At 48.8% G+C, this 143,024-nt stretch overlaps 2 protein-coding genes across 3 annotated transcripts; one reads left to right on the top strand and one right to left on the bottom strand.

The window, feature by feature from the left end:
* Positions 1-39,743: 39,743 nt before the first annotated feature.
* IGFBP5 (insulin like growth factor binding protein 5) lies at positions 39,744-59,399 on the top strand. Its single transcript, XM_009957453.2, has 4 exons — positions 39,744-40,074; positions 58,331-58,557; positions 58,736-58,855; positions 59,268-59,399. Exons 1-4 carry the CDS (start codon positions 39,744-39,746, stop codon positions 59,397-59,399), a joined length of 810 nt encoding a protein of 269 aa, XP_009955755.2.
* A 9,985-nt stretch (positions 59,400-69,384) lies between these two features.
* IGFBP2 (insulin like growth factor binding protein 2) lies at positions 69,385-128,829 on the bottom strand. 2 transcript variants are annotated; one of them, XM_086465769.1, is made up of 5 exons: positions 128,427-128,829; positions 114,660-114,716; positions 73,408-73,631; positions 71,795-71,935; positions 69,385-69,552 (listed from the first exon to the last, which is right to left on the bottom strand). In XM_086465769.1, the coding sequence occupies exons 1-5, from the start codon at positions 128,827-128,829 to the stop codon at positions 69,385-69,387; spliced, it is 993 nt and encodes a 330-aa protein (XP_086321895.1). The 2 variants fall into 2 exon arrangements, with proteins under 2 accessions (XP_086321895.1, XP_086321896.1); XM_086465770.1 differs by lacking the exon at positions 114,660-114,716.
* Positions 128,830-143,024: the final 14,195 nt, after the last annotated feature.

Genomic DNA, 143,024 nt, shown 5'->3' with positions numbered 1-143,024 from the left:
CTCTTTGCTGTCATACATTTGGGTCCTCAGGCAATTCTGGACACTGAGAGCCCTCCTGAATTCCCAGGAGTAGATGGATAATGCAATCACTATATATCTGCTTATTTTATTGGGAGAGAATTCATGAGACCAATCATGGATTACAGACTTGTTCTCTGCATTTTTGCAGGTGTGTGGGCAGCTGAGGACATGACAAAGGAGGAAGGAACGATGCACGGTTGTGGGAGACCAGCTCCCAAACAGGAGAGTCAGTCTGGGGGAGCTCAAAGGAGCTGCTTGAAAACATAGTGGTATTTTTTCCACATTACACGCACTTTCCAGGAGAAGTTCCTTTGCCACTGAATGCTGAGGACACCAGAAGCAGGAAAAAGGATTTACTGAAGATGTTGCCTATTAAACACAATGGTCTACAGGGCAGCCTTCTCACCAAGTCCTTTAAGGAGACGATTAATAGAAGTTGGTAGGTCCCAACCAGAGAATGGATAGTGCTGTAACTTTCTTTCTTAAAGCTTTTTCCCCAGGCAATTTGCCCCTGACCACGGTAGAAGAGCCTGCTCAGCTGGGTGGACATTCAGTCTGACATTTGCAGAGGACATTTGACGAAATACTTGGGAAGCAGAGTGCCACCAGCACAGGCAAATGGGGAAGCAAAATGACTGTCAGTGTGTTGCATTCAGCCAAGGGGATACCTTTCTGCAGTGAATCTGAACCCTTTCAGGAACAAATTCATCAATGTGAGAACTAAAACATTGGGGAAACTCAAGCTGGACCCATCTAGTGCTGTCTGGCCCTGATGAGCTCATGTAGCAGAGAAATTTCACCAGCGAGAACAGGAGACAGTAAGTGACAGGTCTCACAAAGGGCAGTCCAAAATTCTCTCCTAGGGAATAAATAGCATGTTTACCGGCACTGTCAGCACCCAATGCTCAGCTCTGCACACCTACAGATGAGTTTCTCCTGAATTTGAAGCCAGTCCCTCTCTGTGTCTTTAGCTGAGCAAGCTAGCAAGGGCATCATAGAGTTTTTAAAATTATTATTTATTTATTTATCTATTTATTTGACTTACTACATGTAAATCAATTCCTCCTTTGTCATCCTGGCAGCGTTTTGGTGAGTGGGAGGATGCGTGGGAGCGGAGGCTCCTGTATGGTTGCACACAACTCCCTGCCTCCTTCTTGGTACACAAAAATTGTTTCCCAGCACTAGGTTTCCATATTGTTCTGCTGGAAGAAACAGAGCTGGGCATGCTCTCTCTGGGCCTGATCTTATCTAAAAACGCTCCCATCGCTGTATTGCGTAGGTATGGGATGGCTGTGGAGAACCTTATTTTGGCAGTCCTCAGCAAGCTGTATGGGAGCTCTGATTTTCACATACCCTGCAGCACCTTTTGCCTCCTTTACATCTCAACTTTTTTTTATCCCTTTGATCTAAGAGAGAGGGAGCTTCCTCCTTTATTCCCTTGTTAGGTTTCAGGCCCTGAAGGTTTTATGATCATTAAGTCATGATCATAGAGAATCTGATTCAAAGTCAGAGAGACATCTTCCTCTATCTGCCCTCTCCAAGAAATGAGTTTCCAATCTGACCCAGGAGAGAGAGGAAAAGTGACACAATCAGTATCAAGACAGAATCTGAAATTGCCTAGCAGGGAAAAAGATAATTTGTGTGAGAATAACCTATTGGTTTCTAACCCCAAAAGGCAATTAGTCACCAGAGACTCACAGTGGACCACAGCCACAGTGTCTGGACCCAGAGCTGGATCAGAGCTCACCTCTCCCTTCACCAAAGTGGTATTTCTAAATCTGAGCTCCCACTGGCAATGAGCCTGAGTCAATTTTACAGTAGTGTTCGACCCGGGAAACTTTTGTCTAAAGTCATATACTTCTTCCTTTGAGATCAAGCAATTAGGACATGTCAGTTAAAATGCATTCATTCTCCTCTCTTTTGTCTCCTCATGTCAAAAGGCAGGTGCCAGCAGTGTCACTCAAGAAAGACAGTGGACTGGGAGAGATAGAAGAATGGAAAAAAGCTGCCTGAGATCCATGTCCTTTTGTCCTTTCCTTCATCCAGATTTCTTCTGTTCCCTACATCACTGAACCTACCATTGGTCTAGCAGCCTGGAGAGGAACCCACAAAACACACATCAGCAGGGCTTTCTGATCAGCTGGAGAAAGTATGGTAGGATTTTCCTCAGATAATTCTATACACTGCTTTAGTGCAGCTGAGCAAAAGACAAGAGCTGCAGGCACCCAGCAAAGCAGTGCAGGTACAGCCAGGCAATCACTGGTCATTTCTGAATAAGGGTCTCATAGCTTAGCTGTGGCAATGACAGGTTTCAGCCATGATCCTGCCTCTTCCTAGCAAACCTACCTTCTGAATAGCAAATTGGCAGACATACCAGGTTGGCTGGACCCCAGGCCTTCCTGGATCCCTTCCCTGACTTCTCATCATGCGTGTTTTAAATTACTGTTTAAATCAAAGATGTCAGTGATCCAGGCCAAAGGGTTTTGCTGAGAGGTAATCTCATACTTTTTCTCTGGCATCCTTCCTTATGCTGATCCCAGCACCGAAGGCTTGGGGATCATGAGGAGGCTGAAGGGGCTGCCTTTCTGTGCTGCATGGAGCATGGCCCACTTCTTTGGAAGACCATAACATTTCATCTAACTTTTCCTGTTATAGGAATGACATGGGACAAAAATTACATGCCAGATCTCTCCTGGTTTTTGATACATTGCAAGTTGTAGTTTTTAGGTTTGTTTGCCTTTGTTCTTTATTTGTTTGTTCTTTTGCAAAAGAGTCACATATGTTCCATGGGCTTGGGAAGAGTTCAGTGTGAGTGTATGCAATGGTGTGAGTGCTGCACAAACCGTTAAGGGAGCAAATTTAGTTTTGCAGGGTTTGGCTTCAGTGACCCGGCTGCTCTGGTGTTCCTCTCCCTGGGTACGAGGTCACCTTCTGCTGATGTGGGATGCACCCACGCCCCATCAGCAGTCTCAATGTGAGCTAAAGGATACTTTTAGAGTCATTGCAGACCAGAAGAGGAGTTTTAGAGAATTGCCCAGCTCCTCTAAACTTGGACTGTAGGACCCCAAAATGAGGGAGAAGGAATCTAATATCTGCTACCAGACTCTGTAAGAGAGGGGAAATCCTCTCTAAGCATAGTGGTTATTAATGTATACTCCCTCCTCTACAAGAGCATATCCCACTAGGGACACTACCTATACCATTGGTGATATTTGAATGCAAAGGAATGGCCTCTCCTGTTTTGGAAGGTGTTTCAGCAATTATCTGCAGTGCTGAATTCCCTAGGTTGGATAGAAAGGGAAATGCATTTCCTTCCCTGTCACCTTTAATTGCATTGTACCACCCCCTCATTTCTCGGCCACAGCAATGGTAACAAGATGCCTCTGGTGGGATGGCTGGCATCGGATTGGTATTATTACATCCTGCTCCAGGTCCAAGCAGTGGCTAGCTGAGGAGGATCGGGGGGGGGTTAATCAAGCTGTACATTTGCCTTTAGTCTGATGGATAAATTCAAATTGTCTAAATCAGATACTTGCTTTGACACAGCTCTGCTTCATCTTCAGCTTTGCCCGAGAAGTCCTCTATGGGGTCTTATTTCTGCTTTACCCTCAGCCTGCCCTTCCGTATTTACTTGCTTTCTCTCAAGCTCCTGCTCTTGTCTCTCCCTTCTGGCACATCTCTCTATCTCAGGCTCTTCTGTTAAGCTGGAATTTTGCTAGACCTAAGAGGCCTTTTTATAAAAGCCCAGTAAAATATGATCATGGCTTTATAAAGTGCATGAACATGAAAAAATCAAAGCCGTAAACACGTCTCCAGCCGAAAAAGCTCAGCACAAAGACTAATGCTCCCAGGCTTCAATGAGGCTCCTGGAGTTAGTCTAAGGGACACGAACCACTTTTATTTCCATCCCTGGAAAAATCTTCAATCTCAGCACCTCAGTAGCAATCTCTGTATCCCTTCCCTAGGGAGTGTTTCCCCCAGCCCCCAACTTGGCTATAGTGCAGCTCTGTTACTTTCCAGACTTCTATCCTCACCAGTCCCTGTCAGGGATTGGTGTCCAGATCAATCTTTTCTTGCATTTTTTCTTCTGTCCTAAGGCCTGAACAGCTGCATCTCATTCTAAGGAGAAAAGAAGTCCTCAGTGGATGGGAAGGATGTCTCCTCATTGTGATCTAACGCACTGTTGTCTTTTGACACCTGATTGCTGAATGCTGAATCCAAATGGACCTAGCCCCGTACTGCTAGTCATGTCCTGTTCTTGCACTGTGTTACAGACTGGACAACACAGACTTTAAATTTACCATCCAGCTTTTTTAAAAAAAAATATGTAAATATAGATATGTCAGTATAGTTCTCAGTTGGATCCATAATATTTTTCCTAAAAAATAAAATTAGAGGCTGTCATGCACTTGTCTCATATCTGTTTTCTGTGGTCAGTCAATGCTTTCCCTTTCATCCTAGGAACTTTCATGGAAATATTCTGGTGAACAGTAAAACCACTCTGGTTCTATGAGGTTTGTGCAGATAGATACTGTCCAAGGTTTCTTGCAAGTCTGATTTTTAATGACATCTACTCAGACATGCGGCTGGGACATCAGCAATATTGAAAAACAATGTAGAGATTCTCTTTTTCATCTAGAAGTGCAACAGGAGGTGACATTCACATCACAGGAATATCTATGTTTTCTGAATTTCTAAATCAGTTACTCCCATCAAAATCACAGCCACCCCCACACTCCAACAAAGGTTTAGTAACAAAGCACTACTAGACAGATGTAGGAATAGGATAAATCCTATTACTAAGGATTTATCTGTAGAGCAAAACAGGCATTACCCGTCATTCTCTGGAATCTATTAAAATTAAGCATTAGATCCAACTTTACATAACTTTTGAAGATTTTAAATTTGGAGCCAGAGAGCTAAGCCAAACTAGAGCACCAAGCTCAAAGGAAGGAAGAAGTTCTTTGCTTTGAGGGTGGTGAGACTCTGGCACAGGTTGCCCAGAGAAGCTGTGGCTGCCCCCTCCCTGGCAGTGTTCAAGGCCACGTTGGATGGGGCTTTGAGCAACCTGGTTTGGTGGGAGGTGTCCCTGCCCGTGGCAGGGAGGTTGGAACTAGATGATCTTTAAGGTCACTTCCAACACAAACCATTCTACGATTCTATGAATCATCTCCCAGTTTGAGAGAAGGCTGGAAAAAGATATGAACCCACAGTCACAAATGACATTTAACCAGTTTGTCCTAGGCAAGGATGCACTGTCTCCTTTGTGAAGTACAATCTGGGTGGTTTGGGAGGTCAATTCAAATTTATCCACTGTTTTTCTCATTTAGTCTACAATGTTTCTGAGATTAAGTTGTTGGTACTTCCTTCCTTCTAGAGCTACAGCATCCATGCAAAGCCTCCTAGCACTTACATGTAAGAGGAAAGAGCCTGTTTTCAGTTTTATGCTCAGAAGGAAGCCAGAATACCAAACCAATACAAATATGGTGAGAAAACATTGCTCTGTAGATCTGACACCTGACTTAAGTACACCAAGACAACAGGGGGGTTGTCTTCCTCTCCCATCTATTTTGTCCTATCATTATTTTCAGTTTTCTTGGAATAGGCAATTCTAATATTTGAAAGAGGTATAGACCCCCCATTTAGTCCTTGTCATCTCTACTGGGCTGGCCAGTTAGTGCCAATGGCCAAAGGGCAACATATTCCATTTTCTGTTCCTCTGGGGTATCTGTTCCCTGAGAGAAAAGACATGGTCAAGACGTAAGCATGGACACTTTGTGTAGGCTAGAAGCTTATTTCCTGGGTTCACAGCAATTCAGTCAGTTGAATATGTGATCAACCCCATTGTGAACTCTGTCTAGGAGGAGGTCTCTGCAGAAATGTCTTTCTACATGGGGAGTATCAAGGTCTACAGTTTCTGCCTGACACCCTTTTCCCTGGATGACCAGGTACCTCCAGTTCCCTATGCCACCAATCTTTGGACGCATTTCACAAATTCTCCAATGAAAGAAGTGAACTAATGATATTGTAACTAACAAACTAGGATGATAACTAATGAAAGAGCAGAAATGAAATTTGTGTGAGGAAGGGGAGATCTTCATGTAATGAAGGTCTAAGGAATGATTAGCTCCACAGTCCAGAGATGACTTCAGAGCTTCTGCACCAACTTTTCTGGGGAATAAACAGATTTGAAAACCACATTATCAGGAATTAATCCCTGTTTTGAGGCCTCTCCTCTCCCTTGAAAAACATAAACAGCCCACACCTCTGTACCTTGATGAGACGAGTTTGCAGAAGAGAAGCTTAGGTTTTATTTTGTATCATTTCTGTTTAAAGGGTTCAGACATGGGCTAACCCTCATGCCCTGTAACATTTCAGAGCAATCAGGGAAGACAGACAGATGGAAACACAGTGGGACGGAGGGAAGCTGATTTATACGCAGCTGAAACACAGCCGTGGGGCTGCTGCCAAGCCATATAGATGTGGTGGCAACACAAACAGAGACAAGCAGAACAGCCTGTGCAAATATAAACACTGCCACACGTGATGAGGGTTCACCAAGTTCATGCAAACACCAGGGCAGGAAAAGAAAAAAGAGACTTAACTGGGGAGGCAAGTGTAAAGTTTATGTCAGGCATAGGAGCTCTGTTAAACAAGAAAACAAAAAGAAAGTTCCTCTTCTCTTGTTCTGCAGAAAAGCATGCCTAGATAACAAGAATTTGCAGTAGATTTAAAGGACGCAGACCCATTGTCTTGTGTCATCATCAGGAGGTATTCTTAACGCTCCTGTGCAAAACAGTTGTTATCAGTGATCAGTTTTCCTCTCCTGTCTGGATCTGGGCTGGTAGTTCATTAAATTATATGTCTCAGATTGATCACTGTGTTTGTTTCTCTGTCAATTCAGGATTGTTTCAAAATGTAGAAGGCTCATTACAGAAAGCTGGCCTGGCACTGGCCACTCCAGTGAACTGGCATTTCTTCTCTAGCTTTCCCACATGAAAGTTCAAGTACATCAAGTTCAGCAGAGACTAGAAGTCATCATCCTGCTAGAAGGAACTCACATGGAATGAATTTGTGGAGCTGTGTATAGTCCCTAGAGGTTACGAATTGCAGGGTAGAAACCACTGAAGTAATTATTGCTGACTGCCATCCTAGGACAGAAGGGACATGGAAACTAAACACTCAGCCATAGCTGAGGACGTTTCCTCCACCACCACGAAGTTCTACTGGCCGCAGATATAATAACAAACCGTATTCTTGCTTTGGAGTATCATGTTGCAGAGATGCCAGTGCAGCATTTTTTAGCAGCACCAAACTGCAGAAAATATTGTATTCTAGACAGTTTGTTTTCCAGGATGGTACACTTTTCTTTCACAGAAAAAGCAATTCCAGCACTTCTTCAACTGCACATACCCCCACTATTCACATCCTAGGTGTCCCTCTAACATCTGCCTCTTTGCTGCCATCCTTTGGCAGCCTCCAGGAAGAAAGAGAAGAGAGTCGCTGACTGCCATCTGTGAAACCTTCAAATATCCCCATCAAAAGCTAAGCACTCAACAAACAAAGCTGTGGTGTCTTACCAAGGGCCCACAGGGACACCACAATTTCCTTTGGGCTGAGAGATTAGATGGTTAGAGCGAGGACTGTAAGCCAGAAGGCTTCCATCCAAGCCCAGCCACTGACTCAAAGTCCATAACCACCTACAGGTCTTTGCCAAATACAGCTGTAAGCAGAAAGTTATATCCATGAGACTGATGAGACACAGTGTCCTCTTGTTTATTGCTGTCCATAATATTGGCCTGAGAAGGCCACAATGGTTAGTTGAAATTGGTTGAGATATCCTTGAACAATGGGCCTTGCCATTTCAATACCCTTAGCTATAGAAACACTCTTGGCTGCTGGCACGTCCTCTGTCCACCCGCAGAAGCAGCTCCACTGATGCCAAGAACATTCTAGCCTTTTACTGCTCCAGTCTTACCTTTTTCATGGAGTGGTTCTCCCCTGCAATAAAAAAAAAAGGGGGCACGAGACTAGGAAGATGCAGTTCCACCTATTTTGTATCCTATAGTTTCTTGTTTCTATGGAATCTTTTTATCCATAGGGGTTAGTTGGATATTCATAATTTACATTCTCTATTCCAGCTGGATGAGGCTGTGCTGGAATCTCTCACGTACTAATCAACCTGCCTGCAATAATAAATAAATACATACTATTTCAAGATCTCAGTCTACCATAGTGATTTCCTTCAGTCTCTTGCTTTCTTGATGATTCTCTCCTTTTTCTTCAGTGTCTTAAGGTCTCCAAGTCTTTCCCAACAGTTGTTAGGCACTGTTGTTACCTCATCCACCAGATGACTGTGCCTTTTGCTCTCCAGACAGATTGAGAAATGAAAATGAAGTGACTATTGCATTTTGCATTGTATTTTTGATAAGGAAATGGAGTGAACTCTAAAATATAGCAGCTCAAAAGTCATTTGTCTTTTCAGAAATGCATCAAAATGTCTCCACATCTGTTTACATTCCCCAGTTCTACATCTCATCTCCACAGGGACTGAGCGACTCTGATTGGTCTCGCATTGAAGTCTGGATATTTGTTCTGACTCCTTGTGAAGGCTGTATAACCCAAAGCACAGTTCTTTTGGATACATCCCCATTCCAGCAAGATCACATTTCACTTTTTTTTTTTTTTTTTGAAACATTTATAAAATGTTCTCTGTAGTGTGAGGAAGGTTCAGTTGACAGCCCTGGAAATGGAGGTCCTCTGCTTAGCCATAGTAGATGCAATATAAGTTTCAGCACTCCACCCACCAGCAACAAGACCTTAGCTTGTAACCTCAGCAAAAAGAAGAGCAAATAAAGTTCACTCTCCATGACTGAAAGTTAGCTCTTCTGCTGTTGCAATCAATAAAATTGGCAGTTTTGAAGAAAAAGCAGATCCAGGCAAGTCTTGCTTACCCTCTTTGGTTTACATACCATCTGTTCTTCCTCTTCCATTAACAATTGGTTCCAAACATTCACATTTCACCAACTTGGTTCCAGCCAGGAACCCTGCTAGCAACGATTCAGACTTGCTCCCAAACCAATCACCAGCACCAACTTCAGTTCATGTAGTACCTTGAAGATCCAGAAGGCCAATAAGAATCCATATTTCTCTTGGTTGCCCTGCACACACCAGCCAGCTTTTGCCATTCTCCAGCTTAGCTGGAATGCACAGTCAAGCCAAGGTTTCTATGATGCATTGGGCACATGGGAGGGCCAGCAGTGAGCCCAGTAGCACTCGTGGCTTCAAATTAATTTATTTTTTTTTTAAAGTTAAAAAAAAATTATGAAAGAGGATCAACATCTATGTAAAACTTTTTTACATTTTCAGACAACTTCTTTCATATTTCGTTCCCACATCCTTTAAAGGAGCCCGCTATGAATATCTACAAAGTTACAATGCTATCTCCTTTGAAATTCATCTTTAAAACTTCCCTACTTTATAACGTGCAAGGCTGTCTCAGCATTTGTTAGATCTCTGATATTCTGAGACATCTGATCACTATGTTTCATTGTTCAGTATCTCTGTATCCATTTTTCTGTCCCTTCTCTTACAGAGAGCTATCTTTTTGCTTATATAGTTTATTGAATAATCTAGTGTTAGTTTATGAATGAACTTCATGAGTATAATGAACCAACGAATGTAAATAAACCCCATTCGTAACAGGCATTTTAAATGAGATGCATTTATCCTCCTCCTCACTTTCAAAGACAGAAAATCTGTTCTGTGGAAAAGCTGAAATAGAGAAAATGTTCTTTAAAGAATAACACGGAGAAGAGCAGTTCTGGGAAACTGGGTAACAGTTGCAAGTGATTCCTTCTTTCCTGGAAATGGCCTTTAAAAAGCACGAGTGTTGGCACTGGATTACAGTTCAATAAAAGGAGGCCTTTGATTGCCCACATCACCTCTCTTTTTAGTACAGCTGTGTCACATAGATAAGGTGTGAATGAAAATGAAATCTGAAGGGGGACTCTGAACTACTGTATAACCTCAGGACAGTTCTGTCCAGACTAATTAAAACCCACTGGATCTACATATCTCTCCCACTCAGAATCATCATTTCAGTACTCACAAAAGAGTGAGGACTGTTGTGTGGTATTTACAGTTGTCAGTGATTTCATGAGCTGTTGTAAACATCCCTGCCAGTTAAAGATCATGAAGCATGTGGAGAATATATTGACCATATACTGTCACGGTCAGTGCCTTTTTAGTAGAAATGAAATGTATTTAAGACCCCGTGGCTGACTGTGACGGATTGGTTTCCATCATAAAAATTGAAATGCTTTAATAAGAACATGCTTTATGAGTCTAGCTGTTAGCTGTGGGGGTGTCATTACACTGCAAGCATCCAATTCTTTCCCGCTGGGATGAATCAACGGTGGGCGGACCACTAATTTATTATAAAGACAGGTGGTGGAGAAAGCAGAAAAGAAGAGAAGGAAAGAAAGGAGGAAAGAAAAAAGGAAAGAAAGAAGGAAAGAAGGAAAGAAGGAAAGAAAGAAAGAAAGAAAGAAAGAAAGAAAGAAAGAAAGAAAGAAAGAAAGAAAGAAAGAAAGAAAGAAAGAAAGAAAGAAGAAAGAAAGAAAGAAAGAAAGAAAGAAAGAAAGAAGAAAGAAAGAAAGAAAGAAAGAAAGAAAGAAAGAAAGAAAGAAAGAAAGAAAGAAAGGAGGAAAGAAAGGAGGAAAGAAAGAAGGAAAGAAGGAAAGGAGGAAAGAAAGAAGGAAAGAAGGAAGGAAAGAAGGAAAGAAAGAAGGAAAGAAAGAAGGAAAGAAGGAAAGAAGGAAAGAAAGAAAGAAAGAAAGAAAGAAAAGAAAGAAAGAAAGAAAGAAAGAAAGAAAGAAAGAAAGAAAGAAAGAAAGAAAGAAAGAAAGAAAGAAAGAAAGAAAGAAAGAAAGAAAGAAAAGAAAGAAGAAAGAAAGAAAGAAAGAAAGAAAGAAAGAAAGAAAGAAAGAAAGAAAGAAAGAAAGAAAGAAAGAAAGAAAGAAAGAAAGAAAGAAAGAAAGAAAGAAAGAAAGAAAGAAAGAAAGAAAGAAAGAAAGAAAGAAAGAAAGAAAGAAAGAAAGAAAAGAAAGAAAGAAAGAAAGAAAGAAAGAAAGAAAGAAAGAAAGAAAGAAAGAAAGAAAGGAGGAAAGAAAGAAGGAAAGAAGGAAAAAGGAAGGAAGGAAGGAAGGAAGGATGGCTTTGCGGTTTACTGCCTTCACCAGTAAAAACTGGTCTCTCCAGTCACATAATTGACCATACCATGCACTAATACTTTCCCTTGCAAGCTTGTGGTAAGAGTCCTCCTCAGAATTCATCCAGACCAGCTGAAGAAATGGATTTTAATGCAGTAGGCTGAGGGAATTGTAAAATGCATCTCTCTAATTAGTTTATCAGTTCGAGAGTAAAGGACTTGGAAGAAGAAATGTTATGATGTCAGTTCTGTGATATTTAAACAGGCTTATTTACGTTCCTCACCTTATATCTTTTCCTTTTGCACCCATCTTCCTTTCTTCACCCCTCCCCCCTGCCATCCTTGTTTCTTTCTTGCTTCTTGCCAAGTCCGTCATGTACCTGAGGTCAACCAGACAGTTCTGCAGATGGGTTGATGACACTGCAAAACACTCGGTATGAGATGTTTCTGTCTGGCCTACAGATGGGAGACTCATAAACACTTGATACACCCAGTCCCCTATTACTGGTTTAACAGCTTTTCTACTAGAAAGCCAAGAGCTTCCCCAGGCAATGCAAGGAGTTGCCATATGTTTGGGATACTATTAGTCCCTCTAAATCTCATGTTTTTAGGCTATCAGAAATAGTGAAATTCTTTTCTTCTTGGTATGTTTTTAGTGGGCTGTTATATGGGCTGTTCTGTGGGTATTGGCAGGCTTTGCCAATTGGATCCAAGGGTGAATGATGCTTTTTATCTTAAGTCATACACATTGATAGCATTTAAAACATTCTGCGTCAGCATCTTCTGTCCCTGATGATACCTCATCACAGCTCCTTGGAGACACCACCACTTAATCTGCCTGAGTCAGAGCATAGTGTTTCTGAGAGAGTTGCATATATCCCTGTAAAAACTAAGCAGGAAAAAGAGGCTGCTCCACATCTCCAGAGCTCTACTCCACCCTGCACAAAGCAATTGATTTCTTTGAAGCCAGACTGTCCTGGAGTAAGAGATAATTAGAAGCGTCCTTTTTCCCAGTGAGATTCCAAGTGTGAGCTTAGGACAACCACATCTGCCGGAAGAGAAAGTCCCAGGAGATTCTTCCACGTATGAGGCCTAAAAGCACTCAAGTATCCTACTGGAAGAACCAGTCCTCTTGAATTCCTTTGGCTAACCTGAAATAGAGATGGTCAAACAACGATCAGGTGCTGTAAGAAGCACTGAACATGATAAAATACTCCTTTAACTTCTCTATTTTTTCATGAAATGCTAGGAAGTAAACAACCTGTCTCTGTCTGATGGCACACTGAGGATGGAGAACTTAAGCAAAGACCACATCAGTCTGTGACAGTGGAGGATTCCAGCCTGCGTTTAGTAGGAAAAAGCTCGTTAGCCTTGGTTTTCTGGCTGAGTTACTGCAGACAAATTGCATTCTTCTTCCTGAACTCCTTTTGTGGTAGAGATTAACAGAGCATCCTTCTTTCTTCAGGAGAAATACTTGAGCAATGTTGTTCCATGCCACCTTCCATCCTAGCTATAGTCACAATTTTTGTATATTATATATGTAAATCTCTAAGAAAACTGTAAAAAGTTCTGCAGACCTTGATGAAAGCAAACTAATTTCTCAATGAGACAGAAATGAAGCGTGCTGGGAAAAGAACACCTCTAAAGGGAAATCTGAAGAGTTGTTCCCTGAGTCTTGTGACAAATTCCTTTGTAGCTTCAAGGTCTTGGTGGCCAACAGAGACTACATCACTCTCAGGAAAATGTTAGAAAACATGACTGAAAGTGCTAAAGTGTCATTGTGTACACAGTGTCACCCCCTGACATCAAGCATAATTTGAATCACCATCCCTCAGAAAATGTACAACATAAAAAAAGAGATCTAGAGCAGAAACATGGAAAGACTTCCACATAGAGAAGACTTAGAAAGGAGCCCTCTGACGTAGATCATTAACAAATAAAATACATGAGAGGAATATAAAATAGAAACATGGCAGTCCCTAATGCCCTCATCATACTCCCGGAATGTGGGACTTTCACTTCTTACTGAAGCACATGCCTAGTTTGAAATATGTGAGCTGTTCTTCATCTAGCCCCTTGGATTACTCATAGGGTTTAAATTTTGGCACCTGCCTCAGCACATTGCTGAGTCAATGCCTCAGCTTGAAGAACAGCCAGTGGACAGGACTGCCCCATTCACCACAGTGGGTCTCCATGGACAGCGAAGCAGCGGTTGTGATTTCCAGTCTCAGAGCAGCAACTGACTCATCCTACCTTCATTCTTGGAGCTTTAGTTTCTTCATACCAGTGCCTGTTCTTCCTTCAGGAGAATCCAATCTCTACAACATTGGCTCCAGCCTGTGTACCCTGGAGGTGACTCTCTCTGCCCTCCCTGAAGAGCATTTTAGACCAATGAATAAAGTTCCATCTAGCTGTACTTTATTAAGCAAACTAACAGTCCTCAGTTGCTCCAGATCCCACAGTGATCCCCATCACTAATATGAGGAACATTTCCACAGAGAAAATGGGGATTTGTATTCAGAAGAGCCTGATACATACTGTAGAATTTATACAAAAGTCGTTTGTGGTGAGATCTTTGTATATGCAAGCTGCCTTTAAAATCTCAGTCTCATAAAAGGCTCTGTCATCTCCAAATAAAATACCAACACATTTACATTACAACCAGAATTCTTGGAAATCTGTTTTTTCTTCTGTTAGTTGCAAAGGAAAGAAGAAAATCATCCACATTAGTAATCCTTTTGTCTACAATACAGCACAAAGGCCTTGGGGTACTCTGCAGTCTTGTGAAGTACTTCTTACTGTTCCTCACATGGTGAAAACAACTTTTGTATGTTCTTAAATATATTGCAGGAGAATATTTATGTAGACTCAGATCACAGAATCACAGAGTCACAGAATGGTAGAGGTTGGAAGGGACCTCTGAAGATCATCTAGTCTAATCCCCCTGCTAAAGCAGGTTCACCTAGAGGAGGTTGCACAGGACGGCATCCAGGCGGGTTTTGAATATCTCCAGGGAAGGAGACTCCACAACCTCCCTGGGCAGTCTGTTCCAGTGCTCTTCCACCCTTAATGTAAGGATGCAATGCTTCCTCATGTTGAGGCAGAACTTGCTGTGCTCCAGTTTGTGCCCATTGCCCCTTGTCCTGTCACCAGGCATTACTGAAAAGAGCGTGGGCCCATCCTCTTGACAACCGCACTTTAGATATTTATAAGTGTTGATAAAGTCCACTCTCAGTCATCTCTCCTCCAGGCTAAAGAGCCCCAGGTCTCTCAGCCTTTCCTTGTAGGAAAGATGTTCCAGCCCTGAAATCATCTTAGTACCTCTCTGCTGGACTCTCTCCAGTAGCTCCCTATCTTGCTTGAACCAGGGGGCCCAGAACCGGACACAGTACTCTAGATGTGGCCTCACCAGGGCGGAGTAGAGGGGGAGAATAACCTCCCTTGACCTGCTGGCCACACTCTTCTTAATGCACCCAATGATGAAGGCTGGAAGGATTCGTTCTTATCTACACTGATGTTCACCCCACCAACTTTAGCCATTTGTAAATTAGATGCCTAAATTAAGTAGCTGTCTAGATTATTCAGTTAATAAAGAAAAGTAGTCATTTCCAACCAAAAATACTCTCCACCTCTGGAACAGGCTGGGATAAACATTCCTTAAAGATATACTTCTCCATTGCCTAAACTGGGATTTATACAGCTTGCTGAGGCAAATATCTAAGTACTAGACAGCTTAAAACTAGATGAGTTCAACCCCATCTTGAGACTGCCCACCTATGTAACACTAACCATACCACTCGCTGGATAAATTCCTTATTTTTACCCTGTTTCTCTGACCTGCTTGGTCTTTCCCTCTGGTAAAGCTGTGCCAGACCTCTATGGGACAGCAATGTGATTTCGCTGCTCCCTGATGTGATATTTTCCTCCTCACAGCCCACCACTGGGTTGGTAGATCTTCTTGTTTCATGCCACCACAACAACCATCTTCACTCCTTTCCACATCTGTCCCTTTTGCTCTTAGTGTGAGTTCTGGGGACATTCCCATTCTGTGTCACTTCATCTGGTCACAAAGCCACAATCCCACCACAGCCTCATTTGCCAAATGTGTTGCATAAGGTTCAGGCTTGTGGATTTCCTCCAGAGCAAGGAAACAACAAAGATCCTCCGTGGGTGCAGAAGCACCAGCCTGCTCTTTCAGGGTACACAAGAAGGGAGCTTTGGTCTCTTCATTTCCAAGTGACTACAGAGTTTAACCTTAAGTGGGATTATAGAACAGGAGGAGGATGCTCAGAAATGCCTGAACGTACTAAAAGGAGATCATTTTAGTGCTAACTCGCCAGCTAACAGCCAGGGTATGCCTAGGGGTACTGCCAGCAGTATCTTCTACCTGCCACTCCAATAACGTCACAGATGAGTGGCTCCTGATCCTTGCTGGGGGCAGGTCATGCTTCCCATCATCCAACACCTAAAAGCCCCGCTGTTTCCCCTGGCTGTTCTCCCTGTACCTCTGAGAATCCCTGTGATGCCTCTGCATGACAGTGCCACAGGTCCAGTAAATGAACCAGGGTAAGCTTATTAATTTGTGTCTTGCTCCACACCTACCATGGAGCAGGGGATTCTGGATTATATGCAGGTGGCTGGACACTGGACATACCTAGTCTGGTGGGAGCAAAATGACAAGAAGATAGTGAGGCTGTATGATCACCCAGCGCCATACAGGCTATAGCAAGAAAGCAGGCTTTACCACACACACTTTGCACACAAGGAACCAAGGGAGAGCATTTGCTCTCCTGGTTAGTACGGAAACTCCCTGCAGGGTGTTTAAGCAATGTTGTTTTGTGGAACAGGCAGCTGTGCATAAACATCTTGGCTTATCAGCAATTAACATTTCTCCCCTCATTCTGTTAATGACGACCAAGAGGGAAGTATTTGGTATTCTCTATGAACACTCATGGCAGTTCCAGGAAGGGCATACTTAGGGTCTGCGCCCCATCCCAGGCAATATTCAGCTTAAGGCAGCTGCCAAGGATCTAGAAGATTGTATAAGGACATGAAGGCTGCTGAGCTGGGTCTGACCACATGTACATCTAGCCCTGCAACCTAGGGAAAGTAAGAAAAGGACAAGTATAGATACGGTTTCCCACAGGTCTACCTAAACATGTTTAGTCTCTGCATATTTACTAATCTTCAGTGAACAACTTTTTCATGAACTCATCCAGTCTACCCTGGAAGTTTTTCTCCATCCATGACATCCTTTAGCCGTGCATCTGACAGAATGACTACACACTGCAGGCAGAACTGCCTCCTTTGGCTGATTCTGACCCAGCCTCCAAGTTCCATTTGGTGCCCACCCCATGGCTGCCCACCTTGGTCCCCATGCATTCTCATGGGCAGCTCTGCATCCCCCTCCACTGATACTGCTAATGCACAGTGGCTGTGACCAGTGAGCAAGGACCTTTGTGGTGAAAGAGTTAAAACTCAGCTCCTCAGCCATCCTGCTCCAGTGCTCTTTTGCAAAGTTAATATTCCACACATGGTCTGTACTAGACAGGTATTTGAGACAAGATAGCAATCAGCTGACGCAATTTGGAGTTTCAAACTGGCTGGGAGTGCTGTTCTCTGAGACCTCCTCCTGTGTACCAGGAGAAAAGCTGCCGAGCACGAATGAAAGAGACAGCTCAGCATGTCAGAACACGATGCCTGGTCCTGCTTCTGCTCGGCACAAGTAAGGAGGAAGCAAGAAAGCTTTCTTCAGGCTCTCCTAAATCAAAGTGTGTGAATAGCTGAGGCTGGGGAAGAAGTTGCCCCCTGCCAACACACACACGCAAAATCGTTTCTTCCATCCATAACTCCTCAGGGCAACTGAGTTTCTGATTAAGCCCAGTGCTGAGTCACTGAGGTGTAAGTTCAACCAATATAAAAACCTTCCTCCTTGACAGCAATCCAAAGAAACACAAATGAGCAGAAGAGATGGAAAAAAAAAACCAAAACAAAAAAAAAAAACCAACCAAAAAACCCCCAAAAACCTAGGAATGTATCACGGCTGAGAGCCCCTGGACAAGATCCTACAGCAGGTATCTCAGCACCTTCTCTCTGCAACAGCCTGCCCTGGAAAAATTTGAGCCACTTCTTTCCTGACACTCCACAACAACAAACCCAAAAGGATTAACGCTTGTTCCTGAGAGATGCCAAGCAACCCTCCACTCCTACTTAAATCAAGAGATTGCACAGAGCTTTGCACCTGGCAGGATGAGGTCTTTTGGGTCTTGGAGGGAAGATCTCGCTTTATGGCTGGAGATGAATGACAGCCATTTGAGCCCTTGTCCCACGCTGTGATGGGTGGCAGGGCTGCTGTCTGAGCTGCTCTGGCCAATTTTTACAATGGTGCCATTATCCATCAGCCATCTGGCAGGCGTAGCCTTTATTTTTTCTGCATCCAGCCCTGTGTTGGCAGATGTTAGGTGGAAAGGGAGGTTAGCGGGGGGAGACCAGAGATTTGACATTTCGTCCCTTATCCCCTTTGCTAACATTCCTTTGGCTTGTAAGTCTGACAAATCAGCAACAGGAGAAGATTGTTATCAGATATGTTCTTTGCAAGGACCCAGGGTCACGTGTTTTTCATCCATTTCTTTTAAGACTTCAATGGCAACATGAAAGTACATTTCCCAGGAGCCAGCAAGGAAAAGCCCGTTCAGTAAAGCAACTGGGAGAAACTCTGGGTTTAGTTTTGTTGTTTGTAAAAGGTAGGAACAATGCACCCTCCAAAACATCCTTGAGGGTCACTGATATTCTTGGTTATTAAAAAAAAACCTCACGTGAATGTCAAGGGCAATGCAGCGAGTGTAATGCAGAGGGAAGGCAGAGGGGGGAAGGAGGTCTTCAACACATTATTGTTCCACATTCAGGTTGCTGACAGGGCTGAGCTACTCCACAGGCTTGTTTCTGGAAGGAAAGAGTGCATCCTCCCCAAAAATGGCCTGATTGCCCCAGCTGATGATGCTGTTATTCACTATTTTAAGACCCAAAGTAGGGATTGAGGTCCCATTGTTATTGGCACTGTATTAACAGAACGCGGTTGAGATGAGCTCTGGTAACCAAACCCAGCAGGAGAGGGTCTCCCTCGCACACAGCCCCTCTGCTGGGTGGTCTCAGCAGAGTTTGCGCTCTTCTGGGGAGACTGGGCTTGAGCGGCCAGCATTTCTCTGAGTGTCTGAGTACTAAAAGTGAAGGCAAAAGGAAAAGCAAGCAGGCAGAGGAGCTGCCCAAGGCGCTCACCCGCACCATGGAGCAGTGCTCCTCTCCAAACAGGCTCCGTGGCTTCTGCCAAGGGCAGACTCATCGAGAAGCTTGTCCAAAGACAGCGTGTCTCACTCTCCGAGTTTAACGTGATGCCTTTCGGTCTCTGCAATTCCCCTAGCACCTCTCAAAGGCGCATGGATTTGATTTTGGCAGCTGTTCAGTGGGCCACATGTTCAGCTGATCTGGATGATGTGATTGTTTTTGGGAGGACTTTCCAGGAACATTAAAATTGCCTGGAGGATGCATGTAACTGGCTGGAGCAGGCTGGTCTGAAAGCAGAAACCCATCCAACTGTGACTAGTTATGGTCCCAGGTGCAGCCTGTTGGTCATATCGTGTCTTCAGCAGGGTGTGCCTCCACCTCAAGCCAGGACAGACACCCTGAACAAAAACCCACTCCAGGAATGGCAGCTGAAAGAAGACACTACGGCCCTGCATGAGGTGTGTGAGTCCTGATTTGCTCTGCATTATCTGGCAAAAGAGAAGGAAGGTGAGGGATACAATAAAGAGCAGCCTGGATCTGAATTCCCAGCCTGAGGGTAGACCTGTAGCAGCATTTTTCAGCTCACCTGCGGTGCTCATGTGGACAGCAGTGCTGAGATGCTGGTCCTGTTATCTGTCCAAGTTGCTTTCCTCCTCCAGCAGGGCTTGGATTTTGGACCTAGAAAATGAAGGCAGGCTACGTCCCTGTTGCAGCCTTTTCAGAGAAGTGGCACAGAGCTGCACACCCCAGCGCTCACAAGAGCCCAGAGAGAGGAAATACGAAGAATTTTTTGAGTTATCTGTGGTGAGATGCAGGGCTCTTCTCCAGTAGAAGGATCTTGAGTCTGAACCTCAGCCCTAAGAGCTGTCATAAGTAACAGTCAGGTGTCATGCTGGCTACTGGTGACCAGAGGCACCAAGCCCTGTGGTCTGGCAGTAGACACTGGGATCACAGACTGCTCCTTGTAGAGGGAAAGTAAAGTTGATAACAAAACATAGTGATTTCTACTGTCATGCTTGGCTGATAACACACCAGAAATAGGTCTCCATGTTAGGTTAGTTTTTCTGTCCTCAGAAAAAAAAAAAAAAAAAAGCAGGCAGTACTATACCAGCCTCTCTAGATACTATGGAAAGACAAATTTAGAAAAACTTACTTTTGACTAGCAAGATTTAAAATGACCAGCAAATGGAAGATTTCTAAGTGGGGACACCAGAGTAAAATAAGCACAGTCCTTGTCCAGATTGCCTGATCCTTCATCCCAGAGTCAGCCTTTTCTTCAGGAGTTTTCTTCTCAGCCACTTCCCTCCTGTGCATCTCTCAGCATCCACTATGGACCTGTTCAACGGGCCACCTCACACGAGGGGCACAGACAAACCTTTCAGTGGAGACATACAGAACTCACATGGGGATACTTTTTGCAGGAGGCTTTTGTAATACAAACCTTCCTTGGACCCTCATCACATTTCTTCCTTATTTGTAATGGGCTTCAGCAAAACTCATTGTCCATCAAATCCATGTGTCCAAGATCATGTAGTAGGAATCCTGGAGCATGTGTGAAAGCAATTGCGTTTTGCTGTTGGATGTCTTAGCTAAAATGCAAATTAGCTGTCACTCTTCAGTAAATTATGTGGTACTAAGCTTTACTATGCTTCCTTCCTTTCCCTTGTGTTACAAATAAACATGCGGGAAGGATAGCTTCTCCTACACATCTAGAGATGGTGATAGCTCAGTCAGGCAGCAAGATTTGGCTGGGCCTTTCTGTTTATAATAGCTTACAAATCTTGCAACTTAAAAAACTACAAACCACACGCACAAGCTGCTATATCACTCAGCTCCGCGTGGTTGGGGGGAGCCCACCAAGCCTAAGCACAGCATAGAAACTCAACAGAAAAATGGACCTCAGATGGGGTATGAAAAAACGACTGACAGTCTGGGGAGAGCTGGCCCCTGTACAGCTAGAAATCTGTTTGAAATTGGCTCAGGTAGGAGCCATGGCACATTTCATTACAAGTCTCTGCTACAGAGATGTCAAATACTGTCTTTCTGTGTTAGCATGTGCTGGTTTTGGCACCACCAAAATCCAGGTGCGCTTCAAGTCTCAAGCACTTAGATCCTCCTCCGACAGGCTGCCACAACTGCGCCAAAGAGCATCTGCCTCTTGCACTGAGACATTTTGATCAGTGGAAATACTGTTCTATTACTAGCAATTACAGCAAGAAAAAAATGAATTACTCGTTGCAAGTTTGGATTACAATAAAGCAGCTGATGCTGGGTCTCTTGAGACAATTAATACAGCTCAGCTTGGAGAACAACATGACTGTGAGAGCTAAGAGCCAGCTGGAAGACTGCAAACAGCCTAGTAAAATGGCAAAGTAAGTCAGCAGTTACTACCTTTTCCTGGCTGGTTGTGTACTTCATACTAAAGAGAGGTGACAACCTTTGGACGCTTTATGGGCTTTAATTGCAAATGATGCTCTCAGTAAGAGAACCCAACTGCCCTCAGCTTTGCATACTCTGCTGTAGTCCCATAAAGCACCTCGTTGCACCACAGGCAGCTACGCATGGACTGCCTGCCAGCACCTCAGCTGCACAAAGTGGGTGTATCAAAAATCAGCACAACACTTTCTGTGCATAACAGGACATTTGTTTCCAGGTTCAGTCACCTCTACAGTTTGACCCAGCCCTTGAAAAACATGTGAGTGTGGTATTATCACTCAGGCCTGAGCATGACCTCAGGCAGGAGGAGACCTGATTGCTGGAAGGAAGACCTGGAAGCCAGCACCAAAATCTGTGTAAGTGCAGATGGCTGCAACAAGCTAAAACTTCATGCACTACTGGAAACAAAAAGTATCAAAATCTAGGCTTGTCTCATGCAATCACCCAACACTTGATGGAGGAAAGCATCATTTCCCAAGGCTGCTGCTTTCTCTGTCTGTCTGTCTCAGTGTGCTGAGGAGCTCTGCTTCACACCACTTGGGACAAAACCTGAGAGATAATGCAAGACAGAAGCATAACACACTGTACAACTGTCTACCAGGCACATCTGGATGCAGTGTAAACCTCACCTCTGTCAATATAATAGTATGCATCGATTTCTCCCTCTGGGAAAAGCAAAAACAGTTCAGGTCTGTGCAACAACAACAAAAACCAAAACAAAACTGTGATTAATGATGTGGAAATGCTGCTACAGGAGGAGATCCTGCAAAATGTGGACTGGTTTAGATAAAGCAGGTGAAATATCCACCTCTGTCCAAAACAGAAGCCAAAGCCCCTCTCAACCAGATTTTCCTTTCCCTTGGGAAGGAAAAGAGAAGCACTGAACTTGCAGGACTGCTCACCGTGGAGATTACCCCCATCTGCTCCCTCCTGGATGGTAACTCCCTGAGAGTTACTGTCTTCTATACTTTCAATGGACTTCCCATTCCCCACTCTCCCATCCTGGTCACCTGTGATGTAACAAATGTGACAGCTTTTCCAGTTCTCAGCTGAGCAAATATCCTGGCCATAACCATGATCACACCAATACACTTCCTAAATTTCCCCACTGCCTCCTTCCTCACCACCCTTCCTGCTTTGCCTGACATGATGCTGCCCAAGTGGGACTGGCCACCTTCCTCCTGCCATAAGCCTCCCAAAAGCTTTTCCTGCTGTCCTGCCATCGCAGTAGGTTTCACAAGAAGCTGACACCAGGCTCTGCTCTGCTCATGTGGTCCATGTCCAGCGGATTATGTATAAGCACAGATGGCTCTGCAGCGTCTGCTAACTGGGGATCGTTCCTTTTTATCTAGTCACTGGGGCTTGCCCTGGGCAGGGGCTGCCTGATTTCTTTCTCTTGGACTTCAGAGGGTTTTGTAAGAAGTTAGCAGACAGAACTGAAGGGGTGGTGGAGGAGGCTTTCATGAGTGCCTCACTTAGTGTGGCCTGCCAGGCAGTCTGTAGCTGTGCAGTCAAACACACCGGTGGCTTTTCAAGGACCTTACACTGGGCAGCAGGGTTACGCAGGATGTACAGAAATGTGGCCCAACAAGTCTCCAATCCCCAGGACAATGTTGACAGTGGATTAGAGTAGAGATGGCTGTGTTCCTCCTACCAGCTCACACCCTCTGTCAAGTCCCTGAGTACCAGCGGTGAATAAGCTCAGTATGTGCCACAGACCAGCGCGTAATGAGTAATTTTTATCACCCACTTCTCAGAACTATGTAACATCCATGCACCTTTCTGCTTTGCTTTGCTCTGTTGCTGGTGGTACACAGGAAAGCTTCAGCTAAGAGCAGCTTATGCCTCCCTATAGGCACTTCTTCATCACTGCCTGCCCATGGCTGTAAAGCATGGGCCAGGATGGTGCATGCAGAGAAGTGACTACTTCTGGGTGCCTTTGAATGGCATTTTCAGGCTGCTAAAGCTCCTGTCTCCCTGCTCTGCCTCCTTCCCTCCCTAACCCACCTTAGCCTCTCTAGCTGAGGTAGCCTGGAGCACAGTAATGGGGCGAATGGTAGGCAGAAGGAAAAGCTATAGGACATCATCCATATGGACAGAAAGACAAATATGAACACTGCAGATGTTGCAGAAGAAAAGCTTGCTTGGAAGTGTGGGGAGAGCAAAGAGAGTGCCTCAAAAGCCATCAGTGTCACAGTGGTGGAGGAGTGCCTCCTACAGCAGGGGAGCAGGGAGGAGGAGGAGAAGATTTCGAAGAAACAACAAGCTCCAGTTCTGCAGAAGGATCAGCTACAGCAGCCCCCTCATGCATGTCAAACCCGGAGCAAGGAATAGGCTTCAAAAACTCCTCAGCACATCTGGCCACAGCCTGTAATCTAGTGCAGCTCATCCCATCACCTCCGTTCCCCCTGTGGACACAGTCTGCTGGCAGTTCATGGGAGGGCTGAGCTGATGGTGTGATTCTTTCCTACATTAACCTTTAAGAGAGAAAATAACCCTCAGTTAGGACAGCCAGTATTTAATAAAAATTGCCTTAAAGAGACTTCTGACATTGACCTCACATTTCAGTTACACGTAGTCACAAAACCTGGTGGCAGGGGCAATTCTTATGCAGGTGAGGCTATCGGTGAGTATTTCCCAACATGGAAACACCTTTGGCAGAGGAATGAACTGCCTGGTTGCAAAATATCATTCAGGTATTACTTAGACAGCCATGACAACACCCCTACCAACTTGGAACGAGTGAGACAAGCAAACAGACCCTCGACTCTGCTGTCGAGTAACATCTCAGCAGGGGAGCGCTCCTTTGCCCTTCCTGTGAGCATCCAGGCATCATTAGCATCCCTAGTGTGCAGAAATCCTCATCAAGGACATGACCTCATTGTTTCAGCGGCTGCACAAATGCAGCTAAAAGATGGTTTCTGCCCCCAAAGAGCCCATAATCACGTGTAAATGTAAAATGCTGGATGGGGAACACAGTTTGATTGAAAGAGTGTAGAAGAACAAGGAGATAATACTGTAATATGTCCTTGGCCTGTCTGCCTTTCCTCAGTGTGTTACTCCCTCAACCCTGATGATGTGATGTCTCATTTACAATTCTGGAAATGCAGGCCATATATATATCCTTGAAACTAAAGAGATCAGGGACTGTACTCTGGAGTCTGCCTGGCACAAGTCAGATCAGATTGGCTTATAATGAAATTCCTTTCCCTTCCCTCCTCCATGCTGTGGTAGCCATCTCCACAGTCCTTACTGGGAATGGCCCTGGGACACGCTATTCCCCAGGGCAAGCCTAGGAAACACAGGTATGAACTGCCAACCAAAAAGAAATGTTTATTATGCCCATTGTATAAGGCTAAGAAGTTGATGCTAAGACTCGCCTATGGCCACGGGGAAAGTCAATGTCAGAGACTGGGCTTTCCTTTCCACGGGTCAGACCAGGAGACAGAGAAGCATTTTCTCAGGTTAGGATTTGCCCTTATTGCATATCTGTTGCTTTTTTTAACACATCATCCAGAATTAGTTGTCACCTAAGACTCAACTTCGCAAGATTGTGCAGGCACATAAATCCTAATGTCCTATGCTGTGTGCATTTGTGGGTCTTGCCAAGGTGTGAGGTGTACTGGCTGCACACGCAAACATCCACGACCATGCACAGTGAAGCCTTTTCATCAAACATAAATGCTCTTTCTCAACCAGTATGTGGTTGGTGCTGTATATAGTGCCCTGGCAAAAATGGCCTGCAGCAAGTTATTGCAGTATTCAGGAGACGGTGTTTGAGGAGGATTCAAGTTAGCTCCAGCTGAGCCCCAGATGTTCAGCCCCAGCTTCTGATCCGGCACTCACTACCGAGCTGGAGAGCAGTGGTATCAAATCTTCACCAGTGGTGTCTTTGGCTGCTTTTGAGTTACGGCTTGAAGCTAATCCACTGGAGGTGTTTATTTCCAGTGCCATGGCTTGTAGTATAAGGAACTTGGATCTGGGAGTCCTGGATCACTCAGGGTTCCCGTGAATCACTACTCCTTTGAATTAGGAGGTAGCATTTGTCACACCTCCGTTAAGCAATTATAATTAGCAACTTTAAGCTACAAGATCACATTGCCTAGACATGAGGCTTTACTGTACGTGGCTGCAGTGGCAGAAATGTCACGCTGTCCGCTTGCGCTTCTGTCCTCCCTCTCTGCTGCTGTGGAGTATCTGCAGTGAGAAAGCGAGGAAGGGATTTATTTTTTTGGGTGATATAAAGTGAGTGGGGAGCAGTGAGAAAAGAACTGCTGATTTGACCTTGAGTGTTGCGAGAAAGCATAGCACACGGTCTGTATAAAGTTTCCTCTTGAAGAAAAATAATAATAATAATAATAAAATCTTTTTGTTCCTCTACCAGAGAAGACTATAAAAATCTGCTCCTGCAAAGCTGAAGTGGATTTCACAGCCAAAGCGAGGTCATTCAGAAACTGTTGCCAGGTCAAGTTTTCACTTTGAACATTTTCACAGTTAAAGGAGGATCCAGAAAGTGTAAGAAAACACAGCCCCAGACTTTCCACTTTAAACTGCTTCTTCCTTGAACTATAAGGTGAAAAGATGAGAGGAGGATTGGGGGTGGTGGAGTGGCAGGGCTTGGGTGATTTGTTTATCTAGAAAATCTGTGCATCTGCTCTTTCGAGTGAAGTTCCCATTGCTTTTTTTTTTTTCCACTCCATTTTCCAGCTGTGTAGCACAAAGCACAGGCAGGTCAACAGCCTTGCCGGAGATCACAGAGTGAGTCAGTGGCTCTGGAGAGATCAGAGCCAGGACCCCACTGTGTGCCAGCTCTTTGTGCTTCCCTCTGGTTTTAAAATTCGTTTCAACCCCAGGTGCTAAAACAAGGTGAAACAGGACAAATTCCAGACTGTGACTTTGGCAGAGGCTTACAAAGGACACAGTGAAAATGCCACCACAATGTTGTGACACCAGACACCACGGACTGAACAGTGCTCAGTCATGTTTATGTTTAGGGGTACGGGCATTTCTGGGTCCCCATGAGTCTGCAATAGCTGTTCAATCCACTGGTCCATTTCAACCCAATCTGAGAGCACTGTGGGGTCCTCCAAGGTGTGACATTTCTACAGTTTTCATGAAAACTGGCAACCAGATAAAGGAGAGAGCTGGAAATTAATTACCCACTATAGGAAAAGGTGACCCAGACCCAGCATTAACCACCAGCAAATCCACCCAAGAAGCAGGGGGGTGGGGGGGGGTGGGGGGTGGGGGTGTGTGTGTGCACAAACCGGAGGCTTTGGCTGCACTTGTACAAGAAAGTTAAAGAGGACAGGGGCTCAAGCACCAGCATGTGACCCTCTGCGCTATGTAACTGCGAGCACACTCTTTGTCACAGCTGTTACAGCATCTTCTAAGCCTTCGGATGGGTATCACACAGGCAAGAGACATGCTCAGCCATAAGATGGGTGACAACCTCCTCTTTGGAGGGGATGGATGGGACAGAATGAAGTCCCATAGATGTGATCTGGGCCATGCCACAAGACTTGGATCCTCCAGACTAACATTGGGTGTTCCTTCTTTTTCCTGATTGGACAATTAACCTCTTAAAAGTTACCTCTGCCTTTTCCCCAAAATTACTATTTTTTTGTGCTCATGTTAACTGAAGTTCTGGACATAAGTTTTAATTTCTGAAATGGCAAGAAAAAAAAATAAAAATTTAGAGAGCTTTTTTGAGGAATTTGCAAAAAAAATAAGCTGTTTTGACATATTTGCCAGCAGTGGTTTTCAATTTGTTATTGTAGGGTCTCTCAAAAGTAATGGCTGGCAAGGGTGACAGTAATTTTCAAGCCCTGAGCTACATTGATTAATTGTGGCCAAGTTGCACAGCAATAGTGGGGTCTTTTACTGGGAGGTCACCAAAGGGTACAGGGCTGAACAGAACAGATTATTACTGGAGGGCTGCTGGTTAACAGAAACTATAGAGCTGTTTATGAACAGGGAGCTCGGCTGGTCTGAACAGGATACTCATGAAGACTGCATTACAAAATGGTTCGTTGTTGTGGTCATGCGCTCTGGGCTGCTAATATTCGTGGGTGCACTTGTGTGGGCATGTTCAGTTTATTTAGAAAATAAGGGCATTGAAGCACTTGTTTTCTGAGGGAGAAAAAAAAAAGCACAAAGTAAGAATTACTCCAACTGTGCAAATATTGAAGAGAAAGAACGGAGAATTTCTCATTCTCCTTTTTACAAGTTTTTAAATGACAAAGCAAAAGATGTGAAGTGCTGGGCAGAGCTCTGCTTGCCATCGCCTGGGGTCCCCAGCACAGCAGAAGGCTGCTGAACCAATAATCTTGCTTTCTTGACCTTGCAGCCTCCTAACAAATCCTTTCTGCTTTAGCAGGATTTGTTGCAGCGAACAAGGCTGTGTAATCTGGTACTCTGGTAATGTCCTCATTTAACAGATTCAAGGCCAAATCCTGTTCGTACCTTCACTGGTGCGGTCCCATCGCTTTTGGTGCGACTGCTCTGGCTGAGAGCAGGCTGTGACATTTTTCCCATTAATCTCATTCCCCCTTCCTACTGTGTTTCATTTTATGGTGCCCTGGAAACTGGGAAACCTGTATGTCTCCAGCCATTTGATGTACAGGAAATGGAGTCGCCTTACTAATCTTTTCCCTCAACAGAGGTTTTTTTTTTTGGTTTGGGTTGTAGTTTTTTTTTCAGAGCTGGCCTCACAATGCTTATGGAAACTGGTTATGGTAGAGGGGAAAAAGATTAGCGATGGTAACTCAGCAGCCACATACATCACGCTTTGTAGAAACTGTATCCAGGCAGCTCCAGGAACAGAAGACCCAAGTCCAAACTTTGTCTGAGGCCACTCTCCAGCTACCCTTTCAGCTAAAAGAGCATCCTTTCTGGCTCATCCACCAGCTGGAACGGATGCAGGCATGACTGAGCCTAAGACATCCCGTGCAGGCTGCAGCTGTACCAGAGTGACTGCAGCCGTCCGCCTCTGCCTGGTCCAGGAAGCTGAGCGGCCATCAGCCAAAGGGCTCCCAAGCCTGCTGGAAAAGCAGTGGAGTCCAAGGCACGAAATCTTGAAGGAAGGACTGAAGCCTTAGCCCTGCGAGCACTGGAGCAGTTACCAGTCAGTCAAGTAATCCCAGAAAGGACAGGGTTTCTCAACATCCACCAAAACTGTAAGGTCTTGGGACACATCAGATCACCCACACCTATCTTTAACCGTGAAAGAGCTCAACAACTACCTTCAACCAAACAACAAACTTCTAGATGTGTAAAGAGAGGTGGGATGGAACCCACAAGCATAGCCAGTCGGCGTATACAGGCTACCACGTTGATTTGGAAGAGCGTGAGTAAAGTTGAGGATGAGATGGTGGAAGGATGGAGATGAAGTTCTTACAGGACTCTCACTGTGACTCCTCCAACATCTTGCACCAGTGCACTTGAAATACGCTCAGATTTAGGAAGGTTTCAGTGAACAGTGAGACATACAGTACAAGGTCTGAAAACTTTGCCTGCTCTTTGAAAAGATGAGATTTTAAGAGACAGACAGGAAGGTCTTCAAGGAAGAGATGGGAAATCAGGCAATGTGCTATTCACAGACTTGGAGATCTCAGAAAAGCATCAAGGATCTGGCAACCAGTAGTGGCTTCAGGCAGAGCTAGAGCAGAGAGAATAGCTACAGGAGCCAGTCACCTGGGAAAGCTGCTACAGTAAAGTTTATATTGGATCAGGCTGTCCTCAGGGATTTCTGCAGGAAGATTGAAGAGACTGCTGAAATCTCCGGAAAAAAGAGTGCAAATGGGCCATAAAAATGAAGGCAAGTGGGAGGCATGATTTTTTGCCTTTGGCCTAAATTTTTGTACAGCCTTTTGTTCACAGATGAAGTTCTTGTCCCGAGGAAGAATCTGTCACTCTGGTATATGATTGTCAGCAGCGTTGGCATCATTGCCATGATGCTTGTTTACTGTGCTGCTTCCTAATATGACATTTCAACACCAAGAAAGGGCTCTCCAGCTTTCTTATGCTGCAGGAGAGGGAGATACCTGCTCCTCTCCCTAATTCCATTGTAAATTGCCTGCTCTTCATGGCACTAAATCCTCGAAGTCTACCTTGTCAAGTTGGTCCACATTTTTCTTTAGCACTTAACTCTCCGTTGTCCATTTTGCACACACTTTTTCAATCCCAGGCTCCCATCTGAAATGTAAAAACTAACTGCCCTAGAGGAAGCCTGATGTCTTAAGGCATCATTTACCACAGACTTGCTCCAGACAGAAGGATGGTGACCAAAGGTCCATGGATCACAGTGGAACGTGATACCCACAGCTATGGAGAAGCTTTCCTGGAATCTCCTTTCGTAGGAGCGCTCAGCTTCCTTGCCCTATTCCCATTAGCCTCCTTTTGCCAAGAGGCTGGCATTTTCCCGAGACCATTGCGAGAAGCGCCTTCAAAGGCGCGACGTCATGTGTGCCAGTGCATGCCTCCAGTCTGAGTGAGTTCCTGTCAGCCTGACGAGCAGGGGGAATACTGAATTAATTCCTGATGCCTTCACATGCATCGCAACACGAAGATGTCACCCACTGGCATAAGTGTATTGAGTCACTACATTTCCCCAGGCTTCAAAAGCACAAGATTCATAACCATTTCCCAGCACAGACCCACGACGGTGCTGGCTCCTGCTGAGAAACCCGTGTGCTCCACTCAACCTCCCATCGACTTTTCCAAGGAGTTAGCACCAATGCGAGGCACAAGCGGGCCTGCCTTTCTTCTCTCTCCCTCTGTCTCAGCCTACCATGGCATGGCTGTGAAAGGAAAATAGGAAGAGTCCAGAGAAAGCTATGCGCCTGCCCCAGACTGTGAAGCTTGGTTCATATGAGGCTGTGGAGATTTCCCCTTCAAAAAAAAAAAAAGGGGAGGGGGAAGGAAGAAAAAAATAAATGATGGTTTGGACCAACTTCAGGCCTTTGATGTGTGCTCTGAGTCTGGGAGGCCAAGAGACAGCTGTACATTTAATGCCCCACTATTTCTGTACTGGGCACAGACTCCATTTTCCCTCACCACCTCCTGGATTGCATCTGATCTTATTTCAACTACCTTTTTTATACATATGCTTTAATACAATTTTTTTATTATTTCTTTTAATATTGAGTGAAATGATGATATGTTTTATGGGCCAGTCTCAACCCAATGAGCCAGCATGTCCCAGGGCTGTTCACCAGAGGGTCGCAAAGACTCTTGCTGGGTCATCCATGAGTGATGCCCTGCTCCGCTGGGAGGGCCAGCAGGGCAGAAATGGGAGTCAGGATGCTTGCTTGGGAAAACAAAGTGCAAGGGAAAGGATGTCTTGTTCACAGGTTGAAAATTCCTCCCCTTACCAATGAGGTGAGCGAGTTAGGGTAAAAGCTCTTGCTTTATGCACTTTTGACACTACTGCAAGAGTGGGACAGCAAGGAGGACTACCGCTGCAAGCCATTTGTCAAGAGTGCCAGGGAGGTCTGTCCCTGGCTTACAAGCACCACCCATGGCTCTCTCTGTGATGACTATGCCGTCTATGTTAAGGCAGCTGGTAACTGGAGAGCAGAGAAGGATGACAGAAAAGGGGAGGTGGGAAGGCTGCTCGTCCTGGATGGACAGACAGACAGATAACTATTGCCTTTAGGATCCTGAGGGACAGGTAAATTGTAAGGGAAGCTGTAATATGCCATAAAATGAATATCTCTTGTTGAGGCTGTGATTTGTCACAGCCAGGAGAGTTATGAATTTTAGTTCAAGAGTCAGTATTATTTTAGCTTACCCTTGAGGATCAGGATTCACAGGCTGGAGATGAAGTGGATGTTAGATAAAAATGTTTCCCCACTGTTAAGTGGGTGTTTCTGCTCTTCACAGAGTGGTCTGTGTGATATGCAGTTTTAGGGAGGGCATGTGGTATAAGGCACAAAATATATCACATTACAGGTGAGAATATGTGGGATCCAAAGCTTTTGATGGGTCTGAAGTAAGACAGCTCTGAAAATGCAGATAACTGGGTCAATGACAAAATGTGTTATTTTAATGCCTTTGAGGTTTTGCTTCTGATGAGTATTTGGGTCCCCATACGTCTGGCTTAGGATAGGAGAGGGAGTTTCAAGCAGGAAATGTCAAGTACAGGCAATGAGAGGAGATAATAACTTGGGCCGTGGTGCAAGGGAGAGACTTATCAGGGTTCTCAGCACTGCGGGAGACTGGGAAGGATGGTGGCCTCAGAAAGAGACACCAGAAGAAGGGGCTGGTTGGAGGAAAACCAAGTGCCTTTTGCCATCTCTTCTTTCTTCCCTAATTGCTACACCCCTCTGGATAAATCAAGAGTGGTCTGACTCACAAGGGCTTCTCCACATTTATCCATTAGACCCATTCACACAAAGGCATGTTCCCAGGAGATCTGAGCGAGGCACAGCTCAGCACATAGACAGAAGATGGCATTCCTTCATTTTTCTTTGCCTTGAGTAACAGCTTTAGACATCACCCCCAGTCCTGCATCCTGCACCTCACTTCTGCCATGCTCCAGACTGTCGGGTGATTGGGTTAACGGAACATGGCACTGAAATTCAGCCTCAGAGGAGGCAGCAAACTGGCAAGCCAAGCTAGGATCCATTCATGGGAGAGAGCTCTGCCATCAAGCCCTCCACTCTCCCTGCACATGCACATTGTCCTCTCCATCCCACTGGGGAAGGAGGTGACCCAGCAGCAGCTGCAAGTCACAAAGACTTGTTCCAGAGCAAAAGCAAAGGCTGAAATGCGCACACAGGTTCTCCTGCAAGAGCTGATCCTCCTGCTTGTCAGCAGTGTAACTGTCCGGAAAAATGTAATTATTGTAAATCTAATTAATAGTGATCTGGGAAGATTATAACTTTCTCTCTCTCTTCTTTTTTCCCCCCTCCCCTCAAAACTTTCTGGCTGTGCTTTTTTTGGCAACCCCAAAATAGTAATTTGATGCAAACCCTGGCCACAAATCCAATGGAGCTTGATAGGCTTTAAATGAGGGGAGGGGGGATAGGCAGGGGTGATTGCTTTAATAACTATTCTTGGAGAAAGGCCATTGATGTGTTTTCATTACTCGGAAGAAGAAGAAAGCCAGAAAGAAAACAAGTGGCAGGACAGCCATTAGAAAATAACTATGAATAATTATAGAGTGGGGGTAAGGGGAAGTCCAGGGAATTACTTCAGGGATATAATCATGAGCCCACATCCAGGCCAGTTACTGGCAGCTAAGAAGAGGATGTATCCAAGCAGTGTTTGAGGGCCCCTCTGGTTTGGGTCTGTCTCCATCCAGTCTTGCATGAGCCCATGTCCCCATCACAGAACCTGTTGTCCCCAGTGCCTCAGCAGGACCCCGAAACGCTACACGCATTCCTGATCTTACAGCACTCTCCAGACCTTCAGAGATGAGGCTCCATGCATATGTCTGGGACAGGATGGAGACAGGATATTTTCCTTTCACAATGGGGAAGCTGAGGGTCTAAGCTGCAGCCTGGATTAGATTGGTGAGGATCTTAATTGTCCTTTAAACAATACAACTGCTCTAGTCATTGTGGGTATTTAAGGAACGAGGCCATACACAGGCATCCCATCTGCAGAAAGCTCTGCAAGAAATTGAGGTGTGATAGTCAAATAGAGGAGAAAGAGTTTTCCCTAGTCAAAAGGGCTATAAATGGGAACAGCCAGTTCTTCTCTTCCCCAAATCATAGAGTAGTTTGGATGTCCCTGGGAACTTCTGCAGCACCTCAGCAGAGGAAACAGTCCGGTTTCTGAGCATTCTTCAGAGTCAGGCTGTAGAGGTGATACCTCCTCATCTCTAGAAAGCCTCCAAACAACCCATACTCACTCCTGTCAATGGTGCAGCCAGACAACCACCCATAGGGCTCTCCATGAAAAATTACACCTCCCTGCCCTTTGCAGAGGGGTTTTGGTGTGATCCTGCTGGTGATACCGATTCAGACAAGAACATTTCCAGACACATGGCAATGCAAAAGGAGATGAAAAGCCCAAATCCATCTTGGCTCATGAAAAAAGCAGGAGGGAATGAAGACTGGTTGAAAGATGAAAAAAAGAAAAAATAGTCAGCAGGGCCCAAGAGGTTATTGTCATGCCAACTCCTTGGGTACTATGCAAAGACTCAGGAATGAACGTGCACAACAGGCTTGGAGGGAGGTGATGGTCACAATCAGGTGTCATCTCCTCCAGGCAGAGCACTGCTTACTGCCAGTTCATGGGGTCAGGCAACAAGTACATGATCGCACAGCAAAAGTGCATCTCACATCACACCCAGCACACCCTGTAAGGGATCTCTGGATTCTCAGTCAACTTCAAGAACATTTTCTACTCTAAATCATTATCCAAATGCTCACAGCGCAACCTGCAAAACCTTACAAGAGCAGAAACAAGCATCCTTCTGAGGACAACTGCTTCTTCCAGGAGATGCCCCTCTCCCACCACAGCAGCAATCTATTGCATTTCTGGGTCACCCATCACCATGGCATCCATCTGCACAGCAAGGTTTCTAAAGCTCCTTAGTCTACGCCAGAGAGACACGGCAACCCCCTGTATTTTATTGCGCTACAAGGTAAATACTTAAACAATACTTCCAGAAGACAGCAGGCTGGGGCATTTGTTCAAGTTTCCCAGAGACCATCTGAATTTATACTCTTCCTTTTATTTACACCATTTTTTCTTCTGGTTATTGATGATGTATCTCATTTGATTTTATTAGATGCAGGTGTTTTCTGCACTTCAGCTGGGAGCACTTTCCCTTTTCAGCCAATTCCAGACCTACTTTGTGTCTCAGTCACCTTTTAACTGTGATACTGGAGAGGCAGAGAGAGAGAGAAAAAAAGAGATACTGGGTTTTGCTGCCTCAGCAGATGTGTGTTAAAGTGTTTTAGTGATTCAGCCAGTGCGTCTGCCTGAGGCCAAAGGAGAGGTATTGTCTGAATCTAAAACAATTAATAACAAAAAAAAAAAAAATGTGGGCAGCACGGAGCAGGGGAAGGTGGAGGTGGAAAACCAGCAAATCACAGGGATATTTCCCTGCTTGCAGAGCACCTTGACAAGATCTCCAACTGCTTTCAAAGACACCCCTTTAAACCCACCCAGTCCCCTCTGAGACACAGAAGCCTCATCAGGCCTGTTGCACAGACAGGGGAAACTGAAGCTGCTTTTGCAACTCATCCCCGGTCATCCAGCATCTATGGGAGAGGGTCAGCCTCCTCCCCAGCCTGCACTTTACCGATGGCCCGGGGAAGCACGACCCCACACAAGGCCCATGCCTGTGGCATGCGTGGCCAGGGGAGTGGGAGCATCACAAGCGCCTGCTCCTTGCTGAGCCACGCATGTGTGCTGGGAGGGACACTGAGACGCTTGCCCCACACTCAGGGTGCACTCTCAGGTCCTTCGAGAGCCACCAGCAATGCAATGACCTCCACTCTCTGCTCCAGCCAGGAAGGTGCAAAGGGGAACCTCTGTTGCCTGCTCATGATGAAACATCTGTGTTTTCCCCGTTAACAGAAGAAACTAATTTTGTCTGTGCTCAGGCAAGAGGAATTTGTCCCCCGAGCCATTTCTGCCTCTAGTATTTAAACATCCAGTACAGCCTTTATGCTTCAGTCCTTGTGAAAGACTCCAAGGACCTCCTGATGCTCAGGATCTGATATCCCGCGCTTACCGAATCCCCCCACCTTGCAAGCTGACTCGGGTGGGCCACAGGGAGATGGAGGCACCCCAGTCACCAGTCACTGCTGGAAATCTTGGCAGCCGAGCCTTGATAATGTGAAACAGAGCCAACACAGCCCCGTGGAACACCCAGGCGCTGATCTGGTGAGGGGAGACTCCATTTCTACATGCGGTTTAAAATTGATACCCCCATGAGGCATGTTAGAAAGCAAAACATTGATGCTGTCTTCACTGGAAGCATCGGTTGCTTTGTTTTTTTAATGACACAGAAAGCTGCTTGCAAAGAGATAATTTCATTCAGCCTAGCCCTTGCTGGATGTGGAAGGAAGTCCTTGGAGGTGACTCTCCAACGTATCCAGTATGCCACCTAGCCCTCGCTAGCTCTACTACACCCACGGCTGCAGGACCTGCTGGAAAGGAGCTCCCAGCATGAAGCTGTGAACACTTGTTGGGGTTATCGTTGCAATTAAGAAGGCACTGTCCAAGGGAAGGACAAATATCCTGGGAAGAAATCACATTTTACTTCCGACACTCAACCTGGTCTCCATGCAAAGGGAAATAGCATGTTGATGTCTGCACTGCTTGCTGTTGCTCATCTTTCCTTTCTGCACTTCTGTCTCAGACTTGCCCCATCAGTTCCACTTTTGTCAATTGTCATTTTCCCCTCCAAGGATAAAATATTGGCTTTTTTTCATAACGATGCTTCAGGCACCTGATTTCACAACCTGTTGCTGGTTATTAATACTTGTACACGAAAAAAATAATTATACATTCTCCTGTATAAGCATTATTTTGCTAATGAGGTTCAGACCTACACAAAATGGACAGTGGTTTTGGACAGAGAAGAAAAAAATCTCACTCTTGTATCTGTGATTCAGCTCTTAATCTCTCTAGATTGCATGAACTTGTTTGATGTTCTAAGTGCCTCCAAAACACACAGATTAGCCCAAACTGATTAAAGCATATGTTCCATCCTCTTTATCATACCCAGGAAAGTCAGTGCTTTTGCACATTACAGAGAGTATCATAATGAAGTGTGACATATCTGAGATGTAAAGAATGGTAACTGCTTTCCAAATAATTATTTCTCTTTTTGCAACAGAGCCATATGTAACACATGGAGCCTATAGCAATGAAGTATATTAGAAGACACTAATAGAAACCTTGGTTTCCTCTGAACACTCTCTGTTCACTTCCCCAAAATAAGAAAGCATGTCTTATAAACATAAAACATGATTGTGATCTCCCTTGGAAGAGCACAAGCCAGGAGAAATGTGATCTTTGTTAGCTGCAGGCTCTCCTACAGCTCATAACCAGCCATACGCTGCACACTGCCCTGTTGCTGTCTTACTTTCCCAGGGTAGTGGGGTTTTTTTTGGTGTCAGCAAAAGATGCCAAGATGACAGCTCTTGTGAGGAGCATGGATGGCACGCATCAGGTGATCATATGCAGCTCCGTCCCAACTGCTGGGCTCAGTGGTTCCATAAGGTGGTAGCCCCAGGATCCCCATGGCTGAGACTACTTTCATAATGTGGGAGAAAACTTGCCATCAGGATACATCTTATGGCTAAAATCTTGTCATCTTCTGGTTGAGGGTATGACTCAGTTCCGGGTGTGCTTTCATGGATGAATGTCCTCACTGTGCAGCATAGGGGTGAAATGAAGGTGGCTGCAAGAAAACTTCACATCACCCGGATTTTGGCCTGCTCTGAAAGCCCAGGAGAAAGTTTCTGGACAGCCCTAAATTAGAGCAGCTTCCCCAGGGATCCCTCGCAGGATCTCTGCCCTGTGGCGATCCAGCCGTGCCCAAGCCTCCTATGCCAGGGCTTGTAGCTGGGCTCGATGAAGGCAGTTCTCTACACGCCTCACCATTTTGTGTCTCACAAGTTGGGAGTAGGAGTGAAACCTCTCCTCCACCCCTCTAGATACTCTCACTGTCTCTGTACCAGGTATTAATATACAGAGCATGGTTTTTCTTAAGGGGTGGAGGAGAGAATGAGGAAAGCAAATTATCTCCTGTCCTAAGCCCTCTCACGAAGTGCTTCCAGATCTCCAGGTGAACAGTGCTTGCTCTCAGCCTGGTGCTATTTTCTGCAAAGCACACATTCAGACCAGCGGCAGATTCTCATAAAAATCAGCAGCAGGATGCAATTAATATGCTGTAAAAGTCATAAGTGTCAACTGGAGAAACCATTTTAAAACATGTCTAGATAAAATCCTAAGGGGTTGATTTTCTTACTTTGAGGGTGCCTGGGTTTTTTGCAAATAACTGGAATCTAAGCAGAGGTTCAGGTAGTATTAAATAAAATAAAACCTCTGGAAAACCTCTTGGTAGAAAGAAAAGGGAAAAAAAAGCTTAGAAATGTGGCTTTCTTTTTTCAAGGGCATGGGGGAAGAACAGGAGGGAGCTGATATTCGCCACAGAGCGCACATGGGGTAGGAAGGCAGTAAAACAAGGAACACCTGAGAGGTGCAAGAAAAGACTTAAGCATGGAAATTTTGGAGAAGAAGGAGTTAATGCTTTTAAGCAACCATTCGTCCTCTTACCATAGATAAGGGTGCATTCTAGTGGCAAAATCCACGCAATGCAGCTGCATAGATGACTGATCTAAAAAGAAACCTGTGGAATATGAGGCTTTGGAGGAGTGTGTGCATCTGTGGAAGGGGGGCGGGGGGGGGGGGGGGGGGTTGACCTGAATCGCACGTAAACCTCACCCAGAATTGGCTGATCCTTTTTAATTTCCCACTCCCCTGGTAGATAACCCTGTGCTTGCGCTACTGAGCTAGCTCCCACCCCTTCGCTCAGGCGTTCCTCCCGGCAGGGTTCAGCTCATCCTTCTGCTCCAGGTGTAACACTCCGGTGCAACAGCTGCCTGGGCGGGCCACGGGGCTGCACGGTGCAGTTTTGGAGATTCCCTTCCCCACGCTTCCAGCTTCCCCGCTCCTAGCAATGAATGAGCACTCAGGGAGGCAAGTGCGAAGGACCACGGCCTGGAGAGCTGTAACCCTTAGGAATGCAGCGGTGGAACAAAAGACAACAAACCCCAAGCTGTCCAGGACAGAGGATGAACATTGCAAAGCGCCTTTTTTTTTTTTTTTCCCCTTCTCCCTCCCCACTTTGTGCAGAGCAAGAGGCAGAAGAATGAGCTAAAACGTGCACATTGGGCTTCACATGGCAAAATTCCCCTTGTTTTCTGGCATGCCCTAAGCAACAGCGAACTTTTCCAAAGAGGAATCTAACACAGTTCTTACAAGCAGCCCAGCCCTCCCTCCTGCTCACTGTCCGGCTGAGTTAACCCTTGCTGTTTGGGGGTGTCAGGGACGCACCCTGGCACTGGGCAAAGCCTCACTATGTTTTTACACCTCGCCCAGGGCCAGAGGGGCAAGAAAGGAGAGCTAGGCACCCTGCACACACAAAGGCTCCTTCCCAGACCAGGGTGGGCGAGAGTGGCTCCCTGGCATGCATCCAGCCACCTCCCTCCTGTGCTCACCTTTGGAGCCGATGGGTAGGTGTGTGCACCAGCTCCCCCCCTCTGAAGGTACCCAGCCCACCAGCTTCCCAGGCAGCAGATGGGGGTCCCTGCCCCACCAGCACAGGGCACAGCGTGCAGGATCATGCCTTGCTAACTCAATCCCCCCCCCCTTCATTCCCAAACTCAGAGCCCTGACCTCTTCCACCCAGGCTCCTTGCGGCCCAGGCTACCGTGCAAACCCCATTGCAACCACTCTTCTCCCCGTTTTTTTTTTTTTTTCTTAAACCGTGAAGACCTGAACTTTCCCCCCCCCCCCTCCCCTCCACAACCTCGGCTTCCCCTTCCCCCTCCTGCTCCCCTTGTCTCTCCTCATAATATTATCCTTGATCACTGCCCGGGGTTTGAAGCCCAGAAGTCAGAAGCTGTGCACCCCACCCCCACCGGCTCGAGTGTGCACTGATAGGGCCCTCGCTGCTGGCACCTAGTCAAGCTGAGGTGTCATTGGGATCTCAAATTGCAGCTAGGGGCTGGCAGGCAGCCAGAGGCAGTCTATTTAAAAGACAGCCTGTTCTGCAGTATTCAGTCTCTTTAGAAACTTCTCCAGGGGAAAAGTGTTGGGAGATCTACAAAGTGGATTTTTTTTTTTCCTCTCTTTTTTTTTTTTTCCCCCCTTCTCCCTGTTTTTTACCTCTCCTCTGCAGACTTTGCAACAAAACACACCAACTTTGCAAAAAACTTTTTTCTTTTTTTCTTTTTTTTTTGCCTTTTTTTGGGGGTTTTCTTCCGCCTGTTTTTTTTGTTTTTTTTTTTTTCCTTTGCAAATCTTGGAAGAGGAAAGCGGGAGGGTTGAACAGAGCCGATCGAAACACAACTTTGCTTCATACCAAGCTTCCCAGCAGCTCGCTGCGTCGGGACAGACTTTTTCTCCTGCAGAAGAAGAGAGAGGGAAGGGGAGCTTTGCATCCCCTCTTCCTTGTCCTGCGTTTTTTTTTTTTTTCCCCTCTTAACTGCTTTGATGCATTAATAGCAGGACACTGGTTTTCAAGGAACTTTGCTCCCTTCTCAACCTGCCTCCTCCCAGACCTTTGGGAAGAGTGTGTGTGTGCGTGTGCGTGAGTGTGTGAAATCGCCGTCCCACCTCCCCAAACCCCCCTGCTCCCCCACGCCTCCCCAACAACCTGTAGGCTGTGCAACCCCTGCAGGCTTTTCTCCCTTTCCCCCTCTCCTTCCCTCCCCCTCTCTTTTTGCTCTCCCGCGGATCGCGGTGCTAATTCCCTCTTTCGAGGCGAGAAAAAGCTGAAAGAAGGAGAAAAAGGACCAAAAAAAAAAAAAAAACCCACTACGAAAAGCAAACCTAGACTCCCCCCTCTCCCAACGCCAAAAGCAAAGCAGGAGGGTCCGGCACCCCGAGAATAAACCCCAGAGTGGGGCGCCTGCAAGCAGGGGCTGCGCTTTCCGCCCCTTTTCCTTTTTGATTTTTCTTATTTAATTTTTTCTTTTTTTTTTTTTTTCTTTTTGCGCCCCCGAAGGGGCAAGCGGGAAGCAAGCGCCGCCCGCCCCCCGCCCCCCGCCGGCGGCAGCCCCCCGCGCCCCGTCCCGCAGCATCCCCCGCCGCGATGCTGCTGCGGCTCCTGGTGCTCCTGGGCGCCTGCCCGGGGCTGTCGCGGTGCTTGGGCTCCTTCGTGCAATGCGAACCCTGCGACGGCAAAGCCCTGTCGCTTTGCCCGCCGCCGCCGCTGGGCTGCGAGCTGGTGAAGGAGCCGGGCTGCGGCTGCTGCCTCACCTGCGCCCTGCCCGCCGGCCAGCCCTGCGGCGTCTACACCGAGCGCTGCGCCCGCGGGCTCCGCTGCCTCCCGCGCCAGGGCGAGGAGAAGCCGCTGCACGCCCTGCTCCACGGCACCGCCGTCTGCCTCAGCGAGAAGAGCTACCGCGAGCAAGCCAAGGCCGGTGAGTGACCCCCCGCTTCGCCCATCCTCTCTTTCCCGGATGCTTTTCCGCTTTGCCGGCTCCTTTTCCATCTCGCCGCCTGCTTTTTCCACACACACTCACCCCACCCCACCCCACCCCAACCATCTCCCGGCTGCATTTTCCCTCTTTCCGGGTGCTCTTCCATGCCCCTCCGCTTGCTTTTCCGCCTTTCCGGCTCCCTTTCCATCTTTCCGCTTGCTTTTCTACTCCCTCCCACTGGCTGTTCTTCCCTGCCCCCTCGCCGGCTGCTTTCTCATCCTTCCGGCTGCTTTTCCATCTTCCCAGGTGCTCTTCCATGCCCCCGCTTGCTTTTCCGCCTTCCCGGCTACTTTTCCATCTTTCCGCCCGCTGTTCTATCCCCACCTTCCCCAGCTGCTCTTCCATCCCCCCTCCCCCGCCGTGTGCTTTTCTGCTTTCCCGGCTGCTCTTCCATTCCCCTCCACCACCAGCAGCTGCTTTTCCATCTTTCTGGATACTTTTACATCTTTCTGCCTGATTTTTCTCTCACACACACGTATATACACACCCCGGCTGCTTTTCCATCTTTCCAGCTATTTCCCCATTCCTTCCCCTCCCCACCCCCTCCACCGGCAGCTTTTCCAAGCCCGTGGTTGCTTTTCCATCTTTTCCGGCTGCTTCTCCACCACCACCACTTCCGCTGGCTGCTCTACCATCCCCCATGGCTCTTCCACCTTTCCAGCTACTTTTCCATCTTTCCGGCTGCACTCCCCCACCCCAGTTGCTCTTCTGTCTTTCTGTCTCTCTTACATCTTTCTGGCTGCTCTTCCATTCCCCCCCCCAGCTGCTTTTCCATCTTTGCAGGTATTCTTCCATTCCCTTGGCTGTTCTTCCATGCACCCCACGACTTTTCCCATCCTTCTTTTCATCCATGCCCGTGTTGAACCTCCTGTTGCATCATCTCACAGCCTCACCCCTACCCCCCTTTCCATCATCACCTCTGTGTTGTCCCATCCCAGACAGAAAGCTTTTCTTCCCCCACCCCCCAGATGCACCCTCTTAGTCACAGGTGCATCCCAGTCCTTCCCCAGTTGCATCCTTTACATCTTTCCTGCATCCCTGTATTCACCGGCTCCCTGACTCCTTTCTCTCACTGTATCTTCCACCTTGCTCTGGGCCCCAAGCTGGCCTCTGCAGCCTGAAATACAGGGGAGGGCAGGGCACCTGCTTGCAACCATCTGCCCCATCCCCAAAGTCCTCAAGTTTGTTGCTTAGTCTCCTGCTTTCTCCTTGCGATCGTTGCAGCCTGGCTGCCCACTGCTGGATGTCTTTGTTGGGCAATGGGTTTTAGCCCAGGAAGGTGAAGAGAGCAGGTGCATTAGGGACAGGGAATCTGCGATGACAAAAAATAATAATGGTGTGACGAATAATAAGAAAGAACAGGTTAAAAGCAAGCATGAAGGCTGGCATGGTAGCACCAGTGCAAAGCCAGGCTTCTGAAATGTTTGCACCTTGCACGTGACAAAAGCATGAAAGAAAGCGCTCCTTCACTTTGGCACCCATTTAACTTGCATTTCTGGACCCTGTAGCTCGTGAAGGACACTTTCCTTATACTCCTCCAAATACACTTGTATTTCTGCCACGGCATGAAGGGGAAGGTGTCTGCATGTCCAGGGGACTGGGGAACCATTTGGCAAAACAAAACCAGAAACAAGCCCCCCACTTTTTTGGTCTATGAAATAGTCATTTTTCCTTGTTAGCAAGCTTCTGCTTATACCCACACGAAGGGAATCCGTTTCTCCTTTCTAGCACCTAATAAATCTTGATGCTTTTACTATTTTCCCCTTTGCTGCTTGCAGGCAGTAGCTGTGTTGCTACGCTCCATCCTTCAGAGCAAAACCAAATTCTGTGTGGTATAACTTCCCCTCTCCCTCAAATGACAACAAATGTCCAAACTCCCTTAAAATCAGCCAGAAACAGCAAAGCTGAGCTTGATTTTTTTGAAGGGGAGCTGGAAGGGGTGAGGGTTGGGAGGGGACCTTGCACAGGGAACCAAGGGTGAAGCCAGGAGCTGCGTTCCTGCCATGGTGGAGCCCAGGAAGCCGGGCAATAACCCGCTGGCAGTGGAGCTATGCGAAGTATCTCGGAGCCCGTCATCCCCCGTGTTTATTTACTCTCCGTGTGTGTGTGTGCGGCTGGGGGCAGGCGATGTGGTCAGGAAGGCAAAGCTATGTCACTGAAACCCAGCAGCGGCTGGGAGAGCGGGGCCAATCCTTGGGCCCATGATGAGGGTGCCCCATGCAGACCGAAGGCACTTTTGGTGCTTGGCTCCCAGCATGACCCTCCTTTCGTTCCACCTGCCTCTCTCTTCCCAAAGAAAATGCTCCTTTAGCAGGTGCTTTGTGTGAAAACTTTGGCCAGTCACCTTGTAATATCACTGCTTTTGGTTTTCTTGGGATGGGGAGCACCCGTTGAATGAACAAGGAGAGGGATAGGAAAGAGGTTGCAGGTTTGTTGCAAAACCAACCCCCCGGCACTACCTGCACTTCCAGTTTGGACTCCCCGAGTGCCGCAGGGGGCTGTTTTCGACAGGTTTTGTTCACAGCCGGGTGATGAGCCTGGATCAGAAAGTCTGCTGCAAGAAGCCGCAGGAGACCAGCAGGCTCCTCTTGAGATTTGCACGATTGCAAAAAAGAAATAAACAATAAATCAGGAATTCCTGAGGATGGATGAGGGAAAAAACTTTCTTGGCATTCGACTGGTAGCGTGTGAGAACAAAGTATATTTTCATAGGCATGTTTCTAAGCAACGCGGCAAGGAAAGAAATGAAGTTTGACTTGAACTTTCTGGCCTCTGCCAGTTTGGCCAGCAGTGCAGGGACTGTGTGCTAGAGAAGCTGGCCTGGCCCTCCCATCTATCAATGACCAAAATTGGCCCTGAGCTGTGAACTGCTGAGAAAGAATCAGCACTCTGCAAAATAAACTATGTGACAGCAGCAAGGACTAGATCAATCTGCATTTCTATCTATTTCTGCTCTTGCGCTGGCCAAGTTGAAAATCACAGATGCTTTCCTCTTTATAGTCGAGGTGGAGACGCAACAAGTGGTATTCCAAGAGCCCAAGCCTGGGAGGCTGGGCTTGGCTCTCCTGTAGACCAGATGTCTTGCCTGGGGACAAGATGCTCCCGGGTACTGTGCCTCAGTTTCCTCATCTGTAGGCTGGGCACAGTGGTACTGAGACACGCTGGAGCTACTGGGCACGATGTGCTCCTGGTTTGCTGAGAGGTCGGAAATGAAAGCAAGTGTGGGATTAAAGGGCTTTGGTAAGGCTCATTTTAAGTAGACGGATGTGTAGGTACTGACGGGACGGTCCCTGTAGCCTTTCCTGGCACAACAGTCAGACACTGTCCTTTACCAAAAGCCAAACATTACGGGTGTAATTGACTGTTCCTGGTAAAAAACCATGAATGAGCTTCATTTATGGCACAGGCTGCAGGATTCTGGGTTTTCTCTGTTTTGTTTAGGTTTCCTTTGAAATACACCACGTCTTTCCATTTTTCTCCCCCATGCTCTCGCCAGACATCCTCCTGCTGAGACAGCAAGGTCAGGCTGAGCGCCGGGGAGCGGAGGGCACAGAGTGGAGCCTGCTGCCCTAAAAAGGCTCGTGGAAAAACAAAGGTTGTCAAATATTTCCTTCTCTGTCATTCCTGCTCTCTTTCTAGAAAGCGAGCAAGACTTGGCAAGTTTCCTCATGAAACCGTGAGCCAATGATAACCAGGAGGGGAAAGGGGGGGCTTTGCAGAATTAGCCCTAAGAAAATGGTCTTTGCTGCGTCAGCTGGAAGTAGGCGGAGGAGTACTGCCGAGCCCAAGTTTCCTGCGGCTCGTGTTTGGTGCAGTCCTTTATCCTTCCCTGACATACTCCTCCCAACCCCGTTTCTCCTTCCCGCGCTCTTCTGCTCCCCGTTCAGGGATGCGGGGCTTCAGGGGTGAGCACTGGGGACGCAGCAAGGCAGGTGGGCACCCGAGATCCAAGGCGAGGGTGAGGGTTAGGGCAGGGGTCGTGGGAGCGGTGCGCTTGGGATGCACCGGCTTGCGAGCATGTGTCGCTCAGGGAGGGACCGGGCTGGTGCCGAGCGGCAGGTCCTTTGTGCAGAGCTGCTCCCGAGCTGTCAAGGCGAAAGCTAGTAGCAACAGGCCTGCAAAGCCTCAGATTCGAAACAGGAAAATCTCCATTTTTCTTTTGATCTGAAGTTTCAACAGCAATAATAATATATTTAAAAAAAAAAAGGGGGGGGGGTGAAATCCGTCAGGTGCCAGCAAGAGAGCCAGGTTTCTGCGGTGTGTGTGTACGGGGGAGGGAGGGAGGGATGGGGTGGTTCAAACAGGAAAGGAGGGGCCTTGGCTGGAAAGATTTTTCGGCAGCCTAGTTTCTAAGGAAGGAGCGAGAATATTAAGTAGTTGATACAAATGAAATTCCTGCCGGGTGCCAGCAAAGTTCACTGGAGAAAAGACGTGGCTCTGTGCGTGCGTGCGTGCGTAATAGAGCCGGTCCCGAGCCCCCACGCAGCGCTGTCGGCCTGGACCCACTCCAGGTGAATGGAGGGAGCCCCTCTGAGGTGGGGTGGCCTTAAATGGGAGCCTCTGCAACCCGGAGAGGTGCTGGAGGAAGGCCGTGTGCCTCCTCGTGTTGATATTTAAGCACCAGCATCCTGTGCCCAGATGACCATCGTGGCTTTGGCACATTGGTGGCCTGAGCACAGTCGTGTGCAACTGGAAGCGTTTGCATGACTGTGGGGTGGGGTGTCCTGTCAGGCTCTGAAGAGAGGGGTAGGAGAGCTCGAGTACATTTTGTGCCAGCTTCGGGACAACCCGAAGCTTTTGGTCACATAGTTTGGCACACTTGTGTCAGGGCAGCCAGAGAGGAAGGAGAGGAGAGGAGGAGAAGCAGCGAGCGGGCACTGCCTCGCACGGAGCGCGGTGCTCTGCTTCCTCCTAACGTCCGCTGGAAGTTTTAACCACGCTGGATTGAAATGCGTCGCAGATGTAGGAGCAGCTGTGGGAGCTGCTATAGCGGTGGCAGTTCCCGGCACTCTTCACCCAAACTGGAAAGCATGGGAGCAGTCTGGGAAGGAGGGCAGGAACCTCAGCCCCTCCAGGGTTCATCCTTCTCTGCTCAGTGGTGCGAGCCGCTAAGAACAGCTGCAGCTCATTTCACCTGTGCTAAGTCACAGGGGAGATAAAAGGGGCCATGGCACAGCAAATCCTTTTTTTTTTTTTTACCAAACATTTAGTAGTGCAAATTTAAGGCTGAACATAAATAAAAGCAGAATTTGTCTGGAACACACCTGCCCCTCGATGTGGGCTGCGGAGCAGCAGGATTAATACGCACAAGGAAGATAACGCATGTGAGCATACGCACATGTGTACCCATGTTCGCACGCCCACACACGCCTGCGCAGACATTTAATGTGTGCAAACACACACACGCATTTTTGTCTCTGGGGCAGACTGGTTTCTAGGCAGCACACACAAACCTCTCTTAGGTGCAGTGGTTCTGCTTATGACTGGCACATCAGTATTTTGCTGTCAAGATCAGATATTGGTGTACAGACCGGCCTACCCTATCCTCCCACTGAGGGCTCAGAAATGAGGTGCAGCAGGTGAGCATATCAAACAAGGGGAGGCAAGGAAGAAGATAGAGGCAAGATATTCCTTCCAGCCAGCTGTGTGGATCCAAACTCACCCCCCATGTCTGGAAGTGGGTTTTATTTTCTGGATGGACTAAGTCTACGTTAGTGAAATACCCCAAGAGATATCCCAGTGAAGGTGCAAACAGGTTGTGGCTTGCAGAGGGCAGACAATCCTCCTGCTACATGCCAGGGCTGGAGGACACGTGTTGGGGCCAGTGGTGACTGGTGGCATCAGTAGAGGAGATGGTGCCAGGGGTGCTGAGTGTGCTGGGACCCTGCAAACTTCTTTATGCCCAGGCAGCAACAACTGGCCTTTGTGAAAGAGGGAAAGAAAAACTGAATTGGGAAAAAACAGCGAATTTGCTGAAATGTGGCAAGCTGAGGGCAGGAGAAACAACCTCCAGCGCTGAGGAGGAGGAAGCAGCAGGACTTGAAGACATGGTGCGTGCAGAGGTCAAAGATGATCCAGAGAGTTTGGCCTGGGTGACCTCACTGGCAGCCAGCATAATAACCACCTAGTCAGTTGTAAGGAGATGTTTTACAGGTAAAAAGATAAATATTATCTGTTTATTCTCAGGACAGGTGTAGCCAAAAGCACAAGGAGGAGAGGGAACCTTGGCCCACATGCTGTGCAATCCTCTTAGGACCTGGACCCCCCAGGCCCATTCAGCAAGACCCTCCATGCTGGGTCTCCCTGGGGTGATGTGCAGGGCTGCCTGTGGGTCACAGTGTGGGGTGGCAGCTATGCCAGTGCTCCCAGACCCTGGGGCTGCCCATTTGAGATCACTGGGCATGGGTCATGCTTGATGGCTGTGCCCATCCCGGAAGGGTCACATCGCGTCTGGTGATGCAGGAGTGAAATCCCCCATCCTCTCACCACTGAGCCCCCATGAGACACTCTCTACTTCTTCAGCTGTGTAGCCAAGGCAACTCTCAGCAAGAAGTTGGTTTTGAGGTGGTTCTTTGATGCTAGTGATCTGAGGGGACCCCTTAGTGTTTATGTCAATCCACGGCTCGCAGTTAATCCCAGCAGAAGCCACCGTAATGTGTTTGCATAGCTTTGGGACTCTCGGTGGTTTGATGTGGGCAAATTTGCTCTCAAGGAAGTCTTTTCTCAGCATGTTTTGGTGAATCTCCCATCTGTTTGTGATGTTTCCAGGACAAGTGTGCTAACTGCCCATCAGCCCATGTCTTTTAACCACCCTCTCTGGCTGGGAGACCACACCTGCCTTAAGCTATGCCTGCAGGAAGGTCCAAGCCTCCCTGGCTGCAGAGAGACTCTGGTCAACAGGCTAAGCTTTGAGGAGCCTGTGGAGTCAGCAGGCACTTCTTGTGTGTGTTTGTATAAAGCCTTGCTCTCACTGTTGCCCTCGTTCTCCAGACCCCTCTGATATTTCTACAATTTTTCCCTGTGCCTCCACCCTTTTGGTACTGCCTTTTTCACACAGAATGTGGAAATCAGTGTCAATACCTTCTGCCCAGCAAACTCACACATCATTCCCTATTAGCCTGGCAGGGCTTGATCCTGCAAGGTAGTGGGCACCTTTTCACTGGGCCCAGAGCATCACAGGCTTTCAGGCACCTAATCCCTTTCGGGAAATCCAGATACCTTAGCCTTCGAAGGACTGTGAGGCCAAAGCCGAAGGTGCTGTTGGCTTCAGTAGGATTGGAAAGCTCTTAGCAGCTGCCTGCCTTGAGGGCTGTTATTGCAGTTTGGTTTGTTTGCTTGTTGGATGGACACAGCTGGCTCACTGAGATAATTGTTATGTTGATGGAGATAACTGGTCTGGTTGCTATGTAAGGGCAAGAAGGTAATCCTGACAGATACTTAAGGAAATGATCCCCTAGCTAAACAAGAGAGGGAGTGTATCTTAAAGGTAACTTTGGGGACAATATTGGCCAATAGTCATAATACTTTTTGTAGAAATACCTTCTTTTTTCAAATTTAGATGGGATTCACCCCCAGAAGACAATTAAATCAATAAACCCATTTATTATTCATGCTTAAGAAATCAGATGTTATGTGTTGGCCTAATGATGAAAATCTAGTAATTAAATAAGCCAGTGAACAGCTATGGAACCTGGCTTTCACTTTTTAATTTAAAGGAGACGCTGGAAAAGAAAAAACATTTTCTTAGGGAGGGACTGCATGTCTTATACCTGTCCAGCAGTCAATTATGGTGCTGCCACCACCAGGAAATGGCTAGGAGAGGCAACAGTCATCCATTAGGATCAAGCTTGGGCAAGTTTCTGCTTATCAATATTGCCAGAGTGTGAACATAAAACTTCTGACATTTTTTGTGGTACTACTTAGCTGGATTGAGAGATTAAATAATGGCCAGGCCTACTCCAGGCAAAGGCTTTCTGAGCGAAGGAGCCATTAAGAAAGTAGAAGAGAGTCCTGAGGGCAGAGGTGGAAATCTCATCACTTGGAGCTCATAAAAGTCAGGTTGGATGGTACATGTGATGATGTATCATCTGGTGCTGACACAGAGATGAGCAATGGATGATCTCACAGATCTTTTCCATCTGGTTTAAGGCAGAGCTGTGAAAGTCATGCTGAAGGCTTAGAAATTAATCCAGGCCAGGCTGCAGGTTGCAATCACAGCTGCATGCCTGAAATACTTGTGGTATTGGACCAGTTCTCGTCCAGCACCTGACTGACACAGGTGCATCTCCAGACTCCACCTGACATGCCTTCACCTCTCTCTGGGGTGGGCAAAGCATTTGTCTTTCTTTACACTTTCAATTACTGGCTGCAGTTGAGGCTGACAGAGACCCTCAATAACGTAAGTGAGGATGGATCTTGTGATGGAGACCACCAGCCTCCAGTGGGAGCAGCCTCCCTCAGATTCAGTTCCAGTAGGCCACTTGTTAAAAGCTTCTGCTTGGTATTAAATTAAACCAGATTCAAAACTTTGACTAAAAGGCAAAAGCTACCTTCATCTATAAGCAGGCCAGAGAGCTTAGCATAAACGGTAGTGCCTACACCTCTGGTAGGACATCCACTTCTCAGGATCATCTCCTTTAATATAATGTTTTCCTCTTAATTGCACATTGTTCTCAGGGTAAAATGCTACAATGTCCACAGTGATATCCCAGCTTTCGATGGCCACCAGCAACACTTTTCCTGGTTACGGTTCTCTTTCTAAGGCCTTATTAGCACCTGGCCCTACTGTGATTTGTCACATTTGGGTTTCAGTGATCAAAATAGTATCAGCGTCCTAGCAGCATCCTGCTTTCAAGTCCAGGTTTCTTGACGTCTTGTGGATATTGACATCTGCCTTCAGCTGAGTTTTGGAGACAGGCCTCACATAGTCCAAGGGGACAATGTTAAGCTACTCTTCCTCCCTATTGACATTTCCTCCACGACTGCTGTTGAGCTACTCAATCCAAAAAAGTGCTCCTTGTCCCCCTCTTTCTTATATGATAATGATAGTTGATGGATGCTATTAGGCCATCACACCTCCTTCATTCCTAAAGTCATAGATTTTTTTTAGGTGATCCCTTCCCACCTGGTGGCCAGATGAGCAGTTCACATCCTTTTGTTTTCATTCAGAAGACCTGAAAGTATGTTTGTTTTCTAGGAAGGGTTTTCCTGTCTTTTTCCCACACATAAACCTCATGGAGAAACTGCTGGTAAACAATTAAAAGATGCTTGTCAGAAGCTGCTTTAGATTTTCCTCACCTTTACTGTCAGTTAGGCAGACTGTCATGCAGCCTTCTTCCCTGAGTTTCCCTTCTTTGCTCTTTTCTGCTCTTAGTTCCTTGGCAGCTTGGTGGGTTTTTTGCTGCTTTTATTACAACTGATGGAATCTGCCACTAGGGTGACTTTGTTGGAAAAGATGCAAGACTAAGAAAGACTGAATGATTTCATCCTTTCCAGGAAGGAAAAATATGTCTTGGTCACTATGATATTGAAAGATGACGTATTTAGATTTCTCTGGGTCATTCTTCAATTCAGCTCTCAGCTTCTTCTGCAGTTTCAGCATATGGAATGGGGAACATCTGTAGTCTCCAGATGATATGAAGGAAATAAGTTTTATATTCCTATCATCAGTGCATCAGCAACGGGAGCTTCTTGATGTAAATCTAATCCTGAAATACTTCTTTCTCCTCCACTTGCCAGTTCAGTTCCCTGGAAGATAACTTTGTTCAGGAAATGTCAGGCTGATACAAGCAGCTATCTAGAAACAAGAGGGCCTGCAATTTTGCAAGATGGCGCATGTTTGCATCATGTAATTGTAAGGGATGGATGTTTGTTCATCATCTTACCGGAGGGAGAAAGTCTGGGAAGTTTCCCAACTCTTTAACTGGTTAGACATTTTGGGTTCCCTCTTCCACTGAAATGGTTGTTGCTGGGATCCCTGAGTCTCTGGCCGCACTGCTTGTCCACCACAGGCCCAGACTGTCAACTGAACTTAGTGTGTCCTGTATATGCATTGCTAGCTCCCAAGCCTCTGTTGAGAACTGATTGTAGCCAGATTCAGGAGCCCTCTGGAGAGAAAGAGACAGGTCAAAGGCAACAGTGGGCCTCAGTCCTTGCTTGTACATCCCAGGTCAGAATCAGGCCAACCCTCTAGCTGATGCCCAAGCTTGGCTCTTCCAGCACAGCGTAGATGCTTGGAGCCTGCTGAACAAACAGCTAGCAACCTGTAGGGAAGGAGCTTACATCATGGAGTTCCCCATCTCTAAACCTGCTTTTTGCCTTGTTCTAGAGAGTTGCTCCCAGGGAGTTCAATTCTGTGGCTGCAGCAAGGAAGGGCAGCTCAGGAAAGTATCGTTTGGCACACAGCAACGGAGATCCTTCCTTACAGTTCAAGTTCCCATAGCTGTACCTCTCCCACCTCTGCGGCACTTGCTGGTGCTGTGGAGAAGTGGTGCTGACCCAGAGATCCGTTCCTATAGATAGGCCCTGCACTTCCAGAGCAGACCAAAACATGAGCTGGTTCCCTTGAGAGCTCCTTTCCCACATGCTGAGCTGCATTTCTCCTCCATCCAGCTCTGTATGAGGACACCGAGGTCATCAGGACGATGATCTCCCTTTCCCATGAATCCTATGTGAACCTGGGGGCAGCCCAAGCACCTGATATTCACGCTCTGCAGGTGAGCCCTGGCTGATGCAGCAGAATCTGCATCCGCAGGTTTCTGCTGAGGAGACAGAAATCTCCTGAGAAAGAGCTTGTCTTCCAGGCTAGTTCAGCAAAGCCCAAACAATAACTTAAAAAAAAAAAAAAAAGCCGCAGTATAGCACATCCCTCTGCTATCCATCTCCGCTCTCCAAGACTCTTCAGGTATTCCTGAGCTGTTCCCAAGCATCCTACTGGGCCTTGGCTTAATAAAATGGAGAGAAGTCTTAACCTAGGGTTGAGTCCTTCCAGCCCTCTGGCTGCTTTTCCGTCTCTTCTCTGAGCTTGATCCCACTGATCCATATCCTTCTCTTTAAAGGTTTCTCTGTGGGACAAGAGAGTGAGGTCCCAGGAACTTTCACCATGCTGTCACAGGGATTTAAGGTACTGGGATACCCCAGAGTTCTCTTTCAAAAGCTTGTGTGGCTTTTGGGCTGTGGACTGTTTGGACTCTGATCATATGTCTTTGGTAGGGGACTGGGCATGGTGGGACAGTTTTTGTGGTTTTGGGTGTTTTTGTGAGTGCTCCACAATGCTTTGACTGCTAAGGATTTCCTTCCAAACCTTGCAAATCATAGAGGTGATTTGCTGCCTTCGGCAGCTGTTGATGTACCTAATTCCCAGTGAAGGGAATAGGGCCTGAGTTTTCTTGCCCCTCCTTCTGTGCCTGTAAAACAGTTCAGCACTGCTGCCCATGAGAGCTGCACCACAGGCTGCAAGGGGACCAGTACTGAAAAGGTGATGGGATTTATCTTTCTTAACTTCAGACCTCTGGAGGCCATTGGAGTCACAGGAGGAGAGACTGGGTCCTCCGGGGATATGTTGTTCCACCCTAAAATCGGCGCCCAAGCCAAATGATGGGGCTGGTCACAATTTGGAGGGTGCAGCATCTCTGCAATGACTTAGACATGGAATTGAGCCATCCAGCAAAGCCCCAACACCTCTGTGTTAGCGGGCGGGCGTTATTTGACACAGATCTGTCGTAAATGCCTGTTGCACATTGCTGGGACTTGGGGGAGGTAGGGTGGCAGTCCAAGCAGGGCTGCTGTTTTTCTGTCCTTCTCAGTGTGTGGTGTCTCCTCCCAGTCTCTCCTCGCCTGCGAGCATCACCAGCGTGCTCCCTCACCAGTCTCCAGCAGACCGGCCGTGCCGGCCTGCCATTGAGTCCCCACCAAAGCACGAAAGTTCGTCGAAAGTCCAAGGCACATTGCAGCTGGCTCGCCAGCAGTCAACGCCCTGGGCTAGCAGAGGGACCGGCCAGAGCCTGCATCCGCGGCCCTGGCTGCTCCTCCTCCGGTGGGTGCCAGACAGCCTCGGGCTGGGCGGCCGCCTGAGATCACCGCCTGACTTCACCAGGGCGGTGGTCTGGAGCAGTGACCCTGGCCCTGGGCATTGCGCCTGAGCCGGCTCTGCTGCCCACCCCCACAGGGCTGCGACGAGGGGCTGGGGGTTGTTCATCACCATGCTGGGGACTTGTGCCTGCAGTGGGAATATAAACGAGCTGTTCTTCGTTAGGGCAGTGAAAGCTCCCTTCTGTCTAGTCCCGGTGGCCCCTGGGGAGTTCAAGAATGCTTTTGCTCAGTTGCGTTCTCCAGCTGCCAAAGGGCGCGAGATGAGATGACCCTCCTCTCTCTGCCTCCCTTCCCTGCCTGTGTTATCCCTTCCCTGCCTGCGTTATCCCTTCTCTGCCTGCATTTCAGGAATGCAAACCCAGCGGCTGTCCCTGTGCACTGACCAGGAGGAAGGAATTTTCATTTTCCTGTCATAGTCACAGGTGCAAGTCCGGTATGGGGAGGAACTTGCCTGCCCATCCCAGGGAGTTTCAGCATAGGTCAGGCACGTCGCCTCCTCTGGAGTGGGGTCAAGTGGGGAGGGCAGCTAGGGGAAATGCACAATGGAGGCTTTTACCAGCCAGGGACCTGAGCACAGACTTCCCGTATAAGACCCAATCTGAAGAAAAATAGGTCCATCTCTAACGTGATTTGCAAGTGCAAAAGCTGTTTTCAGGGACAGCACTGTCGTTGCTCCTATCCGAGCCACAGGGAGCCCAGGGAAGCCGCTTTGTGTTGCCATCAAGAACCAGTACCATAAAGGATGGGGGAGGAAGGAGAAATGGGAGGTTCCCAACCCTCCGCTAGGTACAGGGAAGAAGGCAAACATTGATTTAATCAATCATTGTCTCTGCCTGCGTGTGCGTGTAAAGTCCAGCAGGAAGACAGCAGAAGCCGGCGTGGGCCTGGGCAGATAATGAAGCCACCATAGATAGAAGTCTGCAGCTGTTTGTACCAGGGAGCTGTTGTTAGGGGTGAAGCTTGGAGGGAGTGTCTGGATCTGGCTCTGATTAGTGCTTTGGGATCCCAAGCAATGGGAACTGCAGAAAAATCCCTCCCTCTCTCCCCCAGCCTCTCCCATAAATTTTTTCCCTTCTCTGTGGCCAGCATCAGCTGCCTAGGTGTCTGATCCCAAAATGTTGTCCCTCCCCCCAAAAAGAAAGCCAAGATGTCAGAGATCACCCAGCTAGGGCTGGAAAATGCCACATTGTTGTAAGCAGCGATGAGATAGAAACTGGGATCCTCCAACGACAGCTGCCACTGGGCCGAAAATCACAAGGAGCCTGTTGGAAAAGCAGGGTGAAGGATCACTCATGGAGTCCTGCAGCTGAGGATATTCCCTTCATGGGAGTACTGGGAGGTGGTTCTTCATCCTGGATGTAGACCCTTGCTGCTCTCTAAGCAGCAGTGTTTCAGCCCTAGATAATGTAAGCCTTAGTTCCCATCTTGCAATGAGCATGTCTGAACAGAGATGGCCGAATTTGGGAGCAAAGGAAGGACTGGACAGCTTCTCAAGGTCTTCACCAGTGATATGAGCTGTCATTCCTACGCTAGAGGTTTAACCGAGATCCCCGTTAAGTCTTTCTCTGACACCTTCCTGCTTAAGAGGTGTATTAAGCTAGTGCTCATGTTGTAAACAATAATAATAATCATGATCATAATCAAGAGGGCTGTTTAGCAAGATTGCGCTATGGTTGTGCTTGTCCTTCTTAGGTGCATGTGGCTTTTTTTGGGGTGTTTGAACAGGACAGCAAGTCCTCTAGCAGCGAGCTAGATGTAACGAGCATGGATCATTAGCAGCAGTGGTCAATAGATACTTTCCCTACCTTCATGCCAGAAACCGATGAAAATATGTTACGAAAATTCAAGCCTCCTAGCCATTTGGAACAAGCTTCCTGCTCCTCTCTGTAATGTCAGCAAAGCAGGGAGGCGGTGTTCCCACATGCCCCGCACCCACATGTGTACACACACACACACACACCCTGTGGGGACCTCACACGTGTCCAAAACGTCTGGAGCACAGGAGCACACAGGCTGGGTTTTGGCTCAGGTGCAGGAAAGTGCACGGGCTGCTCTGGGTGTCTGTCGAGGACAGGAGGAAGCTGGACAGGAGCAATTCGCAGCTTCCCAGAAACTGTGCCTGGTGTTTTGCTACTCCATGTCCCTGCTATAGGGACAGGATGAAATGGTTGGAAATGGCTCCTGAAAGGGAGCTACCTCTGGCCAGCCTGGAGCAGGGAGAGGGCACTAAGCCCTCAGCCCCGGAGCAAGGGACAGCCCACGCTCAGCTATGGCTATTTTCTGCCTCTCAGGGCTCATGGGAGCCCGCATGAATTAGGACATCAACAACACAGTCCTTCTGGCCTGATTTGTGTCAGGAACATCTCCAGATGCTCGCCCCTCTTTCCCTGGGTCCTCCATGAGCATTGCAGCATCCGACCGGACACGAAGCCATGGGGTGGCTCTGAGTTGAGTTCAGTCTCCTGCCTTGGCTGTAGGGTCAACTCCCCTTGAGGTGGCTACAGCCCAACTCTAACCTCCAGGTTAGCCAGGCATCCTCAGCTGGGCCAGCAATGTCATTCTTTTGTGAGGCCAGCAAGCCTGGGACCTCTGCTGAGATGTCACCTCCTCCTGAGGACTGGGGATGTGAGAGCTGCCCTAATCCTGCTTCCCGCTGTTCCATGGCTGGGGACACAGTGAGCAGGGCTTTCCTGCCTATGGGTTGTGCCCGTAGCTGAAATACGGAGATGTAGCATGCTCTGCCTCTGCAAACAGCCGCCTGCCTGAAACCCAATCGCTGGGTTGGCACAGCGGATGGGAGTAGGCGGGAAGGGGCTGTGCAGCGGGCCAGATCCTGACAGCGAGGGAGGAGGCACTCCAGCCTCCTTCCTGAGTCTCAGATGCACAATTAGGGCTCATTCAGGGAAATTGGGCGTTGCTCTTTCCGGTGTCTCTTCAGGAGCAGGGCACAGCGGTGCCTTCTGCCTGCCACGAACCAGCCCCAGGGTGGCAGACGAATGAGCTGATGGGTGAGGGTGGGCAGATGGGTTCAGGGGCTCTGGAGATGCTGATGTGGGTGTCTGGTTCCGGCTGCAGCAGGCAGCTGCAGGTTGATGTGGATGAGCCAGCCAGGAGGCCAAGGGCAGGACGGCGTGGGTGCTGCCTGCCCCTGCTCTGCCTTTCCCTCTCCTGTTGGCACCGGGAAGGTCCCTTACCAGCTGCCCAGAGCTTGTCAGGGGTTTGTGTGTCAGAGACCTCTGCCCTTCAGTTTGACAAAATTGTCTTGTAAGTATCAAATTAGGGACCAGGTAGTTGAGTGCATGAGCAGGGACTGCTTCAGCCTTGTTGCTGAAGGAAATTAGGTTATAAAAAACATCAGAAGGTGGAGGAAAGGGATCCCTCCAAAGCATCCATGAGGTTCTTACTGGGAAATAAACTAGACACCACTGCTGAGCAGCAGACAGAGGAATCTCACAACAGCCATCCCTTGTTGTATCACTGCTTAAGCAGGGACCCGTGCGTGCTGGGGAGGGTGAAAGGACTCAGTTCCAGGTGCTTTTTCAGCACCGCAGGAAGCACTGGGCTTGAGCTGGGAGCTGGGCAGCTTTCAGAGCACACCAGCCCTTGGCTCCCTCTGCAGAGCACTGGGCTCCTGTGGCTCCCATCTCCCCTCCCCAAAAGGGCTCCACGTTAGTCCCCAGCTCCCAGCCTGCTCTGGCTGGCTGGCAGCTTGTGGGAAGCAGAGAAATAATGTGTTTGCAGAGGCTGGAACCACTGACCGTGTGAGCAGGCTGAGCTGCTGCAAACACCGATTGCACTGTGAGTCCTGGGGACTGGACACCCCGTGCTGTTTTTCTGACTAAATCCTTGCTGCGTTGTCCCATTTGTTTGTTATTTTAGGTTTGCCCAGGTAGCTGTGCCTCTCATATTTGTTATTGCAGAGGTAATGAGCTGTGACCCTCTTGTGTTATTGCAGGGTTGCCTGTGCTGGTGTGAATCCTCCGCTCCCCTCAATTATTGTAGGGCACCCCAGGGAGATGCCCTGGCTGCCATGTCTGGCCCTGACAGTCGGTGCCAGAGGGGATTCCTGGGACAGATCACAGCATGTTTCATTGCCATGGAAGAGCTTAGTCACTGTGGATGTCTCCGGTCTCCTTTTGGACCTCGGATTGCCACACTATCTTTGTGGCAAAGGATGCTCTTCTACTGCAGCTTGTACAGTCTCATTTCCTGGGGGACAAGATCATTCCAAATTTAATCGATTTCTTCCCTGTCCCTTGTCTGTCATTCCCTTATAATAGAGGAGCCCCAACCTGTGGGGACCTTTGAGTCCTGAAGCAAGAAAGAAACCCCAAACATATGAGCATTGTGGGGCAAAATGGAAAGAGAATCCCATCCTGGAGATACGTGGGAGTCTTGGGGATGATGCATGGGGTTATTTTACATTGCTGTGGGCAGTTAGGAGGGTGCTCAGTCTGGGATGCTGACCTAGCTCTGTTCTTGTGGAAAGAGGGGGAAAAAAAGGCTGTTTGAGTAAATAAATGGCCATGGAAAGCTTTGAAGTTTTGCTGAGAGAGGGCAGGTCTGCCTTGGCAAGGAGGAAGAGGAGACCAGTAGCCGTGGCAGGCTTGCAGTCCCAGCGACCAGCATGTCCCCTCTGCTACCTCCAAGGCCACCCGGCTAGGGGGGGGGTGTGACAGGCCAGTGCTGCCATCTGCCGCTGAGCAGCGCATCCGTCCCCCCTTTGCCGGGCATCCCTGAGGCACCCCTGAGCAGCCTGGTGGGGCAGAGCCATCTTCTTCCCTCCTGGGGTACATCTGGGCTCCAGGGAGCAGCTGGTCTGCAGGGAGACTCCTGTTTGCCTTGCTGGGGAGGTGGGATTGGGTGTTACGCGCTTTTATTTTCATCCTGAGCCTTTTTCTTTTGTCCCAACAGTGATGTTTCAAGAAGGGGCAAAGTGGGTGCCCTGCCATCTTCACCATAGGGTTGCAGGAGGGGATGAACTGGGTTCACTGGCATCAAAGTCGCTGGAGACACTGTGCAGGGAGGGATTGCAGCCACCCTGATGCTTTTCCTCCTGCTGCGGTGGGTTCCCCTGTGCCCTTCTACTGGCCCCAGCGCAAACCTGGTGTCAGCACAGGGCTGCTGGGAACCAGCGACTGGGAGACCAGAAACCTCAAGAACCTTAAACTCTATTCAAATTTAGTCCAGAAATAACCCTTTTTCACTTTGGTGGCTGTACTAAATGTCACAAGTCATCTAAGTTTAGACTGCCACCAGCTCTCTCCTATATATAACCATGCAGGGCTCTTGACTGCATCTTGCCAGCACAGGTCACACTGAGGCGATCTGGGGGGTGTACAGGAAAGTGACTGCCATGGGCAAAGCCTAAACGTGGTCCTCCCTTGCTGACAGTACTGTCGGAGGCAGCTACGGTCAGGCAGTACCATTCGGCAGTGTTACCCGAGGCTTTGCCAGCTGCTCAGTGCGTGCCAGCGGACAGGGCCTGGTTTGGTCCCATGAGCATGGGGCTGCAGACTGGGGACCCTGGAGATCCCAGCGCTTGTCAGCTGCGTCTTCGGCATTGCTGCCAAAGCGTCTGCCCAACCACATGGTGGCTTTGCTGTGTAATTGGCCTTGACTTTGGATTTGTCTCATCTTCAAGCATCCCTGGCTTTTGCTTTTGCATCTGCAAGGCAGGGTGGGGTGTGAATTTGTCACTTAATCCTCTCGCCATGGTTAAAGAGGGGCTTCTCTGCCACATATTGTGTGTCATCTGGTCCTTTCTGGGTGTGGGATAGCCCTCCCACCAGTCCTTCTCCACTGACACACTGCAAACAGTGGTGGCCTTGTATATAGGAGCCCATCCTGACCCCCAAATCCTCCATGCCCTCAGGCACCTTCCTGTCCTGAGCTTGGGGGTTACACAAAAGCCATGCCAAGTCCCACACAGTGGGATAAAGCCAGGGCTATAGGCAGCAGTTGGGAAGGGGATTTCTTTGGTCATTTGTTCCCATCCTGCCTCGTCCAAAGATGTCCTCTGGGGTTGGGCAGGAGGCTCTCCATGCAAAAGCAAGCCCCAGTCAGCTCTTGGAGACCTGACGGTTTGGTATCCCTTCCCTTCCAGAACGAGAGTCCCGAGAACATGAGGAGCCAACCACGTCGGAGATGACAGAGGAGACCTACCCGCCCAAGGCCTACCGGCCCAAGCATGGGCGCCTCTCTGAGCTCAAGGCTGAGGCCCTGAAGAAGGACCGTCGGAAGAAGCTGACCCTGGCCAAGTTTGTGGGCATGGCGGAGAACACAGCACACCCCCGCGTTGTCATCCCTGAGCTCCGGCAGGAGTTTGAGCTGGTGGGTGCCTTCACCTTCCCTCTGCAGGGCTCCCACGGGCAGGGGCCTGCGGGAGGGCTTTGACCCCCTGGGGAGTGGGTGCCGGTGGCAAGGGACAGGGGACCTGGGGGCATTTGCAGATGGAGGCTTGCTGCAGGGTGCTCCCCTTCTCATGCTCCCTCTTCTCAACCACTGGCAGGGCCCCTGCCGCAGGCACATGGAGGCATCCCTGCAGGAGCTCAAGAGCAGCCAGCGGATGGTCCCTCGCGCTGTCCACCTCCCCAACTGTGACCGAAAAGGCTTCTACAAGAGGAAGCAGGTAAAAACGAGCCTCATGGAGGGATGCTTCCCACCCAGGGAGGAGCTGCTGCCCTGGATGGAAAGGATGGAGGGTTTTCCTCTACTGGGCTGGTTGGGAGGTTGCCGTGAGCATCTCCAGGCATGGTTGGTGGTGGGTGGCCTTACTGATGGCTCTGAGCGCCATCCAGCCTGAGGCAGGCATCCTGAAGGAGCTGGTGTGGGAGCAGGAAAAGTCAGAGAGCCCCAGGCTGGGGTAGCAGCAGGGACAGAGATGTGCTGAAAGTAGAAAGCAGGAGCTAGGTCCTACCCAGGGGATTGCATTGGTGGGGTGAAAGAGGCAAAGTGCCGGGCTGGTCCTGATCCCCAGCACGAGGGAGCCACGCAGCAGCTGGTGGCCATCTCCTGATCTCTGCCCTTGGGTTTCTCCCCAGTGCAAGCCCTCCCGAGGCCGGAAGCGTGGGTTGTGTTGGTGCGTGGACAAATACGGCATGAAGCTGCCAGGGACTGACTACCTGAGCGGAGACCTGCAGTGCCACGCATTTGACAGCAGCAACGTGGAGTGAAGTCGCATCCCCTCCCTCCGCCCCATCACTACCTACCCAGGCTCCCTTCCACCCTCCCCTCTGCACCTCCCTGTGCCCCGGGACTCCGATTCCTTTCATCTCATGTAAGAAGAAAAAAAGAAAGGAAAAGAAAAAAGAGAAAGGAAGGAGAAGAAAAAGAAGAAAGGAAGGAAAAGGAAAAAAAAAGAGAAAGGAAAAGAAAGAAGTAAAGAACGGAAAAGCAAAAGAAAAGAAAGCAAAAAGAAAAGAAAAGTGAAAAGCAAAAAGAAAGCAAAAAGAAAAGAAGACAAAAGAAAAGAAGACAAAAGAGAAAAACAAACCCTGAAGAAACTGAGGACTCGGAATCTACAGCAGCCTCTTGACAACAAGGACTCAGCAAGGAAAGGACAGAGCCAGAGACAAAGCAGCTGCAGCCTCTCTGCTGACCCATGCTTCCCTGCGCGTCTCCCCAGCGTCGCCTGTGCCACAAGCAGAGGCCACCCCAATGTAGGAAGCTCTCCAAGTTGGTGATTTTCCAGTATGGGTTTCGGGCAGGTTAATTTTTTGGGGGGAGGGTTAGCTAGTTGTTTTCTAAAGAGTCTCAAGAGAAAACCTTGTGGCCACCAGCATTCCCCCTCCTCCCTGTGGTCCTCCAGTGTCTCCTCTCCACACCACTGGGACTCACTCCAGTTGTTTTGATTTGACTTCAGTCTCAAATTACCGCCCCAGATCCAGGCAGATTTTGACACATCAGGAGGAGGAGTGGGACTGCTGTCTTCATGTCTGGAGATGAGCCGGGGAGGGAAAACACAGCTCCTGCAACAGCATGAATACTCCCCTCAGAAATATTCATGGACTTCTAAAAGAAAATATAACCCTTCTCTGTCCAGTTTCTCTTGAACAGGAGGTCAGAAATCTTTTTGGACAAGTGGGACTCTTTGACTGTTGTCCATCCAGGTGTGGAAGTGTTTGTCACCTGCGTGCACGTGCACGTGCACGCATGTGTGTGCACAAACATGGCTTTTCCTCCTTGCAAAACTTCGCCTAGAAACCTGCAATCTGGAGGGCTTCACTGTAAATAGGGGGAGAGATGCTGCTCCCCCCAAACCAATAATAGTAACCTGCCAGACTAAGCACGGGAGCAGAGTTACCGAGGAGCACCAGTGCCTGCGGGATCCCGGCCTCACCGACGCCGAGGGCTGCATCCAAGCCAACCCTGCAGATACTTATCACTGTCCAGACTGAAGCATCCCTGTGTGAGGACAAGGGGATCGGGGCCAAAACTCTTCACCACCCTTTGCTGCCACGAGGAAGACCAACTATGGAGATTCTTACTTTATTTTATTTTTCACAGCCAAAATGTGGTTTGCTCCAGGGGAAAAAAAAAAAAAACACTACACTTCATTTTGTCTTGGATTTTTGTAAGGCTGGTTTATAGCCTTTCCCATGGGTAGGAAAATGCCATTCTCCATCCTTTCGCATTGAGGATATCACTCGCATTGCCACGGCTAATTCCTGCCACCCTGCAGCAAGATCCTGCGATAGACCCTTGCCTTTAACCTGGGACCCAGCTCCGTCTTGAGTGACAGCAGCCACCGCACCATGAAGACCCACTGCCTCAGGTGTGCTGGGACAGCCCTCAGCTGCCTTCCTGACTTTTTTGTTGTTTTTAATTTCTACATTGGATTTTGGGACTGTTGCCTCTCGTTTTCCTGTGACAAGGGTCTCCAGGATGTTGGTGCTGGGAGGAGATCCTGCAGCGAAAGAAAGGAAGGAAAGGAAAGCAAGCTGTGGGGTCTGGGTGCTGTGGTCCCAGTGGGCAAACGCGTGGGGACCACATCCCACTGCCATGGCTGGAGACAGCAGCTGCCGCTGGTCAAAGGACGTAGCCTATCTCAGGGGGAAGGTTTCTGCACCCCCAAAGCCCCTTTGAACAGCCTGGAGCTGGGCAGAGAGGAAAGGGGTTCCACAGTGCCACCGGGTCCCTGCCAGCAGGGATGGGACAAGGAGGATTCAACACCAAGGGGGTCTGGTGGAGGCTCCTCTTCATCACTGGTCAGGTGCCATCATAGCCTCCCATGGCATGGCACCACTCCCCCGAGCACCCCGTGCCCCCCCCAGGACGCTTGCCCCGATCAAGGGCAGGACTGGACACCCTGTGGTTATTTCCCTCGGAGTTACAGTGGGGGCAAGTTCTGCTGATGGACTTCCATGGAGACCCAGTGGGGCATGTTTGGAGCTAGGGACGAGGCATCTTCCCTTGCTGAAAAGAAGGGAGAGTGCCACCAAATGCAGATCTGCCTCCCCAAAAAAACCTGCTGGAGCAGTGTGACCCCTATGTTGCTGGAGGGGAGCATGGCGGGTGCTGGGGCCTGGGGAGGGACCCCCCTGGGCTCTGCAGGGCTGATGGAGCAGGGTTGGTTTGATCAGGGTGGTGGGTTAATAGTAGGATGAAGAATGGGGTAAAGAAGGCAGGTAGAGGAGGAGGAGGAGCCTGTGCCAACCCCAAGGGCCACAGGTCACCATTGTCACCGTCTCTCATCTCTTCTGCTTGCCGATACCTGTGCAAAACCTCCTGTTATAGGCCAGTACCACCTTCCCCAGGACCCTTCCCTCCTTCTCTCTCCCTCTTTCTTGCTTTTTTTTTTTTTTGTTTGTTTTGTTGTTTGATTTCCCAAAACTTGAAAGCCTTTGGCTGCAGAGAAAGGAGACATGCCTCTGGGGCGGGTTGGGAGCAGGCAGAGGGATGGCAGCTCCCCACAGACCTCGCCTTTTGGGGCTGATGCTTTTGCAGCATGAGGGTCAGCTCACAGGGCCTGGTAGTGGTCTCATGATGTGGCCACCATGGTGACACTGGAAGGGGGACACAAGGTGCCTCCCCGACCTCTGCCTACAAAGTGAGCCTCAGCCATGGACCCGGGAGCCCAGAGCACCAAAATCCATCCTGCACAGCCTCCCTCTCCCCTGCAGATCCGGCACTGGGATGGCACTGCCTGTCCTCTCCCCACCGACCTGGGTGGAGGAGGATGCAAGGAGGGGGCTGCACCACACCTCACCTGGGATGGGGCACCGAGCGACCCCCCCCCGGCCACCCACTCCCTTGAGGATCCCCGGCAGGACGAGGCTGTTTGCAGGCTGCACTAATATTTAGGGCCGGGGTTGGAGTCTGGGTCAGACTGGGGGCAAGAGTGGATTCAGGAGGGTTTGCCCCCCCTCCAGGGGCAGCAGTGACAAGGTGTTCCCGTTCTCAGTGCCCAGTGGCACCCCTTTGCATTTGAGGGCAGATTTGGGAGCTGGGGAGGGCTGGGTGAGCAGCAGGGGGTGGTGGTGGGAGTCTAGGCACATGGGGAGGTGCTGGCAGTTTGTGCATCAGGGGGAGGTGGGAGGCTCGGGGGTCTCCAGCCACCATGTTTGGTTTGCACCGAGCCTGCTCCAGTACCTGGGATGCTGGCTGGGAAAGAGGACAAGGATGGCACAGGGGTCAGGATAGCCTTTCCACCACATCCCGGGGAGCGGCGCTTGGCAGCTGGGCTACCCCTTGTCTGTACTGCAGTGGACTTTGAAAACCACTAGTACAAGAGCATTTTGCACTATTTCTCTGCTCTCTCTTCCCCCCTTCTCTTTTTTTCTCCCTCTTCCCCATGAAAACTTTTTTTATTGTTGGGGGTTTTTTGGGTTTTTTTGTTGATTTTTTTTTTTTCCCGAACGGAGCATTGTATATGTAACGACCGACAGTTCACCTCGCTTCCAGACCGCTGTCCTGGCACTGGCTAGGAGCCCTGCCTACTGTGCCCCCCTCCCCAGCCCCACCAGCCCCCTGCCACTGCCACTGGGACAGACATCACCGCGCACGTTACCCACCGTTGTAACACAGTTGTTAAAACACACCGGATTCCGAGTTTCCTGCCTGGTTTTTATCTTTAAGCAATACTCACTACACATTTTACGGTAGCTTTTTATAGCTTTACATACATACGGTAGCTCTGTTGTTTCGTTTTGTTTTGTTTTTGTTGTGGGTTTTTTTTTTCCAGTAAACAAGAAATACTCATAATCTTACTGGTGGGAAAAAAAAAAAGCAGTTTGTGAAAAACTGACAATGGAAGAAGAGCTTAATGCTCTGTTTAGCATTTTGTACTTAAAAAAAAAAAAAATCTCACATTTTATTAAAAAGTGAAGATTGCTGTATACTATTTATTCAACTTATAATTTATGTTACTCTTTGATCTTTGTCTTTTCTCATGACAAAGCATTTATTTAATAAAGTTATGCATTCAGTTAGCTTGTGCCTGACCCTCGTGGAGCGTCTGTGTGCTGGGGCCCACCAGTGAGCTGCTCCGGCCCTGAGCATTGCCCAGCCAGCCACGCTGTGCCCCTGGGGGCTCAGCCAGATCCATAGGGTTGCTGGGGGAGGTACAGAACACAGGGTAATGTCATGGCAATGGTTTAGGGGAGTTCTTGATACCAGATCAATATGCTAAGGCAGTGGTAAAATTGCAAGCTTGAGTTTAAGGCACCCTTAAAGCAGAGCTGCCCTGTATTTTTTTAGTGATTTCTTTGCATGGATGTGGCAGTGAGACACAGCAACCACGTTCAGCCGGGTTGTGGGGGGAGAGGGCCTGGCTGCTAGTGATGCTGAGCCCCCAGTTGCTATCCACAATTTGGGATTGGACATGATGTTTGAGCCTCAGACCTCTGGGCAGCAGGGAGGTTTGCCGCAGTGTGCAGGAGCATCGCTGGGCAGCCCAGCCAGACCATGGTCCTCAGACACCTCATGGTAGCCCTCGGTGGCCCTTCCCACTGCCCTGTGTCCTCCTCGATGCTGGATCTGGCCTCTCCCTCCACCCACACAGCCATCACCGTTTATCCTTCCACACACCCCCTCATCTGCCACCTCCTGTGTCCTCCATCCGCCACAGCTGCCAGCGTCACTCCATGTGCCCAGAGCAGGCTGGGATGCAGAAACATCTTCTTTGGCCCCCACTGGGGACCGCGGGTTGCCAGAGGTAATGCTAAAACCTACCCCCTTCCTATTTGCACCACTCGGGGCTGGCTCAGCCACCTGCTCCCCGATGGCTTTCTCACCCCATAGCATGGATGGGGCCAAACCTGCCACCCCGAGCGATAGAGATGGGGTGTCTGCACCCCGCTGACCGCCCCCCCCCCACGCCACCCTGCAACGTTGGGCCCGCTCCCCCCGGGCACCCCACGCTGCAAGAGCCGCACGGAGCCCAGCCGACACCAGGCGGCGCTGCCTGCGCTGCCCGCGCTGCCTGCACTGCCCGCGCTGCCTGCACTCCCTGCGCTGCCCGCGCTGCCCGCGCTGCCTGCACTCCCTGCGCTGCCTGCACTGCCCGCGCTGCCTGCACTCCCTGCGCTGCCCGCGCTGCCTGCGCTGCCCGCGCTGCCTGCACTCCCTGCGCTGCCCGCGCTGCCTGCACTCCCTGCGCTGCCTGCACTGCCCGCGCTGCCCGCGCTGCCTGCACTCCCCGTGCAGCTGGGCAGGGAGGCATTGCTGCTGCTTTCAGCCATACAGGCACTGAAAATAGGCTTTCCACACAAAAGTTAGGACCACACCTTTCCCCACTCTGCCCCCTGCTAGTGGGCTAGTAAATCATACTCCTACCCACAAGCTATAGCTATATGCATGTATACAGAACGCTATAGCTGTACATGGGTACACGCATACTGTCTTACACTGATTATATTATTTATATTAAATATTATTGTTTGTATTACACTAGTGCATAATTTTTATGCTATACTAAAATTGTAGTTTGCCAGTGTAAATAGTTTTGTGTGTGTAGACCAGAGCTGCTGGGGTTTCAACTAGTACCCTACATGCAGCTGGCCAGGTCCCAATGCCCGACTGCACACCTGATTACCCAGAGCCCAGGAGCCACAAAGCCAACCCAAACGAAACCGCAGAGCCAGGATCCAAGCAGTGACACCCATCAAAGCTGTTACACACACACACACACACACACACACACACACACACACAGAGCCTTCAAGGCCATGTTGCAACCCTGGAGAGCCCTAACCAGAAGCTCTTTGCTCCCCTTGCCTTACTGCTGTCCCTCTGCCATTCTGCAAGGTGCCTGAGCAGTTGCAAGCTCCCTTTGCTGGGCTGAGGGCTCCTGTTCCCCTCCAGCCCTTGAACCATAGGGTGGCCCCAGACATGGCTGGGCTCTGGGCTTGGGAACCTCTGCCACCCCCAGCCCTCCCTGGGCAGCACCTGGCTTGGAGCACCCTCATGACCCACGGTGCTACTTGGCATCGCCCCCCCCCAGCATCTCCTGAGCCTTCAGCTGCCCCCAGAGGCACAAAACAGGATGGTACTAAATGTCAGCTTTGCTCCCTTTCCCATGTTCTCCAGCTCACATCCCACACTGCATCCTGCCTGTCCTGCCCCCCCTCCCCTGCAGCCCCATGCACTCGTTGCCTCCTGTCCCCAAGTATTTTCCTGGTGCTCCCCATCACTGCCCAGTCCCTTGGAACACATCAGTCCTGCTCAACATACTCGCATGGGATAGGAAAAAACAGATGGGGAAGCAGCCCAGTGGTTTTGCCTTCCTTTGGGGAAGCCAAAGGGAAACCACAGCCACCTGGATGCTGGCTGTCAGGGCCACACAAGGCCTCTCCTTCAGTGCTGCAATTTTAATTGAATGCAGTATGGGGTTTTTTTATTATTACTGTTCTTCTTTGCCTCCCTGTGGTGCCCCAAGCACTGAGCTGTGCTGTCATGCACCCTTAGGCAGCACCTCTCTCTCACCCTGGGAGATGGTGCAGGACCTTCAAGGGACCTGTCTCCATGTCCCCACGAGTGGAGCAGCTCAGCCAAGCCCCAATCCCACATGTAGCCCAGGTCTCCCTGCACCTTTCCAGCAGCCCATTCTGAGCAAAGACTTCACACAGAAACACTAAGGCTGGCTTTTCAGCTGGCTCAAATTTTGCTTTGCTTGAGCAAGCAAATGGGACAGCCCTTGGAGGACCCTCCCATGGAGGGTTTCTCCCTGCAGCACCCCACTCAACGAAGGAATTCCTTGCACAGGGTGGAAGAGAGGAGACCAAAACCATAGCAAGATGCTTAAAGGAGCCTGGATGATAATAAACGGCATGGTTGGATGCAACTGCCAACTCAAGAAGTCTCTGAAATACCAAGGTTGGGAAGCAAGAAAGAGCAGCGCTCCTTTCTCTTTATAGCCTTTGCCCAAGCATCTGCCAAGGTCCCTGAGGTCCCTGTGTAGAGGGACTTTCCCTCTCAAAGCCGCTCCCCTGCTCAAGGAGCAGAAAACCACCACTCACAAGCCTCTCAGCAGCTCAGGGAGCTTCCTGAGCATCATGCCAGACAGGGCATTCACACTGCCATCCTTTCTGCCCAGCAGAGCAGGACACAACTACCCTTTCCCACGAAATCTAGCTGCTGTCAGGCAGGGAGATGGTCTCCGCATATGTGCTGGCCGGACGCTGACTCGAGAGGACTCAACGGCACACTTGTGTTTTGCACACTCACAAGGTACCACATGTGGAGCAGGAACATAGGCCAGTGAATGAGAGAGACCAGTTCCTCCCTGTTCATACAACTGGGACCAGTAACAATGAAAGGCCCAACTCCCATTACCACTTGTCAGGCCCAGTGTTTACAACACCCCCTGGACAAAAGCTGAACAGACCCAAATTTGGGTGTGATACATCAGGCAAGGAAATGTGTCCTATGAACAGAGGGGAGTGGGGAAGATGACAGTTTTCTGGCATCCCATTTAATTTATTCCAACTTTATGCAGCTCAGCTTTTCCAAAAGAGAAAAACACAAAAGAAAACCTCCTGATCCCTAAACAAAACAAAAAGTACAAATTGCAGGTGAGAGCCAGCGTGTGCAAGGTTTACATGAAAAAGCAGAGCACCCTCGGATGTTAACAGCACACAGGTAGCATCGTTTTTACAGTTACTTGGCTTTGCATGCAGGTGTGTTTCTTTTCCCTCTTGTGCGCTCTCGCTCCCTCTCATACACATCCACATGCTTATACCCCCACCCCTGACTTTCCAAAGGGGGTCCCTTCCCTGTCTCCTTCCTTGCCACATCCAAACACCTGCAAAGTTGTGAGGGGCTTAATTTGCAGAGACCACCTGTGCCCCTGAAATGTGGGGCCATAAAGGGAGAAAAACCAACAAACCCCAGGGCTCCCTTTCCTCCAGAGCCTGTTGGGCTTTTTGCTTTTCCTTTTCCAGATCAAAGTCCCCAGTGAGGGGCTATCAGCAGTGGGGACCCTGACGTAGTGTTTCTCCAGCGCCGTTTGGTGTTTCCACAGTGTGCTGACAGTCACCATGGGCTGGTCCCATCCCTCCAGGTCACAGTCATGGTCAGGCAGCTTTGCTACCTGGCTCCCACCATGCAGGCACAGGGTGCTCCCTGCCAGCACCCACACTCACCAAGGAATTTCCTTCCTCCACCCTATTCAACCTAACCCCGTGGAGGATCTGGGATCTGGAGGCTGTTTGCTACTCAGAAGCATTTGCCAGAAATTGGGAGATGCTTTATTCCCACTTCCTCCCTCCCCCCACCTTGATTTCATTTAAGGAAAGCCTGAGACTTTTACTGTAAGGAGAGGATTTTCACAATTGCTCTGAAAATGGTATCCATATTAAAAAGGAAAAAAAAGAGGGAAAAAAGAAAGAAAATAATAAAATCTCCTTGCTTAGGCGACGGGGAAGTTATTTATTCTCAGCATCAGTGTGTTCTGTACAGAAAGAAATCAACAGGTGAAATAACAGCAGACACACATCTCTCCTCAGAGTGGCATGTCCAGCGCAAAACCTCTCAGAGCGTGTGGAATCACCTGGATTTAATCTATACAAATGTGTGTGTGGGCAGAGGGGTGCGTGTGTGTCAGGGCCTTTACAAAGCAAGATATATACTGTAATTTACTTACAAAAAAAAAAGAAAAAGTGTGTGCTGAATAGCAGATGCTCACTCCAGTCCCAAGCGAAAATGGAGGGACAAGGGCAGCTGCTTGGGAGTGCAGGTTTTAGATGGGTTTTTTTCCTGTCTAGAAATAAAAAATGAATGAGAGAGAGAGAGAGAGAGAAAGAGAGACACACTCCCTGGGCTTGTTATCCTAAATCTACACAGGCATCCTTCCACCCAGCCCCAGCAAGTATACTTTAGCTCCCTCAGCACAAGCCAATCCTAGGAAATACCGAGCAATAGCCCTTCAAACCCCCTGGAAACCCAAGCGTTCAGCTTCGCCGTCACCCAAAGGCCCCGTCTTCCCAGACCAGCAGCTGGAGCCCGGTTCCTGTGGGGCAGACTGTGCCCCAGCCTAGGAAGGGAAGCATCCACGGGTGTTTTGGGGCAGAGGAGGCCTATCTCATCCTTAGCGCTTTTCCTCACCGATGCCTCTTTGGGGGATGCATCCCAACCAGACAGGCATGCTCCAGCTGGGAAGCTGGGGGCTTTCCTCCTTCCCTCCCTCCCACACTGCATCCCATGCCAGGACCGATGGCTGGGCTGGGGCGCAGGGGACTGGCAGGACGCAAGAGGCAGGCGACAGTATTTACAGTCTTTGGTCTTGGGGAAGGGAGGGAAAGAGGGGGAAAGGGTGGGGGTTTTCCTTTGTTTTCTGTCCCACTCCTGCCCGTGATGGGCGGTTTTGGCCTCGGGAGGTGTTGGGGAGCACATGGTGCTCTGTGCTGGAGGGTGCGGGAAGATGCCGCGAAGCACCAGGGGGGGCAGGGCTGCGGGGTGAGGAGCAAAAAAGACTGGTTCTCTGGCTTATGTTGGGTGAAAGACTATAGGAAAGCAGTCCCTTCTCCTTGCAATATCCCCACCACCCTTCCCCTCCCATTATCCCTCCCCTCCACAGGAGCCAGGCAGGAGGGGAAGGAGGGCAGCACGCAGGACCCAACTCCAGTCTCTTCCAGAGCCTAAAGAGACATGCTGAAACCCATGTAAAATCCAGCACTGGGGCCACGGCGAGCTGCCTCCAGCAACCAGGATCACGTCCATCTACTGGCTCCGCAGGGCATGTGCTCCCCGGTCCTCCTGCTCATGGGCTGTGTAGAAGAGGTGGCACTCGGGGTCCCCACGGATGGTGGGTGCTCCCTGGATCACCTTCCCATGGATGGGGTCCACGCACCAGCACTCGCCACGCTGCCCATTCACCGACATCTTGCACTGCACAGAGAGGGACAGGGTGGGCATTAGGTGAGGAAACGGGGACAAAACCCCCTTCCCAGCCCCAAGAGGCCAAAGCCTGAACACAGGCAGAGCTGGAGTTTCCCCACCAGTTTGGCACTAGTTTGGATTTAAGCAAGATTCAGGGATGCTGCACTCAGAAAACCCAGGGTCTGTGCTGCACGAGGCTGAGGGCTGGATCTCTTCCTCCAGGGGGTGTGCCAGGGTCCAAGAAGCCAATTGTAATGAACCACAAGGAAAATTGTCCCTGAGATGAATTACTCTGTCAGCTGTGGATGAAAGCACCATAGAGTCAAAAATCCCTGGGGGAAGAGGGATGAGACAGACTGACAGGAGGAGCTGTGTAGCTTCTTCTCACCTGCAAATTGGGCTAAACAAACTGACACACGAGAGCAAGGCCCCCCCAGCCAGACAAAATATGTTTCCAAACAGGTTTTCACTGTCCCAGAAAAGAGGTAGGGACTGTGGTGCATCTAGACCTGGACTCCACCCCACCTCCCCAGCCTGGTCTGGTTAGAGAGAAGTTTCTTGCCCTAATGGTTATCATCTACTTCTTGCCCTGGAAGGGCTGCAGGCACTTTGAACCTGATGCTCATCCCTCCATCCCCAGCAGATGCATCTCTGAATAGGGTGTAGCGGGAGACTCAGAGGTCACTCCAGCAGGCCAGCCTCTGCGTGTACGCTGTAAAGCTGAGTTCAAGTCTTTTTCTGCAGCTGGACTGAGGTCAAAATGCAGCCTTGTTCATGGGAATAAAAAGCATGAAAAGAGAGGAAGAAAAAGCCTCCCCAGTGAGAGAGCTCATCCAGGCACTCTCCACCCGAGCACTGGCCCACAGGAGGTGGGAGCAACTGGGAATGCTTTTGTTGGCATCCACTTTCCAGCAAATGAAAAGGAGCTGATGCTCAGCTCTGGAAATGCAGATAGAGGGAAATGGGTATTGCTTCACATTTGCCTTGTTTGCCCTCAACCGGGGCAGAGTTGGGGGGAGAAAAAGAAAGCAATTTTTGTCCCCTTTTTCTGCAGCAGTGACCAGTGTGTGACCCATCTGCACCCTTCAGTGCAGGCTGACTTGCTTCCCAGGCACAAGGAGCAGCAGAGACTGTCTTTTCTTTTGTGGCACACAATGGATTGCTGCATTGCTCAGGCTTGTTCCCCAAACACAGCTCATCTGCTTACAGGAAATTTGCCACTCTGCTCCATCCACCCCTTCCAAGTGTGTTCATGCTGGGGGATGCAGCTAGGCCGTGGGGCTCTTCAGGGGCAGGTGGAGGGTCCAGGCAGGACAGGGTAGAGAGATGGGATGGAAGAAGAAGATCTCAGAGCATCCTACTCTTTTAATGTCTTTTTTTAAATGCTCCTGGTCAAGGGGTAGAAGTAGCCCTGAGAAAAAGGCTTAGCCATGAAAACAGCAGGTTTTCTGGGGTCCCCTCCAAAGGCTCAGTTGCACATAGCCGTAGGGTGTGCTCATATCCAGGTACTATTCACACGTGGCTTCAATCAACCCTGGACAAGCTGGTGTTTTGCTGCCCAAGAGTTTTTTTCCTGGCATTTTTCCCCCATGTCTCAGCTGCTGACACCTGCCGGTTTTGCATGAATGAAGCCACGAAGTCAGAATTCAGACACACATTAAGTCACTTGTGTTCTTTTGGGTCCCATAAATACTTTCAGAAGCATGCTGCACCCCAACTCCTGCCTTGCTTGGAAGGAATCCCCCTCCTGAAGCTGTGGGACCAGGCTCAATTTCTGGAGGAAAACTAGTAAAGCTCACTAGAAACCTTCCTGAATCCAGGAGAAGTGCTTTCTTCTTTCTCTGCAAGACTGGCCAGCGTTCAGCCCTTCTCTGCTTTTCCCCTGTAGTGGGGCCCAGCCAGGACAAGACCTGGCTCAAAGCACAGGAAAATAGACCTGGACAATCATCAGCACTTGTGAGGAAGAAGGGGCTCCAAACTAAACAGATTCTCCATCTCTGGGGTGCCTGCAGCCACATGTGGCTCTCACATCTCCACTTGATATCCCATGGCTGAAGATGCACCTGGGTGTTACTAAACCTGTCCATGCCACCTGTGATATTTGCTGTTTACCCCACACCGTGTGCATGACATCAGCCGAGCCCTGAGTTGCGTGTGTCCTCTGTGGCTGTGCGTGGTAGGGACGCATGCTGAGCCAAGGGCTGCTGCCGGGAGTGCAGCCAGCCCCAGGGCTCTGGCTCTCCCCATTTACCTGTTTGAGATTGTACAAGCCATGCTTGTCACAGTTGGGGATGTGGAGGGAGTAGAGGTGCTCCAGGGGACCTCGCTCATCTGGCAGCCGCATAGTGGAGATGCGTTCCAGGACCTGATCCAGCTCCTGCTGGCAAGGGGTCTGAAAAGAACACAGAAAGCAGAAAACAAAACCAAAAAAATCAGGGCAATGAGACCATTTAATATCAACACTTTGGACAACAGAAACACCAGTAGGGATGAACACCTGTGTGCACCTCCTCATGACACAGGTTTGCCACTGCGTCCTGCTGCAGACTTCACCTGCAGGCCCCCAAAATCAGTGTGCCACACATTCACAGTTGCCGATGTGTGGAGATCCACACAGGGAGACACGCACATCTCTCCCATGTGCCATGTGCCTCACGTAGCCAAGAAACAACATGACACCAGGTCATGGGCCCTGGAAAGACAGAGGAGAATGCCCAGAGATGCTGCCATGGGTCCCACTGGTGGTGACAACTGATGTGAAGACAGACCAGGAGGGTTTCCATCAACATAGCGCAGATACCACACCTGTGAAGCAGTTTTGGCCCAGAAGTGTAACTCAAAGCATGCGAGACCTCATAGAAGTAGAGGGTAAGCCCTGGGAACAAGAGCATCCAGCAAAGCCAGCCTCTGGAGGCAGCCCTCTTGCTCCACAGCAGCCCCAAGCCAAGGCTCCCAGCCAACAGAATTCAACCAATTCTGATTGAATTATGTCTGATGTGAGTTGGAGCAAGTCCACACCTCTCTGCTTTTGCAGTTGCTGGAGTTTTTTTCCCAAAGGAGCAGCAATAGTGTGGGAGCTCTTTAAGTTGATGGTGCCTGCACCTTATTTTGAACCACTGCTTTGCCTGTTCCTTGGAGGGGATGAGGGCTCTCTTTTAAAGTCCCTTTCTGTTCCTACACTCCCCAGGTATAAATACCCTATATGTTTACAGAGATATGTATAAGGACCTTTTGGGGTGGCTTTCCATCCTCATCCCATCTAGTTGCCTTGACCAAGCTGCCCACTAGAGGGAAATCATGGCCAAGGACTGGAGGGCAGAAAGACAGGGAGAGGGAATAAGGGGACAGGGAGGACCCCGTGCACTCTCTCTCCTATGTGAAAGCCCCACGGCCCATCCTCGGGGGCTCTGCCCCCTCCCCCGCCCTCAACCTGGACCGGGCCTGCCCTGCAGCAGGCAGACAGCCCCCCCCCAACCAAATCCCCTTGGGCCATCCCTGGCACTTGCTTAGGGAAAAAGGGTGAGAAAGCTGGTCTGCAGGCAAAGGGCAAGCTCGCACCCCTGCAGAGGTAGGTGTCAGCCCCCCTTCCCCAGCTCTGCTGTCAGGAGGTGAAGCTGCAATGAAAATAACACCTCCTCGCCAGCACATCAAAGTTCATCAGATGGTGTGTTCGGCCCCAGCTTCAGGCCAAAACAAACGTTTGCTTTTCCTTTTTTTTCTCTCCCCCCTCCTCCCTTTTTTCTTTCTCTTTTTTTTTTGTTAAGACAGTTCGTTGCAAATGTCACTAAGGCTTTTGCATTCAGCGTTTCCCCAGCGAGCCCTCAGCTGCCTCCGTTAGCTCCCCACGCCCCCCTGCCCTCTCACCCTGCTCGTCGACAGCCGTGACTTCTTCGAGTCCTCATGGTTGTGATGGGGTTTGCCAACTTTGCCCATCTGCCGCTGCTGCTCATTCACCTTCTCCCTCATAACCGCCAGCTCTTTCATGCCCGTCTTCATAGGCTTCCTCCCGCCGGCTCCGCTCAGGATCCCTGTGGTGCCATCCACGTGGTTCTCAGCAAGGATGCTCTCGGACCGGTCATCGCCATTATCTGCAGGAGATGGGGCAGACAAGGAAAGGGTCAAGCTCAGCCAGGCACTCTCTCACGTGTTCAGCCCATCCTGGATCGTGTTCAAGCATGGCTGGTTACCAAGCCATAAAATCTTTGCATGCAAAAATTTTAAATTGCATTAGCCCTTTCATCTGGAAGGTGAGAATAGATCCTTTCATTCTGGAGTTATTACCACACTAAAAGACAGTTTAGAGAGCAGGGGAAATCGCTGCTGGAGAAGTGCTTTCTGGTTTTTCTTTGACCTTCTAAATTACTTCCCAAAGAATGTAATTTTCCCATCAGAAGTCCAGTTGGGTTAGGGATGCCAAGTGTACTTCGGCTCCAAAACTTAAAACCACAGTGATTAGCAACAATACCTTTAGTCCATCTATCATCCCCCAGAGTATCTCCAGGAATACTTACTCAGTATTAATGTGCTAAAATAAATTCTCAGGCCTGCTTTCAAAAATACCTTGCCTCTGTTTTATGACCACCCTAATTTCCCTCAGAGATCCTGCCATTTCAGTGATCATCCTTGCATTACCATCTTTCATACATTTGTCATACAGTGCATTACTCATTCAGCTTCTACCTACTTCTGCATTTAGCCACTTCTGCTGACCGTGGAACAGACCCACATGTCCTGGGGCCCAACTCTGCCACTGCTGCAAGCCGCAAGACCCCCAGCTAATTTGGGCATTTCAAAATCAGTTATCAGAAATCTGGGGATAAACACTGGACTTCTTCCATCCCCTCCGCTCTCTGCTTTGTGCATTTTCCCAGTACACTGGGTACCATTTCTGAGAGCAATCCTCGCCAAAGTAGGACACAATGGTCACGATGCTGCAGACACCAGTCCCTTCAGACTTTGCAGTGGCAATGAGGACAGATCTCAATTCCTCCTGCTTGCTCCAGAAGCCCAGAAGGTGACAGCTGACCCCTCCTTGGTGCCTGGTCTGATCTGGCTGAGCAAGCATGTCTATCACTGTCACTGGATCTAACATTTAAGCTGGCCCTGCTTTAAGCAAGCGCTTGGATGAAGACCTCCAGAGGTCCTTTCCAGCCCAAATTATGGTTCAGCCTGTGCACGCACATCACCTCTCACCGCAGTAGCCCAGGCTAAGTGCATCTCTGTATGTGTCTCTGTATATAGGAGCTCTTCAGCAGTGACAGACCAGGTCATTCTGGTCCTACAGTGGTGACAAAAATGAAGTGTCTTTTAGCATATGCCAAGGAGGAACAGTTGCACCCAGCCTCACAACATCAGCATTCTCTCCAGCACCTCTGATTTCAGCTTTCCAGCACTCCAGAACTCAGGCACTTACATAGAAGTAAAGAAATCACATCAAACAGTGCATGATGGAAATAAAGCAGTGCTTTAGCTCGTGTAACAATGCTTAATTTATGGACCTCTCCTGCTTCTTGGAAGACCAAGCATGCAGAGCATTTACAGATTTTTAACATTTCCTTTTTTTTCAGAAGCTGCATCATGATATTTTGTTAGAGCATAGCTCTATTGTCATGACAGAGAGTGAAAAATCATAATAGCAACTGTTTTATTTCCTGCCACAGCTTTCCAAGCTCTTTTCAGGTGTTACAATCCCAGGCTCACAGATGAGAAACTGCAAGAAGAGTTTTGCCTGAACTTACTCAGCAAATGTGAAGCTGCCTGCAGACTGATGGCAAGAGAATGGTCCAAGTGGGCTGGATCAAAGAGCCACTCCAGCCCAGCATGCCATCCACAAGAGACCATCAGCAGCTGCTTGGGGACACACGTCAGAAAGACCATTCCCAAACTGTGCTGCAGACCAGCAGCAAAAGCACTTTCATGGCTAGAGACTGCATCTGACCCACAGGATTTAAAAGCCAACAACAGACCCATCCCTCAACGGATTTGTCCGATATCCTTTTGAACTTCCTCACCATTTTGGCCTCAGATTTCCCAACACTGGGATCATCCCACTTCCCAGAAATACTAAATGCATTTGGTCTGCTTTGGGAGCAACTGAAAAGCAAACACGGGGCAAAACCAATCTGGCAAAGTCCATGACTTTCCTCAATACTGGTTCCAGATGAGAACTGGGACCAGGTTTGATAGCCAGATGGGCGAGCTCAAAGTCTGGGTTGCTGCCTGGCGATTGCCGTCTGGCTGTCATCCTAGAAGCTGGACAAGGAATATTTTAAGCAGGAATCTTCTGTTTATACACCAGTCTCCCTGTTAATTAGAAACACATAGTGAGAAGAGAGAAGGCCATGAGGCCGCCCTTCAGACAGGATCAAATGAAAAAGCACTGTGCAAGAGACGGGCAAGGCTGCCCAGGCTCTGATCCTCAGTGAGCTTCTTAGGAAGGTTTTAGCCTTCTGACATCTTTTGTGCTCCTCTCCTTGGTGTCTCACCAAGCTGTCAACAACAGTAGAAGAACAAGCACAGCAGCAGAGCAGCATCTCGGACACGTTGCAGTGCCCCACTTCATTCAGAAAACCAATGGTACAAACTGACGGAAAAGCAGTAAACTGGAAACAGTGCCTTCCCCATCGATTCTTGCTCCTTCTTGCCTCCAACTAAAATATATAGACATCTGCCCAAATAAGCACTGCGCTAGTAAATGAAGGCGAGCTGGTAAGCCTCTTGTCGGCTGATTCATTCACAAAACCTGCTTCGGATAATATTTTCACTCATTTTTCTCACTTTCCAATGCTAACAAATATCAGCCCAAAGAAAACCACTGATGGGAGCAGAGTGTGCAAGCCCATGTGCACAAACACACCCGAGGACAGAAGAGATTGGTCTTGGCTCCCTGGGCACCATCACGGGAGCAAGCCTGGAGCAGAGGCCAGGAAGGTCTAGCTGCAATCAACTGCAAGCTCTCCTCTCCAAGGCCAAGCCAGCCACAGTGAGCCATACCTTCACCCTGCTGCCAAGCTTGACTGATCCACCTGAAGCTAATGCCAGAGCCTCATCACGGCTTTTCCCTCTTCAAATCTGGTGCTGTTATTAGGATGAGCTCTCTTGACCTGGAGCTTGCAGGGATGGCTCAGTCACTGGGGAAGGGAGATGGGACAGGAGAGGTTGTCCCCATGTACAAAGCACTGGTGTTTCCTTCGTGGATGAGTTGCATGCGTGGGAAGAGGCTGATCGTTAGGTGCGATGGACCACATTTCAAAGAGCATTGGGCTGGGTAGCAACGATGAGAGTGAAGACGTCAAGACTCAAGATCAGGAGAGCACAGAGCACGCTCTGAGCCTAACAATGCCTTTTACAGCCAGGTAATGTTTTTCAAACACTGACCAAAAGAACTGAGTTGTGCGTGCTTGCTTATGACTACCCATGAACCAGTTAAGCCACCCACCAACCCTACCGGCATAGGATGGGCAGGTATGCAATTGCCTCAGATATACAACCCTAATCTGTTTGTCATCCTAGCAAACGCCCTTTCACTGACCAATTTCAATTCACACTAAATATATCTGTGAACGGAGTGGTGCCAAACTCCAAAACAATTATGTTTTATAGTTCTTCCATTTTCCTATGGCATGTGGAAAACATCTCCTGTGCTATTTTGGATCAAAAGGTAGGCTTTGTGCAGGGCGGGACAAGTGTGGCAGGAATCAAAGCAGATAGCTGAAGTTCTCCTAAACACTGATGTGGAGCCCATGAAACACCTCTCTCCACGCCAAGAAAATGATTTCTTTATGGCCTTTTTCAAGGAAAATTCCCATTGGCTTCAATGGGGCGAGGACTTGGCTGAGGTGAAAGCGTGTTCAAATGGCCATCAGCTAACGTCTGTAGAATGCTGCACAGTCTCGCCAACATTTTCAAAAGAGGCTACCAATTTCCAGCACTGAAATTTTCAGGAATGTGGTTTGAGACCTCTAGGCACCTCCGCCGAGACAGCTGAGAAAAAGAGCGGCTTAAAAACAACCTGCCACTTCCAGGGCTACAAGAAGAAAGAAGCACCACCAAAAAAAAAAGGCAGCTGCCTGAAGTTAAAAATACATCTTTATCCCTTTGAAGAGCCCTGAACCATATCTGGACTGAGGGACGGGATTGAGCCAGTAGCACTCACTTAGCATGAGAGGACCAGCCTATATGACAGGGAGTATGCACCATGCCAAGGATTGCAGCCGCCCTCTCCAGCGCTGTTCTCTCTCTGCACTTGCTTTCTTTCGATGACAGCTTGCCCAGAGGGTTTCACATGCATTTGCTTATCTGCCCAGGGTGTTTGCATAGCGCTTAAGTGCTGATTAAGGTCCCAGACCCACAGAAAGTTTCACCCAAGTGGCTTTCAACACCCTGCCTGGAGCCCTGCTAGCCTCAGGTCCCAGCTGTGTCCTGGGCTGGACTGGGCTTACATCTCCGTCCCACAGCAATCGCAGCCTCCATTGGCCAGCATTTTCCCTCTGAAGACATCAAAGTGCTTTGCAGTTCATCAATTACCCTGGAGAGAGAGGTGTTCCTCCTGGGTTGTACACGATAAAAACAAAGGCATGGAAAAACTTGAGTGTTGCCCAAAGCCACGCAGGGAATCAATGAGCAAACCCAGGAGCCTGCGTTCCTGCCCTGGCACCGCACCATGCACAGGGGCAAGCACATTTGCGGCTGCCAGAATGCCATATCCAGAGAGTGATTTTTCACCCCAAGCAGTGTTGTCTGTTTTCATCGAGCTTTTGGGTTTTTCCTCTAACACTTTTAGCTTCTTGTGGCCCCAAGTTCTACCATTTCAGGATAATTTAAGTACCTGTTCTGGGTTTTGCTTGCCGCTTTTTATTTTAAGGAGCAGAGCTGCCTGTCCTAGGCTGCCACGATCCCAGCACTTGTCCTCCGCAGCCTGAGAGCAGACAGGGCCTTTAAACCTCACCTTTAACATGCACAACAGCCATGGCCAAAGAACTACTTGCAGGAAGGTGGGGAAGGAGCAGACAAACCCCGACTGCAGCCCCGGTGACCTCTGCCTCATCAGTCTGCAAAGTATTTCTAGGAGAGCCCTGGGCAAAGGTTCCTGTGCAATAGCTCTAGTGTGGGTGTTGTTGACCTGGAGCTGGGATACCTCAGAAAACGTTTGCCAGCAGGGATTACACCGGCGTTGCAATTTCCTCGCAACAGGACCTGCCAAGAACAAAGTCTCCCCGAGGCCCTCTGGCCCACCCTACCCCAAAAAGGACTCAGGGTTTGCTGATTACCACTGCCGAACTGCAGAGCACTGAGCCTCGGCACAGCATCCATAAGCACTGAGCCAGCAGCAGAGGGGAAACGCGGGGGCACTAGTACGTTCTGGCCCCAGGAGTAATCAAGCCAGGCTGGATGCAGGTCTCCAGAGGCAGATGAAACCAAAGCAGCTGCTCAAGTTTCACTCTTCACTTTGCACAAAAAATACCCAACCAAAACGCAACTGGGAAATGCCACAGAGGGAGCATGAGCAATGGGCCATGTAGGAGAAATGATGACAGGAGGAGAAGGGATGCAGAAGGGATGTAAAGCAGAGAAGTAGCCCCCCAGCCCCAGGACAACATCTCTTATTACAGAGGCCAACCATGGATGTTCAGGGGAGGAGCAGAAGAAAAGACACAACTACAGAACAATCCCTGCCCAGCTCTCCTCCTGTCAAACAGCAGTTCAGGAGCCAAAGGTTGCATCTACACTGGGTTTAATACCCAATGACAGGGAAGGAGTCATGCATGATCCCTTTGTCGATTCAAGCACAGGGACATGCCCCCTCCCCCCCCCCCCTCCTCGTGGTCCCCTCTCCCCAGCCAGCAGCCTGTTCTGCGTAGCCTCATCCAGTTCTGCACAGGCGAGTGGATATTTAAGCACTCAATTTGGTTGCAGAGGACACACAGCCAGCATTCCTGGGCAGCCCAGGGGTGTCTGCGCCACCCAGCTTTTGGGAGGGCTGGCAGGAATGCTGGTCTCCCAAATTTCTTAGAACTGCGGGCTCCCATGAGACACAGAGATGGAGATCAGCTCAGAGCATCTCTCCATCTGCCAAGGAACTCCTCAGGGCAGGTTCCTGGGATCCTCTGCCTGCCTGCACTCCACAGGGTTATTCATCACAACAACTTGCTCAGTAACAGTGAGGCAATTGCACACCACAGCCAGAAAATTCCTGCATCAGTCTCCAAGAGCTTGTTTTACCTCTGTGATAAGCTGTCCACAAAGCACTCTGGGATCCCCTGAGGCTGAGAGCCCTGGGGCTTTGGAAACACCCTTTATTTTTGAGATCTTTTCAGCCATCTCTACCAGCAGGGAGGGCAGGACTGGGGAGGGAACAGCATGTTCTGGCCAGGGGTTGCTTAGCAAGCTCCTCTCCCTGCCTCCAGTGGCTGGCACGGAGGGGTGATCCAAGGGGCACCCAGTGCCTTCCTTTGGCTCAGGCGTCCTGCAGGAAATGCTTTATGCTCCTCCAAAGTGCCAGGGACACTGACTGGGGCAGTACAGCTTTCAGCAGCCTGGTTTGCTTTCTTTTCTTTACCCATTCCTGGTGGCTGGAGAGAGCAACTTTCCCTCCTCCATCCACCTAGGTCCAGAGCCAGAGAAAAACCTCCTACCCACTGCACAGTGCCCTAGAGAGCACCTGTGCCCCATTGCACACAAACTCCTCTGGCACCCTGGAGCAAAGCACAGAAGTGATACTGAAATGGAGCTGATGTCAGATGAGGGAAGAAGAGGGACCAAAATGTCCCTTCCTCTGGTTTTACTTCAAACAGTTGGGGTTTTTTTAAATCATGTTTGTAGACCGGTTTCCCAAGGATACAGGACTTGTGCAATAGCACAGCCTGCCTCTATGTGTTTCTGCATGTACATGTGTTTGCATGACTGCCTGTCTCCCTGTTAGTCTTCCTCCCCCTCCACCTCCCAATATATCTACAAACACGTCAGCAAATGCCAACTACAGCTCAAACACGAAGACAATTCTCAAAAATAGCAAGTTTCCACCATTTCATGGAAATGTGCAGCCAAGCTGAACAGAGATAAAATAGCAGGGTTTGTCTTGTTATCTTTCTTTCCAAACAATTTGACTGATGGGCCATGTAGCACATCACCAGCCCACTCTGTGTGGACCCAGCGGAGCACAAACCACCACTGGGGAAGGTCTGCTCCAGCTCTCCTCCTGCCAACAGTGAGCCCGCAAGTGTTTGCAACATCCTGTTCCCTCCTGCGCTAGCCGTTCACTGCATGCCAAGAACGATAAGAGAAAATGCTGTTCGGGTCCCTCAAAAATGCAGGGAACACTTCAAGTCCCCTCATTTACCCAACTTCCACTTGCAATCCTGCTTTACTTTCACCCGCTTCTTCCCCTGAGCGTGGGGCTGCTGAGCATCCTAACATGCACCTACAGCAGAGACTCTCCAGACTCACCTACGAGCTGAGGAGCCGGAGGGTTGGTCTCATCCTGTGGCTGATGACAGTGGTTTTGTGCATGTGCTTAACTTCAACATGTGTTAAAGCAGCTTGCTCAGGGGAAAGGCCTTAACATGTTTGGAAGGTTTTCCTGAGTGAGGCTCTCCGAGCTCCCTGCCACCATAAAAGCATTCCCCCTTGTTAGTGAACCGTATCTCAGTCCTTTCAACAACACTTCTCCGATTAGCCCTCTGCAAAGCTGCAACCTTCCCAGCAGAACCAAATGAATTAACTTGAAAACACTTCCAAGCTTAAATTAATTGCTCTGCAGCTTCCCAATTTGACCTTGACCCTGTCTGTAAAATCCCCAGAGTAGCGCTACTCAGTCATTAGGGGCTTCTGCCTGAATGAAATGAGCCATTAACCTCATCAGGCCAAGTCTCTGCTCTCCTTCCCTGGTCATGCTGTACGCGTCTGGTCTTTGGTGCCCCTGCCCCAAAAAGCCTGCACCAACTTCTACTATAAGCTCAGCTCCTAAATCCTCTGTTCCTAGGAATTTCCAGAATGAAACCAGACCATGAAACCACCTCATTCAATTTCCTACACGTTGTACTGATGTGTTCGAATTACCTTTATTTCTCCAGTTTGTTTTACGAGAAACAGGCTCATCTCTGACCCCAAGTCCAAGCCCATTGGGGCTTTTTCATCCCACAGTCCAGACTACACAAGCACAGAAGAGCTCTCCTTACTGCAGCCTCCATGAGGATGCCTGGATATTAATTGTTATCTGGATGATCTCTGTTTGGCATTGGGATGTTGCATCCCTCTTTCCTGCAGGAGAGCCAGAGGCTGGCAGTGTTACAAGAGCTGTAAATCTTAATGTGACTGATTCCCAGGTATGACACTCTGCAGTCCACCAGAAAGGGCTGATGAAGGACTGATGATCTGATGGACACACAATACCAAATAAGAAACTCTTCTCTGAATTCACACTAAACATTTCTGCCTCCGTCACACAGTTTTGGAAGAAGTATAATGTTACAGGACCTGTTCAGACTCTTCTCCTATTTTAAGATGATTACCTTTTTAGGTGCAGGCAGTGACAAGCAAACAACAAGTTAGCTGGAGACAGACTGTCAAAAATCAATTTGAACCTGCCCCGAGGCAGGATGTGCTACTGAAGGAAGTGCTAACATCTGTCCATCGGGGTCTTCAAACCCACATAATGTGTCTCTTGGACAGGGTGCTTTAGTCAAATACAAGGAGAGGTGGCTGAGCGAAATTTTGTGGTCTTTATCATACGAGAAGCTAGGGGAGGTAGTCTAGGGGTTGTTTCCAGCAATGCTCTCTGCCTGTTCTGGCTCCTCAAGGATGGCTTAGCTCACCAGAAAGATGTCCTCTGGCTCTGGAAGCCCAACTATGCCCTTTGGTGCCTGTTCACAACCCCCCGTCAAGATCAACAGCTGGTGGGGAAGCTGCTCTGGACAGGGCATGACCAGAGGAGACTACAGCAGAGTATTTCTGCACGACTTCTGGGAAGGCTGCATGCAGAGCGGCCAAAAGTCTGACCTTCTGCCCTGCAAAAAGGTGGAAAAGCTTCAAAATCAGGAGGAAAAAAAAAACTACTACAAGTAAAGCACAAAAGACTTAAAATCCCAAAAAGGTCAGAGCAGTGCCCCACCCTGCTGTCTCTTGCCTATCTCCGGTATTGCTCCACTCCCTTCTCAGCCACATTGGCTTCTCCAGTTATTATGGCTATTGCATGCAAACGGAATGAACTTCAGCCATTTGTTTTTAAATAACATCTCACCTTTCCACAGTCGATTTTCCAGACAGCAGCTCAGTCCAGGGCTCCCCTCACCACCCACCTAAATCTCACTGCACATTTCCTCAAAGTCTGCCTTTTTCAAAACACACTATTATTATGGTAATTCCTTCCTACCTTCTCCTCAGAAACCCTGCCAGAGCCCAACAGCAACTACCACCAGTGCCACCTTGAGGTCTACTGGACCCACTGTCCCTGTGCAGCCCTCTGGCCAAGCACCAGCCCTCAAAGCCAACCCTGTGTCTGCTTTTGCCTCAGGAACCTGCATTCCCCAGGGACAAAGCACAAGTGCCTCCAAATAAAACCAGAGTACTGAATTGTAGGTGGAAAGAGGTAGTACCTGCTGTAATTTAGTTGCCCACTCTCCTGCCCACTACCATCTCCCAGCTGCCTCCAGCACTCACAGACATTATCCTTCCCATTCTCTCCTGATGGAGGCTATTACCAAATTGCCATACCTCAAGTTTAAGTCCCAAGTTCAGCTGTTCACAGATTGTGTTTTTTTCTCATTTGATGTTCAAGCTAAACAACATCGCAATTGTTTCAAGTTATGTCAAAACACTTTGTTCATCTGTTCTTGGGGCAATATTTCACTCAGCTTTGCAGTCACTTTGCTGGATTTCTTTAACCCTTGTTTTATCCTTCTCCCAGGTAGGAGCAGAGCTGAATTTGAACAGGGACCGAACCTGGTCTTGCATGCATATTTATTATGCACATTTACTATTTATCCTACTATCTGCATTTTCTGAAGTAAGGCAACTGACACTCTCCAGGCATGAAGTCTTTATTGATACAACACTGCTACTGAAATAAACAGGAGTTTTGACAAAATTAAAACTTGTGGATTTGTCCCACTGCTGAATGACATACACATGCAGTAATGCCATGAAGGGCTCAGAGTCATTGACAGACTACCAGAAGGCAGCAGATCAGCTGATCTGTAATAACCATTTGTGGCATACAACGGCCAGGCACATGCAAGTAATGCAAGTTACCTTTATGGTCCTCCAACCACCAGAGCCTAGAGTACGGCCAGATCAATGTCACTTGGCCTTCAGAAAGGAAAGTTTCCTCCCACACAGGTGGGAGGGAAGCAGTGCAAGGCAGCTTGCTGCTTTGCTCTGCTGTCACTGCTTAGGTCTCTTGCCTTTATAGAAAAAGGGGCTGGATTTCACTTTGTTTGCAAACGACTCTGTATTTTGGGCCACCCATGAAGTTGCCCAAGCTCCAACCTCAGGAGTATGCAGACTCCCACTGAGCAAAAGGCAGGAAGAGAGAGTCATAAAACTGTGGTAGAGGAAGGAAGAAAATAAAGGGGAACATCAGTCGGCTGCATTCCCAAGGAGGAGGGAGGCATTGCAAAGATTGAAAAAGAGACCACCACAAAACACAGAGTGATGGAGACAGATGTGATAAGCCAACTGAACCACTCAAAGGGAAGACTGGATGTGCAACAGTCAGCTTCCCATTCAAACACCTCCAGAAAACATTTCATGTACATGCTCAGCACCAAGTGCCCTGGTATGTTTGCTGTGCACCTGACCTACACAGCACCCCTTTCCTGCTGGAGGACATGGCTACCACATAAAGTCTTGGAAGATACCCAGGCTTATGGCAAAGAGCCCTTTAAAGGGGGGAGCTGCTGGTATGTGGTGGTGAGGTGGTCCTCGAGTTAAAGCAAACCACCCATTCCTGTGTTAACAAGCCAAATAGTTAAAACACTTGAGCTTCTGGAAGGGAACACCACGGAATCTCCTGGCTTCAAGAAGGACTGGCATTTGCATGGAGTTAACCCCAAAATGCTGGACAGCTTCAGCTGGTTTGTGGCATACTACTGTTTAAGTCCCTCTCCAAAGCAACCCTGCACACGGTCTAAGCCTGGCCCAGGTGAGCCTTCCCAGCCAAAACCCAGCCGGCTGCTCTGCAGCAAGTATCACTCATGCCATATGTTGCAGGTGTTGTACAGCACGTGAATAACAGGTTTTACCTGGCCTTTATCCATCTTCTTACAGCCGAAAGCATCTCACAGCTTTCTGATGCATTTTTGAACCCCCAAATTTACAAAACAAAATGTGGCAGTCATTTAAGGGCATGTAACTCCCCAGGCATAGGGTCTAGGGAAGGAGCACATCAAGGGGGCCACCGCAACCTCCCAGGAGCACTAAGGTGGGAGGCTGTCATTAGATAAATTGCCCTGGAGTGCTATAATTAACCCACCCTCACTGCTCTCAGACAGACCACCGCAACTGAAAAGCGCCATAACCGCAGCCATCCCAGGGGCAAGGGGGCAGGAGCTGAGAAGACAGTGGGAAACATCAACTCCGAGCACCCACATACCCTCTGAGGGCTTTCATCAGCCCTCAGAACAAAAGCACTGCTGCGCCATCCCCTGTCACATGCACCCGCCTCCATTGCACTCGGTCCATAAAACTCCACTTCATTAGAGCCACTGTTGCCACATCTGTTAGTGCTTTAAAGCACGTACATCTGGCTTAATTGAGCACTTGACTTTATTGCTGCTTTATCTCCATTTTCTGAACAGGCCTTGGGGAGAGGGTTTTGTGCGTTTTGAGTTTGGTTTTTTTTCCTTCTTCATTTTTAAAGTTTTTTTCCACAGAAATCCGACCTGAAGCAGGAACAAAAGCCCCTGTGACAGTTGCTCACACACTGGGGGCTGCTTTTAGGAAAGTCTCCCCTCTAGACAATGAACCCCATCCTAAATATTCAGGTTTATGTGCTCCAAAGCTGCAGAGCCTCACCACACCAATCCTGCCCTCCCACTCTCCCTCTGTCCCCCCTGGAAAAAAAAAATAAAATCAGAGTTACTGGTGGAAGGTGTCACAGTACGTCCCAGGGAGAAAAGAAAGAAAAGAAAAAGGATCTTGCTGCCTCTGTAGTCTCTGAAACTTTGCCTCTGCCAAGTTACAACAAACAGGAAAAGCAGAATCAAAACATGGCCCCCACATCCCCCTCCATCCACCCAGTGCAGGCTGCGCTAGTGCCAGCTACCACTCACAAACAATCATGCTGCGAGCCCCCTCTGGCACGTCCTTCCAGGTGGCCTGAATGACAAAAAAGCCCAGCTCAGGAAGCCTGCATCCTGATGCATGGGGCACTTGATACCCCTTCCAGGAAGCACAAAGGTCCTTCATGCCCCTAAACAGAGAAGAGGTTACCTGCAAGCCCCTTTGCCAGCTCCTATGCTGGTAGATGCTTATGTTTCCCTGTGAAAGGAGAAGCCAGGCACGCAGCAGCTGGGCACGGAGAGGAGTACTGGCTGCAAAGTTGGCTGTTTACCCACTAAGCCACCCTCAAGTGCTTCCCAGCCACTGGGAGAACAGGACTGGTCCCTCCTGCGGGAAGGAGTTGAGGCATCATTGCTGGGCTGCAGCATCCTTCCAGGGACCCATGCCCCGCATCTTTCCACATTATGCTAGTTGATGCTAACACAGGATGCAACCCACGCATACAGCCCAGGAGCTTTATACCCGCTAAAAGCAGGACGACCTACTGAAACCAGGACTACTACAGCTTCAGGGTAAAGCGATGCCTCATCACACCACCACACGTCATTGCTGTGACGCAGCAACCCCCACAATCTGTTTCCAACACTCAGAAGCAAGCTCCTCAGTTACACCACTTCCTTTTTGCGCCCATCGGGTACATTTCTCACCCCCACTGGCCATCTCTCCAAACATGCTGCCCTGACTGTCAGCTACTTGTTCTCCTGCCCCCCACCCACAAGGGAGTACTGTTCAGCCAGCATCACCTTGTAAGCTCTGGCTTTCAACTCTTCCGATGGAAGCAGGCGTCCATGTCCTGCCTGTCCCCCTTCCTACAAGAGTAAGATATTCAAAGCACTGTCAGCTTTCCTAATGCTGTGTTCCAGTTTGATTTCATGCTGCAGTGCTGAGTCCAACCATCTTTTATCCCTGCTGCCTGGTATCTTTTCTCAGATGTCTAAACACAAAAGCCACCCTTGAAGCGAGCAAAAAGCAAGGCGTACTAGCAGCAGCTGAATGAGCTCCCCCGGTCCTTCCTGCTCCAGTCCAACAAGACTTCAAGCTCAGGAGAAGAAATATCTGAATAGTGAAGTGAAAGAGGGTCAAAATGTAATTAAGCTCTGCATTTCCTATCCCAAACTGTTAGTGGGTGTTGCTGTGGGTTTGAGTTACTCAGGCACTCTTGTTTCACTGGAGAGGAAAACAGTCCTGTCTTTAACAAGACAAGCTCTTCTGGATCCCTTGGGAGAAAGGCAGTAAATAAACTACAATTTCTAAACCTCTCCCCTGTCCTCTTCCCTTCCTCCAGTAAGGCTCACATGCACAAAGCAGAGACATCTTTCCTATCAAAAAAATCCCTCCTTAGGCTTTCCAACTGAACCCAGCTGGGCTCTACCCATGGCAAGACCAACCCAAATCATCCTCACAAGGTCACCCCATCTTCCAAAGTTGAGGAAGGCAGAGGATACTGCAGTACATGAAAAGCAAAACCTGCAACCAGAGCCTCTGACTGAGTGACCTTTGCTCAGGGCCCACACATCCCATGAGCTGAGTATGGCTTATGTGTAACCCATGTTAACCCCACTTCAACTGAAAGCCATGGAGAGGGGACAGCAGAGGGCATCTGCAGTGATGCTTGCCAGTGAGAGAGGAAGCAGGCTGCGGCAGTTCCTTGTGCAGAGCAAACCAGTCATGAGTCCAAAAAACAAGCTGACCATCACACAGAGGCTCACCCACACAGAGACTGAGGGAGGAGCAGAGCAGACCCATCCAGCTGCCTGCGGCTTGTCTGAGGCCCCACTACCTGACTCTTCATGTCTCCCTGCCAAGGCACCAGTGTGCTTTTCTGGTGCCAGGCTACGATCTTTGTGATCCACCAGCAGCTACAGCTGTGGCCAGCAGCAGATGTTAGGAGGAGCGTAAGGACTGATCTTTTCCTCTGCTTCTGGACACCAATGGCATAGGGGCTTTCTGAGCCAGAGCCTGCACATGGATCTTCATATTTCACAGCCAGCTATCCCTCTATGAATTTCTATACTGCCTTTTAGAAGCCATTTATATCAAGGATGTTTCCAACTTCCTACAGCAATGACTTTCATGGTTTAATTCTGTGCCCTGCTCTGCCAGATGTGCTACTTGATCTTTTCATGGGATGCCAAATGAAACTGAAAAACAGTGATCTTCTCATTCCTCCCCTTACTCACCATTTCATAGCTCTCCATCTCAGCCCACAGGAACAAGTCAGCAGAAAGAGTTAAATATCAAAGTGCAGGTCTTCATCATACTCTGTTAAGACAGGTTTTGAAGACCCCTTAATCAAGGGGTGACCTTCAGAAAGCAACGTGCACCAGTTGTGTGCCACGCATGCCTCTGAAATCAACCACAGCCCTCATGAGGGGCTGGGAGCCAGGACACCTCTTCTTTAAAGAGAAAGAAAAATGCCCGGCCTTTTCACAAATACAGAAGGCCTTGGCACAAGCTGAGGGCACAGGAACAAAGCCAAAGCACATGGAAAACAGCAGCAGCAGCAGTTCTTACTGCTGCCTGTCTAATTGGAGAGCTGGGACACCACCCCAGAGTGAGGGATTCATTGCAAGCTCCTGACAAGCTGTGCGGGGTGCCCCGACACAGGGAGAGACCCCTCCAGTGCCACCCCTGTTGCTGCCCCGAAAGCCCTAGCCCATCAGCACTCGCTCTTGTCATGTGCTGCTCTTCCTCAAAAGCCTGCAAAGCATCTTGGCCGAGCCCCAATGAAAGCACCTTCTAATGGGATTTTTCAGGTTTCAAGGATATCAGTGTCTGGCACAGGCTGAAGTAATTAAGAGGACATCCAACAGATGATCTGTCATTGATTAACTGGCTATTTACTGCTGAACATTACAAGTCCCACTCTAAAACTCTGCATCAAAATACTTGTTTTTTCCTGATTGTTTTCTCCCTTGCCCCATCCCTACCTTTCACAAAGCCCAGCTGTGGCCTCTCTCACACCACTCCCTTGTCCTTGCGATGCTTTGCCTTGCTAAATAAAGTGTGATGGTGTTGGCTAGGCTAAAGCCAGAAGGCTCGCTGAAAGTTAAAGGGAAAACTGTTGCTCCTGGCAAACAGATAAACCCAGTTTTCACTGAACAGGCCTCAAGATGGACAGCCACAGGCACATGCACTTGCAATCATCATGCTTGCATTTGACTCTTCCTGCTGAATACCAGGGTAAGAAAATCCTTGGGCTGATCTCATTTCTACTGGCTTCACTGGGCTGGTCCCTATACAGCCACAGACTGTTCATCAAGTTTTTCCAGACCAGAGATGTCCCTAAAGCTGCAACAGCTCAGTTAGAGACTCGTTTCACTACGACTCCCTCCTACATCACTTAGAAAGTGTGCCTGGAGGAGCAGCGAACAGGTATCCCTGGAGGGTAGGGTTTGTAGTCAGCAGTGAAGAGTTACTGGTGGCATTTAATACCTCACAGAATGTAAATTCTGCAGGGAGAGAGCATTCAAAGCCAGGATTTGTTACAGCAGCTGAGACAGCAGAAAGGGCAGGTCCAGTTTCACTGGAAGCAGGCTGAGTCCTCTGCCCCCGCAGAGGAGGACCCCATATAGCAGGCTGAGCAAGCCCTGCAAAGTTTGTCAGTGGGTCTCATCATGCAACAGCCCAACACACAGAGAAGGAAAGATTGGTGGGTTTTTAACAGCAACTGCTGTTTCCATACACAGACCAGACTGCATAATGCACCGCATGGGCCACTTCTTCTAGACATGCCAAGCAGATTATCAGAGTACTCCACTCTCTCTACATGAGGTATCACTAGTAGATATGTCCTCCCGGCTCTTTGAAGAAGTAGGAAGGTCTTCCATTCCCAGGGAGCTCAATGCACCTAGCACCTCCAGTATTTGGGTCCTCCCCAGCAAAGCTGTATCATTTCTGCTCCCAGTGCCCCCACAGCAGCATGGGAGATGCATGGAAAGACTAGAGATTGGTGGGGCAGGACTCTGCCTCTTTTGAGATCTGCAGAATACTATGTAAATTTATGGGGCAGCATAAATATTTATTATTAAGGGAGTGTAAGAGAAGAGGAGGTGGTAACCAATAATGAAATGCAAAAGTGAAAAAAAGCTGTAGAGAAAATTGCCCACAAGCTTCTTGCTCATTCCTAAAATACAACTGTAATGGAGTGCCACGGAACAAAGGAGGATAAATTGGACAAATAGGATATTAGAAGGGAAAAAGAGCAACAAGGAAAAATTTGACTGCACCTATAGTTAAGTATACAAAGACCAAAAAGGAATTAATGACTCTTGCAAATACTCAACTGTTACTGAGATGAGGACTATTTACTGCATGAGGCAAACATGGACAATCCAAATAATTAGCCACTGGCACAGTTTACAAAAGAGTTGTAATAGCATCTCCTGTTGTGAGTGATTTTAAAGTCAAAACTGAATGTTTTCTGTAGCACTCTGGTCAAAACAGCAATTAACAGAAAAAAATCCATGGTCTGAACTGGACCAGGAGTTAGGCCTGAGGATGGGACACAATCCTTCTGGCCTTAAAGGTGTGAAAAACAAAATTGTGAGCCCCGGAGATGGATGCACCTAGGAGAAGACCTGACATCGCAAGGGCTGACCCCTAAACCGAGTACCTCTGCCAAATAAAAAGGCAGTGCTCAGACCAGACCTGCTACTGTGGAGCTGTATGGGACAAAGGTCTCCAGGTATGATTCCTAACAAAAGAGGCCTTGATCAGTTGCCATGACTGAGAAGGTTAGCATAAATCCTTAAATTGGACAGGAAACGAGGCAGCATCAATACAACAAAACAGCCCCAGAGACAAACAAAGGAACAAACTCTTAATAGAGCATCAGGTGGTGGAAAATGTGAGATGTCATTGGAGAAGTCATCCAGACAAATTAACTGGAAAATGGCAGAAGGCTGTTGAATATTTGGCACTGAAACAGCCACCAGCCTCCCTGGGATGTTCCCAGAATGAAATTGTAGAATGAGCTATAAATAGTCTGAAGTGCATCTTGCTCCTTTGCCCCAAAGGCAGCACAGCCGTGCAGGAGGAGATCAGAGATGGGGAGAGGTAAATGCCTAAAATCCAGCCCTCACCGAATCACAGGAATAAATCACTCCACAGCAATCTACAAAGGACCACTGTAAGCTGGGGATGGGCCTTCTGGAGACCTTGTGCATGTGACACTTCTCAATTTTTCTCCTGCCAGCTTTTGTTTCATTTGCAATTAAAGCATCAGAGATGCCAGCTATCTTTTTCCCTGTTTCTGTCAGGGATATTGGCCTCAGAAAATGTACCTGATACCTCCTCTTAAACAACCAGTTCTCCATCAAGGGCTTCCTAACTTTACTACATTATCTAGTTATTGGCATTGTACAAGGGCTTTGTTTTAAAGTCTTCCCCCATTTCCCTGTTGCAAATATTCACTTTCTGATCATTTACCATTTCTCCATTCCTCAAATCCCCTTTCATTGAAAGTTTAAGGTCACAAAGTACAGATTTCCTCATTTCAGTTCCTCCCAAAGCTGGAGTAATTTGGCTTGGCTGCAGGGCAAACTCTAGAGCCTAAACAAAACAAACACATAGGACACTTCTGTTACCCTGAAATGCTGAGCAATAAAATCTCAGTAAATAAATAAATACATGGAAATTCACTTTGGGTCACAGTATGTCATGCTGCTCGGTTTGCTACAATTAAAAAGAAAATCTATTTTAAAAAGAAAACCGACAGGCAGACTTGGGTCCTGCACCTAGAAAACAGTATTAAGACAGCAAAAAATCTCTGTATCTCCATTCCCTTTGAAAATTCAGCACAGCAACTTACTGTGAAACAGGAACACTGCTTTAGCCTAGATCCAACAGCACTTTGAACTAGACCCCAAATTCTGAGAGCACAATTTTAGTTTGAAGTTGGTGGATAAACATTGATCTTTAACAGCCACTCACCCATGACAAAACTTCCCTTTTGCCAAGTTGAAGGAACATCAGCATGGCAAGGTCAGCACTATGTTTCCCTGTGCACTGACAAAACCTGCTAGGCCCATGAACAGAACTAAAAAATTTTTCAAAATTCTTGTTTAAGGAAAAAATGAAACCCTCCCTGGGATTACTGCAAGGGCCTCCTGAGCCACTGGACATGAGACTTGCCATCAGCCACATCACACCACCCTCCTTGGTGTGCCCTGCCCTTGCAGTTTCACCTGGAGAAAACGTCCTAGAAGGACAATGCTCCAGCCAGGAGAAGATGCTGTGTTTTCTAGACAGGATATTATTAGGGCCGTGTTATGGTATGCTGTCCTCGTGCCAGCACTCTTCTCTAGCTCACAGTGCTCTTTCCCCTCCCTGTCTTTGTCTCCCTCCTGTATCTCAAGGGAGCAGCCAAGTCCTCCCCTGCCAAGCCCTCCCCATGACACATGCTCCTGCTCCCCTGGAGCTCATCCCTGCACCTGCGCCTGCCCACATCCTTTTTTTTTTTTTTTTTCCCAAGCTCATGACTGCAGCCAAGGGCTTGCCAGCTGCTTTCAGAGGGGTTAACACTTCCCTTCCCCTCTGGGATGCTTCTCTCTGGATATAGGGTGAGCCTGGGTGGTTTCTGCAAAGCAGGACCCAAGTGGCAGTCCACCCTCACCCTGGGATCAATTAAAACATACAGGACTTAGTTCTCCACTGACAGATTTAGCTAGCAAAAGTCCTGATCATCAAAATCTCCAGCCTGGTCTTTCACTGCCCATCACAGCACTCCATGCTATTCAGTTTTATCCCATTCCTGACCCTATCACCCTCTCCACATCATTCTAAAGAGTTTTCCTGAGCTTTCTCTCTCCGTGACAATGAATCTAACTCAGTGCAATCACAAGTTTTCAACACTTTTACACCTACAGTTTGAAGCAGGACCATCATTGCAAACCCACAGCCAGGCACACCGCACTTCTTATCCCTGGGGTCCTCTGCAGCCAAATCCCACCATGCCCGCACAAGCCTCTGTCACTCCCTCACCACTTCTCAAACTGAGTCCCCTTGTCCCTATTTTAAGTAATATTTTCTCACATGCATTTGTATCTACTGCTCCACGGGAGATCACACAGACCAGATAACCGATTTTTCTGAAAAGTGCAGTGTATCAGACAAAAGTATCAGCTCAGGCTGGCATGATCCACCTTTGCTTTACGTGCTTGGTGTTTACCTTCAAGTCCTTTATTGCTCTGTCCTCCAGACCTGCCAGTATCACCCACAGCTGAGGCTGGATTAATGGGTCTGTATTTGTCTGAAGCAGTTCCCCATCTTCGGCAATCTGAAATACTGGGTCCCCGTCTCCTATTTACCACCATGACCTAAAAATCTTTGTACATGACAGTGATTTAGGTTTTTGTCCTGGTCCCCTCAGAAACGGGCTGGTGTTCCTGGCCTCCGCTCTCTGATCAATTTCAATCAATTTAATTCTTTGACTTTTGTTTTCTCCCCTCAGTTTTCAAGGTTTCCATGTCTTCATCCCCTCCAACTACACTGAACATTGAAGCAAAGTTTGGTTAATACTGGAGCCATACCTCGATCATCTTTAACCTCCAGTTGGTCCTCACTGCACAGCGGCTTCAAGTCTCTTTTTATTTATATAGCTGAGAAACCTGTTGCTATTTGTTTTAATTTCCTTTGCCAGGCCTAACGCAGCTTGACTTTTTGGCAATTCTCATTTTATCCCTACCCCTCTTGACCTCCAAGACATTGCTTTTTTGCCGATTAGCCTTTTTTTCCATTCCTTACAGACTCTCTCTTTAATCCCAACTATCCTTTTTAAGGTGGCTATACACCAGCTTCAGCAAGGAGCCCTTTCCTGCCATGTTTTCCTCTTTTGCCTGGGATCCCTAGTCCAGATGATAGTTTCTGCACCTCTGAACTGGAGAAAGGCTCTGCATTCAAGTTCTCAGGCTTCTCTGCCCAGATGACTTCACCCACCAGGTTTTTTCATTTTTCAAAGTCTGCCCTTTCAAAGACAAGTATCCGAGTTCCAGACTTACTTTTGTTTAGGCTTCCATTTAATTTAAAAGGAATCCATTTTATGAGCACTAAGTCCAAGATTCCTCTGTACAACCAGGCCCTCCTGTAACATCAACATTAGTTACCAAAACAAAACCTAAAATAGCACCTCCATTTGCTGGTGCTGTTACTATTTAATGAAAAAATCTGGGCTATCACATCCAGGAATATCTATGTTTTACCTTATTAATACAATGTGTTTGCCAATGCGTATTCCTAGATATTAAGATACATTCCTAAGTTCCCACAGCAATATTATTTTGGTAACATTTATCTTTCTAATAACATTACAGAGATCTATCCACACAACCCCTACCATCTCTCATTTCACAGTCCGCAGCTCTATCTATCTATCCTCCCATGGCTATTTCCCAAGGTACGTAGATGAACTGCAGTCTTCTAAGGTATTTTGTGAAAGCCTTCAAGTGGTCCTATCACCAGGATGTCTCACAAAACAACCAGCCCATCACAGGAACAACTGTACCAGCTCAGACCACAGGTCCACATAGCCTCATCTTCTACAGCAGACAACAGCCGGTGGAGATCAAAGACTGAGGGGATTTTAACCCCCATTAACTTCCCCAGTCTCCCCTTGAGCACTTGGAAATTTTGAGCATTCACAGCATCCTCTGGAAAGTAGTCCCACAACTCAGCTACTCACTATGAAAAGGCACATTCCTTTATTTGGGCAGCCTCTGACCTCTCAGCCGTGGTCCTCAAAAGACCCATAAAACACCTTTGAAAGGCGAGCTTGGAACCAACTATTTAGAACTCTGCTAGGTACTAGAAATCCTGGTTTCAACAGGAAGACTGGCTTTATTGCCTGCCATAGTTCTGTCCGGCCTTCTCCCAGCTAATCCCATGTTCCAACAGATGCCAAGTTCTCTCTCTCTTCCCCATAGATGGTAATTTCCTTAATTTCACTTTTTTTGCTAATACTTCTCTCTAATGCATGTATGAATTACCTTTCTCTCCAACAACTTATCTGGTCAACATACCTCATTATACTTTGAGTATTTGCTCTCAAACCGAATGTAGCTTTGAAGATTTCTGTCTCTGTTCCAGACTTTAACTCATGCCGAAAGCTTGGCCACTAGCCTAATAAAAGAGGTTTCCCTTCCCCACAAAGCTTGCCTTGCCTATGTCTTTAGACTACCACAGCTAGGACAGCAACACTACCAGTCCACATAGTCTACATATTAGTGCTTGTGGTGTCACCAACCTTGTGATTCTTGACTCCTGATCACAGCCACCCAGATCCTCCTCCTTTCTGAGGATACCATTGAAGAAAACAAAGCACACCCACACACAAAAACACTACCACAAAAACCCTTCACTGAAGATCATTTAGGTCTTTGCTACCAGTGCCCTCATCTTTGGTCTGTTTGAGATGGAGTCAGGAGTGTTGTCTCAATGTGAGGGACTGTGAATGGACTTGTCATGGAAGTCGCAGGCTCTGGCATGTTTCTTCATCAAAACCAATGTTATCCCAAAAAAAAGGGAAATGCAAATGAAAGAGGATGAATTAGACTAAGCCAAAAATAGATTCTGGTAGGCTAAGAAAGTCCCAGTGCCCATTCTGTTACTGACTGAGGCCAAAGAGCTTTGCTTTCAGTACTGTCTTTGTTCCTGCTCCCACTCCAGTTTTTGTGCACTGTGTTTCACAGTAAAGTCCTTGAAAGTAGCTACTGTGGCCCTGACCATAATCTGCTGAAGGCAGTTTACACTGGTGCAATATAGCTGACTTCAGGGAAGTCAATCCTGACACCAGGAAGGTCCCATAAACAGTCTCAGGGCCAAGTTCATGAACTGGGATTCAAGAGAATTGGATTCAAGCCCTCCTACCCTGCTTCCCCATCCTTAAGAGACCTTGAGGAAGCAATTTTATCACTCTATCCAGCAGTACACATCTATAAAAAAGGGATCATAAAAATCCCATCCTTGACAGAAAGACTGTTAGCATCAAGCCTGCAGATAGAAGGAAGTCCTTGTAACTGTGGCAAGGACAGCCGTATAGCCATACTGAATAGATACTTAGGTGCAAATCCCTTGCTCTGACACTGTCTGTGCTTTTAGTGCCACATAAATAATTCCACTTTATTTTGGCATGCTATTCTCTCTGCACATACAGGTTAAAGTGAAAAGGGGTGGGGTGGTGGCAGGGAAGAAGTCAGGTTTCTTTCTCTCTTCAGCCCTGCAAAGGCTGGAGCTGTTTAGTGGAATCAGCGAGGAAAATGATTGTGGTAATTACCTCACCTGCCTCACTCCAAAGCTTGCCTCTTCACAAAAAAAACTCTCGCACTGCAGCTGCCCAAACCGAGACAACCCCAGGCATTAACCCTGAGCTGTACATCTGTCTTGCTTTTTATCTCAGGATATGCAGATTAAGCAAAGCTGACCCCATGCAGAAACCCAGGAGAGATATCTGCCTCTGGATGCTTACCCTGACCTGGCTCCCACCTCAAACTACCCAGCAGGGTGGGGAAAATGCAGCTGTTTCCCCGCAACACCAAACACAATCCACCTAACCATATCACCTTGTTACCTGCTGAAATACTCCTATTCTTGCTTGGTACCGGACACTATGATTACCAAGTGTGGCAGAGGCTGGACACTCCTCAAACTCAGGACTTTCAGGAAAGATCTGGCTGCGCCTTTTTTTTCCCTCCCATACAACAAGAATCAGCAATTTTGCAGAAGTTATTTGCATTTTCTTAACCCAGTAATTTTTCATATCAAAGCGGTGTACATGCCAAAACACACATGAGCCTAGGCACGTAAAGAGGCAACAGTAGTCTCCAACTTGCCTTTGAGAAATGTCAGGCAGTAAGGAGCTATTTATTCATGAGGAGAAAGTTGCTCCCAGTCAGTGAACAGCTTCAGAGGGACTAAGGTTTGGTCCTGAAAAAAACATAAGACCCCAGGAGCAAAGGTCAGACTCTACCTCCTAGAAGTGCTAAATCTAATTCTACACCTGAGCCACTTCGTGAAACGCTACTGTTATCACTTAAAATTAACATGTTGACCTGAGGTCCCTTCAGGACAACAGAGTCCTAGCATACAATTTGCTGAACAAACCCATTTTGAGATAATCTTGTCTCCTACAGACTTCTTCATCAAAGAAAAACAGTCAGGTTTTAAGGGAAGAGCTGAGCACCCCCAATCTCATGGTTTCATGACTGGATTAGCTAATAGGGATCTTCAGGTTCAGGTCCTGAAGCTGAGCTCCCTCGAATCCACCTGCTCCTGCTGAACTTCCTGGGGCCTGGCTGACTCAAAGGCTGCAGTAACCAGCCACATCATGGAGAAGTCCTCCAGCCCAGAGCCTTCACTCTCCTTGAATGCATCAAGGTTTGCAAGTTCTCAGAAATCCACACTGCACCATCGCAATGCTTACATACAGCAGACAGGCAAGCCGGAGCTACTGAGGGTCATTTGCTCAAGATCATGCAGGCATCAGAGGCAGAGCTGGGAACAGAGTCCCAGGCTCCAGACTCCGGTCCTTGTTTTTTCGACAATGGATAGCATAACTCCAGGGCTAGGCAACTTCACTTGCACAAGTCCTGACTGGCTGCTCCTCCCACCATAAAGAATGCTTTTGCCTGCTCTCTATTGTATAGTCTGGATGGCCACCGGTTTGGAAGGAGGACAAAGTAAAGACAAAGAAACAATACAGCAGTATAAGACAGCAGCCTGGTCTCTCATGTTGCCCTATCTCCTCAGCTGGTTATAATCTCTTCCACAAAATGAAATAACAAGAGGATGACTAATGACTGGAAGATGAGAGCGCCTTGCTGAAGCAACACAGCAGGGCAAAGGACCCTTGCCAAGGGCAGTGGAGAATCTTATTTCATTGCTTCCATGAATACAGCGGCCATTTACCTATCTCACCAGATCCCATCATACCTTCAGTAGGCCGCTGCAATGAAAAGAAAAGCCCAACCTTTATCTTCCACTGATCAATGCCCCCTTAGTTGCTCTGAACCATTCTTCCTTAATGAGCTAGGCCAGTTCTATGCTTTTCCACCACAGCTGGTCACAAGCTCTTATTAGAGATATCTCAAGCACCCAGAGAAAGCAGCATGAACAGGATCAGCCAGGAAATCCCCAGATGGCCTAAGGGGAGGGAAAAAAAGGCTGCATGATGCAACCTTGTGCTGAAGTAAACCTGCCCTAACCAGTTCCCATCCAGAGTAATTTCTTCCCAGGGCAAATTAATTTCTTCCCAAGACAGCTGTCCGTTCACGTGCAGATGTCCAGAGGCAGCTACCTCCATGTTTCTGTTGCCTTGTCTCCACCACTTATGTGACAACAACAATTATATCTAATGTTATTTCACTCCCTGCTTTGAGTAACCACAGCTCTTGTTTCAGTGAAGGACGCTCTTCCCTCTTCTCTTCATTTTCTCTCCATGTTTCCACACCTTGGACCAAGCCTTCGCTGTCTCTTTTCTGAGAGCAACATTAGTTTGTGACCCTGTCCTTCCTTCTGCTCTGATGCCAAATAAGCACTGGTTGAAACCCATCTGGATTCCCACCTGGATGAACCTCTAGGGACTACCACTGTTTCTGCAGCAGCTTACTCTGAACTTGAGGGTTGTGCTGTGTGGCATGATCACGAAAGGCTTGGACAAAGGGAATTGGACTTAGGGAGCTGAGGAAGAAACCAGGAAGGTCTGATAGACATGAACCTGCCATCAGCCAGGGTGGAAGCAGCAGCAGCTCTTGGGAGAATGCTGAGAATAGGAAAGAAAAGGTTTGACAAGCCAGAAAAAGAACAATTGCCTTAAAATGGCCAGATTTCTACAAGAATACTCTTGGGTTGGGAGAGAATGAGGCCAGTTTCAGCGTGTCTTCTGCCTAAAATGACAACGAACCAGTGGGTCCTCTAGGGAGCAGAACTAAGGAGGCTGGCTGTCCAGTGGACCAGCACAGGCAAATGCTTTCCATGAGGTTCTCTGACATCAAATCCATAGTATCAAAAGGATCTCATCTCTGCCAATTTTCACAAAATTAATAACAAATAGTTTAAATTGCTTCAAAGATTATTACACCAGGCATGCAATGGAATGACTGAAACGTGGGGAATGTCACCACTTACATTTAAAAACATGCTGGAAAAATCACCCATAGGACCTGACTTCCACAGTCTGTAAGACTGACAAAAGACTATACATTTGCTTACCACCAAATCTTTCCTTCCTGACTCTTACTTATACCCAAAGTCCAGCCTAGCATGGAAACACCCAGAATCAAGGTGGGGCTTGAAAAACTCCCAGTGCCAGACAGTAGCTGTGTGCCACTGCAGCTGGACAAGGCAGAGAAAGAAAAAGGACTTAGCACTTCCAACAGACAGTAGAAGACAAGCCAATGAGTCTCCGATAAATATCTCCCCTGTAAGAGACCTAATGTCCACAGGAAATATGGTAACACAAGGCGGTCCACAAGGTTCCCCTTCCAGTCTCCTGCTTTAGCTCCTCATGCTCACTGCAGAGGGGGTGACCTTCATGAGGGGAGCAGAGACGATACTCACCCCAGGATAAGCTCTAGAGAGGCCCAGAAGGCAGACATCCCTGCAACAGGAGTCTCAGCAAGTCATCTCCCAGAGCCAGAAACACTGACTAATTAGAAACAATCTTTAAATCCCCAACTGGGGAGGTGCCTGAAAAAAGCCAAAACATAATAATGATGATCTTTGTAACTGCTGTTACTTGTTATCTTCTCAAAATGTTGACAGCAGCTCTTAGCAAGCACACACCAGTGAATAGCTTACACGCACTAATTCTCTCTTAAAAAGCACATGCTTAACCCTCATCAGAGAGAGCTCTTCTCCATCCCACATGCTACCTTAGGCATTGCCAAAATTATTTAAACCCCTAGCAAACAAGAGCTCTTGGAGGTGATAATCAACCCCCTCTTGCCCACACTTGACTCTCAAGGTCTGTTTCTCATGCTCTACAGTTTCCAGCTGGGACCCATCAGCAAGCTATCAATTGCCCTTTACATACAGATGAACAGGTAATTAGTAAAATGACCTAATTAATGTTAATACACTGGAGTGATAGAACTAACAGAGCTTGATTTTTAAGGCAGTTTTTTTATGTAGCTCTTTCCTGAGACTGTGCTTGAGAGTTGGTTCTCCAATGTCTAATACTGGCTGAGTTTCTGCTACAACCCATCAGGAGATGTGAACAAGGTACAGTCCCACCACCCAGCAACTATTTTCATAAAAGCTGTAGGAAACCAGTATCTTAGAGCTTGATCCCTCCAGTGAATTTTCTGGTTCAAAAGTTTTCAGGGTAGCCATAGAGACAAAGATAATCCACACGTGCCCACACACAAGGCTCATTTGGAAGAAAGCCAGGCCCAAAATGGGACAGCCAGTACCTTTGCTTTAAAACGACAGAGAGAAGTCTTTACTGAGTGCAAGAGCTAAACAAGGACGATGTTTGCACTTTATCACCCAGATGCCCTCTCAACAGAGTTAATATTGCATGGCACACTGCAGAGATGTTAAGGGGGAAAGATCACACTTTGAATGTAATCAGACGCTGTGGATGCATGAAGTGTACATGCACATGATTTGGATCAGAAATGTAAGATTTGGGAATTTTAAGGGGTGGGGAAGAGACAAAGAATGGACACAGTGAACCCAGCCTCGCAAAACACATGCACGCACTCGCCTGCACTAAGCAAAGATGCCGAGAGCTTCGGCATCAGGTCCTGGAGCAGCACAGGGGATCCCGCCCGCCCTCCCCATCCCTGGGGCTCAGGCGGTGGCACGAACAAGCGGGGACAGATGTGTTATGGAGCAGCCTGCGGGGAAGCAGAAAGCCAGTTGCTCACCTTGCAAAGCCTGCAGGCAAGGCTTGCTCACCACCTGCCCCCAGCTGCTGCGTCAAGGAGACGTGGTCCCTGCGCGCATGATGCCAGCGGGGCAGCACCCCAGGGACTGGGGCAGAGACTGGCAGCCCCACACAGAGGAATGGGATGTTTTATTCCAAATGTCATCCAGGCTTGGAGGTGTTCCTATGTGCCCATGACTCCAGCACATCCCATGTGGAGGAAACGCAGGGACAGGGCTGGATCAAGAAGGAGGAATTAAGTTTGAACTCACTTAAAGCAATTTTAGGACCCAAACAAAATACAGAGACTCAGGAGTTCCTGCCAGCTGGCTGGGATGGCCACCCTGCAACTGAGGAATTCAGGGGCACCTTCTGCAGGCAAGAGACCTCCCAAGTCCAGTGACTGCAAGGAGCAGTATTTGCCCCTGTGCCACATCACCCAAGAGGCCATCAAACCAGTCAGCAATTCAAATACTCTCGGAAGTTTTCTGCTCTCCTCAGGTTGGACAGTTTTCAAGGAACATTGTCAAGGCTGACATACCCCTAGAAAACCCCACCACACATCACACCCCCAGCCTGAACCCTTCAAAAATGAGAAAGGCAGAGGGAGAGGGGAGAGAAAGGAAAAAGCTGTGTCAGGATGGAGGACACGGCACAAAGGATGCAAGCATAGGCACGTTGACAGCCCCTGGGAAGGGGGGGGCGGGGGGGTTGAAACACAGCCCAGGCCTGCTGCTTAGCAGCTGGGATTTTAACACTTGTTGCAGCAAGAGAAATTAGTAACAGAAATCAGCACAGGGAAGGATGGGGGTGTGAGGTTCAAGGCCTGTGCTGCACCATGGGAGAGCAGCAAAAGTGATCTTTAGGGAAGGGTTGATTGGCTTTGTTCTGCTTTGGTTTATATTTTTTTAAACAGTTCTTCAGACTCCTGACCACAGCCGCAGGAGATGTACACCCTCCCTTAGATCACCATCTGAACACCCTGGAAACAAGAACAGCAAGTGAATTTTTATTATTTTTTCTGCTGCAGGTTTTAGGGAGTTGAAAGAAAATGTTCTCGTGAATGGCCACAGCTAGCTTTGTTATCTGTAATCCCTTCCACAGATCCTTGCGACGTATTGAATGGGAGGAGTAAAATGAAAAAAACAATCCACATTACCCCGTCTCACAGCAGTTCAGCTCCAGCCCACATCCGACAGACATTTGTATCACCGCCGTGAATCAGAGCCAACGCGTGTGTCGGTGCTGCCTGGGCATCGCCCACTGCATGGCTCCTTCAGCACAAGGCCACTCCACAGCTCAGACCCCCCTCTCCTCCGGCAGGGGAAACACATGGGAGTGAAGGTGATCAGGAGTCACACTCATCATTTTCTCAGGACAACCCCATCCCCATATTCCTGTTGCAGACACTCTGCAACCATTGGGCCCTGCAGCGAGAACAAGGGCACAGGAGGAGTCTTCCCTGCCATTCCACCAGGGTGCATGTGCATGGGATCTCCCTGACCCGAGAGCAGCACCGGTGCAAGTGCATTTGGGGCAGCATAGGGCACTCGCACCCCTCTCAGAGCAGCCTCCTGGGCCACCAGCTGAGCCACGGCAGCCACCCACATGCAGTGCTCCCAGAGCCTCAACACATCCAGCCCCTTGCTTCCACATTAGCCAGTTCATAAGAAACTCAAGCATCTGGGGGGATTTAGGCTAAGCCATGTTGTTTCCCAACTGGAGTGGAGGAAAAGCAGGCTTGTGCTCAATGACCCTGCTTCTGCCAACAGGAGAAACCTCTGCACTGCAAGATGCTGATGCTCATGCCTACACAGACTCAAACCCCACACAAGTTCCTTGGAAGTGGAGGATTATGTTTACATAGAACTAATGAAGCAATAATCCGTGCTGAACTATGATTTCAAACTGATGTGTAGCACAGGTAGGCTCCTATTTGAGCAGCTCAGGTTCCCATTGCAAACAGCAGAGCTCTCCTACATCAGGATAAGCAGTGAACACCTCCATCCTGCATCTGAAATTTTTTCAGCAAAACAAAACACTGAGCTTAGCCACTGCCTATCTGAGCCAATATTATGGAAGTGAAGGCTCCTGAGCTTTTCCCAATACCTTTGTGCTGGGACCACATTGAGGTTATGGCTGCAAAGGATCACACAGTCCTCTGCTTCTGAGATTTCTTCCTGCAAGGAATGTGAACCACTTGGAAACGCTAGCGGCTTTGCCACACAGAAGCAGGGAGGGAAGCTGAGACACCAGGCAACCACAGCCTCTCAGAAAAGAATTTGTGATGAAAAATGATGGCTTTCCCTCCTGGCAGGGGTAACCTTAAACTGGGAGAGACTCTAGACCCACGTTTTGCACCACAGCCACTTGCTCCAAGCAGAGATCTCAGAGCACAGAGGGCTGTGGGACCAGGACTCCACCTACACATTAGGACTCTTTCTAAAGCATGTCAGTCAATGAAGAGACTCAGCAGGAACCTAGTTGGGCTGGTGGACAAAAGGGAGGGGGCAGGGGGAAACTGTGACAAATTGAAAATTCAACATGGATTGTGTAACTGCATGAATAATTCCTTTCAAGCCAAAACAGATTCCTGCAAAAGAGGTAGTTTGCTGCAGTCCCTCAGCTCCACTTAATGAAAGAACCTCGAGACAGCTGGGTAGTTTTGGTTTGTTTGGGGTTTTTTCCCCAAAAAAAACCATAAATGCTTGTAACCCTGTTGCAAGCTGTAAGATGCAACTGATCTTCCATCAGCAGAGAAGAGCTGGGGGAACTAACCAAACAGGTGACACTGGAAACAGATTTCCCCACCCTGGATGGATGAAAAATTTGCTTGAAATGGCAAAGATGCTTATTCCCTTTTGCTAGAGACAATTTTTCATTAATGAAAACAATGTAAGAGATATTCATAGGAGAGGGGGGGAAAGATCTGCTGACAAATATTTTCTCTAAAACACTTGTATTTATTAAAGCATGGGATCATCTCTCAGCAGGAAAGAGGAATTGGTGAAATGAAGAAGGGAAGGCTGGAAAAGCAGGGGGAAAAAAAGTCCCAACAGTAAGATCGACTCAAGTTATCAAGTGGCATGCCCAGAAGTGGGGAAGTCCCATCTCTTAAGCTATAGGATGCAAACCTGGAACCACTCAGCAAGAGGAAGGGCCCCCTCCCCTGCACTTCCCAGCCACAGCAAGGTTAGGCTTTTTCCATATGCAAAGTCTAACCCTGTAAGAATCTCTTCTAGTCATATCATCCCCAAGAGACACTGGTCTCACTGTATTCCCATACAACCCTAAAAGCAGACAAACTGACCCAGACCAAAGGCCCATTTTTGCCCTGCATCCTGTCTCCTACCAGGGCCAACTGAGGTGCACAGGAGGGTGTCCATACCCTTCAGGATCAACAGCCACCCCAAACACCTGGGACTGGCAGTATCCTCTCAGCAACAGCCAAAATGAACCTTCCTCAAAGGCAGCAGTCCTCAAGAGGGGAGGAGAGGGTGTCCAAAGCATTTCACCTGGTAAGAATAGGAAACTGGGAGGTGGAAGAAGGGGGTAGATGCCACCCCTGAACTAAGAAGAGACCTCAACACTCTCTACAACTACCTGAAAGGAGGTTGTAGCAAGGTGAGTGCTGGTCTCTTCTCCCAAGGAAGAAGGGACAGGACAAGATGAAATGTCCTCAAGTTGTGCCAGGGGCAGTTTAGATTGGATATTAGAAAATAATTTCTTCATCAAAAGGGTTGTCAAGCACTGGAACAGGCTGCCCAGGGAAGTGATTGAGTCACTATCCCTGGAGGTGTTTAAAAGACATGTAGATGTGGTGCTTAGGGACATGGTTTAATGGTGGACTTGGCAGTGCTAAGTTTATGGTTTAACTCAATGACCTTAAGGGTCTTGTCCAACCTAAATGATTCTATGATTTTGGTGCAGAAAGTTCATGTTTCCCAAAGGGAGAGCCAGACATTTCAGGAGCAGTGCCACCCATGATTGCATCTTGGGCACTAGCACCCATGTAGATGCCCTGATGTCTACTATGGTAGTTGAACCCACACTACAGCCTTCCTCTCCAAGCAGGCGTTAGCAGGACCTTTCCTCCTCTACCTCGCCAGTGATTTTCACCAAATTTTCAGGAAGGAACTCATCAGTCAAACCTCTGCATCACCTCACCTGCAGGGAGTTGGTCAATGGATCCAAAAAATAGTGGGAAAGGGAAAACATTTATAGAAATCAGGCTAAAATGCATTCCCTCTAGTGGGATCTTTAGGAGCCAAGCCCACTGGCTTTGGAGCTCCTTCCTTGAATTCCACATCATATTTTACACTGTTTGCCTAAAACCAGATCCCCAGCTCCCTGCCAAGCTCTCCTAATCCATCAGCTTTGAGGCTAGGACTGCAGCCCACTCCACAAGTTCCTCCCTCCCCTCTCCCAGGCAGTCCCAGCTTCTCCTCCTCTTCCCTGATCGCCAGCCCCACAGCTGCTTATTCACCATTTTCCACCTCCACTCCAGTTCCCCTTCCTCCCTCTTCTTGCTTCCCACATGAACATCATGAGCCTTAACTCCCCTCCCAGCCAAACCCAGTTCTCATTTTGTTCCAGAGAGCCTGGGTGTCTATCATGAGCTCGAGGACTGGGTATAAAGACCAGAGAAAGGGACAGGATGGCAGGTTGGGTGGTTTGGAGGCTGCTACTCATTGGGAGGGTTGGAGAGCACCGATCCCCTTTTCCCAGCTTGTGTCCCTCATTGGGGTAGGGATGCATGAAAGGGGTTCAGGACCACCTCCTTCTCTAGCCCCTTGGTTGGCAGAAGCAATTGTGCAGCTCAGTGCTTCACATCTGCTCAGGACGGCTCTAAGCGCCCACATTGCTACCAGGAGATGCTGCTCCACGTGTTCCCACCCTGCCCCGCTCAAGATGGTGCTCACATGGCAGAGCCAAGCCTCTCTGTCCACCTGTCTGGCTCAGCTCGGGTACGAGCAGCGAAACCCATGGCCTCACCTCCAGCTCGGGAGCAGATGTGCTGCACAAGTGCTGACTCAGGCATGAGCAACAGCAACGTGAGGGCATCGCCTGCCCTCGGCATCCAGGGCCCAGACAGCCCGCAGCTTCAGCCCAGAACACGCTCTGCCCCAGTGAATCACACACCAACCCCGGCAAGTCCTTTCAAGACCCATCAGTCACCAGAGGGGAAAAAAAAATTACATGCACATAAAGTAATTAGAGGTGTAACCCTCTCCCCTCCCTCTGTGCAGGCTTAATGCTCCCTTTGTCTGGGCATGTTTGCCTCGCTAAGTCGTGCCTCGGGACAGCTTTCTTGACAGAAAACAAAGGTTAATTAATTAAAAAAAAAAAAAAAAAGAAAGAAAAAACACAAAGAGAAACCCCTCATTAAAATGGCCACCCTCTCAGCACAGCTCTCTACCCAGACTGGTCCTTCCTGGAAACAGAGCACTGACCCATGGCCATGACCCCTGCAAAAAAGCCAAATTACACACAGCCAACTAAGGGCTGTCTCCAGCGATGAAGGGGTGAGAAACCAGCCAGCGGAGCAGACCCAAGATGCAGCAAGGTGCAAACCTGATGGTTGTTACCCAACTCACCCACTGAAATCCCAGCCTCGCTGACCGTTTGTCTCCAGTTAAATTAAAACCTTCCCCTTGTAGCTTGGTAGTGCATGTCCTGTGACCTACTGTAGCTCTGCTACCACTTGCACCAACAGCTCCTGGGAGTAAATGATGGAGGATGGGATATCAACTATCAAAGATGCTCTGCTCCCATCCCTCCTCACCTAAGCAGCTGAAACAACAGCAAACCTCACTCCCAGTTTACCACCTACATTATCAAATGCTTCACCTCATGACAGTACAGGAAAAAGTCTGTTTCAAACCTGCACTCTGCAATGCAAAATCATCTCTCCCACATACTCATCCAATTTACCTCGGACACAGATGAGCACTTCTGATCCTGTTAGCTAGAGAGAGGTGGTGAAAGCACACACGCACGTGCATGCTCACCAGCCAGCTCATTAAATCTAATTAGACAGTCTTCCACAGGGAATTTTGAAATGCATATCCAGCAATTGCTGTGCACTGCTCTTTCCTCAACCCTCTGGATGTGTGAGCATGATTAGTCACCACATGAAAAATAAAAACTAGTATGAAACTTAAGTAAGCTGCCATACTTGCACATTAACAGAGGTATACTGTAATTTAATCAGTCTTCCTGCTTAGAGACAAATATGGTGGCATCAATACAGGGAAAGAAGAACACTCGAGTGTCAGATTTGGAACCAAACCTCTCCAAGAAACTGACAATCCAGAATACCAGAAGTTTTCCCCACTAACTTTATCAAAAATTTACCCTGTCGACATTCTGCTGTATAAGGTGCAGAGGAAAATTGTGGCTTCAGACCTGATATATCATGTATAGGATACATGAGGGCTAAGCACTTAAGTATAGGGTCTAATGCATTCCCCAAAGCATTCTCCATCCCCAGCTCTGCCAGTGTTGTCAGCCAGAGGCAGTTAATGACAGCTCCAGGGACATTTCCTGTCCTCAGGACAGGTGTCCCTTACAACTTCTGCTTCACTGCATCATTTCATCACACAACAAAATCCCTCAACTGGCTTGTTTACACAGCGGAAGCTTAATCTGAATTCACCTTCACAGCAGAGTAGCTAAACTGTGTTAAACATGCCAACTCAACACAGAGCATCCCTCCTTTGAGTTTGCCTTATCTGTAGCGAGAACTCTGCTGACTTTGAACAAGGAGCATTTCAATCCTCAATAAGTGTGTTGCATTAAACTTTCTATAGATCAAACTAGTGCAGACTATACACACATCATTAATTCCTGAGAGTCTCTGGGCATCTAGATTCAGTGGCCTCCCGTCATGCCTAACCCAGCAGATCCCAGATGGGTTTGGTAAACTCTTGGTTTCCTTGCTGATGTGAAAGCACCTCAGCAAGTTTGACCAGGAGATGCCAACAGCATTGCTCATCTGCAGCAGCCTATGGAGGGTACTGAAGAGACAAATAAGCATCTCTTCCGGAGCCCGTCATTTCTCTAAGCTATGATCTTTGTTAGGGTGACTGGTCACCTAGAACTGCTCTACTGGAAACAAAGAATGCTGTCCACTGAAACCATTTATACACATGTAAAATATTAAAAAAATATTTCTTTTGCATCGCAGGGTTCATAGTCTGGTGTCTCCGTGGCTAAGTCTGAACAACCAAACCCAAGCAATATATCACTTGGGACACAGAGTGGTTAGACACCTCTGATCCCAGCAGCAGTAGGAACTAGTTTCACCTTCAGACCTACCTCCTTTCAGATGAGCTTTACAAATGCTTTTAAAACACAAGGGTCACAAACAACTTTAAACAGACATGAACCACTTACAGTAGAAGAGCATTTGGCATTTCAAACCTCAGCATAGAGCACAAAGGCCTTCACTTGGCCATGCCATATTCTACTCCTGCTAAGGGCGATGCTGAGCTTCACAGGACAGCTTTGCATCAGTACAAGATCCTGGATCAGAAGATACAGACCTCAATCATGTTTCTCTATGAAAGAATTTGAAAAACTCTCCCTTTCTGTATCATGAGTGCTCTGCCTCCAGCTCTCCACTCCCTGGTGACTTTGGATGAAGATCACCCCCAGGCCTAGCACCCCCAGACTGCATCACAGCACCTGCCTGCCTAGAGAGAAACATTGGGGAAAACCCTCTTATGATAGTGTATAGGGCCAAGACAGGCTCAGTCCTCCTCTCCAAAACCTTGCACAGGATCAGCCTCATGAGCAGGGGACAATCGCAGCCTGGCCATGCTCAAGGAGCAGCTATGTTTGATGGCAATCACAGAGCCATCAGGCTTGGGACCCCACGGGGCCAGCACAGCCCTTCTGCCATGGTGCAATGGCATTGTCCCAAATCCAGCCACATTGATGCACAGAGACATCTCAGTGCACACGGCAGTATAGGTGACCGTGTGTCTGTCTGGGCACGTGACACTGGTAATTTCATGTCAGACACTCTGAAAACAGGAACACAGATATGACAGACACAAAAGCCATGTACCACAACTGTGTAACAAAGAAACTTCCCTAATCCTTCTCAGATATACTTTGAGTCAAATTCAACTGCAGGCAAGGATGATGGAAAGGCTCCCACTGACCTTCTGGAAGTTGGATACAATCTTCATGTAGATGCACTCGCACAGGGCACAGCTAGTTAAGCGTAAGGCTGGTATGTTCAGTGAATTTGCAAGATTGGCTAGTGAAGCCAAAGGGTTTGCAATTTCCATAAATCAAGCTGCTCCCAGTTTTTTCACCCTTGCTCTTTCAGGTCTTAAAGACAAAAAAAAAAAGAAAACAGATACACACAAAAAGCCCCTACATTAAAGTAGGAAAAATCATGGAATACAGTGGACTAAAGCAACCGTCATTCATTCATATGGATGACATAGCCATCGCATTTGCTTTTGTTTTTCTTGCTGGTTGAATATCTTAAAACCAACAGCTTTCCATAATTTTTGTGACCCTACATTAGATGACTTTTCATTGTGACTCACTATCAAAGACAGCAGTGACACATTTTCAGCTTTTTTTCCATTTTGATCTGAAAACTTTGAATTGTAGCAAAGACTCTAAATAAAAAGAGAACCTGTAAAAAATGAGACACAACACAACCAAAGGCTTAGCTGTATTCCAGAGCTGGCTTTGCTGTGTAAAAGTGTTGTTTCAGCAAGAACATGAAAAGAAAAGATAATAAGACATTTATTCCGACTACTGGAAAATACAGATGTTAGTCCTAGATTATATCCTGTTAAAAACAAAAGCTATCAGAGGGGAAGAACTTTTTAAAAGTATTGGAGTCACAACAGCTTTTTCACAGAGACAGAGAGAAGCAACTTGAATATAAATAAGTGTCCAAAATAGGTCAGCACTCTTTTCTTGGCCACTGAAGTTTGATAGTTTTCACTTGAGGTTAGCCTGGACTGCGGTGGCACACACACTGCAGCGACGGAGGATGAGCCCATGGGCAGCTCCTAGCTTGGTGCGAGCTCCAGCACCCCACACACAGCCCTACGGTGATGGGTCAGGGCTCACACACTGAGCATCACCAGGCACGCTCAAGGCAATGGCCACACACTTTGCAGCGGTACCTGTGTTCCTGCTGACTGTACACGTTTCCAATACAATCTCACCCCCATTCCAGGAGGGTTTTGAAATGCTGTGTGTCCACAGACAGTTTTGAGCTTATCAAGCAAGAGGTAAGATAAGAGACAGGGGTTTTCACAGCCCCCACCAAGATAAAGCTCCGTGCATTCAGCCCCGAGCATCCTGGCCACAGCCTGGCAGGGAGCAGCTGTTCGCACCAGGACAGGATTTGGTCCTGAACGATTGAGCTATGGTGGGCAAAGCCATCACATCCCCGCCAGAGGTTACAGCCCCTTAAACCAAGGCAGAGAGCAGTTTTAGACCCAAAAATCAGGCCATGAGCTGCTCTGCCACTGCTTCCACGAGGGAGGCTGGTGGGAGCAGTAACATCAAACTGCAGGAGAGCCACAGGTCTTTGTTTCTGTTTTGGTTTGGGTTTTGATTTGGTTTTGGTTTTGTGTTTTTTTTTAAAGGAAAGAAGTGAACAAATCATTTCTACAGCACCGAGAGGCAAGCCTGCCAGTCCAGCCTCGGCAGCATTCCTGCCTAGCTCGGCTTGTTTACCACCAATAAAAAGCCCATTAGTTGCACAATGCGCCTGTTAAAAATAACTCAAAAAAAATCATCACTGGCAAATTAGTAAGACATCAGGATGCGCAGACACCTCAGCATGATGTTATGGAAACCACAGAGGAGTCAGCCTTCCCTCAGGAGATTTTCCTAAAGAAGGTGAGCCCAAAGATTTCTCTCCCTTTGAGTGGACACAGCTAATTTGAAGGGCTTGGGACCAAAATACAGCAGTCACCCAGCCAACCAGCCCAGGGTTTCTGATCGAGTGACTTCCACAGAAAGTAAACTCACCAGGCTCAAATGTTGCCAGTTTGTGCTAATGAGATCACAAGGTCCCCCTCGCACAGGGGCAGCCAGCGCAGGAGGCTGTGATGCTTTGGGGCTTCCCCAGAACTTCAAGCCCCTGCCCAGGGTCTGATACAGCAGCAGCAGCAACAGCTGATGACTCAGCACATTCCCCTCCCTGGCCACACAAGGACCCTGCTTTAAAAGCATCACTGGTACAAAACCAAAAGGAGGCATGGGGTGAATCATAAGCTGCCCTCCTTTAGGGACTGGTCACTCCTCACCAGCCTCCTGTTGGCAGTGCTGGCACATGCTGCCCTGAGGGTGCTTAAAATCAGACCCAAACCACGATGGCCAGTGACCCGTTCCACACACATCCCTGCTGCATCTAATGTGTCCAAAACAATTTTGGGAGAGAGGGCAGGAGGGGCAACTCCACTCCAGAAGATTTCACGCCAGATAGAGTATCGCATCGTCTGCACCGCTGTAACGTGATGCTGGCAAGGTACTGTCAGCCCTGCCGCTGCAAGGCAGCGTGCCAGCACAAACACCGTGTCGGGTGCTCCGGCTGGTTCGACAGCAACGCAACCATATCCTCGGGCCGGATCCCGACCGCAGCCTGCCAGCCGAGCCGGACACGCGCATCTCTGGTGCCGATGGCCATGGAAATCGAGATTCAGTTTGCCCTCGTTAAGCCATTTTTGGGTGCAGGGCCATCCCCCGAGCCGGCACAGGGGAGGTAGGGGTGCAAGCCCCGGGAGTTTGCAATAAAGGAGATCTGTGTGGCTGGCGAGTGCGAGGTCTCCTGGGAACGGCCCTTTTACTGGGCTCCAGATGCTGTGGAGTGATTGCTTATATGAAGGCGGGGGAGGCCTCTTTACTGTTTCTCATTTCCTCCTTTTTTGCTTTTTTTTCCCCCCCCTGATTTCCTGGTTTTGTTCAGAAGCACAAGAGAGTCATTCATCATTTTTCTTCCAGCACAAGGAGAGCTCTCACCTCCCCCTCACCCCTAAATCCCTCCCCATCAGAAAAGGGCATGCGTTCGCCAGCCAAAAAGGCTCGCAGCGGGGAAGGCAAAGCTCCCCAGCTCCCACAAAGAGCTCCGGCACAAAGGGCCACATTCTCAGCTGGGTTCAGTGGGTGCCAGCCCCCAAAGGGTGAAGGCCAGAACTCAATGACAGCAGAAACGCTAAGTCAGAAAACGGATATCAGCAACGGAGGAAAGCAATTTGCACCGGTTTGAATTACAGGCGCTGCAAAGCAGAGAGGAATTTGCATGCCGAGGAGACAGACAGTGCCTCAGGTAACCGGAAAAAAGAGCTAAGAGATGAAGGTCCGCATATGTCTCAGCCCGAATGCCCTGACGGTCACTCAACTCACTGAACATGGGAAAACTTTTCTTGTGGAGTTGCCCCCCCGCCCTCTGGAAACTGGACAGGCACTGGTCCAAGTGCAGTCCAGGTGCTGGATTTGCACCTCTCTACGTGACAGCAAGCCACCAGCCCCAGCTTTGGGATGAGCTTCCAGGAAAAACCCATTCAGCTTGCAGGAGAGGGGAAAAGAGGTGTCTACAGATGCAGACATTTAACCCATCCAGAAGGTGAATGACACCCCCTGGAAAACTTCATTGTAGGGCTTTGCTCCAAAGTCTGCTTGGGTTCATAGTCACACTGCTCTCTCCATAGCTTCTTGATGGCCTCTCCATACCTCATCTTGGAGGGGGAGCACCAGGACCAAAACATCTCCGTACAGCTGCAACAGAGAAGAGAAGGTCTCTCCGAATGCCCTTCAGAAAGACAGCGAGTAGGAAAACCCCAAAGTAGTTCAAATTCTTGCACACATTTTTATAAAGAAACTGTGCATTTGCATGAAAACCAGGACAGCGCAAACACCTGGGGTGTGTTACGGGCCTTTTGGTTTGGCTGAAGACCTGGAAAAAAAGAAAATAATACTGGACATACAGAAAATGTTCCAGGTTTTGGGTTTTTTGGGGTTTCATCACAGCAATACCAGCAACCAAGTAAAAAGGTCTACTTATGGTCAAACTCAAGGCTCCTTTTTGGTCCTTTTAGAAGGAAAAGAAATAGAAGATTGTGGTCAGTACTGGGGCCAGTTGGGTGGAGGGGAGCCTGCGTACCAGCATCTCCACCGAGGAGGTACGTTTAAGGCACAATTTGAGCAAGAACGGAAGAGCAATGAAAACACAAGCCACCAAAAGCCCAGCCATTTGTGACTAAACTCTTCCACACCGACTGAGCCAGAGATCCTGGGCCTCCTGCTGCTGCTCAGGAGGCTCACCAAGCCAAGCAGGATCACTGTGCTCTTCCAGGCTCTCCCCCTCCCCCAACACCACCAGCTACTTACGCCAACTGAAATGTCATCACTTCATGAGACCCAAGTGTTACAGTGTGGGAGACTAGCCAGCCTGTGTTCATGTCTCAGGCAAAGGAAGAAAGTTTGAAGCTGCTTTTCACACATCCTGGGTCACTGGATAAACTGGTGGCATGCTCTTTGGGGCCACTATTGAAAGTATGACTGTTCATTCCCTTTACTTTCCTTAAAGATGCTCAAATAGTAAACTTTTTTTTTGCTGCTGGTCTCCCTCAACATCTTTGAAAGCTTGTTTTGAGGTTCCTTTGTGTTCCCAAGGAGAAACACCAATATCTCAGTTACCTGAATAAAATCTTAGATTGTGCTCCTCTTTTTCCTTTTTTTTTTTCCTTTTTTTAAATTGCTTGGCAGCCAAACCAAAATGATCAGCCCCAAGCAAGAACCAACATGTGGACTGCATCATACTCCAAACCCAGTGTATCACCTCCACAGCTCCCAGCCGTGCTCACACAGAGCTCTGCACCTGAACGTCCCACGCCAGCAGGATAGCCCCTGATGGCTCCTCTCTCTGGAGCAATGGCAGGTTTCCTCAGGTCTTCCATGAGCCAGACAGGTCAACCTGCTGGCACCCTGATGAAAATATGCAAAGTAAATCTGAGAGCAGGCAGGGGGAGAGAAGGCGAGGGTGGCAGAAATGCAGCAAGAGAAAACAAGAGGAAGAAAGAGAGCGCAGCACCTTATAGCAGGAAAAATACCCCAACCTGATGACCAAAAAAATGCAGTGGGGAAAATGTACAGGGCTCTAGGGAAAAAAACAGCAGCAAAGGAAGAAGGCAAGAGAGGCTGGGATGAACACCCTGGCCTGAATGCATGTGGTCAGCATGCGTATAATGGTGGGTATTTTCTTCTCGGCACCAAGGAGATCCCAGAGGGCCCCCAAAAGCCTTTTGTAAATCAAGACCAAGCTCTTGAATTCTCCTGGGTGCACCAGCTGCTGGATCACTCCTTACCCATTGGGCTCTCATCCCACAAAAGCCCAGGCTTCTGCTGTTGGAAAGAGTATTCAAATAAACTCAAAAAAAACCCACGGGATTTTGCATTGGAACCTTTTCAGTGTTTTCCTCACCCTGGCATCTTCAAACTAGGTAACATGTGGCACCATCATGGTTTCTGTAGTGTTCATCACTGGAACAACTAGCAGGCTGTTCAGTCTAAGAAACTTGCTCTCCTGAGATACAATCCCATCACTGAGTCTTCCAGGGCCAAAGGATAAGTATCCCCAAGAGAAACACACCCAGCAGTAACTCCCTCATCTTCCTTGACTTCCAGGTTGGGCTTTCCAGAGTGCAGCAGAGGCCAAATGCAGGTGCCCACGGCCAGTCTGTGCAAAATAACAAACAGCCAGATGCCAGCCCCCACCCCACACAGCTCAGACAGCAGCACAGGGATGAAGGAGGGAAGCAAGCAGCTCAAAACCCAGATGAGCTCCCAAATGAGGCTAGTCTTACCCTATTCCAGCTACAGACTTGCCTCTTGTCCTTCAAAAGGGCCAGGAAAAGTCCTGCACATTTTCTTTAGACCGGAGCATAACAGTGAAAAGGCCCCAGTAAAAGAGTTTTCCTTTCAGCCTGACCTGGACTGTCCCGTGTATCTGCCGTGAGGGCATGGCCACCAGGAGCCAGCCTGCCCACTCAGGGAGGAGAAAAGGGAAGTTAATTTTCAGAGCCAAAAGAAAATAGGGAGTTCTTTTCAGATGGCAGGAATATAACTGTGACAATTAGTCATTTGCTATTTCTGCTTCCCAGGTATGTCTCTCTAAAGGAAAGCCCCTCAATAGAAGTCTCTACAGGCAGCATTGCAACATGTGTTTGCCCAAACTTTGGTGTCTAAACCCTCTCTGAGGTCCCCGCGCCAGCTCCTTGGGGAGCTGTGGCATTTTCAGGGAGGTTCAGTCCCATCCGCTCTGTGCCTTGGCTGCCTTAAAACAGATGCATGTGTCTAGCTGGAATAAGAGCAAACCTGCAACCCTGGCCTAAGGCCGCTCAGAGTCTGACTCACCAGCTGAAAAGAGCAAAGCCCTGCTCTCCCTGTGACGTGCAAGCCAGGACACAACGGCAGCACTGCTCTGCACCAGCCCCTGCGCTGCGCAAGGCTGGGTTCAGAGCGGAGGGGAACCAACGCTGCATCTCCAGCTCTGAAATGCAATCATTCACCACTGTCTTGATGGGGAAGTTGCATTTGCTCCACGTTGAACTGCTATGGTGAGTGACACAACCTCATGTCATTGCTCCTGCAATGAAGCTAGCACCCCCAGCCAAACTCGCCAGCTCCATCGCGGGGACAGTATCTGATCCATGATGTCCCAGTCCCTGTCAGGCTGTGGCTATGTGCCCTCCAGGCACTGTCCATGCTTGCACGGTTGGAGAGAGAAGAGAGCAACCCAGCTTGGGGTTACTCCAGTACAGGACAGACTGCACACCTTGCACAACAAACCCCAGGTCCCAGCGTCAGGCAGTCAGCCCGGCTCAGGTCACGCTGCTGACACCACTCAGCCTGCGATTGCAGGGATTTCCAAAGCACAGCCCAGTCTGCCAGCTGCTCACAGAGGTACCTTCTTTGTTGGGTTACCGCACTAATTGCAGTCTTGCATTGCAGATGCTTTCTGCCACACAGCCTTGAGTCCCACCCATTCACAGCGCTTTCTTGGACAAAATTTTGGGAGCTTCCCCCATTAAAAAAGTTTTGTAAATGACAGGAGTCCACTGCTTCAAGAGAAGAGCTGCAAAAGCTTACTGCAGAGTTTCTTAGGATGCAGTTTATATGGCAGTGGGCAGCCCACAGTGGGTTGTAAACACTCCCACAGGAGCATTCACATACTCAACACTGAGCTCGATGTCAGTCTTGAACACGGGTAATGATGATGGGAGACAAGCAAGATGCATAATTTAACTGCCAAAAATGCTGCTTCATCATGGGATGCCATGGAAGGGATATGCATTCAGTTGACTATCCCCACATAGGCAGGGAAAAATAAAAGAGAAGAACTGGGGCAGGAGAAACACAGACTCAGTTAAATATTTATAGAGGGCCACCGCATTTCAATAGCAAGAAGATTTTTAGGTCAGCTGAGACATTTCAGCTCTGCTAGGGCAGATCAGCTCCAGGGGACAGGACACTGCCAACAACCACAACCTCCAGAGGCTGAACTCTCCTAGTGTGTAACTCGGGGAAAAACCAGATCTGGGGAGGGCTGTGCTCCCACTGAGCACAGCCCAAGTGATGGGACCTCCCTTCTTGCCATGACTGTTGCTCCAGGACACACAATACAGCAGGAGATGGGCGCAGGTAGAAACTGGATTCGTAAGAGCAACCTCAAATTGGTCTTGTACATGGAGATCTTCCTATCCTGAACCCTCAAGACACCACAGTGATGTACACAGCCGAGGGTTTGCTTGCCTCCCCCAGTGCTGGAAGCCCCACTGCTAGAGGTCAGGAGGGCAGCTCACTCAACAAAGAAGGTACCTCTGTGAGCAGCTGTCAGACAGGGCTGTGCTTCGGAGATCCCTGAAATCATGGGCTGAGCAGCGTCAGCAGCGTGATGGGTTTCTGTAGCACTGTTCCCACTTTGCAAGGCTCACTCCATAGTTTTTGCCATAAATTCCTGATTTGTGCACTGCTGGCTACCACCTAAGGCAGGATTATGGCCTTGATGGACCTTTGGCCAGGCTGGTCTGCTGCCCGGTCATATCTGCACTGCCCAAGCGCTTTCAGCGTGGTCTGAATTTGCAAAGGTCGGTTTCAGCATGCGCTGGACGAGCCTGATGGCCAGGGGTTAAGATAACAAATCCTTGAAACCAGCCTGATAAAAAGAATAAACAGAAAAATGGAGGAAAGCAATTACAGAAATCAGTAACAAACATTACTAGAAAGACAGATGCTTTCCAACTATCTAAGATTAGAAGAATCTATGTCTGCATTATCATATTTTACACTTTTTCACTGGCCACATTTTGTTAAGGTGGAAAATTTTGTGTTTCAGGCCTTTGTCATCTGAGCTGGTCTTAGTCACTGCAGGATGAGGGTCACAATTGTCAAGAGGGCTGAGCACCAACCAAGCCACGCTTTGTGCAGTGGGACCTGCAGGAACTTTATCACCTGCCTGGTCAGCTTTGCCATGTTGAACTCACTTCACCCAAAACAAGGGCGGGAAAAAAGCAAACAAGTCAAGCCCTGGTTCATGAAGGTGGGGCTGAGCAGAAAGGAGGGGTTACACTCAAAAGGAGAACCCCCTGTCCAAACACAAGTATCTGAAGCAATATTCATAAAGCAAACACTGGAACAACTGGCAAGCAGTGTGCATTTTGCACACCTGCCCCTTACCAGCAGGCAAATCTTAAGACAACATCAGCATTTCTAACAAGGGATTAAAATAAAAGCACACTGAGTCCGTGGACAATCTTTGTTTAAAAGCCACATGAGAGGTGATAAGTTTCTACAGGCTGACTGCCCACAAACATAAGCAAGGGAAAGTTATCAGCTCTGGGCTCCCAAAATATTTACTCAATCTAACAATATTCTGACCACTCTCAAGCAGACCTTTCCAAAGGTCTTCCAATGACAGACAATGCTGTCATTTTTATGGCATACCCTTGACCAAAACTCAAATGCAGAGCACTCTTTCCCAAGGGTATTTCCAAGCACTTTACTACCATAGGAGCAAACAGTCCTTGCAAGGTAGGAACAGTGCTATGAAAACCCATCCTATGGGGAGAGGAGGCTGAAGGTGTGCAGCCTCCACTGTGCAACATCCAAGGGTCAGATCTGAACACTGCATCAAACTGAAACTGTGGGAGTAATTAAGAACCCTAGATGAATGGCTTAAGCTGAGCAGGGGCAAAGAGGTTGAGAGAAGACACCTTTGTGAAGCAGGCTGGGGCGTTTTAGTGGCTGCAATTGATCCAAAACCTGGGTTTAGATCTCATCTGGCCGAAAGCCACAGCTTGGGAAGCACGTCTGGTGGAGGACGTCGGTATACTCTGCGTGTTTCCTCACAAAGGCTTGGGATACCAGTTCTTATTTTTAGCACTATTTTCATTTCTTCATGTAATGAGTTCAGCGTTTCAGGCAGCCCTGGAGGAGCAGGAAGGACATGTCCTGTAATAAAACTAATTAATTCATGTGGAATTTCTAGCCATTATTGTGAAAGTGGCCAAATTCCTCACTCCTGAAAAGCTGCCAAAATGGCCATTAATCTGGCTGTGGTCACAAGCAGGATTCCTGTGGCCTCCTGCAACACCCGACCAGCCCCCGGGACAAAGACTGCAGAAACCAAAGTGGATGTTGTTATTTCCTCACACTGACTCCCACAGCCTGAGTTTTACTAAACAAGACAGTTGCCTCAGAGGGCTTCATGCCAAATTCCACCCAGGGCTTCATGCCAAATTCTAGACCTTCCTAGACCTTAAAAATCAGCCCAAATCAGGCATTTTAGCATTTTTCAAAACTCTGTGGACCAACCGTCTCCACCTGCCCATCCTTGGCCATGCTCTCAGTGACAGATGCCCTGAAGGGACTAGGGTATCGAATTTGTCCTGGAGATGTCAGAAGTTGTATTCCCACCACCCAGCTGAGCATGCTAGGAGGCTGAGCTTTTTGGGTCCCATCTGCAGGGAGTGGGAAGCTGGGCTCCTCCACAGAGAAATTCCAGGCAAGAATCTCATCAACCGAAATACCTCAATAATGCACAAGAATTAACGGAATCTGTCTCACTCTCTGGAAGCTGGGGGCGACAGGGTCTGTGGGGCCTGGCAGGGAAAAAAAGCATGGAATAAACTTATTTTAGTCACTGAAATCAACAACAACAAAGTGATTCAGAATACCCAAAGGGAGCTGACCTGTTGTGTAAAAAGCCACCATTTTGCCATAGTCTCATTTTTCTCTCCCAATTCTGGACTGCTCTTTAAATTGATGGATTAGAGGGTTAGCCTCTAAATAGTCCCTCTAGTGCTGTTCCCCCATCCAGTCCCAGGAAAGGCAATATTCCCCAAACACAACTAGAAATCCAGACCTTCTGCTCCAAATGTCCTATGTAATGGCCTATCTGTATCAACCTGGATTTCTAACAGTCTACACAAAATCCTCCAAAAACCACTCTGCACAAACTGTGGAGGCAGCACTGTTCACCATGGCCAAAGGAAGATGTCCCCTACCATGGCCAACCATTGCTCTAGGCCTCCTCATCCCAGCTTCCATCACAGCAGATGATCTACCTGTCCATTCACACCACAGTCGGATCAAGATGGTGCAGCAGTGATTTCCCTGCCATTATATCAATCCGGTTCATGTGATGTTCAGAAGAAAAGACAGTGCCCTCCACACATCAGGAATTGTATTAAATGCATGCGCCTTGGCTAGTGGTGGGTACTTGCTAGAAAAAGAACGGCTGTAGGAGCCCGGTAGTGAAGAGAGAGAGACAGTTCCACCACAGCAATGTTGTCCTTGACCAACTGGACTAAGAGGTGCCTTGTCAGAGCCTGAGATGGAGCAGTTCTTCCAATATTCAGAACGCAGTGGTAAGACTTGTTGTAGTGTTACCACTCAGTGTTTTCCTCACACTGGTTCAGCTGCAAACCTAGAAGTGCAAAGCAGCTACTGCGTGGAGGGTGGACAGCAGCATCCCTGACAAGTGTCAGCAAGAAGCAAGACATAATTCATTAACGTAACTGTAATTTGTCTTTAGCACAGGCACTGTGCAGGGTGAGCGAGGAGAACCAGGAGGAGCAAAAAACAGCCACAAAAAGCCCCAGGGCTGTTGGGTTAGCCTTACTGTGAACAGAAGCACCATGGTGGCCCAACACTCTGACCCCATAACCTCCACACCAAACTCTCCCAGTGGCCAGGACCCAGAGGACACAAACCAGGACTCCAGGGAGCCCCTGAGCAACCACCTAGGATTATCCACATCCTTGGTAGCTACACATCCCTGCCAGGGCTACAGCGCAGAGCCCCGGCATCAGCTCTGGGCTCCAACAGTGTGGTAGGATGGAGCCCCACTCCGGCCACCCCACCCACTCCTCCTCCTCATGCCATTCCTCTTCACTAAACCTCCTCTCCCCATTTCTGCTTGCTTTTGAAGTGCCAGATGAAACAGCACCAGATGGAGGCGAACCGCTCGCCCACTGAAAGCAACAGGAGACGAGCGTTTCCACATGGGCTGTGTGGGAGGGCTGCCATCACACTGGTCACAAACCCTGCGTCTCCCCCCCCCCCCCCCCCCGGCTCAGCTTGCAGCCAAACGGTGCACTGAGCACCACAGACAAAAACCTCCTGGATTCAAACAGAAAATTACCTCTGAGAAACTTTCCAGATGAAAAAAAACATCAGATTCTGGCCATTTTCACTGCTTCTGATCTTCCGCCTTCACTGGGGCTGCTCAGGATCTGTCCTGCTCCCCTCAAGAGCAAAATTCAGGACTTCCAAAAACACACGGCACTCTCTGCCCTACGGGAGACAGGTCACACTGAGGGACACACACCTGATCTTTGGAGGTACCAAAAAGGTCTTAGAGGACACCCAAAACTACAAAAACACCTTCAACAACTCACTGCACCCACCATTTCCCCCAGACTGAACAGCAAGCACTGCTGAGACATGGACCTCACATGCCCACCCTTTTCTAGTTTTAAAACCACAAGAGGAAAATGTGGAAAGTTTATCAGACAATCTCCTCACCAAGCCAAGAGAAGTCCATTAGCATGGACTAGGTCTTCTACAACTAGACAAAAGAGATGAGAACAAACTGTCCTGGCTGAAGGCCTAAAAGCCTTACAGGGAAATCTTGCTGTGGTCTTGAGAAAAATTACAGGGCAAAGCTTCATTAATTTCCCCAACACTATAGGACTACAGGAGTCTCCCATAGACAACGCAATGCAAGTGACTGTAACAGCATGTCACTGTTGTAGGCATCCTGCATCACCTGGCTACAAGGACAAGCTGTGAGGAGGCACAAAAACTCCTCTCTAAAAATGCCTCCAGCCAGTAGGGTGTTGGAAATGTTATTAATTTCAAGGGCAGAGCAGCAGAAATCCCCTCGTCCCACCTGAGCTGGTTTATCTGCAGAAAATTGTAAGGAAAAGCGGGGATTTCAACACGGTCCAATTCCCACCAGTGCTTTGTGTCACTCTCAATTACAGTCCAGAATGAAATACCAAGAAATCGTTCCTCACGGCCGGCAGAATTAATGGGATCTTTGACTACAGAGAGCACCAGGCAGTGAACTTGTTCCCTTACCAGCCAAGAGGCACAGTGCAGCTTTCTTCAGAATAAAAGCTGCAATGTCAAAGGATAGTTTAAGGCTTATAAAAGTGACCTGATGTTTCCCAGTATTCCAATCTGTACGAAAGGCACATGATTACTGACCCTTTCCTTTCTAAAACCATTCATTTCTAGCATAAGCTGATGAAGCAAGAGACTTTATCTTCCCACTGCTATCTAGCAGAATTTGTGTGGCACAAAACACTGAACAGAAGACAATCAATAACGCAGTTACAACAACCCGTCAAACGCTGCGCTGCAGCAAAGCTCCGATAGCTGCACTAGCCCCTTCCTCTTAAGCCTTTGCCTAGGACAGCCACCACATCAGGTTCACTTGTAATTAGATGTCAGCTTGCACATTTAATGAGGTCACGCTCGGCCAGTTTGTGAATGTGAAACACCTTCCAGCTTGCTGGCAGTGACTGCTGAAAGTATGCAAAGATGTTTCAGTCAGACTCAGTCTGCTGAAGGTAGTTTGTCTTTGTGGAAATAATAATAAGACTGAATTTGCAATCTGCTAAACTGGCAGAAAACTCATACTTCCAGAAAAGTGAAGAGTTAGTTGGGTTAACTCCCTATCATGGCTCACCCAGGGTCCAGACAAAGACCAAGACCTGTATGACGGAGCACGAGAATATGCCCCAGAACGGGGAAGGAATGGGGCATGACTGCCACAAGATCAGCTCAGCAGGGGTGAAAGGCAGCCAAGAATAATCTGCATAACATGTTAGGACCCCCAGCAAGGATTTTTCCTTCTCTCACGAGTCCACCCCAGGAGCATGCACCACGGTTAGCCTCCAAATCCCACAGCACACTCAGCACCCACGAGGAAGCATGTCGTTGCATGGCACAGAGGAAAGGACACGCAACACAACTCCCTCCCCCAGGCAGACATGGGGCACTAATGCAGCTTCTTCTCGAGGAGGCTAATGAAATCAGATAAAGCCTCACTCTTCCACTGAGGACAAATCTGCCTCTTCTGGCAGATGCAAACAGTCAGCAAGGACAAGTTGGAAAGCCAAGCCCAATGTGTTCAGTACGTGCTATGAAAAGACACCCTCAAAAGCAGTTATACAAGCCCTGATTCAAGCAGCACCTCCCCAAGGAAGAGCCAGGGGTGACGATGGGTGGAAGTATATGCAATGGCAATGGCTGTGCATCCCTTTGACATGGAAGGGGTCTGCTAAGCAGCCACTGGACTGAAGTTACGTATTTCACCCTGATTCAAGGAAAGAAACCAGGACTTCTTACACCTGGAAACTCAGTACACCACTAAGCTCATCCCTCCTCCTGTAACAGAAATGCTTTAAGAGCATCTTTACATTTTACCTTGGCCTTTCTCTTACTCTGCCTGGAGCAAAAGATCCTCTCTGAAGGAATCAGAGCCTCAGCAGGGAAAGTAGATGTGACCACACTGAGAAAGCTGGAATTGCCCAATCCAAGCAGAAACAAAAAAAGTCCACCAGGGAAGCTGCTGTTCCTCCTAGCTCCTTACTGCTGAACATGCGACCAGGAAAGGCAGGTACAGGAGCGCTGCTGTCCACTGCAATGAAACCCTGCTTTCATAAACCCAGTCGTGTTTGTGGGTAACAGCAACAGCTGCCCATCAGGCAGATAAAGTATCCCCAGCTAATGCTGCAGCCAGGTCTAGTACAGAGCCATACACAAACACACCTCTCACATTCCAGTTTTCACTGTTTTGCCTCCTGAATTGTTTATCTCGGCTCAATTCCTGGATGTGGATAAAACAAACGACATGGACTTTCTCACAGACGGGGCTTCTTGCTGTTCCCTTGACAAATACCATGCTCAGCGAGTATGAGCCTGAAACCCAGTGGAAAGGAAACAACTGCAAAGGGCAAGAAGGAAACGGATCATTTGCCAAGGGACAGCACGAAAACACATTTCTCATTTGGGCCAGAGCCTTGAAATCTTCCCAGGCTTCCCCCTCCCTCCAAACTACCATTTTCACACCAACATCACCCCCACCACAGCAAACTCCAGGGAGACTGGGGCAGGGGGTTGCATTATTTTCAAGAAGCTGCTCCACAATGTGTTATTTATTGTCTTAATACTTAAAGATGACAGCCAGTCCAGAGTCCAATCAGGTTAGCTCTTGACCAGACACAGCTGCCACAAAGGAGCTTGGAGACCTGGTCCACCTACTGGCAAAGCCCCAGAGGCAACAAGAACAGATGAGCTGTGTGATTTTTTCATTCACCTATCATCCTTAGAGCTGTTATTAATTGCATTTCACTTTTAATAATTTCTTCCAAGCAAGGAGCTCTGCAGACATTCAGTTTATCCTGGGCAGAGCTGCTGTGGAGGCTGTGAACTTATTAACACACTCCTGTGGATCTGGTTCTTGCAGTTGGCTTCTCTGGTGTCTAGTAATGCCCAAGCTTGCATAAGCCAAGCTGAATGCCTGGTTGCAGTACTTGAAACCAACCTCCCTCTTGCTCATGTGCTTCAGCCTCAAAAGGTGTCTAGCACAGGACGATGGGGACACTCACAGCCTGGCTCTCCTCTACCCCTCACCCACTTTTAAGTAACACAGTGCCTGCAGAATGTCCTCTGCTGCATTAGATCTGGCCAACTTGACTACAGAGTGAGAAGTTGTCAAGGCAGAAGGACAGATACACACATGCACACGCAGATCATGATGGATGCTTCATTTCCTTATAAAAGCAGGAGAAAAGCAGAAGTCTTCCTGGCAATTCTTCTTCCTGGTGGACATGAAAAATGCACTCATAGCACTACTGGCATGGTTTTCAAGTTGTTGTTAAAATTCCACTTATATTATGCTACCTCAACCTCAGAGTCTTCTGTGTTTTGGAGCAATACATTAAACTGCCTTTTAGCAGCTGCCTGCCAAGGGGAAATGGAGGTTTTGACATTTGACCCATAAGGAAGGATGTGTGGCATTTGGGGCTACCCAAATAAGGATTTTAGCTGGATGCTAAAACAAGCTGAGTTTTTAACGCTTAACTATTTTCACACTGGTTTTGTATCATGGAAGTTCTACGTGGAGTCCCTGACCAGGTGAATAAGGCAACCCCAGCCCTGCAAGTTCAAGTTTGCCTGGGGCTGCATTCTTTGCACAGTTCTCTTTCCATTTGGAACCGGTTACTTTGCACTGGCATGGACTAAAAAAAAACACATTTGTTTTAACAAAGAAGTGAGATTCCAAAGCAGGACTCAATAGCCAGCAGCGGGTTCTGAGGCAGATCCCACTGAATTGGTACAAATATCCCAATAACAAAATAAAGCAACACTACAAACCCAAATGAACTGCACTGGCAAAGGGAAAAAAAAAATCCCTTAACTGGTCAGCTTTGAACAGTGAGTCAAGAACCTTTTTTTCAGAGTGGAACAAGTTTTATTCCTAGGACCTTGTGTCCATTAGGAGAAAACAGATGTTCTTCAGCTATTCTCATAACTTAGGCGAGATATTTAGGACATCTGCTGTCATCACTAAGATCTGCCCTGCTCCACATCCAACCACAAGTTCCCACCTTGGTGCAGCACTGGCACCCTGCTGCACCTTGAGCCAGTTCAGGTCATTGATCTGACAGAAAACCATTAACTTGCTTCCTGGGGCTGACCTTCTGCAAGATTAGCTTCTGAACCAGCCTACTCTGACACAAGGTGAGAGCTAGACCCAGCAGGAAGGAAGGGAGAAGGACATTGCAGCTGAGAGCGAGACAAGACCACACAAGCCCCTGATTCCAGTTCACGATGGCCAAAGCAGAAGGCAGAATCCCCACCTGAGACTGGAGAGGCCGAGATACCCAATGGTACCTGAAACACTTCTCAAAGCACGGTATGTGTCTCCAGGACCCATTCAGCCCTAGACATGCTTGGAGAGAGGGTGGCTATTGGAGACTGGGAACATTATCTGCCAGGACACAGACTGCTAACGCAACGTACAGACAGCCCTCACTCTGATCCCTCATCATTTAATCCATCTGCAAAACAGTGTGCCAATCTTGCTGAGGTGCTGAAAGAACGAACACACTCAAGACTGGCATAAGCTCTGCGAGCTTCATGCGCAGAGGAACAACCCTCTGTCCCCAGTTCAGGCGGTTCCAGTCAGCAGTACGTAAAGTTTGTTACGTGATGACCTGAAATAAACTGTAAAAGAGTGTGGTCCAGTGGCATCAAAACTATTTCAGAGGCCCTGATCCCTGGAGGTGCTGAGACTCCATCTCGCTCCCACCATTGGTGAGAGTTCATGTACTCACCTCCCTGGGGCGGGTAGAAGTCCCCAGCCTGATTTCCACAGACTGCTGCTATTTTGTTCCAACATTCCCAACATCTTCAAAATACCCAAAGCCTCTTGTGCAATGAGCAACATCCCCTGCTTCCTAGCTACATGGTGGTTTATGTTACTTTCCGCCTACAACCATTTCAGGATTGGCTTTACAGACCTAAGTGGAAGACTAAACAACGCTGGAGCCACAGCAGGAGAATTTGCAGAGTTTTATTCCTTGTTTCATTTGGGCAATCCTTCTGCCTCTCATCAGGGACAAAACAACTTGCCAACCTCTTAATTTAGGAATAGCACGAGCTCTGCATTCCAGTCCTGAATCAGCCAAAGGAACCTTTTCAAGCTGGAAAGGGGAAAAAGGGCAAATACCTTTAAGCACATTAAAAAAAAAAAAAAAAAAAAAAAAAAAAAGGAAAAAAAAGCGCCTCAACACCTGCCTTTTGCAGGCGAAAACCTGCTCTCTGGGGCATTCTCGAAACTAGTTTGACATCAGCATTTGAAAGGGAATTCCAATCCCTGCTCTTTCGGGTGCCAGACTGCTTTTCCTGTCACTGCTTTAAACTAAAAGCAAACTCCCTCGTATATGTTTTGCAGGCACGCTGGGGATGGAAGAGACGATGTGAGTCTCAACTGAAGAGCATCAAGTGAAGCTGGCAGATTCGGGTTTTGTTTTTGTTGTGGGTTTGGTTGCTTTGTTTTGTTTTTTCCTGATGGCTACAACAACCTGTTAAAAGTTTTGCAATCTGAAGAGAGCAAACACTATTCTGGATGTCCAAGCTCCTCTGCCAAGACATGCTCAACTGTGAATATCCCAGCTGCATGTTTCACATCACGCTGGTTAAGGATGTGCCAGTATTTTTATTATTCACCCCCTATGGACATTACAGAACACCACATACATTAAAGTGTTCTTAAACTGTGCTATTTACATGTGTGCGTATTACACACAGAGATATAGTCCACTAAGTCACATCTATTGTAAAGGAATAAAGATAATAGAATCAAGCAAGATACCCAGTGAAGTAACATAATTCTAAAGTAAAGTCCATAAAAGCAAAAAAAAACCCCAGCATTAACTCAGAAAATCACCTCTCAACCCATCACTGCAATGCTCTCTGCCTCCCCCCTCCCAACTTCTTGTAAAAGCATAAGCCTGGAAGTCAGCGCCAGATTCCTTAAATCTAAATGCCCTTGGCTTCTTCTGGAGAGTGTAAAATTCACTCCCTTGACACTCATATTCTATAGTCAAGCAAGATTTCACATCAACGTGTTCTCCAGACTCCCGGCTCTCCACAGCCCCTCGCAGCTGGGCAAAGGAGGGGGGAGACAGGATTAGGGACAGGAGCGGGGACTGCATCAGTCACAGCCTGGGTGCACAGAAGCAGCAGCAAAGTTTTTCTGCACTCCCCTCTCTCCATCTCTCCCTCAAGCGGAGCAGTGTGCGCAGGTACCCGTCTGTGCTCCCATCCTCCTGGGGAGCAAAGTCGAGAGGTCCAGCCCGGTTCAGAGACCTTTTAAATAAAGCCTCAACAAGAGGGAAGGGAGGCAATTCAAAGACGTGCTGCTGAACTAGTTATGCAAACAGGGTCAGAGCCCCCCATCGTAGCCAGGGGAGCAAAACCAACAAAGAGGTAGAAGTCAAGGAGGGGTGATTGCAAAGGAGAAAGTGCCGATTTCTACTCCCAGACCTGATTCTGCAATTTTCAACATCCCACGGAAAAGGAAAGAGCTTGCGGCCGATCGCAAGGGAGAGCAGGCATTAATAAAACCAAGCTCTGCTGTTTCGGCATCCCCAGGAGCGCTGCCTCCCACATCAATCGCAGCAACAGGTCAGGAGCCTGTTGGCGTCCCCGTCCTCGGGGCTGTGCCCTCAGGGGATGTTCCTCTTTCCCCGGCACCCAGCTCCTGGACCAGGGCAGGCAGAGGGAGCCAGGACCCCTATGGGAGCCGGCACTGGCTACCCCAGCTCCAAGGTGGGCTGTGCTGCAAAGGCAGCCACAGGGAAAGGGCTCCCCACATAGCCGGGCCCCCGAAACACCCCTCAGCCACCCCCTCCCCATCAGGCAGCACATGGTCCTCCCACACCGCCTCTCCCTGTATCTTTGGGGCATCCGTCACCCTCCAGGGTGATTTTACTCCACCGCCAACCCCAAATCTAAGCCTCCACTTCCCGAAGGTCTCCCCCTTCCCTCAGCTGCATCTCTCCAAACTTCACCCTTACCTGCCCCCACAGGTTTTCTTCTCTAGAAGACCCCAAACTCCACCCTGCCCCCCGGGGCAGTCCCTGCATTCCGCCCCCCCTACCTCCATTACACCTCACCCCTCGTGTTCCTGCCCCGTGCCAAGGAAACCTCTCTACCTCCCGAGGCAGCTGCACCCCCAAATACCCCATTGCCCCCCCCCCCCCCGGGATGCACTCACCCTCCTTCCCCCCCTCCAGCGCCCCTCTCATTCCTATCCCCTTTGTCCCTCCCTGGACTCTCTCCTCTCCCGCAGGAGTCCCCCTTCCCCGCCCTCCCGAGGGATCCCTCTGCCCCGGGAGGACCCCATTTAGGCCACCCTTTAGGATCCCTTTGTCGCCTGGACGCGCCGCTGCCCCGTCGCTCTGTCCCGTCGCTCGGTCCCGAGCCCGTGGCGCCCAGTGCCCCACGCCCGGTGCTCGCTGCACATCGCACTGTCCCCGGGGCCCGCGGCGCGGAGCACAGCGCCCGCTCCCCAGCACCAGGTCGCCGGTGCGCGGCTCTCGGTCGCGCCGCGCCTGCCCCGCGGTCCCCAGCGCCGGCTGCGCGGGGTGCCCGGTGCCCGGGCGCTGCTCACCTGCGGGGCGCTCGGCGCTGGCGCCGTACTCGGCCGTGTCGCGGCGGCGGGCGCAGGTGCCCTGCCCCTGCACCAGGGCTTGGAGGGGCAGCTCGGCGCCGGGGTCGGGGTAGCAGCGCAAACCGGCGGCGCAGCGCGGCGTGTAGACGCCGCACGGCTCGGCCTCCAGGCGGGCGCACACCGGGCAGCAGCCGCAGCCCGGCTCCCGCACCAGCTCGGGGCAGGGCGGGCGGGCGGCCGGGGGGCAGGCGGCCAGGCGCTCCGCCGTGCAGGGCGGGCAGCGGAACAGCACCTCGGGCAGCGCCGGCCCCGCCAGCGCCAGCGCCGCCGCCGCCGCCGCCACCAGCAGCCGCGGCCAGGCGGCCCGCGCCGCGCCGCCGCGACCGACCCCGCCGAGCGCCATGGCGGGACTGACGGGCGGCGGGGCCGGCAGGTGGACACGCCGCTCGGCCCCCCGGCGGCGCGGCGCGGAGAGGAGCGGAGCCGAGCGGCACGGCACGGCGCGGCACGGCGCGGCACGGCACGGCGCGGAGCGCAGCGGAGCGGAGCGGCGCGGTGCGGTGCGGCGCGGAGCGGAGTCGAGCGGGGCCGGGCGCGCCGCGGCGCCGCCGGGTCCTAGAGCCGCCCCCGCGCCCGCCCCCCCGCGGGGGTCGGGGCTGCCCCGGAGGGGAGAGGGGGGCTACCCCAAAGGGGAGAGTGAGATCAGACCCAGAGGGGGTCGGGGGCTGCCGCATGGGAGGTTAGGGGTGCCCCAAAGGGGAAATGGCGAGGGGTATGACCAACACGGGGCGAGGGCCTGCTGCAATGGGAGTCAGGGTCTGCCCCACGGGGGATGGGGGTCTGCCCCGCTGAGTAGAGAGGGCCAGCCCCAGAGGCAATCGGGGCCTGCCCCACAGAGGGGATTGGGGCCTGCCCCTCCCCTGGCATAGGGAGGGATGGATATGCTGCCCCACAGGGGGGCTGGAGTCCTGCCCCACAGGGACACCCAGTGCTGGGGGGGAACTGGGTGATCTCCACACCCCCAGAGAGAGACGAGAGAGCGGCTGGGGGGGCAGATGGGGGCCCACTTTCGTCCCACTGCCCCAGAAGTGCAAGGCCAGGCATAAGCAGCCGTGTTTCAGGCCAGGTCCCACTGTGGGGATGGGGGGCAAAACTCAGGCTCAGGGACAGTCCTGCCATCCAGCCCCTCCACCAAATGCTGGGCCTGGGAGCCACCCTGCCTCCATGGGAGCAGGACCCTGAGCTCAGGTGAGCCTCTTTGGGCTCCATGCCCATAGGGCTGCCCGCATCTCCAGCCTGGCTCCCCACAGGGCCTTTACACCCACAGACCAAAGCCATCTGCAGCAGGCTCAGCGCCTCCCCCGCAGCACTGGCCCATGAGCGTGCCCAAAAGCTGGGGTACAACCAGGGGTGCAGAGGCAGAGCTCTCCAGGCTTTGGGGTTTTGGTGTGAAGTACCCATTTCAAACCCTATCATGCTCCTCTACCTGCGGCCCAGCCATCACAGGCTGTGCAGAGGATCTTAAGTACAAGGGGTATTACATAGAAGTGACTTTTTTTCACTAATAAAAAATAAGAACAACAAAGCCAAAGGAACACAACCGAGCTAATGAAGCTGGAAAACTCGGTTAATATTGTTTTGGGGTTGTATGGTTAAAGTCAGGTACTGAGGCAGCCTGAGTTCACTCAGCCACAGAAATGTCAGCTTTTGGGGCACTTAAAGTTAACATTTGCTGCTGTAGTTTTTTGTTGTTTTGGTTTTGGGTTTTTTTTTCAATTTAAGAAAGATGCAAAATGCTGCTGTTGATGACTCGTGCAGTGCAACTTTCGGCACAGGTTTACTCATGGCCCTAGCGTTATACAACGACGTCTGTTTGTGGGATCAAGGAGTGCAGGGTGGCATTCAGCACGCTCCGAGAAATCCCTGTGATACATCCTGGGACCAAGCGCATGGTCCCATCCCAGTCCCTGGGTCTTCCCAAGCAGTTACTCAAGTTTTACAAGAGTTTAGTCAAGCATGGTCCCTTTCTCTGGCTGCCCACCACGCTGCGGCTACCTCGCCGTGGAAAAGCTGCCTATTTGCTTTACTTTTTAAAATGTTTGCACCTCGTTCATGCTAGGCGGTGATTTTAACCATCCCGTTTTCACTTCTGGAGGAATCCAGTTAATTTTGGGGTCCCTGTGGCAGCAGCATTCATCGCCACTTGCACCACTCATTGCTCTGAGTATAGGGGACTCCAAAACTCCAAGCCAACTAAAATGTTCTCCTTAAATTAGAAGCAAATAACAAAGATATTTTTATTCCACTTCACGTTACAAAATCCCTTTTTGTATTACAGAACCCAAATTTTAGCCTGAATGACTCAAGGGAGTCTCTTCGAGAAGACAAAAAATACTATATAGAAAAAAGCCCAGCACAGACTTTGCATTCATTACTCCCACAAATTGCAAAGTGGAAAAACGGGATGCACAGCCCTGCACACAATCAGCCCCTCAAAAGCCTCCCTTTAAAACAGATTTGCCAGCAGATATTCAATAGAAAATGGAGCGAATTATGTTCACCACACACTTCTCAGGGATGGGGGGAAGGAGGCTCGGTACCTTTTTTATGATCTGCCATTGACTTCACTAATGACTCACATTTGGTTCCAATGAGATATTTTCATATGACTAATGAATCTATATTTGGAGGCGTAAGAGGGTTTGGTTAATTATCTGTTGCAGTCAGTTAAATATTCCAAGTATTCAAAGCAGGTTTTCTTCCAGTGGCAAATGTTATACCCCCACAGTCTGTCTTCTCCTGGTGCTTTAAAAGCAGCCCAGCGCTTTGACTCGTACCAAGCTGACATCTGGGTTTCTGCATGTGTAAGCACAAGAGATGGCCTGAACTTAATTATACAGCAAACCAATCCTGCATTTTTTAGGTGGCCAATAGGTCATTCCCCAAGGGATGATTTAAACCCGATTTTTCAACACGCACTTGATGCTTGCAGCGGCCCGTTTTGCTGGGGGCATTTACTGGGGTGCCATTAATAACTCCTGGCAGGGGCAAATTCCTTATGAGCACCGTTGTATAGGCTGCTTGTGCACAAATCATTTTTCCACAGGGAGGGCTCGAAATCTGATGAGAGAAGGGAAGGGAGAGAGGAGGGGGAGGGAAGGGGCTCTGTCAGCTCAGCTGCCTGAATTGCAGGAGGACATAAAACATAATGATCCTGGAGGGAAAGAAACCGTACGCAGATCAGATGTGGGAACGAGCCAGGATTTCCTGTTCATATGCCTCTTTAGTAGGTGCTCGGGCTGTTCTCCTTTTTATCGCCATCATTTTCTTTGTCCACCACTGAAGCAATAACGCCAGTGCAGATACAATAGATCAGATGTTCCCCCTGCCCCTGCTGCTGCAGTCCTAGGCCAGGAGACTTCTCTGTGCAGCTCTCCAACTCGAACAGAACAATAAAGAAGATTTTACAGCTGTTGTGGGGATGGGGGGAGGCGGGGAGGCAGAGGGAAAACAGCTTGAGTGCCCGTGGCCAGCTATAATTTCTCCAGTGGGTCTTTGCTGACAGTTTTAGGATTAACAAGTGAGCTCTGTTCCCAGGCATTTACCCCTCTGGATAAGCTGGCCTGTTTGTTCTCAAGGGTTTATTTTACCCAACAAAATATGGCATTGCCAAACAGATGTAGGCTTGTTCCTAGAAAGGCAAGTTATAGCTGAAGCTGCATCTCACAGAGGCTTTAGCCCTTGGAATTGTTTGGAAATGCTACAGTATTCCTCCGACCCTTTTCAGGGCAGTTTTTTCCCACAGACGTGCTGGTCGATTCTTTTATGGCTCTGTCCTTTGTCAAGAATGAATTAGGAAAAATAAACTAGCAAACAAAAAGTGGAGGCCCAGCACAGAGATCCTCTTGCTCCCAATGATTAAGAAGTATTTTACAGCTCTGGGTGTGGGGGGTGAGAAAACAATGTGTCCTCTTGCATTTTTCTTTCCCTCGTTTTTAGCTTGTTGGGTAATGGGGGGGAAATAAAAGAAAAAAAAAAAAAAAAGAAGAAGAGAGAAGAATAAAACAGTCTTATTATTTTTAAAGGCCTCCTTTTCATTAGACTGACACAAAGTGCTTTATGGTGAGTGCTGGAGAAAGCCACCTGTGTCCCAGAGCTGACATGGTGAGGGGCAGGTGATGAGGAAGGGAAGGCTGCAAGAAGGAAGGCAGCAAGTGTGCATGCTGGGCCTGATGTGAGTATTTGGTGGCCAGCATCTTGCTTTCTCCCTGGAGATGTGGTAAACTTCAGCCATGAGTAAAGGTTTGCCGAGGGACTGGGGCCTGGGAATTGCCACTGACCCACAGCAAAGCGCATCAGGGCAGGACAGCGATGGCTCTGCCCTCCCTCACCCGCATCTCTCCCTGAGGGGTAGCAGAGCGACATGCCCAAGGTCAGGATGAGCAGGTAGTGGGGGCAGAAGAAGCTCTGCCCTGATCCCTGGCCCACAGTGCTAGCTGCTCCCCAAGGCAAGCTTTCAAGAAAATAAAAGAATGGTCTAGAAATAAGTTGCCAGCATCACCTCCCCTTCCTCCTCAGGCTTAGGCATCCAGGGGTTTGCTGCAAACTTTAACCGTGCTGCCAGGGCATGCAGGAGGAAGCGAAATTTCAAGTGATGCAAGACCAGATTTTGCCAGGCTCGGCCAGCAGGAGTGGTTGAACTTGGAAGCGGGAATGGTTCTCATCTGAAACAAAATTCGTGTTGTCTCACTTGGAGGAACGAGCAGGCTCTGAGCACTCACCCTGCTCCCACATGAGGCAGGGACAGAGCTGCACCACCTGGGTTGTTGCATGTCTCCCCAACACAGTCTCTGCCTGTCCCTGCCCTCCAGCCTTCGCTCCTGCCCTGCAGCTACACCTCAGCCTCTTGTCCACCTCCTGCCCCACCGCCCCCAAACTCATCCACTGTGTTTCATGCTTCCCTCAGCACTTGCTTGCTGGAGTTTGGTTTGCTCCGGTGCAAGGAGCACGGGTACCCCAAGAGCTCTGCACCCTTAGCTCTGCTGCTCCACAAGTCACGCTCAGAGGTAGGTCTGAAGCTGCCTGATGCCCCAGGCCCCCATCTCCATCCTCAGATTGGTTTCCCCAGGTGCATCAGCCCAGCCAGGGTTCAGATGTCAGCAGAAGGGTCAGTTAGAGGCTGCTTTTTTTACCTTTACCCTATAACTGAGATGTTTTTAGAGCAACCCTAAATGCATTATCTGTGAGCCTGATCCGGTAATTACAAAAGCTTTGGAGTGGTCCAGGCTAGTTTGTTTAGGTTTCTCCAGCACTGATTAGAGATTAACAGAGCTAAAACCACCCACTAGCTGGCATAAAGCAGTGGTGCTTTTCAGACTCAGGGGCCAGGTGCTTCATACCTGCCCATCTCCCAGGCACCACTGCTCTCCAGCAAGGGTGCAGGGGAGGGAGGCAGGGTGCCGCCAGTTTGTCTGGTCTGCAGTTGCCATATGTAGCAGAGGCTCGTAGATGCCATACATAGCAGAGGCTTGTGGATTTGGACACCGTGGCAGCCAAAACTCTCGCTCATCCGTAAGCATCCCTCAAAGATGCCTTCATTAGTCTCAGGTGTACAAAGCAGTTTGAAACGAAGCAGCTGACCAGGAGGAGGTGATGCAAAAAGGGTTAAATACTGACCTAGGCTCATCGGGCACAGTGACTTGGTTTATAGGGATGATAAAACAAGAGCAGAGAGGATTTGCAAGGAGATTGTCCTTGACTTCAGCAGGTACAGGGTTAATTGCTGTTGGAAGAGGACCTGACAAGGATGAAGGAGATGTAGCTGAGGAAGGGGAAGGAAAAGCCTTTATCTCAGTGCAAGGTAGCAGTGCATTTTTGCAGAGATATTCCTACTTCAAACAAATTTCTTTTTGAAGTGGGACTTGGGTAGCTAAAGGACCTGGTACTACCCACAGCTTCGGTATTACAGTTTCCTGGTTGCAGTACTCAGGATATCAGCATAAGGTGACCTCTTTGCAAAGACCCTACAACTTCAGCACCTTTTCAGACATCACAAAATCCCAGCCCTAACCTATAGGGAACAGGAATTAATACTCTCTGGGTTTAGTGGCTAACAGCCCTAGCTTCTTACCTGAGGACATAGTCCTCTGGCCTCAGAGACCTTCCCTCTCCAGGCCATACAGCTCTGATTTCCCTTCAGAGATAGGAGTACTCCCATAAACTCACAGGCCTGGGCGTTAGAGCCACCACATTGCTTACACCTACTGAGTCTTCCAGTGTGCGCCTTGGTTTCCATGGGGATTGAAATGCCCAGATAAAAGTTAGATTCAAAATCCCTTTGTTTCAGCGAGTCCAGATGCTAGAGGGTCTGGCTCCTTGGAGAGGGCTGGAACAGCCTCCCAGCCCCGTGACACAGTGGGAGTAGGAAACGGTCAGGATCCCCCTGACAAATATGAGAACCCAAAGATCCCTTTGACATTTACATTGACAGGCTTTCCCTTGGTGTCTGGTACCCCTTGAGCAAGGCAGCAGGATGAAAGCTTTTCAAAGCACACATAGATGCTTAAGAATTTTAATAGCAGTAACAGCCAACATTTCCACTTGCTTTGTATTTGCTGTTGGAAAAGTAATAACAGCTTTGGAGAATCTACTCAGGAGAGAAAACAGCTCTTTCCTAGGCACCACGCTGGGATACTGCTTTGAGTAACAACATCGCTTGCAGGAATGGAGTGGAAAGGGGCTGCAGCCCCAGGAGGAGCAGGGATTGCTTACATGAGCCCACAGAAAGTGCTTGGATGGAACAGGATGAAGGAAAGAAAAGTGTGGTGTGACTACACATCAAGAAAAGACTCCAGCTGCTGGTCTCTAGCTGCCTATGTCAAAGCCTCCTCAGGGAAGTAACTTTATTTGTCTCCTGGGACAAACAAAACAAATACTGGAAAAGATACAGGGAACAGTCTTGTGTTGGCCGAGGACAAGACAGACCATTCAGATATTAACCCAGAGCACAGAGTCCTCCTAGGGCAAGAGAAGTACATGAAGGTGCACTGATATTTACCTCTAACACAAAGAAAATCACAGGTCCTTGCAATCTCCTGGCTGTTGAGGAACAGGAGCTACTCCAGGACAAGGGAGCAAGCAGGGCTGTGCTGCCTTTGAACCCCTACCAACTCCTGAAGCAAGAATTTCCCCAGTACCATTTCCCTGGTCCTTTTGTAGAGATGTGGCCGAGGCAGAGGGAGGTGGAGCCAAGAACTGAGGGGACAGATCATCCTGCAGAAACAGGTCCTTATTCCACAGCTCCTCTGGCCTCAGACAAGTGCTGTCCCACCTCTGTCCCTGCTCAGTGGTAAAGGCAGCCACCACTCATAGGGAATCTTGAGGCAACACCAGCTTTGCCTATCTGCCTCCAGACAAAAATCCCTTGCCTTCCTCAGCAACAGCCCAGGAGAAAGACTGAGGAACCAACCCTGTATAAAAGTGTCCTTTTCTGCTAGCAGCTACAGATGAACATGTCTAGTGAGCATCACAGCCATTCGACCAGTAACAGTACATAACCAAGAAGCCGGCAGAAAAACACAGGGCCTCAACTCAGAATATTTAATCATATGCTTTAAAGCACGCTACCTGTCAAGGCAGGTGTGGGAGGGGGTGATCTGGATTATCTCACTCCAAGGCAACCTGGCAGGTGGATTTCCCCTTGCAGGACACTCCCATGGCAGCGAGTCTTTCCATTTCTTCGGTATGTTTATATGTACCAGCCTGTGAATACAAGAAGCGGTATGCAGTCCACAAGCAAGACCTCTTCTGTGACCTTCTGCCCAGGCATCACTGCTGATTTCTGGCTTGCCCCTCTGGACCCTCACTGATTCCTATTACACCGAAGGAGCTGAACTAACAAGCTCTCCCCTTGCTTGCTGACATGGACAGCCTGCCAAAGAAAATGCATGACAAAAGTAACAAGGATGGGCCACCACTGCCCAAGGCTGTATATCCCTTCCACACCAAGAAAAGGTCCCCTGGTGACACCACAAACCAGTACCTCCTGGAGTCCACCACCACAAGCAAGCAGATGCTACACAAAGCAGAGGGTTCAGCTAGAGACCTCCAGAGGTCCCCTTCAGAGCTGGAAAAGGTTGCTCAGGGTCTGTTTTGGTCCAATTTTGAGTATCTCCAGGGATGGAGATCCCACAGCCTCTGTGGTCCAAACTACATTTCCTGTGAACTTATTTTTTTTTATCAAGACAGAACTTCCCTTGCAGCAACTTGTCCCTGTTGTTTCTTGTCCTTTCATGGTGCCCCTCTGAGAACAGACCTACTCCATCCTCTCTGAACCCTCCTTTTGGAGAGTCAAATATAGCAATTAGCTCTTGCCCTCTGTTCTCCAGGTTGAACAAACCCAGGCTGCCGCCTCTCCTCATCATTTGCTGTCACATGCTAGTTATTAACCAGACCTTTTATTAAAGATTCTGGTGTCTCACTCAGCAATAGAGCATGATTTTAGATTTATAGCTCTGTGTCTGTTTCCAAGAATATTTTACTGGCCTGATGTACAAAGCTACTTAAATCTTAAAATGAAGTCATCTCGGCTGCAGAATACAGCTTGCTAATTAACCCTTCACAAAAAAATTACAGCTAAGATCTCAAAGCTTGAGCACCAGCATAGCCCAATGAAAGGGCAGAGGACTTTTAGGAAGATAACAGGAGGGATCACGGGTTTGCCTGGACATCAGTGCTGCATGAGCCAAGCTCTGCCACGTTGCTATGAAAACAAGTGGACGTTAAAGCCGAGGACGCTCCCACTCAAATAAACTAAATTTGGATTTTAAGCTCAGCCCCATTCTACAAAGCAGCTCTATAAAAATGTCATTGTAGGACTTCCTGTTTATTGTCTTTTGCAGACTCCAGATGAAACCCATCCCACCAAAGGGAACTGTTTTCTAACAAGGCTTCTGCAAACGCAGGTTTTCCTCCCTTACCTACCGTCTCTAAAACAAAGGGTCCAAATCTACCTCCCCAAACCCTCTGCAACATCCTGGCTTTTGGGACAGCCACCCAGCTGAAACCTGCTAATCCGCTTTCTTGCTCCGTGATGGATCCATCTTTCTCCCCCACCATCCGCCTCTTCCATGGGTCACTCTGTCCCGGCGGGCGCTGATGGTGTGGCTGCAGGGGGGTATGGGGAGCAGTCAAGAGCAAACATAGACCTTATCTTAGGCAATAAGCCAGTTTCTCACTTTTTTACACACCGGAACAGCTGTGAGCTGAGGTAAAGCCTACTTACCTTCGTTGCTGGGATTTTTCAGAAGAGCCCAAGAGAACGAGGAGCCTTTGCACTACAGGCACTCAAAGCAAATGGGTACATGATTTCCTACAGCATTTTTAACTCTCCCAGCCTGCAGCAAGTACAGCCCAATTCTGACTCTTTAAAGGAAGCAAATGCACAACAACTGGTGCTGTTTTTCCGCAGTGCCTTTGGAGAGTTGAACCACACTTTAAATCACTTTGATGAGGCACACGCACTAATTTGTCCTGAGAACAAAGAGCGAGCATCCTCCCACAAAAAGACAGAAATATCTGCTTCACTTCAAACATGCTGCTTTTTTTTTTTTTTCATTTGATGGTTAAATCTTAAATTTTAAAGCTCAGCCAGGTCTAAGGGTGAACAGTGCACATTCCCAGAAATAAGGGGAGTTGATTAGGAGAATTCTGTCCTGCAGCACATGGGACTGTATACCTGCCAGCTGGAACAGTAACAGGTAACAACGTGAATGAATGGGTGCACTATAGCTGTAAAGGAGCAGCAGGCATAATTTGAGCAATGTTTGGGCACACCTTGGGCAAAACTGCTCCTTGCTTATAGCAGGCAGGCTGGGAAAACAGCAGATCTTCCAGGGAATCAGGCTTGTGCTCAAAAGAGGAACACGTCTCCCAAAACATCAGGAAACAGACACAGGAAACAGAAACCGTACAAAAAATACTTCTTGTATCTAGCCACATTAGTAAGGCTGAAAAATAGCTAAAAATTTTGAATATAAGATCATGCCAGTAGCAATCAGGACACCAATGAGGCAAAGAATAAAATACGGTGTTACTGGCCAGGAGAAATGGCAAGACACAGCAGGAGAAAAAAGGGGTTGGAGAATGTGATCGTGTCTGCTGAGAGCCCAAAACAATCCCAAAGGATCTTTCCTGAGCAATTTGATGGATTTGCTGCTCTGGGCCTGATGTGAGCAGTGCAGGAGGGCTTGCAGGGACAGGATTGCTCTCTCGGCTCGCTTGCCCTCTGCCGGATCCCAGGAGCTCGGCGATCCCAACCCGATACCCAGAGCACCAGGGTTAAAGTCAGCTCTTTTACAATCCAGTGCTGCATTTCTGCAGGGCTACATGCACTGGGAACTGCAAGGGGAGGGGGCAGGGAAAAGCTGAACACAAGGTACGGCAGAGGTAGGAACTGCAATGGATACAGAAAGTGATAGAAGGCGAATTCAAAAAAAAGAGGAAACATCTTCCTCTCGCTACGTGTACCTCTCTGAATTGTCCAATGTCTCAAAGAAACAAGATTTTTCTAGGTCAGGTTCTCAAGATCTGGGTGTCTATCTTCCTGAAGGAGATTAACACTACTTTCTAGTGCCGCATTAACATGCCTAGAAGAGCAAGAGGTGGATGTCAGGAGGGTACTGCCATTCTTCTGTCCAAGCAGGACTGCGCTACCCTGCAGAGAGGAGATGGGGCACAGCTGGCACTATGAGAAGGTGTCCAGCTTTCAGACTCCTCCAGTACTTAGCCACTGCAGAAAAAATCCCCAGGACAATGGGTTTTGTGAGCCAGCCTGACCCAGCAGAGCATAACCACAAAGGATCTCCTAGGAGATAGCTTCTATATCTCTTAATTTCATGGGACAGGTCAAGGAAGGGAGCTGCATGGGAGCCAGACAGGATTCCTGTACACACACCACCAGCAGCCTGCACACAAGCTCCCACAACGTTTAAATCATGGTCTGTGGGAAAATGTCATCTTCATTAGACAAACTGTTCACATCAAATAAATCAATGGTAGCGATAAGCACCTGGAGAAGTTTGATAGCAAGCTCAGTGTGATCCACATGGTGCCGTGATATCCACTGTTTCCCTTGCATCCTCCCAGACAGGTAGAGTCTTCCTTAGGACACCTCACAGATCCCTCTCTGCTGGGAATTCACTGGAAAACCCACCCTGGTGTGGCAGAGATAGGACCGAACCACCCGGCTTCATATACACAATGCTGCTGCTTGCAAAACCACCATGGTTGCCCTCTACACCCATTTTTATCCTGCGAAAGCAAGTAGATGCTCCCACTCCAGCATGACAATAACCCCTCACATGAGGACAAAGGGTGTCACCACATGCGCGCTGCCATTTTGCCAATAAACACAGCCATTACTCAAAGAAGGGCAAAAGCACAGTGAACAGTATGAAGTGCTTGGTAAACCAGTTCACCACATTGGTCTGAACTGGGAAGAGTTGTGAGATCAGCCTGCCAAATCCTCCACTGGAGTCCTTCCAAATTACCCAAGCCAGCCAGGACAGCGCAGCTTGGCTGGGAAGCTGATGGGATGGGGTGTTTGCAGGCGGCTGGACTTCCCCTGTGTCTAGACTGACTTGGGGAAGGGGGGGAGGTTGCACTCCGTGACTCACCCCAGGCACCTGGCAGCACGGCAGTGGCCTCTGCTATCCCCCGCAAAACCCAGCAGCTGGGGTGGAGGAGGCTGTGTGCGTGATCTCAAGGAGAACGTCTGCAGCTGGGCCTGGGCGCTGAGATGCTCCAGCTGGGGGACCAGGCGGTCTGGCTGCAACATCTGTGCCCAGCTCTGAGACCACAGGCAGACAAGCCCACTCCATCACCACTTCTCTCCGTACCCTGTTCTGTACCTAACTTGTGGGATCACAGGGGACATAACTACCCTACCTGAGCTTGTCCCTAAAATGGGACTCATCTGCTAGCCATGTTACTCACACATGAACACATGCCCCATATGAGGCCCGGAGCCCCGTAGCTGAGATCCAAGGCTTGGTTCACATGCTCTGGGTGATCAGAGACACTGTTACAGTCCTGGACAGACACCCAGAGCCTGAGCCCTTTGGCAGGTCCTTTGAACATGAGCAGGTCAGAGTTCTAGGTATCTGCTTTCAAACCCATTCTTGAACTGGTGGCATGGATGTGACAACTAGCTTGTGGCTGCCACAGCCTAGTGTGAGCCCAGAAAGTCTAGCAGGGCTGTATTTCACACTGGGACAATAAAGCCACTGTCCCCTGGGACAGCAATAAACTGTCCCCAAAAAAGGACAGCTCTGCTGGTGTAACTGCACTGGGGACTTCAGTGAGCCTAGCTAAAGCCACTCACAAATCACATCACCCCCCACCCCTGACCCACATAGCTCTGCGGGTAAAAGTCTGTACCATTGCTCTGGCCAGAAACATTAGACATAACAAATGTATTTTTAAAACAAGGGAGAGGAATAGTTTTCAGGCCTAGGGGGTAGAGGTTGTTGGCTTGAACTACAGGACAAAGTTCAAGGTCAAATCCTCCTGCATGCAAACCAGCTCCTCCAGCAATTCTTTGCAGCAGTGCCAAGTATCAGCCCCTATTCTAACTTATTCCACACAAGTACCTCTCTGCTTTGGGCACACACGTATTTCTGAAAAATATTAGACTATATATCAGTTCTGCTCCTAGCTGGTAAAGTCCTCGAGGTAAGGACACCTGAAAATCACGTGACAGAAAGCCAGATGATGCTGCCCACCAAGATGTGGGTGCATCAGCCCATGTATCTCATTTAGGATCCCAGTGGAAGGTTTGGGCTTCATAATTCTTGTTATCACATCTCTTCCAAGACTGGCACAGACAGATGGACGGGTGGCAAGCAGATCATACATCCATAAAATGGATCACATTTAGAGCTCCTCTGATTCTTCACCATGGCTTCATCCTGCTGGAAAGACAACCCAAAAGATCCTGGACCACTCTCAAGGGAAACCTGTCCAAAACCTCTTTCCCAACAGAGGTTGCCCAAAGCCTTATTAATTGTAGTAACTTTCCCAACCAACCAAAGGGCTACTTTGTGGATTGAGCTCCAGTGAGTTGACAAAAGCAAGAGCTAAAACCAGACTGAAGTCCTGTCTTGGGCCTCACTGCCAGCAAATGTAGTTTTATGAGCTGTTTTAATTTGGTTTTTTAAGTATTTTACTTCCTGTAGGGAAGGAAGTGATGAAGCCCACCCCACTCACCATGTTTTGTTGATCTCACTCATCTCCCCCAGCCTGAGCCACAGCAGACACTGCAGAAGTTAGATTTGCAAGACAAAATTATCTCTTCAAATATGTTTAGTTCGGCATTTTGGTGAGCAGTATTTCCTGCAATGAAACCTCCTCTTGTAGGTACACTTCCTCCCCTGAAGAAATGTCCTTGTGTACAGCAAATTAATCACTGTCCTCTGGGCATGGTGTTCCTTCGTTTCTATTATAGTAAACTATTTTCAGGAAAAAGACTGTATCAGGAAATTAACTGCACTACAGATGCTAAAAAATGGATCTTGTATGGCTCAAAGCAATCAGCTTGGTTGTTTTTCTGCTCTATCCATTTTCAGTTCCTTGCCACCCTTAAAAATGATTGAGGAAGGTGCATAATAGAGGTGCTACAATTTTGTCCTGAGGTCTTTACCTGCTCTTTATTTCAGCTAAATCCTCCGCAGAATATTTTTCACGTGCCTGTCCAAAAGCAATCCACCATTCAAGAGCTTACCCAGCTACCTATGACTTCAAAGCACTCTTATTAACTGCTTTCTTTACACTGTTCCTCACTGCATAGGTGTCCTGCACGTGTCCCTGAGGTTTTGAGGAGGCAGTCACCCCAGGGCAGCACTTGGCAGCCCCTCAGCAGGGTTAAGCAGAGCCCCCGCAGCTGGAGGGGGAAGCTCTGGACATCTCACGGGAACAGGCCGTCAGCGTGGCAGCTTGCCAGAGTCAACACTCACGCTGACCTTCAACTGCGAGCAAGAAAATCTGTAACAGAGACCATGCCACAAACATCTGTGCTCTCGCCATGGCCAGGTGAAATTACTGTAATGGGCTGCTAATTGGCCTCTCCCTGAAATCAGTCCAGGGGCAGCAGTGCCAGGGATTGTGCAGTACAGGAGGAGCAGTGGTTGCACTCCCCATCCAAGCAGGCCTGCTCCTGGGGGCGATATGTTCACCAGCTGGGCTTGCAATGGGTCACCTTCAGGCCTCCCAGATCAGCCAGGGTCACTCCATCTCCAGCGAGGTCCTTCATGCCAGGACTCTCCACTTGGAGGAGATCTGATGTGCCAAGCCACCCCATCCTCCAGGCTGCCCACAGAGACCCACCAGTGGCTGGCTGGCCCACAGGGAACAGATTCTTCCCTTGATAGCTCACCTTGCCCTACAGACAGAGATCTCCTTTTGCTGGTGCCTGGTGATTAGAGAGCTGCTCCCGGTGCCGGGTTCTCCTCCACTGCCTGGCTGTATGCTGAGACACGCTGGCTTCATGTCCAAATTTTTCAAATATTTTGCTTTGTGGTTTTTCATGGAGCACTCAAGATA

Source organism: Leptosomus discolor, chromosome 5, assembly GCF_034619465.1.
Source record: "Leptosomus discolor isolate bLepDis1 chromosome 5, bLepDis1.hap2, whole genome shotgun sequence".
NCBI classification, from domain to species: Eukaryota; Metazoa; Chordata; class Aves; order Leptosomiformes; family Leptosomidae; genus Leptosomus; species Leptosomus discolor.
The sequence above is the reverse complement of the archived record's forward strand: the minus strand, read 5'-3'. Positions and strand labels throughout refer to the sequence as shown.

Excerpts from the sequence above, each read along its gene's own strand:
- IGFBP5 (XM_009957453.2), top strand. The coding sequence starts at position 39,744 with ATGCTGCTGCGGCTCCTGGTGCTCCTGGGCGCCTGCCCGGGGCTGTCG. Across the intron at positions 58,558-58,735 it reads TCCGGCAGGAGTTTGAGCTG|GGCCCCTGCCGCAGGCACAT; the intron begins GTGGGTGCCTTC and ends AACCACTGGCAG. Across the intron at positions 58,856-59,267 it reads GCTTCTACAAGAGGAAGCAG|TGCAAGCCCTCCCGAGGCCG; the intron begins GTAAAAACGAGC and ends GTTTCTCCCCAG.
- IGFBP2 (XM_086465769.1), bottom strand. The coding sequence starts at position 128,829 with ATGGCGCTCGGCGGGGTCGGTCGCGGCGGCGCGGCGCGGGCCGCCTGG. Across the intron at positions 73,632-114,659 it reads AGATACACGGGACAGTCCAG|ATAATGGCGATGACCGGTCC; the intron begins GTCAGGCTGAAA and ends CATCTCCTGCAG. Across the intron at positions 69,553-71,794 it reads GCTTGTACAATCTCAAACAG|TGCAAGATGTCGGTGAATGG; the intron begins GTAAATGGGGAG and ends CTCTCTGTGCAG.